At 34.3% G+C, this 142,923-nt stretch overlaps 13 protein-coding genes and 1 long non-coding RNA gene across 22 annotated transcripts; 6 read left to right on the forward strand and 8 right to left on the reverse strand.

Moving 5' to 3' along the window:
• Window positions 1-2,195: 2,195 nt before the first annotated feature.
• On the reverse strand, window positions 2,196-4,327 carry LOC126669880 (peptide-N4-(N-acetyl-beta-glucosaminyl)asparagine amidase A). Its single transcript, XM_050363516.2, has one exon. It carries the CDS (start codon window positions 4,195-4,197, stop codon window positions 2,383-2,385), a length of 1,815 nt encoding a protein of 604 aa, XP_050219473.1. The 5' UTR covers window positions 4,198-4,327; the 3' UTR covers window positions 2,196-2,382.
• A 2,924-nt stretch (window positions 4,328-7,251) lies between these two features.
• LOC126670705 (uncharacterized) lies at window positions 7,252-10,360 on the reverse strand. Its single transcript, XM_050364515.2, has 8 exons — window positions 9,963-10,360; window positions 9,734-9,874; window positions 8,988-9,179; window positions 8,805-8,866; window positions 8,558-8,715; window positions 7,741-7,889; window positions 7,515-7,658; window positions 7,252-7,432 (listed from the first exon to the last, which is right to left on the reverse strand). The coding sequence occupies exons 1-8, from the start codon at window positions 10,302-10,304 to the stop codon at window positions 7,253-7,255; spliced, it is 1,368 nt and encodes a 455-aa protein (XP_050220472.1). The 5' UTR covers window positions 10,305-10,360; the 3' UTR covers window position 7,252.
• Window positions 10,361-14,137: 3,777 nt separating this feature from the next.
• Window positions 14,138-16,030, forward strand: LOC126667580 (uncharacterized). The gene has a single exon (XM_050360571.2). The coding sequence runs from the start codon at window positions 14,200-14,202 to the stop codon at window positions 15,880-15,882; it is 1,683 nt and encodes a 560-aa protein (XP_050216528.1). The 5' UTR covers window positions 14,138-14,199; the 3' UTR covers window positions 15,883-16,030.
• A 574-nt stretch (window positions 16,031-16,604) lies between these two features.
• Window positions 16,605-24,154, reverse strand: LOC126667581 (polynucleotide 3'-phosphatase ZDP). 5 transcript variants are annotated; one of them, XM_050360572.2, is made up of 13 exons: window positions 23,765-24,150; window positions 23,627-23,656; window positions 23,366-23,419; window positions 23,202-23,261; window positions 23,046-23,105; window positions 21,906-21,977; window positions 21,701-21,757; window positions 21,049-21,125; window positions 19,348-19,429; window positions 19,096-19,212; window positions 17,463-17,584; window positions 17,141-17,210; window positions 16,605-16,918 (listed from the first exon to the last, which is right to left on the reverse strand). In XM_050360572.2, the coding sequence occupies exons 1-13, from the start codon at window positions 24,098-24,100 to the stop codon at window positions 16,871-16,873; spliced, it is 1,185 nt and encodes a 394-aa protein (XP_050216529.1). In that variant the 5' UTR covers window positions 24,101-24,150; the 3' UTR covers window positions 16,605-16,870. The 5 variants fall into 5 exon arrangements, 4 of the variants coding, with proteins under 4 accessions (XP_050216529.1, XP_050216531.1, XP_050216533.1 ...); XM_050360574.2 differs by lacking the exon at window positions 21,906-21,977; XR_007638236.2 differs by lacking the exon at window positions 16,605-16,918 and having other exon boundaries at window positions 17,135-17,210; window positions 17,409-17,584; window positions 23,765-24,151.
• Window positions 24,155-26,246: 2,092 nt separating this feature from the next.
• LOC126669476 (probable leucine-rich repeat receptor-like serine/threonine-protein kinase At3g14840) lies at window positions 26,247-37,805 on the reverse strand. The gene is made up of 24 exons (XM_050362950.2): window positions 37,591-37,805; window positions 36,587-36,761; window positions 32,816-32,887; window positions 32,665-32,733; window positions 32,519-32,590; window positions 32,370-32,441; window positions 31,939-32,010; window positions 31,785-31,856; window positions 31,627-31,698; window positions 31,431-31,505; window positions 31,278-31,352; window positions 31,088-31,159; window positions 30,910-30,975; window positions 30,762-30,815; window positions 30,630-30,665; window positions 30,357-30,397; window positions 29,811-30,187; window positions 29,443-29,638; window positions 28,508-28,660; window positions 28,171-28,289; window positions 27,874-28,084; window positions 27,531-27,768; window positions 27,098-27,254; window positions 26,247-26,896 (listed from the first exon to the last, which is right to left on the reverse strand). Exons 1-24 carry the CDS (start codon window positions 37,673-37,675, stop codon window positions 26,498-26,500), a joined length of 3,030 nt encoding a protein of 1,009 aa, XP_050218907.1. The 5' UTR covers window positions 37,676-37,805; the 3' UTR covers window positions 26,247-26,497.
• Window positions 37,806-39,532: 1,727 nt separating this feature from the next.
• LOC126669477 (probable leucine-rich repeat receptor-like serine/threonine-protein kinase At3g14840) lies at window positions 39,533-73,710 on the reverse strand. Its single transcript, XM_050362952.1, has 24 exons — window positions 73,597-73,710; window positions 73,350-73,521; window positions 58,102-58,173; window positions 56,464-56,532; window positions 56,264-56,335; window positions 56,115-56,186; window positions 55,619-55,690; window positions 55,463-55,534; window positions 55,295-55,366; window positions 54,975-55,049; window positions 54,814-54,885; window positions 54,650-54,721; window positions 54,508-54,573; window positions 54,329-54,382; window positions 54,209-54,244; window positions 53,910-53,950; window positions 53,263-53,639; window positions 52,932-53,127; window positions 41,842-41,997; window positions 41,634-41,752; window positions 41,353-41,563; window positions 41,029-41,266; window positions 40,777-40,933; window positions 39,533-40,062 (listed from the first exon to the last, which is right to left on the reverse strand). The coding sequence occupies exons 1-24, from the start codon at window positions 73,679-73,681 to the stop codon at window positions 39,685-39,687; spliced, it is 3,006 nt and encodes a 1,001-aa protein (XP_050218909.1). The 5' UTR covers window positions 73,682-73,710; the 3' UTR covers window positions 39,533-39,684.
• Window positions 73,711-74,669: 959 nt separating this feature from the next.
• Window positions 74,670-83,991, forward strand: LOC126670466 (uncharacterized). 4 transcript variants are annotated; one of them, XR_008790187.1, is made up of 7 exons: window positions 74,670-75,565; window positions 75,656-75,737; window positions 76,651-76,736; window positions 78,011-81,328; window positions 81,419-81,495; window positions 82,414-82,499; window positions 83,774-83,991. It is a non-coding gene; the product is annotated as an uncharacterized LOC126670466 (long non-coding RNA). The 4 variants fall into 4 exon arrangements; XR_008790186.1 differs by having other exon boundaries at window positions 75,656-75,732; window positions 81,419-81,500; XR_007638736.2 differs by having other exon boundaries at window positions 74,674-75,565; window positions 75,656-75,732.
• Window positions 83,992-109,175: 25,184 nt separating this feature from the next.
• LOC126667453 (uncharacterized) lies at window positions 109,176-110,985 on the forward strand. Its single transcript, XM_050360426.2, has 2 exons — window positions 109,176-109,976; window positions 110,185-110,985. The coding sequence occupies exons 1-2, from the start codon at window positions 109,176-109,178 to the stop codon at window positions 110,983-110,985; spliced, it is 1,602 nt and encodes a 533-aa protein (XP_050216383.1).
• Window positions 110,986-111,107: 122 nt separating this feature from the next.
• Window positions 111,108-112,436, forward strand: LOC126667454 (uncharacterized). The gene is made up of 3 exons (XM_050360427.2): window positions 111,108-111,137; window positions 111,221-111,478; window positions 111,810-112,436. Exons 1-3 carry the CDS (start codon window positions 111,108-111,110, stop codon window positions 112,434-112,436), a joined length of 915 nt encoding a protein of 304 aa, XP_050216384.1.
• A 5,041-nt stretch (window positions 112,437-117,477) lies between these two features.
• LOC126668298 (uncharacterized) lies at window positions 117,478-118,229 on the reverse strand. Its single transcript, XM_050361503.1, has 2 exons — window positions 117,647-118,229; window positions 117,478-117,542 (listed from the first exon to the last, which is right to left on the reverse strand). Exons 1-2 carry the CDS (start codon window positions 118,227-118,229, stop codon window positions 117,478-117,480), a joined length of 648 nt encoding a protein of 215 aa, XP_050217460.1.
• Window positions 118,230-125,232: 7,003 nt separating this feature from the next.
• On the forward strand, window positions 125,233-127,713 carry LOC126669502 (protein MAINTENANCE OF MERISTEMS-like). The gene is made up of 5 exons (XM_050362986.2): window positions 125,233-125,589; window positions 125,676-126,089; window positions 126,348-126,892; window positions 126,978-127,388; window positions 127,469-127,713. The coding sequence occupies exons 1-5, from the start codon at window positions 125,316-125,318 to the stop codon at window positions 127,640-127,642; spliced, it is 1,818 nt and encodes a 605-aa protein (XP_050218943.1). The 5' UTR covers window positions 125,233-125,315; the 3' UTR covers window positions 127,643-127,713.
• Window positions 127,714-127,875: 162 nt separating this feature from the next.
• LOC126669499 (uncharacterized) lies at window positions 127,876-130,904 on the reverse strand. The gene is made up of 6 exons (XM_050362983.2): window positions 130,004-130,904; window positions 129,420-129,920; window positions 129,112-129,335; window positions 128,660-129,031; window positions 128,297-128,571; window positions 127,876-128,205 (listed from the first exon to the last, which is right to left on the reverse strand). Exons 1-6 carry the CDS (start codon window positions 130,474-130,476, stop codon window positions 127,876-127,878), a joined length of 2,175 nt encoding a protein of 724 aa, XP_050218940.2. The 5' UTR covers window positions 130,477-130,904.
• A 785-nt stretch (window positions 130,905-131,689) lies between these two features.
• On the forward strand, window positions 131,690-134,796 carry LOC126669501 (protein MAINTENANCE OF MERISTEMS-like). Of its 2 annotated transcripts, none has more exons than XM_050362984.2 (6): window positions 131,690-131,815; window positions 132,391-132,676; window positions 132,763-133,176; window positions 133,435-133,979; window positions 134,065-134,475; window positions 134,556-134,796. In XM_050362984.2, the coding sequence occupies exons 1-6, from the start codon at window positions 131,777-131,779 to the stop codon at window positions 134,727-134,729; spliced, it is 1,869 nt and encodes a 622-aa protein (XP_050218941.1). In that variant the 5' UTR covers window positions 131,690-131,776; the 3' UTR covers window positions 134,730-134,796. The 2 variants fall into 2 exon arrangements, with proteins under 2 accessions (XP_050218941.1, XP_050218942.1); XM_050362985.2 differs by having other exon boundaries at window positions 131,729-131,815; window positions 132,396-132,676; window positions 134,556-134,789.
• A 166-nt stretch (window positions 134,797-134,962) lies between these two features.
• LOC126668299 (uncharacterized) lies at window positions 134,963-137,991 on the reverse strand. The gene is made up of 6 exons (XM_050361504.2): window positions 137,091-137,991; window positions 136,507-137,007; window positions 136,199-136,422; window positions 135,747-136,118; window positions 135,384-135,658; window positions 134,963-135,292 (listed from the first exon to the last, which is right to left on the reverse strand). The coding sequence occupies exons 1-6, from the start codon at window positions 137,561-137,563 to the stop codon at window positions 134,963-134,965; spliced, it is 2,175 nt and encodes a 724-aa protein (XP_050217461.2). The 5' UTR covers window positions 137,564-137,991.
• Window positions 137,992-142,923: the final 4,932 nt, after the last annotated feature.

The following is a 142,923-nucleotide window of genomic DNA, read 5'->3' on the forward strand; positions in this document are numbered from 1 at the left end:
CCAAATGTTAACAGAAGATCAACCAGATGTCAACTAAAAATCAACCAAATGTCAACAAAAAATCAACTGATTATTAACAAAATATCAATAATACGATTTAGTTAACTAAAATTTCGATAAGGGGTTGCTTAAGAATTTCTCGTGATTTAGATACTAATGTTACTGTATAACAATTTGAATTTGGATGGAAAAAGTAAATGCATTTCATTTCATTTGTGTCTCAACCGAAGAAAAGTAACTACTTAAAACTGTTATAAAGGTCAAAAGGTAACAAAATTGTGAATAAAATCCAGCCTTCTTTGGACTCTTCAAGACACACAACAAATAGAAAAGCCATTACTGGCCATTTGCAGTTAAACACTATTGACTATAATCTTAATTTGCTGGAAAGTTATTAATATGGAAATGATGCATGAAAGATTGCACAAACACTTAATGAAGCTCATTATAATTATGCCATGAAGCTCCACTTAGTTCTCTATTTCAGTACAAGGTATGATTTATTAAGAATTTCTCATGATATAAGTACTGTTCTTAAACTCTCATTTCTTTTATCGGAAAATTCACTCACTCGGTGTACTCTCCTTCACCCTCTTCATTTTCCTTTTCATCATTTCACATCACTCAGGTAAACTTTATCAATTTTTAATCTTTAATCATTAATCACTAATTCTTAATTTAATCACTAATTTCTCATTAACTTACAGCTGTTAATTCAAGTCTGGCCTAGCCTCCTCTCCGGCTCTACCTTTCACAGCCTCCTACCACCGGCTTCATTTTCAAATCTGGAAAATCAAGATCTGTTTCCATTCCACCGTTTTGGTCGGGTCAGAGAACTCACTGCTTTAGAGATTCCTACGGTAAACTTGTTTAACTGTTGATCGCGGCTCCGATAGGCTCGAGTGCGGGGGAAGCGACGCAATTCCGCCGGCGACTTCGTCTGAGTTTACTCTCAATGACACTGAAGGTTTGGATTTCTACGATGTTAGCTTAGTCGGCGGTTATAATCTCCTGATGCCTGTGATTCCAAAGAAAGCTACTAATGAAGGTGCAGTGTTACCGGCTGTTTGACGACCTGAAAGAAAGAAGAAGACGATGTGAAGATTGTGTGTGTTTGGGAAGAAGGAGGGTAATCTTGTCTTATTTCAATACTAAATTAGCTTATTTTATGTTTTAAGGCATTTATGAAAATTATTTTTTTTTATGAGAGATTCCTGCATTTGCTCATTAACTGATGTATTTATGAAAAGAAAGGGGCTATTACGGTGATTTATGTACTTGGCCCTAAAAATCCTACATTGTGAAGGAAACTACTTTTTATTGGGTTTATATAGATGAATTAAACTCTTTAGATTTATACCCCAAAGAGTAGCCGGTTTTGAGAGAGGGCCAGAAGTCAAATCCTTCGTGATTGACCACATGCGTACACCGTCGACCGACGTGATTGGTTCGGTTTGAGCATTTATTATAAAATGTTTTAAAACATTAAGTTATTTAGTAATGTTTTTTTCCTATATTATTTCGTCTTCCTCTTTTTGACGAAACACTTGTTTATTCAGACACAAAAAAGTTGCCAACCAATTTTTCCTTTTCATTCTGAATTCTCTGCGAGAATATTACTGTGACTTTTCCGAACAATATTGAGGGTGTAATCCGAACGTTAATACATAGTGACATATTTCATTGAGTGACTGTTTTATTTTGTGGATGGCGTGATTGATAGACTGCCTTGCACCTCTGAGTAGAGGTGTGAAACATCTTTAAAAAGAAAGTGATCTAGTCCGCGGACTTAGCCAAAATTTCTATTGGTAATTCGTTTCAATTTTTCATAAATTATTTAAAGAAATTAATAATTTATTTCGTGATAGTTTCAACAACTCCAAAAAAAATCGACAAGACAACCGATAGATAAATTTGAAAGTGAACACCAAGAAAATGGGGTTTTGCTATCCATAAATGCCTATTTCTGAAAGGCAACTGGAATTGTCAAAGAATTCTAACCAAGTACTACTTACAACAACTATAGCCATTAACCAAAGTTTAAAATGAAAATGGAAAGCTAGAATGTGCAACTTATAAATTGGATTAGATGACCCCGTGTCACAAGTTCAGGGGCTCGTTGACTCTTTGTTCATAACTCTTCTGTCCACATGAAAGATAACTCCACCTATTTTGGAGCAAATTATTACGAGAAGAAAAGAAAAAGAGAGAATATTTGCAAGGAAATCTTAGTTCAAAAGAAACAAGAGACTAATACGGAATTGCAATATTAATAAAATCTATTGTTACTAACAAGCGGAAACTTTGCAAATCTAGTAAGACGGTATCCCCCAACAAAGCTAGCAAGAAGGATAAAATCATTAAACTCCACGGTTTAGTAATTCAGATGCTTGGAAGTGGCCACCATCTGCTATGTTCAAGATTCAAATGCGGCTGTCCTTTTTTATTGCATTTAAACCCCAATTTATCGTAAAGAATCGTGTAGTTCGAGCTGCTAATGTTCCTGAAATAGCAAGAGTTACTACCGACAAATTTGTAAGCCTGCTGTGTGCTTCCCACTCCACTGATCACCAAGTTGTTCTTGACAAGCATTTTACCCTGTGCTTTCTGCAGATTTTTAAGAGAGCTAGTCCGCGCACCGTCTTTTGACTTCTTCTCATTGAATCCCAATGTCACATTTGTTTCATACAAGGAAGTTCCATTTCCTCGATCAAACAAGTTAGAATACAAGTCAACCTCAAAAAATTTGTGTGATTTGAAAGAATGAACAGAAGATGTAAGCTTTTGAAATGAAACGCTGTCCGTAAAATTAATTGTCTGATTCACAATCTGTAAATTCCCTTCATTACCTAACTCCATCGAGTTGTTGTAACTAAAATGTTGATTGAAACGTGTAGTAATCTTCCCAAACGAGGACTTTACCCATCCAGATGAAGATATAGACCTTCGTGCAGCTGCCAAGAATTTCCCATCCAAATCTGTGAAATTGAACACCACTGAAAAAGCAAGAGGGTTACTCTCACGTTTTAAAACCTTCCCTTCAGTTCTTTCGCTCTTACTGTCCAACCAAAGATGCAAATTCGCATCAACGTACCAAACATTCAACGCATTAGTGACACTAAACCCTAACTTATGAGTCTTTCCATCTAGCATACTCCCTAAAAACGGAGTAATCTCAATATCATACGAAGGCAAATCAAACGAACCAATAGCAGTAATAGGTCTCCACAGGAGAGGATTAACACCGCCCGTAAAAATAACAGTAAAGGGCCAAACAGCACCAACAATGTCTCCATCAAGACTAACTACAACCTCCCGAAAAGGACCATTTCCGGGGGTATCCGTAAGATTATTAGCAGTGATATACTCATTATAGAAATTAGTATTCCAAAATTCATCATTCTCATGAAAAGAAACATAGACCTCTAACACAGCCCTATACACATTTCTAGGAATCACAAATTCCTTCAACTGGGTATCAGTAGAATTCTTAATTTCAAACCACAACCCGTCATTCAACGGCAAGTTTCGCGAAATGGGCAAGATCAAATCAGCCTTAGAATCATGCCCACCATGTAAATTACTCAACTTTTTGCCATCAGCAGGGTAAAAATATAAAGTTAAATTGACATGATAAACACCAGTATAAGTACTATCAACAAGATTACCAAGATAAACAGCAAGCTGTTGAGTCTCATTCTTAACAAACAATGAATGGTACCTGGTTACATCCTTTTGAACAGACCAGAAGATCCCGGTAGCCCGCGGCTCGGCAGAGCAGCTTCTGAGAAGCTCAACGCCACCGAGCCAAACCCCAAAAATACGGTCAAATTGTCTACCTTTGGAAGTGGCATTCCATTCGAGAACAATCTTGGAGAAAGGCTGAGATGGGCAGTGAGAAGGGAGGGTATAATTTGCAAGAACCGGTGATTTGCCGTATGTATAAGCAAAATCATGGCGGAGAACGGTGTGAATGCAGGGTTTTGAAGTGGGTACGTGGATTGGGGCTTTGACTTCGAAGTAAACAGTGGGGGAGGTGGCGGTGGTGGTGGTGGTGGAGAGAGTGGAGATGGGCGGTGGTGACTGAGGGAGGAGGAAATTGCTGGCTTTGTGAAGGTTGTTGTTGGCTGTGGATGGGAATGAGTTGGAGAAGAAGAAGAGGGAGAGGAGGAGGAGAGGGAGACGAGAGGCAGCCATTGTTGATGGTGATCTTGGTTTTGGTGAAAACAATGAGGCAAATTGACTATATAATGCAACAAATTTAATAGCTTAGAGATAACCAACATAATCGAAATTGTTTGATTGTGTTGGAATAATACTCAAATTCTGATAGTGTAGTAGTATTTGGGCGAAAAAAGGCTTAAGGTCTGAAAAACTACCGACCTTTCAATTTTTTTTCAATAGCACCCTCACCTTGTAATTTTTTCAATAGCACCCTATTTTGTATTTTTGGCTTTCAATAGCACTCTAAATTAAAAAAGTTAGATGATTTGATTATTATAAGGATGAAAATTTTCAAAAAAATTAAATTTAAAGGTGAAATCATACTTTTTTCTACTTGGACACTTTTAAACAAGTCCTTTAATTTTAAAAAATTCAAATAAGTCTTTGAAAAATGAGTTTAATTTGATGATTTAGGGTGCTATTGAAAGTCAAAAATACAAAATAGGGTAAAATTGATTGTTTTACAAGGTCGGGGTGCTATTGAAAGTCAAAAATACGAAATAGGGTGTTATTGAAGAAATTACAAGGTGAGGGTGCAATTGAAAAAAAAATGAAAGGTCGGTAGTTTTTCAGACCTTAAGCCGCGAAAAAATTAAAGCTTTTTAGAAATATAGTACAACTAAAATTGCCATTATTTTAAGGACGTGTCATTACATGATAGGCTAGTCTACGGATGACGTGGTGAACTGAGTCTACCTAAGAATCTCTCTTATCTCTTATATTGATCTTGGCTTAATATCTTAAAAAACCCTGACCTTTCATCCCCTTTTCAATCCTAATCCGACGTTGCAAATTTGTCAATTTTATCCTATTTTGCATTTTTTTCATTTTAATTGTACCCTAAAACATAAAATTGACCTTTTTTTATTTGGCAAAAATTCTCTAAATTGACCCTTTTTGCATTAGATTAGCTTTTTATATTAAATTGACCAATTTTTTAAAAAGATTATTGAACTTTTATCAAATAAATAAAGGTCAATTTTATGCTTTAGGGTACAATTGAAATGAAAAAAAATGCAAACTGGGGTAAAATTGACAATTTTGCAACGTCAGGGTAGGATTGAAAAGGGGATGGAAGGTCGGGGTTTTTTAAGACGTTAAGTCATTGATCTTTGATTTTTTAAATTTCAATTATATCTTTATAATTTAATTTTTTTTTTTTAATAAAAAGAACAAAGGGTCAACGCGCCCCCTAAGCTTGTGACACGGGGTCATCTAACCCAATTTATACTTTTTTGAGCAACGAACCCCAAAACTCTTCAATTTTGGGTCGATAACCCCATAATTATATTTTTAAAACGTGTAAAATACAAATCGGAGGCGAGGAATGCAAAATAGTAATTAGATATTTCTCTAATTATTACGATATAATTATTCTAAATTTATTTTTTTAAATAAAAATATAAATTATCGGGTTATTTGACTCAAAAATGAAGATTTTTGGGGTTAGTTGATCAAAAAAGTATAAATTGGGTTAGATGACCCCGTGTCACAAGTTCAGGGGGCGCATTGACCCTTTCTTCTTAATAAAAATGTAGGATGTTTCCCCCCTTCTTCTTCCTTCCTTCTACTTCCCTTCCACCAAATTTCTCCATTTTCTCCCTTCTCTTTCTTCTTCTTTTTTTTCTTTCCCTCCACCGCCGGATTTCTTTGCCGCCAGTGTCGTTATCAACATCTCAGTGTGACTGAGGATCTATTCTCAGACGAGAACAGACCTGTCTCGTCTGAGAACAGACCGTTCTCAAACTAGAACAGGTGACGGAAGTCGCATGTCTGTTTGACCCAAAAACGTTCGAAATGACTCATTTGATATTTCGTGCCAAGTTGAGGGGGTGAATTGATCCTTTGTTCAAAGGTAGTATAAGATTTGTAGTTGAAGTTCTTTTTTCTTTTTCACGTTTTTCGCACTCTTAATAATAAAAAAAAAAAAATTTATTATCACAAATGCTCATTTAGGGCGGAAAAGCAAATAGGCCCTTTATAAATTTTTCATCTCAATTAAGATCCTAACGTTTCAAAAACATAACATATAAATCTCTTTATGTAACAGCGTTAATGAAACACTCCCTACAATTAATTTTTGCCTATGTGAAATATACATGTCATTTTCACGTGGCCAAAAAAGATAAATATTGCTCTTATAGTTCAGTGCGGAAGCAAATAAACCTTCTATGAATTTTCAATTTTAGTTAAATTTATGACGTTTCAAACTCTGTCCATGCAAACTCACTCCTCTGTCTAACATCATTAACAAAATGCTATGTGTCATTACTCTCTACCTACGTGAAATGTCCATGTTTAACATCTCAGATTAAAAAATTTCACATGGCTTTTATTTTTAAAGTTCAAAAACCATTCTATTTTTTAAATACAATTTTAGGGACCTCTTTAGTCAGAAACATATAAAGCACGCAGGGGGCAGAAATAAATTGATCGTACTAAGGAAATATCTGATTAATTTGGTAATGTAGTACTAATTTTTTTATGCTGAACGACCAACGTGTACAAATTTTGAGAACAATTAAATATTTAAGTCAATTTTCAACAATATCAGCTCATGCCACAGACCAATTTCTTTTTCCGCCATGAAGATTAAAAAAAGGACACTGACAACTCAACCTTTGACAATAAGATTAATTTTTATATCAATTCACAAACTATACAAATTCAGAGAACAAATTGATAACTAGAAAAACCAAAAAATATTAACCCATCGCAATAATATTTTTGCCCGGTGAATAAGCATAAATGAAGAAAAAGAAATTGTGTACTAATTAATCAACTGTACAAATTCAGCAAACAAATTGACATTTAAATCAATTTATTTAACAGTATTAGCTCATACCACAACAGTTTTTTTTTTCCACCGTGAATACACAGAAATGGGAAACGAAGGCACCGATAACTATTATAATTTATAATTCCACCTGTCATTTATACATTGTTGCTTTTGATATCATACATCAAATAGAATAAAATAGTATTCAAGAAATTAAAGAATGCATGCCAAGAACCTTCCTCAAAAAATTCAATTAAGAGAGCGATTTAATATTGATAACTGACCAGAGTCTCCATTTAACACGAATACTTCTAGCGGAACATAAGGAGCATCTATCGATGAACCAAACCTATATGTTGGTTGCAGTAATTTACTACCTTTGGCACACGGAATTGTTAGAAGACGTGGGCCAGTCCTCATCTGCCAGACCTGCATGTATCGGCATTTATGTTCATATTTAAGCAATCCGAATGTGAGGCAGCAGGAGCATCAATAATGAAAAGGAATATACCTCGATAATTCCTTTCCGAGGTGCATGAATAGCTAGACAGAGGCAATAATCACTTTTTGATGGTTCATAATAAGATGAACTAGCCCTTGTATTGTCCCGATTAGCTAGCATCTCCATGAAAAAACAGATAGCATCACGATATCCCTGAATCAAAGTCATTTAAAGCGTTAGAGGAAAAAAATAGTAACTTCAAAAGATTTTTAAAATTATGAGCAGTGAGAAAAACCTTCCATAGTCGCACAACTACAAGAGCTTGAGTGTCTAAAAGCAATATACGACCAAGTGAATCTGTTATTGCAGCCAATGTTCCACTCGGTGATAACGTGAGCTTCTCGCCTTTTCTGGGGTAATCCTTTAAACATGTCAAAGGAGAAGCTGCAAAAAATGGCGACAGTAAATCATTCAAGAGGGATTTGAACAGAGATACAAAGATGATTTCTGAAGAGGTTATTTAGGATTCTGAAATTTATAACAGAAGCACACACGATAAAGAGCTATGAACAATCAACATAATTTTAGAGGCGAGTAAATAGGATGGTGAAAGAAACCAGCTAGATGTTCTTTCACTCGCTAATTCTGGTATTAAACTTATTGAAATACGGAACATAGGATGGGTAGCACAAGTGGTTATTGATGGATTATTATCAAGGAAGCCAAGATGAGTACAATGTATGCTTGTCGGAGAAATTACATAAACCATGAAAGTATTCACAGACAACATGCAGATCTACAAACTTATCATTTATTTTATGTGCATACTACATAGTACAGAGGAGTAAGGATAAAATATCAGCAATTAGCACTTTGAATTATCCATCAGTATAAATTGTAAACGACTAATTATGACATTGAGCATACAATTCATTAAGAGGAAATTCAAACACAACAAATTACGACACCGATCAGTTTAAATGTGGCACAAAGTCTTGCAAAGAAAAACTGAAGCAGCCAAGAAATATTATACTTAATGAGCATTTTCATATTCCACCCATCCTACATGAATGTCATAATAAACCACTGAAATTAAAACAAGCAATCCTTACCTTTAGCAAATGACTGAGGCTTTGCTTCTGATTTTTTGGGCGATGCCTTGTCACTCCGCCATATCATTTTGGACAAAGAAGCTATTGTAGAAAATGTTGCAGGCACAACTTTTGACAGAATAGCTCCAACTAAAGACTTACTTCTGTCTTCTGAAAGTCTTTCAATAGATTGAAACAAAACCAAATCAGCTTCATAAAAAAATTAAGTGCTAGTGCAAAGCAGCAGATTGTAAAAATAAAGACAGACCTGTAAGCAGAAATTACAGCATTATCCCCAATAGTGACAGCACAATAGTATCGTTGACTCGACTGTCCAACAATAAAAGCAGCTGAATTCAAATACCAAAAGAATAATTAAAATCACCAGAAGCAATACAACATAAACCTAAATAAACTCAAATAACGAAGAAGAAATGATAAATGTTATCACCTCAATTTCCATTAGAGGAGGAGGCATGATGCCAGTAATAGCAGCATCAGCGCACGAACCATATTTGTTAACATTCCATAACTGGTAAGGCATTCTCTTGTAAGTAATATTCCCTAATCCATTTGTATCCCTATCCGGCTTCTCATCCCAAAACTGAGAACTATTTTCTTGAAGCCAATCTTGCAGCATGTTCTACCATATATATAACCAAAACTTATGTTATCATTTTTTTTTTGAATAAACATCAGACTACATAACTATAGTAATTTAAAGGGTTAATTGCAAAGCAAATCACAAACTTTAGCGTGATTTGCAATTATAACATAAAATTAAAAACTTGGCAAATTTGGGTAGCAACTTTCACTTTTTGGCAAATTGAAACACCATTCGTTTTTCTGATACAAATTAGTTGAGTTGGAAGCCGGAATTTCCACATAGGCTGACACATCGGAAAATAAAGGATGTTTTGATTTGCCAAAAAGTGAGTCCGTACCCGATTTTGTACAATTTTAAAGTCCACGTTGTAATTGCAAATTACACAAAAGTCTGATATAATTTGCAACTTGTTAGCCTAGGATTCAATTACTTAAATCCAACGAGTCAGCATTCATGTCGATTCCGGCTTCCAACTCAGCAATTTTACATTGGAAAAGAAATAGTGTTTCGATTTGCCAAAAAGTGAAAGCGATATCCGAATTTGCCAAGTTCTATCCTAATATAGAAGTGAAGTTCAAAGTAAAAAAAACCTGAAAATCAGAGCCATCAAAACGAGCAATAACACCAGGAATAACAACCGAAATCTCCTCAGAAGAGGATGATGTTTGGTGAGTCAAATCCTTGTTTGTTCCGCGAACTCTTATTTTCAAAATCCGCCCAGGATATACCATCTGATAATATGCAATTTTAACATAACAAAATTAGAAAATCTCAATTTATTCACCAAATTCCAATAAACGAAAAGAAAAACGAAGAGACCTGTTTATGAATCAAATGGGCATCCAAAGAATAAACCAACAGGAACCCACAAGAAGTGCCCACAGCGATCACTCGAATCTCATCAAAAACTAACCACTCGAGCGCGGTGATGGATTCGGATTCGATGGGTGACAAATCGGGGCGGATCTTGATGCGAGGGGCATCATCCCAAGCGGTGATTACTATGACGGAACGATTTGCAAGGGCTATGGAATGGGTGTCGAGAGCGCAATTAAGGTTAGGATTTTCGACCAGCCAGCTTTCCTTTCCGGCTCCAATTTCGGTTAGCTCCTCGCAGGCTATGCAGCCAAGCTCCGTCGTGTGATTTCTCTTTAACGCCATCGTTTTGATCTCTTCGGTTTCGTGCTTTGCTTCAAAGAGGAAGTTTTCACTTTTCAGTGAAGTATTCAGAATGGAAATGATAGTCATAACAATATGAAACGCGTCGTTTTACTTTGGCCGAAGGTATAAAAAAACCCTCATAGTTTTTTAAAAAGTATAAAACTGCCCTTTAATTTATTTTGGATACAAATCGACTCTTTAATTTTATTTTATTTTGAAAAAAAAGACTCTTCCTTCCAAAATTTCTATTAACTACACTGAAAGAACTCGCAAAACCAGAAATTCCGTAAGAATTTCAACTCTTACGCAATTTTGCGTAAAAATTGAAACTTTTCATACGAAAAACTTCACAATTCTGCAATTTTTTTGTTCTTTTTCCAATTCTCAACTCATTTCAAATTAATGGCATTACTAACCCATATACCAGTTCATGGATTTAGATACCCAGCCCGTCCGTTCAGGCCCGTCCTTTTAGGGCCGGGCTTGGATATCAATATTTGGTCCCAAACTCTGTCCGAGCCCAAGCCCACTTTTTTATGGGCGGGCTCGGACTTTTTATATCGTAAAAAATCAACATAAGCCCGACCAAATCCGGCCCGAGTCCAACACTCAAATCCCCTTAATCCATCATCGTCCACTACTTATACCAGTCCTTGAATTGTAATTCTTCATCACATCCTTAATATTTAATAAACTTACCAATTTTATACATATAATTTTTTTTTAACATATTTCACTCTTTTCTTCATTTAAATATCAAAATAATTTAATATTTTATATATTATAATAAAATCATATTTATTTATTAAAATTAATTTAAAATCTTAATTAATTTAATTAAAATTAATTAAACAAGTTTAATTAATTTTAATTAAATTAATTTTTTTTTAATTAATCCTTATTGTATCTCGAGATTTATTATCCGAAATAAAATTCGTTCAAAAAATCTAAACTTTGTAATTCTTCGCTTCAGCTACCGCCTTCTCGTACTCCGACCCGCCACCGGATACACCGACCTTCATCTGGACGAAGCTCATCATCTATGTTTCGTCTAAGACGAAGAAGCTCATCTGAGCTTCGCCTCACACGAAGCTCAGTGTCTCAGCTCTGTCTCAGAGGCAGGTCTCTGTCTGAGACGGAGCTCATTTGAGCTTCGTCAGACGAAGCTCAGCGTCTTAATTTCAATTATATCCTTAAATAAATTAAAATTGTAATAGTTTCAAATTTGACATATTTTATTTGTTTTAGTAATTAATTTTAATCAATTATCTATAAAATTAGTTTAAAAAGATATAGTCATTCAATGATTCTTGGAACCTTAATCTAACTCAAATATAGAAAGAAAATTTGAATTTCAATTGAAGGAAGTTTTGAAGATTTGAAAGCAATATAAAAGACAAAAAAACTTGCAATAATAATATATTGTTTTGTTTCAAAGTCAGTTAACAAGTTAGTTGCGAAAATGAATTTAAGTAGCAAATTTTTTCCTCATAAAAAATTAATATATAAATTAACTTTATAAACAAATTAGTCATGAACTTGTTGATTATAAGCAATTAGTCCCATTATATAAATTAGCTTATAGGTTGAAGGACAAATTATCAATTGAGAAACGGTTAGCTTATAAGTTATGGGGCAAATTGCCAAAATAAAACTAATTGCCGTAATTAGCAAATTTATAAATGATTCGTCTATAAAATTAATTTATGTATTAACTTATAGTTAAAAGGGCAAATTGTTATTTAAAATGTTAGTTTTTTTTGTATGAGTAGAAATGAATAAAAGATCACTTTACCCCCTTAATTTGGCACAAAATATCAAAAACATCAAAATTAGCAAAATCGAATCACTTCTACCTTGAACTTGTCAAAACCGGCTCAAAATCCCCCTATGCTGATGGGATACATTAATTGTAGAGTGAATTTTATAATTATTATAATTTACTCTAATTAACCATAATTAAATTCTACAGAGACCTTTTTTTAAAAAAAAACTCAGCTTTTTTTATTTCCGTTAAGGAGAAGCTGCTGCTCCTCGGTTTGTTCTTGAAGAACAGACCTTGTGTCTATTCTTCAAGAACAAACCTGGTCTGTTCTTGATTCAAGAATAGATCCGATCTATTCTTGAAGCAGCTCCTCTTCTTAGGCAAGGAGGAGCTCCCCCTCGCCTGAGAAAGAAATTTTTTAAAAAACAATTAATTTTTTTTGATACAAATAGGAAATATAGAGAGTTGATTTAATATATGAAATTTTAAAATTAAGAAGATTAATATATAATTTGTTTAAATTATTGGGTATTAATTTAAAATGTTAAAAAAATATTAGAACCATTTTAAATGTTTTGCTATCAAAAAACCACCTTGGAAAATTAATTTTTTTTATTAGAAATAGAAAATATAGAGAGTTAATTTGATATATAAAATTTTAAAATTAAAAGGATTAAATTACGTTTTTTTAAATTATTAGGTATTAATTTAAAATGTTAAACAAATATTCGTACCATTTTAAATTTTTTTAACATCAAAAACCACCTTGGAAAATAAAAACGCCATCAAAACTGAAAGGGGTATTCCGATTAAATAGCACCACTTTTAGTATTTTTTTGCAATTTAAGCCATTATACAAATTGTCTCACTTGTTAGCCCAAACTTTCTAATCTTTTTAATTATTAGCCCAGGTCCCATTTTCAGCATCTGAAATCCCACGTGGCTCGCCGGATTGCCTCGTCAGCGCCAACATGGCCTTCTTCATGCGACGTCGTTTTGGATTATTCCTACCAAATAACACGAACTACCATTTTGTCTCAAATATTAGCACAACCTTTCAAATATTTTTAAATTTTCGTCTAAAACTTATTTCCGGCTATTGGAATCACTAACCCTACATCACAGTCATAGATTTACAACCCTAAAATCGCAACCATAAATTCACAAACTCTAACACCACAGTCATAAATGCACAACCTTAACATCAATATCGTAACATTAGAAGTATAAAATCTTTCAATAAAAATATCTAAAAAATTTTAGAAAAAAATGTCAAAATCAGAAGTTTGATCTACATTAAAACCTTAAATTCAAAAACAAAAAATCAAAATAAGTAAAATTATTTAATTAATTTAGTATTTAATAATTAATTTTTATAACATAAGTGTACCTCTGGAGCATATGCTTGTTCAGAATGCCTAGTACATTTTTATAACATAAATTCACAACCCTACATATGTTATTTTATGACAATATTTATCTATCTATCTATCTATAACTATCTTATATGTGGGAAGGGGGGATCAAAATTACGATAACAGACTTCATTAAGTCTCTTATTCTTTCACAGTTTCACATTCATTATGATTCATAAACACCAAAGTCAGTGGTGTTTCAAACGAAACTAGTTATTCTTAAATGTGATATTAGATTCCAATAGTCGGAAACGGGTTTTAGGTTAAAATCTGAAATATTTGAAAAGTTGTGCTAATGTTTGAGATAAAATGGTAGTTCGTGTTATTGGGTAAGAATAATCCAAAACGACGACGTATAAAAAAAAGGCCATGCTGGCGCTGACGAGGCAATCCGGCGAGCCACGTGAGATTTCAAATGCCAGAAATGGAACTAAACTAATAATTAAAAAGATTAGAAAGTTTGAGCTAACAACTGAGATAAGAGAGAGTGGGGTTGATTCGATTTTGCTAAATTTAGTGTAAAAGTAATCCCTTTTCACTAATTTTGATATTGTGCCGATTTGAGGAGTAAAGTGATCCTATGTTCGAGTAGAAATTGGTCTCCGGCATCAACTTTGGGGGGCAATAAAAGAAAGAAAGACAATAATGTAATTTGGCAATCTGTAAATGTATTTGTATTTATTTTTGTTTGGCTTTGCAAGATTTCCCAAAAAAAATGCTGCTAGCTCAACATCTATCCTTCTCTAAAACCCTAAACCCTCCATTTTTCCTTCCCCCTACAACCCCACCTCCTAACAAACCCATTTCCCCCTCTTTTTTTCGCCACAATTCCCTCCAAATCCGCGCATTGGCCGGGCGGAGCAAGAAACAATCACCCGAAGGCGGAGGAGGAGGTGGTAGAATCGAAGGACTTGCCGAACTTCACCAGAGACTGAAGCGCAATGTCCGCCAGAAATCTAAAAAACTAGCCGAATCCTTCTTTTATCGCTTGAAAAACCCGAACAAGAACTACGCTGATAACTTGACAGAAGATGAGCTTAACATGATTGGTCTTGGTTATGACAGGATGGTGAGATTTATGGACAAAGATGATCCCAATCTCAAGCACCCTTATGATTGGTACAAGTACGGCGAGTTTGGGCCCTACTCGTGGCGCGGAGTGGTCTTGGGAGACCCGATTGTGGGGCGGTTTACTGATGAGAGGGTTACTATGTATAGTGAGGTGAAAGATCAGGAAGAATGGGAGAAAATTGAGCAGTTTGAAATGGAAGTTGATTTTGGTGAGAGGTTGAAAAAATTAGATAAAATCGTCGGGTTTAAGCATTATTGGGTGTTTGTTAGGCACCCGAAATGGCGGTTGAGCGAACAGCCATGGGAGCAATGGACATTGGTGAGTGAAGTTGTTGTTCAGGCTGGTCAAGAGAGGATTGATAAGTGGAATTTGATGGGTAGGTTAGGGAATACAACTAGGAAATTGATTACTCAGTGTGCTGCTTGGTTTCGCCCCGATATTATCTATGTTAAGAGGCCGGTTTATCAGTGTAGATTCGAGCCTCAGATGGATTTTTTCAGGGGTTTGACTCCGTTGTTGGATCCGGAAACAGAGAGGGATTTTATGTGCGAGTTGAGGAATGAGGACGATGGGAGCGTTGAAACGTGTACTTATTATGAAGGGTTATGTAAGATTGTGAAAGTGAGCAAGAAAGCTTTTGTGGATGATGTAGTGAATGCATATGAAAAGTTAAGTGATGAAAAGAAATCAAAATGTTTGGAGTTTTTGTTTAACAATCATCCGGTGCTGTTGTTGCATCCCTATACTAAGGAGTGGAAGGCTAAATTGGAGGAAGCGGAATTGGGTTGCGATGCACCGGATGACGATGACGAGTGTAAGAAGAACGAGGAGGAGTTTGAGGAATGGATAGAGGAGGATAGCCAGGGAGGAGATGATGATGATGTTGTGGCGGATATGGAAGAAGGCGGAGAAGAAGATGAAATGGAGTCCGAAGAAGAAGAGGAGGAGGATGAGAAGTTTTGGGATGAGAAGTTAAAGAAGGAAATGAGTAGCGCGGAGAAAATGGAGAATTTAGCAAGATGGAGCGTGGAGAGGACTACGGAATTATATAAGAGGCAGTTGAGCAGAGCGGAAGCGGAGGAAAAGGGGAAAGTGGAAGGAGATGGAGATGAGAGTGCACTGAGAGGCGTAAGGGCGAAAGTTGATCCAGAGGAATGGAAGATTGCGGGAATTGGGAAATGGAGGAAGAGGGTGAAGAAGAGTAGAATTCCTCCGGAGTTGTTCCTGAGAGCAGCAGTTAAACCCTTCACTTATAGGAACCTTGTGAAGGAGATTGTTTTAACAAGGCATGCTATTTTGGATGGTGAAATTGGAACCAAAAACTGAACCATGCCTCTGTTTATCTGTTATGGAACAACTAAGTTTTGTTACATTACCAACAAGCTGGACTAACAGATTTTGTAGTTCCTTTCCATGTACCCAATAGTTCAGTTCAGATCTTCATCGTGAAATGGAGTATATAATTTTGAAAGTACTTTCCTCCGAATTTGTACACATTAAACAATTAGCACCAACATTATTTGTTTAATCAATTACAATTGATGTAAATAATAAAACTTGATAAATGCATGATAAACTATAGCAGTAATATCCTATAATGTGCTTCTTGAGGGAGCAAACTGATATTTGATATTTTAATATTCACTTTAGCATTGCGCTTTTTTTGTTAGGAAATGATGTAAAAGCTTGATATTTTTGTCTACAAGTCAGGGCGCATCACCAACAATAAAATCATCATTAATCAAGCAGCGAAATTAACCTCTACACAATTTCCAGCTACCAGAGTAAAAATAGCAGCAGAAGTGTTCAAGTACCGAGAAACGAGTCTTCTCTAATCGTCATCGAAAAACTGCCCAACCAATTTCCTAAAGCATCCCTCATAATACTTCCAACTTTCGGACTGCCCGTGACCCAATTATACGCTCCATCACCACATTTGCGTCTGCAGCCCCGTCCATAACACAGATACGTAGCCACAACAGAAAAGAAAGTGCAAAGCTATTGCTGTTAAGAATTCCAACCCTCTGGACTTCAACATTAGCTTGATCTAAGCATCAAACCAGATTATCCCACTTGCATTGATTTTTTAAATTCAAAACCTTGTAAATGATCATTCACTTTACAGATGTCTTGTACTAATGAATTAACCAGGACTTAGCATTCAGTATGAAGAGAGAGTGGTGAACTCAGTTATGCAATAATCCAAAGCATATCGGATGCACAATTCACTATACAATTTAAGACTAAGAAGAGAAGGATGATTCAATTTCTGTGGTAGCAACTCAGTTCCCCAGAGCCCACTGCCCCATAATTTTTAAGTCTCAAAATACTCCTCAGGGAGGAAGAACTTCAATCCAATGGCCTGCAAAAAATATCATGGTACTAGGCGGGTTGAGGTATAGTTTTTAAGAGACTAGCAAATGAAAAATTATAGTCAGTACTAATGTCAAAAAATAACAAAATTGTATTTAGCCAAATTTCAGAGACAATTATAAACCACCAATTTTGCACCAGAATCTCAAAATATAACCAATACATCTCACTTTACGTCAGCATCACTATGTTCTCAAAATATAACCAATACCTGTGCAAACTTTATGTCAGCATCACTATGATCTTTTTCCCTCCCCGCCGCATCACCAACATAAAAGGATCTACAAAATTCAGAAAATTAAAGCTACTATGAGACCATCATTCCCTATTATTTAGAAAGTATCAATGTTGCACGGAAACTTATCGAATTTTATGATTTATTGTTTTGTTTTTGTTTTTGGAAAATTCAACATTTATAACAATAAAAGATATCATGTGTACATTTTTAGTTTCGGCATTTAAATTTGCATGCTACGTACTGTCATATAAGCCTCAAAAAGACATTTGAGAAAAATAATGCACAGGGAAATTACTGATCCATATCAATTGTAATGTCAGAGTTAAAATGTTTCTCCATAATCTGCCACATCCCAGGCTTGGGCTTGCGGAAGGGGTCTTCGACTTTACCAATGGAATACCCACAGGCTATAAAAACCTGCATATATACATGAGAAGAAAATACTTTATAATCTTAATAAAATATTTGAGAGTACAATTCAATTTAGGTGAATGGATGAAAAGTAATCTGAAAGCAGAATATCCCACATTTGCACAAGAGATGACATGCTGATGCAGAGATGCAGCTATGATGAACAAGGCACCAATAAGAAATTACAGAAGACAGTCTTCCAACAATAAACAGCACTAACCAATCAAAGACGAACTCTTCCAAATATCATTAAATAAAAATGATTTTGAGCCAGGATTTTGTAAGCATACGACAAAGCTTCATAGTAGCAAAATATATCAGGTACCAGTTAGAAGAGAAGTAGAGGACTGAGAAAAATATAGCCAGAGTTAGAAGATAACTAGAGGACTGTGAGAAGTGCATACCCAAACATGTTCTCATACCTAAAACTAAAATGAAACTTTGCAAATCAATGAAAGAATATTGTTCCTAGGATCATCAAATAAAGATATTTATAAGCAGGGTGCTGCTAATTTTAAAAATAGTGATTTGATATTTATCTACTTAAGATTGTCAAATACCTAATCAATCTAAGAATTTAAACTATTAGATCAGATTCTAACTATGGTTTTATTATCTCCAATATACCCCAACACGCAATGCCCAATGAACTTTACGCGTGACTAAGCACAAAGTCGTCTTATCTTATGCTCAAATATCTAATTACCCAAATTGTCAAAGAACAAAGTGCAATCCATTTCATTACAGAGGCTTTAATACCAAAAGTAAATAACCAATCAATCTAAACGTTTAAATCAGTAGGCAATACTCTATAAGTTTATTATCTATAATAGACCCCACACGTAAATAACCATTGAGTTTGAAGCGCCAACACCTGGCTGACTTTATTTTGTACTCAAAGATTAAAAATAACCAAATGAGAGTAATCAATGATCAAATTTCAGACCTTTCAATTATAGAGACTCTAATATCCAAGTTAAATAACCGATCAACCTAGAAGTTGAATCAATTAGGTGAGATTCCAATTAAAAGTTTATAAAAATGCCTTTGGCGAAAGATAGGTCAAACGATCAGACTGTTCAAGTATTTCTTTCATACAACATTCAAAGTGAATGAATAAAAGGACATATTTGATTCGTATATGCTAAGAATCAGGATCAACATAAAAATTTAAAAGTCGAATACAAAATTTGTAATTGGATTTAAGTAAACTCCAAATATTAGAAAATACTTGACATGATAGAAGATTGAGAGCATCAAACTCTTTACAATGTAGGCATGGTACTCGCTTCTTATGAGTGACAGATACATTAAAACCCTTTAATAGAAAGGGATAAAGAAATTCTTTCAAAAGTTCAAATACTGTGACTCCAAAAGGCAAGACTATTTTCTTTATATCACCTGTAAGTTCAAGAAGTGGTGATTTACTATGAAACACAACATTAAAATGATTACTCATACTCAAGAGAAAGAATCTATGGAAAGGGATAATATTTAGTTGAAGCAGCTTAAATAACCTGAATAGGAACATTCACACATCTGATGAAGTTGTTGAGGCGTCCAACTTTTGAATCCACTGCCACCTGTCTTTTGTTCTTCCATCGATCAATGTTGGACTCGTTTGTAAAGATAACCTCATCATAACAAGAACACAAATTAACATTTTAATAATAAAAAAACCAAACATGCTAAGTAGCAACAAGTTTCAAAATTTAGAACATCTCCAAAAAAAAAGTGATCAAAATCTTTTGGAAGACAAGGAAACTAACCAGCTTGTACCCATCCTTGTATAAGCTCTGTAGCTTTGCTGGTATGGAGGGATACATAAGTTTCCAGGCATCTGCGCCTACCCTGCAATCAAAACAGCATGATCAGTTATTACAAAGTATTATCCAGCTTTATGCTTGTAACACAACGAAGTTCCACAAGTAACAATTTCAGATAACTAATCAAAGAAAGTGAGATTTAAGAAGACCGAACTTACAACTTTGACCAAAGACTAGGTAAGTAAAACAGATAGCAATTGGTGGCATTACATCACATAGAGTGCAAAGACAATCTCAGGACTCTGAAAGTTCATTACATTGACAAAACATGGATATAACAATAGCACATATGCTATTATTCATTTACTCTGGTCATAGAATAACATTAGATATGGAACAGATAAAGTTTAGTTGCAAAGACGCAGTTGGGTTTAAGTCCATGAAATAAGAAGAAAGATGGTGCTCCAAGAAAAAAAAAATGGAACATATGAATGGCAAATGTTAACAGAAAGTAAAAATAAATAACCAGTTGTTGGATTGATCTGCCATCTAATACTGAGTAATTTATAGGCACTTTTTAACCACTACCATCATAGTAAAACATGTAGAAGTATATGACTTCACTGACAATACAATTTCTCAGAACATCAAATTTTAAAAATTATCAGAAAGCCACAAAATAGTTTACAATTATTGAAAATTCATTAGTTTTTATTTATAGCTGGCGATAACAGAAGAGAAACATTGCCCCTTTTTTTGGTGGAGCTGGAGCAACATATAACATAGTCAGCTCTCATATTTGTATTTATGTTCCATAGATGCTATGCATGACACAAAAGCTGTCAGCTTTCAAAATCTAGATTAATAGAAATTAGAAAGTTTGATGTTATACATGAGAAAAATAATCCAACTACACAGCTTAGTGGATGCAATGCAAATGATCTATCTGATAATCAAGTTTACATGATAATAGCTGTCGACTTTCAAATCTAGAACAATAAGAAAGTCGACAAACATAACTAGCCTTCAAATCTAACAGGAATGAGATGGATAATATCCAAGTACATGATTTTATGCAATCTGGCTATTCATCCACAAAATCATGCAAAGAGTTCATGCCTTTTTTCACAGTTTGTTGAAGACAAAAATCAATAGAAATAAACCAGTATAATAGCATTGACTGTGAAATTCTCAAGTGCACATGTTTTGTGACATACTCGAACGATATGACCATTAAACTCTATATAGTGTTTTATGATGTTCAATCTGAAGTGACACACTGTAAATCTAGTCATTAAAACTTCAGATGAAATTTCAAAACATTCTAGTGATAACCTTATACTTTTCTAGTTCAAGACCAATAATAGAAAAAAAGTACATATTATCCTCTCTTCATTCTCAGAAACTTCTATTTTTAGAAACATGCAACCAAACCACTTCATGCTATTTAGTTCACTATAATACCACTAAGCAGGGATCTAATCTTAATGCAAACAGTGGAGTTTCTGTAATACAACACATTAGGCTGTCCGCTGTTCTTCATACCTATGGTATATGTTTAAAATGAAAAACTGCGAGACTGAAGCAGACTCAGTCTGTAATGAAAAATTTGAGCTACTAGATTCTATTTCATACAAAGCTTATAATAAAAAAATGTAAAATTGAAATTGTAGTTGCTAGAAAAGATAGCAACAGTATCCATGCCTCTTTACGGATGTGTTTGCAAGACATCCATCAAAATCAAATGCAGCAATTTTATTTGAGCCATTCAGACCATCATCCTGCAAGGTGTTCAATATAATATCATATTAAGACACTAAGTCAGACTTGTGGCATGCACCAGAAATTGTCTGAATATTACTGTGAATATTGCTGCAGATCAGGTAAACTAAATAGAATTCACACGCACAAAAATGTAAATAACTTTTGCGATACATTACAAGAATCAACAACAGCTTTATATGAATAATAATATTATATATCCATTAAAAGTAATTCAGGATAATCAATACTTTGGAAACATGAAAGTGAAAATCAGGTATAGATCCATCAGCTGAAATGAAAAAAATAAATAAACCAACAATTTTTTTAAATATTAAAATTTCATTTGGACAAGACAAGCTATAAAGTGCAAGGCATCACTTAGAAGAATTTTGGGAGAATAGCAAGAGCTCAATTGGGGGTTGTAATGGCCTTATGTCTTTGAGCTGGATAAAATTCTATTAGTAAGAAATAATAAAATACATGCTTTGTTAGAAAAATAGGTTTAAAAAGTCCAAAATCTTTTGAAGTCCAGCTAAAAGAGCCTTTGTGATGCAGCCCAGTGAAACTGAATAGAAACAAGTCAACATCTTACCGTTTCAAGAAATATAACTGTATGGAACGCCTTCCAATTTGGTAGTAATAGCACATCCTGAAACAAATGAACAAATATGACGAGGGAAGGAAAGAAAACATTTCCCAGAAGAGAAAATACAGCTGAAAAACCTATGTGGCCAATGAAGATAGATGGATGTGAGCACATCAATAAAAGAAAATACAAAAATATGAATCTAGCCCACCTTATATGTATTCCTTATGTCAGCTAGTGAAAAGGCTATCTCAGGACGTACTTCCTTGATCGCTATTGATACCTAAGAGCAAATGCAAATTAAATCTAAAATAAATGTCTGCTTGAAGAACGTATTGAGAAGTCACAGAATTAGCGGCACCACCCAACCAAAGACTTGGTAAACAATCAAACCATCAGTCACAACTTTTCGACAATCTAAAAGACAAAAAAATGAAAAAACAAAACAAAGAGAGATGACTTCAAAACAAAAAATATATACTTAAACCTCAGTTTTCTTAGAATCCTCTTGCATAATTATTTTCCTATATCTTTTAGTTCTCAAAATTTGGTAATAAAGAAGATCTAAAGCTTTGAAGAGCAGATGAACAACAATATACATTTGCGAGGCTCATGTAAAATATATTTCATTTCATATTTATCAACTATCCATCATTTACACCAATATTTTAAGAACACCTTTTGAACTTCTGCTACTACGTATTTACCTTCATTTGACATCAGCAAAGTTGGTTTATTTTATTCAAAAAATGCTCATCATCAGTCATCAAAAAAGTAGGCAACAGTAATAAAAATAATCCTCCCCAGTCTCTAGATTTATTCAATATCAATCGTAATCCACCTCCCTCCTAAAAGGCAAAAAGAAAAAGGCAAAGAGAAAGATGAAGTCTTTGGTAAAATTTATATGCATATTACTACTTAATCCTTATTGACTAAGCGTGACATATCAAACATTTGGAAATGAAATAAGAACAACAAAGTAAAAAAGGAATATTTGTGGAAAGCCTCCCAATCAATCCAGTGAACTTCTATGGAAGCAAACAGAAAATCGAGCTCCTGCTCATCTTCTTTCCTCCCTTAGCCGTTATGCATTTTTAGCTAAAAGTATAGTTGAAAATAATCCATCATCTGATCTACTTTGCTTTCTCTAAATTGGACAACAATTAATACAGCAGCAACAACTACCATAAGAATTTAATAAAAAGTAGCGAGAGATATAAATTTACCAGCCAATAAAGATGTACAAGTAAACAATCAAATTGATCAGTGCAGAGAATTTTGACAATAGGAAATGGAAAAAGAAGAATACAGTACAAAGAGGAAACTTGAAAAATGAAAAGAACTCACATACCTCAGTTTTCTTGCAACTTCTTTCCTCCTGCTCGGTTTCATCCAAATTTTCTTTAGTTGTCTGAATTATGAAGAGTATATGACAAAGATACATATATTTTCAATAGAAGGTGATATCAGGGATCAGAACGCATTAAAATAATAAGCATTGTCATACCATAAGTTCCTTCGAATTCCTCGCCTCCTGCTCAAATTCTTCCACATCTTCTCTAGTCCTCTGAAATTGGCCATGAATATGATTTAGGTTGAAAAGTAAGTCATAAGTACCAAACTACAGATTTTTGTATGTAAAAGTATGTTCCTTTGCATCAATTTCAATACCTTAATAACAGGTTTTGGGCTTTCTTCAACATCTTTACTTCCATTATTTGATATCTGCAAAGTTAGTATGTTGCTACTCAGATAAAATTGCTGGTAGAAGAAGACAAAGGATATAACTGGACCTTTAAATTTAATCTAATTGTTCTTTTGGTTCCTTCCTTCAAAAGCAAAAACATCAGATACCACAAGTATAAATTATATCGGAGAACATATAATTGATAAGTAAATACACAGAGAACTCTTAAAAAACAATATACTCACCAATTTCTTCAAAGCATCTTGATCACAAAGCTGACACAAACACCACACATAAAATAGAAATGTTTTAGATTGCGGAAAAAAAGAGTCAAAAACTGAAGTTAGATAGGAATTAAAATCCTAAAACGGTTGAGAGATCACCTGGAGCGAGGCGAACCCTCCAATGGCCTCAGTGGATTCAATTTCACGAGAGACGCAATCCAAATGGTGCCATTTGGTGGTATCAAACCCTCGCGACGCGTCTTTAGCAATGAAACCCAACCTCAAGGCTTTGGCAGGTATGGCCTGAGAGCATGTCTTGCACGATGAGCGGTTGGATTTTGCGTACTCGGCTACGATTTTGGGTTTGGAATTGGAAGGTGGCATTGCAACTATAGCTATGGAATTTCTTAAAGAAATGGGTTTGTTAATTAGGGTTATAGAGGGAAGGATTTGAATTCGTGTCGTGGGGAAGGCGAGAGTGAAGATGGTTAACATAAAAAGAATATGGGAAAATGTGTAATTTCTGCCCTATTCTTGTACCTACAAAGAAAATGAGTAAATGATCAATTTACCCCCTGAATTTGGCACGAAGTATCAAATAAGCCCAACCTCGCAAAACCGGATCAAATCACACCAGAACTATGCAAAACCGGATCGGTTTCACCCTTTTGACAAAAAAAAAGAGTGGAATAATCTAATTTTAAAAATTAACCCTAATTAACTTTAATTAAAACACTAATTAATCCTATTTAATTTAAAATTTATTTAATACAAAATTTAAGGGCTTTTTCTACCTTTTTCCCTAATTAAGTCTAATTACTCTCATAATTAACATAATTATTCCTAATTCATAACTAACCCTAATTAATTAATCCTAATCTTCTTCTTCCACCTACAACCTCCGGCTACCACCGCTGCCGACCGAAAATCCCGCTACACCACCACTGCCGACCGAAATTCTTCAAACAAACCAAGAAGTGACCCACAAATGAAGAACAGAATTAAACCTAAGCAAAAATCAACAATTCATAGCAAAATATTCAACAATTCACAGCAAAAAAACTCAGCATTTCACCAATAATCAACAATTCACATCAATTTCTTTTATCTTTGTTTGCAAAAATCAAAACAATGAACCCTAATCAGCAATTTCTTTTATCTCTTTTTGTCTTCACGTTCAGTTGTGGCGGAGAAGACGAAGAGAAGGTACCGCTGCCGGAAGACAACCTGCCACCGCTGCTTTTGGAAGGACCAACTGCTGCAGCTGGAGGAGGAAGACCGATTTGTTGTTGCTGCTAGAGAAGACCGACAGCTGCTGGAGGCTGACTAGTTCTTCGACGCCAGTTCTTCGACGCTGTTCGTTGCCGGTGAGGGATGAGATGGTGGCAACTGCTGCTGTTGGTGAGGGAGTGGGCGATGGCTGCTGCTGGTGAGGGAGTAGCGGTGGCTGCTGCTGCTGGTGAGGGAGTAACGGTGGCTGCCGTTGGTGAGGGAGGTGGTGGCAGAGTGAAATGAGAGAAGAATGAAATGTAAATTAGAAATTAGGGTTTTTTTTTCAATATGAATTGGGTTTGAGTTAATTAATAAAAAAGGTTAAAATAGATTCCTCATCTTTTATTTAAAATTAATTTGATTTGTGAAGTTTTAAAAATATAAGAGGTATTTTTGAAGTTTAAAGATAATTTGATGTCAATTTGAATATAATATAAAAATAAGGAATTATTCTAAACTTTTTACCATTGAAAACCGGAGAGTGTGTTCACTCTCGGGGGTGAGAGTGGGGAAGGGGGTATTTGATACGTTTTTGCATAGTTCTGGGGTGATTTGATCCACTTTTGTGAGGTTGGACTTATTTGATATTTCATGCCAAGTTCAGGGGGGTTTTTAAACCTTCACTCTAAAGAAAATATACTCCATTTTTTAAAAGACGAACCCGGTAAGGCCATTATGAGGAAATTAAGGGTGTTTTTATTAAGCGCGTAAAATACAAATTCGAGGTGAGGGACGCAAAAAAATAATTAGATACTTTCTTAATTATTGCGATATAATTATATTAAATTTATTTTTAGAAAAAAAATAATATAAATTAAGGATTATTTGACACAAAAATGAAGAATTTTGGGGTAGTTGCTAAAAAAATATAAATTGGACTAAATGACCCCGTGTCATAAGTTTAGGAGGCGTATTGAACCCTTTATTCAATTTTATTTTATGGGTTGTTATAATTCTGTCTTCAAGTTAATAATTTTCTCTTCTTAAATCTGTAACAAATATGTTATTGTATTATGATTTGTAAAGTTCATCTAATATATATATACATATTTTGTTTTTCTAATAAAAATGAAGTTGCTGTAGTCATTCCATAATTGTTAAATTCATGGTCTTTACTTTAAATTTTGTATTTAAAAGGATGGGCTGTTGAAAAAGTCCAAACCGAATTAAAAAAACAGAAACCAAACCAAATCGATCGAAAAATCGAAAATTTCGGTAAAAAAATTTCGGTGTTGGGTGAAAAATATAACGGTTCGATCTACCATTTAAACATCTTCGGTAAGGTCGGTTTTAGTCGATTCGAAACCGAACTGAACCGACCAATGCTCAACCCTATTTACAATGATGAAAATATAACAAAAACATAAAATTCAGTAACTTTTTGCCATGTATTTTAGAATCATGGAACCAAAATAGATTTCGATCACACAAGTATTTCATTGTTTATTTCTAGCAACACAATTTTTTCAGCGCACTTTCCGTTCGAACCATAAATCTAAGCATAGTGAAAGTCAAAAATACAAAAACAAAATAATAAAAATAAAATAAGAGTTGGCATTCAAATTTTTAAAGCTATAACATTATAGACGTAATAGAAAATAGGTAATTGTAAGTGTGTACCTAATTCCTATTCTCCCAATAATTAGAATCCAAAGTAACAGGATAAAGATCCTGAGCAGAAGTGGAAGAACCAGTCCAAGGCCCATCCATTGACATACTTTGTGTCTGAATTTCATTTGTCTTGTGCTCAATATCATTGTCATGCTTGAAATGCTTCCTCATTGCTTCTATCTTCATTTCATCAAATGAGGAGGCACTCGAATCCATAACGAAATCTTCGACAGCACTCTTCCCTTCGAGCATGCTCACAACGGACGACATTGCTGGCCTAACTGCTGGAGAAACACTGGCGCATTGGAGAGCCACATTGATCACTGTCATCATCTGCTCTGTGTCGTAAGTACCCATCCGAGGATCAACTAGCTCTAGTAGGTTGCCTTCCTCTTTTAGAACAAGTGCCTGGGATCACATAATATAATAAGTTGAAGATACGTAACCAAAAATATAAATTGAAGATACGTAACCAGAGATCGGTATATGACAAAGTTTGGAGACGAATGGCCATTCTCCTTGTTCGAAACCATTTCAAAATCATATAGAATTTTGGAAAATCTAAAACATGTTTTATAATTCAAAGGAAACAAGAGATTCGAGTTCTACCCAATCGAGAAGATATATGCTGCCTTCCTTAATGTTCAGTCGGTAACTGGTGTTGCTCCTTCCACAAATAATTTCCAAGGCAACAATTCCAAAACTGTACACATCTGCTTTATCAGTTAAATGACCTCGCATTGCATATTCAGGTGCCATATATCCACTGCCAAAAACAATTTTAAATATAATAAGCACACAGTATACATATGCAAGAATAATAATTTCTATTTAGAACTATTGAAGTTGAATTGAGACGTAGACTAATTAAAGCAAAATTATATTCCGAATCCAGAACTTTTCCTCTAGATACAATCTTCAGTACTCGGTGTCCGAACTGTCTAAATTTATTTTCTTCCATCTTGTTTCCGTTCCATTTTAATGGCATTTTCCACTATAGAGAAGGGCACAATCATCACAAGATATAAGCAGAAAAACTCACTAGGTTCCAGCAACTCGGGTGCTTATGTGGGTGTTCTCTTCCTCATCAAGCTTTGCCAGACCAAAATCAGATATCTTAGGATTTAAATTTGCATCTAGCAGCACATTCGTGGCCTTGATGTCTCTATGAACAATCTTCAATCTTGACTCTTCATGGAGAAAAGCTAAACCTCTTGCAATTCCAACACATATATTATGTCTTGTAGGCCAATCCAACTTCAACTGGTATTCTTCAGGACCTTTTTTAGTTCACAAAACCCACAATTAATCTAAATATGTTTAATATGTTTCAGACATATATAAATTGACTAGTTGTTTAATTATATTTTTATTTTAGATTTTACCAAATAAAGCACGTGCGAGGCTGTTATTCTCCATGTACTCATACACAAGCAACAATTGATTTCCCTCGACGCAACATCCATATAGCTTCACAAGATGAGGGTGCTGCAGAGCAGAGATCATGCCAATCTCATTCACGAATTCTCGGTTTCCTTGCTTAGACTTGGAGGATAACTGTTTTACAGCTATTATGGTGCCATCTGAAAGAAGGCCCTGTATTAAAGAAACCAGCCATGAAATTTTGGTTCAATGCACATAACGTCCAGCATCGAAAAACAAAATGAATTTCTGCAGGATACCTTAAAAACAGAACCAAAACCACCTTCTCCAATTTTATTGTCAGGACTGAAGTTGTTTGTAGCAGCTTTAATTTGCTTGAGTGTAAATGAGCCTGTTTGCAAGTCTAGGCCCTTTAAATCTGTTAAAGAAGAAAACTAATGTCATTCAAACTTGAAACCTTGCAGCTTTGAGGACTACTACATCATCGATCGAGTATGGAAATTTTGGTTTCATCAGAAAAATAAATTGTGAAGTTGGCCATTTCATTTTCAAGTTTCAAACGTATATTTTAGAAGCGAAGATGTAATCGATAAAATAGCAAATACAAAAATTAGTTTCATATACAATGGAAGATACCTTGATCTATTGTATCTTTACGCCCTAGAAAGCCTTTCCACCAGAGAACAACCAAAATCACGACAACAATACCTACTATAGCAACAACAATTCCAGACACAATGCCTGCAGTATTGCTTCCGTTCTCTGAAGGATCTGAAGGAGGTGTAAAATCTGCTTGAAGAAAGCATATAAGAATGATGAGCAAATAACAAAGTCAAATAATTATGCAACTTAAGACTCCATTACAATACAATTAATTTGAAGTTCTTACATTTTATGGATACAATAAATAGGGAGTGTAATCGAGTAAAGACAAGTCGAGGAACTACTTGAGATCGAATCAAAATAATTTAAAGTCGGCTTAAAATTAATTGTGACAAGCTCTAACTACTTGGGTTAACTGCCAAGTTGAACTCCAGCATCAGAATACTTGACTAGTCCTGGCGACCTTAATTGACTTTATATTAGTTTTACTATTTTACCGTTGATACAGCTTGTATGTATTTATACTAACGTCATCATTATATATATATAAAGTGTTACAACAGTAAATACTTATGTTAGGAGATATGCTATTGAGTAGTTTGATTAGAGGAATTGATTGGATTATTTTTTCAAGAATAGATTTCTTCACTTCCTAGTATAGATTCATTCATGTATATAAATAGGTGTATTATTCTGGATATTGTACGTATGTCGGAGGCAATTTAGTGATTTGGAGAAGTAAGAAACAAAATGTTGTGGCAAGAAGAACTGCAGAATCTAAATTTCGGGCTGCTGTCCAGGGCATTTGTGAAGTGATATGGATTAGAAGAATATCCTAGTGTTTTACTCGACTTGCCTCGATTACATCCCTGAAGCAAAACTGGCCAATTTTATGCGAAAAGAGTCATTGGATTGTATTAGAATATAAATAAGGGAATTTTGTGCAATGGAAGACCAATATAAATTACCAGGATTGACAGAAATGGCGGATATAAGTGGACCATATACTCCTCTAACAGGGATACCAGTTGTCCCCTTACCGTCCCAATAAAAGCGTATCTGCAGCGATTGATTTGTGACAATGGCTGTAAATTTTTTGATAACTGCCTTACCAGCCCCACCTGCCATATCTGCAATATTGAAATCCTTCCACACAAGCTCTTCCTGCAATAAAAAATAATTTAGTTGCTCGTAATATTCGATCAAATGGTTATTACTGGTTGAACCAATCGAACGTAGGTATTAAAATATATTTTTATAACTGCAAGGTCTCAAGTTTGAGCCCAGTCAAAACAAATTTACTTAAAGAATGGTTCATATTTACAATGAAAGGTACCTGAATGTAAATATCAAACATTCGCCTACCGAGGCTGCTATATGTGTTATCATTAGTAAACATTATCTCTGCAAAATGGAGGCTAACTGTGTAATTCCCATTTCCCATGCAGAAACCATAATAAGTCAAAGAGATTGGAGAAAGGCGTGCATCCAAGTACAGAGCAGAAGTGACAGCAGAGAGTGTAGTTGTGTTTTCCCAGGTGTACGAATCTCTATCGCGGTCATCGTCCATGAAATTTCCAGTGCTACTAAAAGCCCAGTTAGTTCTACTCTGATAGAAATTTGAAGCTCCACCTGAGTCTGCATCATCTTCATATCTGATTCCACCTACAGTAGCTTCCTTCCCTCCACAGTTTATATGGAAGGAATAGAAATCTGGAACCAGGTGAAAATGGAATCAATTATCATGAAAATAGAAATACAAAAACAAGGATTATTTAAAAGTACACCCTTCAGCATAAATTTCCTTTTATATTATTTGCCTTATGTATGTTAATTTGATTATAGTAAGATGATAGGTACTAAAATTTAACACTTTGCTTACCTTTTGGACAATGATAGCTTCTCAAACAAGAAACACTTGTTCTGCAAAATATAAAATAAATCATTACTTGTTTTTATCAGGCAAAGGAGGACAGTATGTTTCAAACTCGAGATGCATAACGGATAATACGACATCCTCCCCAATAAGACCTATTAGACTAAAGTCTAGTGCGTAAACAAATTATTTATCAAACATAATTCTTTGAAAGACATAAACTTGTGATGCAAAATGAAAGAAATGGAAATATAATAAGAAAAAAAACAATCGACTTACGAGACATTTTTCTTTAAAGAGCTTCCAAATAGGTTTCTGCAGGAAGCAACAGAAGTATAATGTTTTAGCTATTACAGAAGGTTAGATGGAGAATGACATGTTTAAGAAACATAAAGTGTCAAGTGAACTTACACGCTCCGCTGCTGACACGAGCTTTGAGTTGTAAAATTGTTATAGGAAAGGTCACTGTAAAACAATTGTAAGGGAGCCATTATAGTTCTCCAACTTGAGAAAATACAGGTAAATTTGTACGCCATGTTTATAAGGAAGAGAAGCTCACACTTTAATTCCTTTTTGAAGATTCCATTCAGGCACCGCTCCAGTAAGCTGATTTCCAGTTAAGTATCTGCAATTAATGATATCAACAAACATTTGCTTTATATCAGGAATTTTGAGAAGCTGAAGTTCAGAAACCTTGTGCCATATGTACAAATTTAGACATAACTTTTCACACTTACATGAATTCTGCTTTTCCTAATCCAAGAAAGCTGCTCGGAATTTGTCCCGTTAGTTTGTTGAAGCTGAGGTCTCTACATGATATAAATAGGATGCAAAAGCAAAGAATTTGGATTATTTTGAATCATATTTTTCCGAAAGGCCCGTATTTGAATTTACAGAAAAGTAGACTAGAAAAATGCTTTTACTGACAAGGTTTTCAATTTGGCCATTCCTGCAAGATAATCATTCGGTAACTTCCCAACAATATTGCAGCTCCTCAATATCCTGCAATACAATAGGTGATTTTTTCTTCTTCTTTAAATGAAAAGAAAAAGCAAAATAATAAGAGCTGCTAGAACTCACAATGTCTTGAGGTTTTTCATTGTACTCAACACTGGAACTGATGTTTCAGTTCCATTACTCAAGTCACTAATTCTCCTGCATACCAATATTGAATATTTAAGGAGATTTGAGGGCACCATTACATGGACAGGACACTGCTGCATTAAAATTAATAGTAATGCAGTTGATTTAAAGTAAATAAGAGTGCTTCACTCACAGGTCAGTCATGTTCGCTAAAAGACTAATACCGGACGGAATTGGGCCACTTAAACCACTGCCTTGAATCACTCTGCCAGCATTATGTAATGGTTCAAGCAAATGATCAGACACGACACATGACCGTCGCCCAGTAAAATATGTAAGATAAGAACTTACAGTTTTTCCAAATTAGTCCAATTCTGAATAAGATTGGGAATTTGTCCTGTAAACTTATTGTCACCAATTCGACTGCATCACGTCACCATAAGCATCATTTTGGTATCAAAATGAGTGTAGGTCTATGCAATTCAACATTAAATAAGAAACTCACAAGTCTTTCAATGTGGTCAGCTTTGCAAATGTTGCAGGAATCTCCATAGTAAAATTATTGGAAGTGAACAGCCTATAAAACCATAATATAGAAGATATAAATTAAGTGCAGTGAGTTTAATTAAAAAAACAAATTACATTGATTAATGAACTTGCTGATGTTGTTTATCCTTTATTTTACATTCCAACAAAGGTTTGTTTCCCCCCCTCAAAATTTCAATTAAGGACAAGCTCATGGCTTTAGACAAAAACACGCTCAACACAAGTTGGTTAGCTCGACTCATATTACCCCTTTGCCGAGGGTCAAAAGCCTAGGTTGAGCGTGTTTTTGTTCAAAACGCCAGTGTTTTTGTTCAGAGCCACGAGCTTGACCGTATTCGATCTTTGGTTCCAAGTTGAAGGGCGAAAAAAGTGTAAAATAAGGAAGCTTACAATCTTCTGATGCTGCCTAAATTTCCAAGTTCAGGTGGCAATTCTCCTCCAAGATTATTGTACTCGACGACTCTGGAAATGCAGCTCATTTAAAAGAAACGAAAAGGAAAAGAATGAGTGCAAGTGTATAGAAATAGTGATTAACTTACAAATCTAAAAGAGTGGAGATGTTTCCAAATTCTCCGGGGATCGGACCCGTCAGCCTGTTGCCAAGAAGAGAGCTGCAAAACAGGGCAGAATAATCATCAGAATTCAGAAATAAGAAAAGAAAAAGAAAAAGAAGAGGATTACATACATGTTGGTGAGCTGCGTGGAGCCCCATTGCGGAGGGATTGTGCTGTTAAGATAGTTGCGAGAGAGGTCACTGCATAATAAGTTACAACAAATATTAGAATTGAGAGTGGAATAATAAACCAACATTTATAATGTAATCAATGATGGCTTACAATATTTGCAGGAAGGGGAGGCTGCTCAAGTCAGTAGGAAGCGTGCCTTGGAGATTCTGTCCCTTCAAAACTCTGTTCAACAAAAGTTAATCCAAGGATGAAACATCACTAAATATATCTAAATTGGAATGGAAAAAAGTTTAAATATATCGTTTATATTACTTCATATTGTTCTAGTTTATTTATTATAATAAATTTTAAAAATGAATCGATATGGAAGGTTTATTTAAATTTTTTTCCACTTCAATTTAAACATATGACTTCAATTAAAAGTGAAAACTTAATTAAAATTAAAGAGTTTAAAAGATGGGGCCATAAATAAAAAAAATAAAAAAGATGGAATATTTTTAAGTTATTAGACCTTAAATTTAAGGCATATGCGATTTTTTCCTTTCATCTTACTAAGGTCAACGTTCCTTAAAAATGAAAATGTAATTATTTAGAATACAAATCATATATTTTTTTATACATATAAAAATTAAAATTAAAATTTTTAAAAATTAAAATATAAAAATTAATATTATTATATATTGAAAAATATGTTTTAATGAAACAATTACATATTTGTTAAAAATATTGATATGTTTAATAAAACATGTTATTTATGTTACTTTTTTTATATAATTGATTATTTAGTTTCAATTTAATAAAAAATAATTTATATAATATATAATAAAAAAATAAAAAAAATAAATTGATTTTCATTCATGTTTCCATATTAAATTTATTAAAACAAAAAATATATAAAAAATAATTTTTTATTATATATATTATTTATTTGGTTATATTATTTATTAAGTTCAAACTTTTGCATTTTTTTAATTACAATCAAATCTTTGAATTTTTGCAATTATGTAAAATTTTAAATTTTTTGCAATTGTAGTAAAAACTTTGAGTTTCATTTTTAAATCCAAATTTTTATGTTTTTTTTATCAATTACGACCAAATTCAAAAAAAAATTCTATCCTCTAAGATGAATTAATATGAACGTTTGGTTGTAATTGATAAAAAATACAAAGATTTAGATTTAAAAATAAATAAATTTAAACATCTGGTCAAAATTGTAAAAAAAAAAAATTGGACAAAATTATAAAAATTGATATTTTTATGTCTGAATTTAAAAATCAGACCTATTTTTTTTAGTTTTAATTTTTATTTTATCGTTCTCAATTTTAAACTAAACATATCCTTATGAACATCTTATAATATAGGCCAAATGATTAAAAATGGTCTAATCTTTGAAAAAAATTTCACAAAAGTATGAACATTTCAATTCAATTTATGAGTATTATCCCAAGCAACCGTTGTGTCACGTCATTTTTATATCAAGCCAATGAGCATTTGCGATAGGGAATTTTTTAATTATTACTTATTTTTTTTATCGTTTAATTTCCCACATTGCTAACGCATAATTTGTTTGTTGCATGAATGGCATGGCGCAACGGTTGGATTGTATAATTATCCTTAATTTATCCAATTTGTGCTGAGATACAAAATTTCGTTTTAATAATGTCCAACTCTAAAGTAGCACGCGATTTTGCTTAAGCGGCATGCCACATATATGCCATCATGACAAATATTAGTTAAAAAGTGCAAATGAGTTCTTAGATTTTTCAAAAGAATATTTACACCCTGACACTTTTTGCACCTTCTAAGAGCTAATTTGCACTTTTTACCTAATATTTGCCATGGTGACATATGTGCGGCATGTTACGCCAGTGCCACGTAGGCGCCATATAAGAAAAATCGCGTGCTAATTTAGAATTAGACATAATTGAAACGAAATCCTGCGTTTCAGTACAAATTGGACAAAATTAAAAGTTTTGGACTATTGTAAAATTTTCTTCAAAACATTGGTCTTCTTTAGTCATTTGGCTTACAATATATTGGCCAAAGTAACAATTGTGTGATCTAATTTTAAAAATTTAATTTATCATCATCAAATGTTTAAGTGACTGTATTAATGTTCTCGGTCTATCTTGTACACTTATTGAAAAAATTAATTATCAAAAATGAAATAAAATTAAATTTTTTGTATTGTTTTCTTTTCAAATAAATTTATAATACAATTTTTATCAACTTAAAAATATCATCCAAAAATCAATGATTAAAGGATCATTTAAGGACTATTATAAATATTTTATCAATTCTTTTTATCATCCAAAAATCAATGATTAAAGGATCATTTAAGGACTTTTATCTCTCCACCCACCAGATACCACTGACCTTCCGCTACTGACCACCGCCGCCGGAAAAAAATTATGGTGCCAGAATTTCTTTTTGAAACTACCGCCGCCGATGAAAAATAGACTCATTTGGGTCTGTTCTTCAGATGTGTCTGCTCTTCAACGAGAGCTTCTCGATAATGGGTCTGCTCTCCATCAGACAAGATCCATAGTTTCCAAAAAAAAATCTGACACCAGAATTCTTTTCGACATCGGTGGCCGATTGTATTCGTTGGGAAAGAAATTCTAATAGCGGGTGTCGGAGTCGGCGGTAGTTTCCGATGTGTGCGGCGGTCGGAATGGAGTGGTTTTCGGTGACAAGGAGGGGTGAATTGATCCGGTTTTGCATAGTTTGGGGGGGTGTTATACGATTTTCCAAGTTGTGGGTTTGTTTGATCCACTTTCACAAACTTGGCTTTTCTTATATTTGGTGCCAAGTTCAGAAGGTGAGTTGTTCAAAAAATAGATATTATCAAGAAGTTGTGGGTTCGAACTACGCCTCCGTAACTAAGACCATCTCCAAGGGGAGTCATCAAAATAGAAATTGATGACTCCCCATCTCCAAGGGAGTCACCAAAATGCATTTTGGTGAATCCCTCACACTCTCTTTCATCAAAAATGGTGAAGGAATTTTTCCTTCAACATTTCATTTTTTGAATATAATAATGTGGTTAATTTACACTTGAGTACATATAATTTATAGTTGTATTTAATTAATTACTTACTTATTAAATAATTTAACGAGACAATGATATAATTTTAGTTTTTATGTTGTGTTAATTTAAATAAATTAATGTAATGTTTATTTTAGTTTTTTTATTGTGTTAATTTAAATAAATTAATGTAATGTTTATTTTAAATAATTTTAATATAAATTAAATTTTATAAGATATTCATAATTAAAAAAATTTATAGCAATTTATTTTTAAAAGTATGAATAATATTATAATTCGGACGAATATGAGCATAAATAAGTTTGTGGGTGTAATTGGTAAAAAGTGTATAAAATGTTAAGAATTAAAAATAATTATTATATTAAAAAGTAAAAAAGTAGGTTTTTTGGTGAAGAATTTGGTGATGATTATTGGAGTGAATTTGATGAAAATTCACCAAATTGAAAAATGGTGAGGGAAAAATGGTGACTTCCCTTGGAAATGCTCTAACAACTAACAATTGTGACTATAAATAGTCGATTACCACCTTTGATAAAAAAAAAATTAAAATAATTATTTTTTTTAAAATAAATTTATCAAATTCTACCAAATTTGAGCTTGACTTGTGTTTAGCTTGTGAAAAATTATTGCACACAACCGTTGCGCCATGTCATTCGTGCAACAAACCAATTATGCGTTAGCCATATGGAAAATTAAATGATAAAAAAAAAATAATAATTAAAAAATTCCCTATCGCAAATGCTCATTGGCTTGATGTAAAAATGACGTGGCGCAACGGTTGCATGGGATAAACACTCTTAGCTTGTTTATCATCATCCTAATATATGAAAGAAGAGTTGTACAGTGGGAGGGAAAAGGAGGAGAAATATTACATGCTGACGACATGGCAGATGGTGGCGTTGGAAAAGGAACAATCGCAGGTTACAGCATTTTCAACCCCCGACACTTGAATTTTATCTGCCCATCCATACATCCCAGAGCATGGATCCACACTGAAATTCCAGTTCTTCTTTCCCAGCATCTTTCCTATCCCCCGTAAACCTTCCACTGTAAACATAAATAATTATTCAAGGCACATCACTTGTAAAATTCAAATTTTACGATCAAACTTTTTAATTTTTATAATTATTTTCAATTTTAAAGATTTTTATTCAATTCTCTCCAAAAATTTAAATTTTTATTTTTTAAATCCAAACATCCGTATTTTTATCAATTACGACTAAATTTTAAAATTACTGTCCAATTTTTATAAAGGATTAATAGAAAGTTTAGTTGCAATTATAGAAGATCTTAAGGTTTGAATCTAAACAATAAAATTTAGTTTTAGATTTAATTGGAAAAAAACCTTTTATATTTGACATAATTGTAAAATTAAAAGTTCTGTGGTGATAATTGATAAAATACGCAAAGGTTTGGATTTTAAAATAGTTTGACTATAATTTAATTGTGTCCATAACTAATGCTTTTTTAAATTGGCTACACTCATTGACGAAAGAATGAGCTAAAGAAAAATAAGAAAAAACAAAATGATATGGATTCATCCTAGTTTCCACAATTAACACACGAATTGGTTAGAAACTCGACGAAAAGAGAAAATTAAATATTGTTAATTTATATCGATTATACTTCACTCTTTATGTCAGACCGACAAAATCTATCTCTTGATCACTATGATTTATACCATCGGTGTAGAGCGTGAGAATCCGATCAACTCTTCACGCTAAATCAGTTAAAATTTTAAGTATAATCTTAACATTAATAGTATTAATTTCTAAAATAGTTCAAACTTAAGAACTCAACTTGATTGATATTGAGTTGACTTGAGTCACTTAGATATTGTACAAATAAGTTTGCCTAGAAATACAAATAAACATACCTTCATCCTTAGATAAAGTAGCCGCAAGTGCAGAAATTGCAAACCCCAAAATGAGAGAAGCAAGAAGTAGTCTAGAGAAGAACATGATTAATTTGATGTTGAACAAATTATAACAACTATCAAAATTAACTTTTTATTCACAAACAAACTAAAATAACATAAAAACATTAGAGTAGTTGACTTGAAAAAATAGTACAATTTAGGACCAAGTCAAAAAAAATGTTTAATGCCTACTTGCATGGAAATCATTTTCATAATACCAACCCGTATGTATAAATGCTAAGGAATTTGGTTCACTTTAAGTAAAATAAAACAAAATAAAATACTCTCTCAAATAGAAAACCCTAGCCGTCAAGCGTTTCTTCTCTTGTTTTCGCTTCGGCTGCCGTCAATAGTTTATTTTTGCCGTTGACGGTAGCCATTTCTTTTTTATTACTTTAAAATAAAATAAATGACCGACGCTTTTTCATCTTTTTCATTTTGGTTGGTAAATCTATCGACGAGGCGCATCAATTTCAATAAATAAAAAATCAGAGATGGATCAAGACCTTTAAAGATTGAAGATGAAATCGTTTTAGGTTATATTAGTTTTTCTTTTATAACTAATTTACAGCGATTGTCTTTTTTTTTTGAAAATTTTGCTATTCTTTCTATATGAAAGATTTGTTGTTTTTTTTATGAAGAGTTTCTGAGTGTTCTGTTAGATAGAAAAGGATTGGATCTTATTGTGTTAGAGCAGTTATGTATTTTTGATTTTATTTTGTAAGGCAATCTGCGAATCAAGGTCTATATCTTGTTCCATGTCAGGTCATTAGAAACGGTTATACCCTTTTTAAATTCTTACATCTGTAACTGCTCTTTATTATTAATGGAAGATTATTCGATTGTCAAAAAAAAAATTGAAGCAATTTTAAAAAAGTTTTTCATTTTATTGTCCTATATAGGGCCCAATTGAGCCAGATTAGTCAGGAGTGGCTCCGAATTATGACCAGAAAAATAATAATACCCTTATATATTCATTCGGAGCCATTTTGAATTAATAAGAATTTAATGACTTTCTGATATGAACCAAAAAATAATATTTTTATATACATTAAAAACTATATTATTTGACACTATGGATAGTGAGACTACTTAAAAGATAAGAGAGGTAGATATAAGATGATATCATTCACCCATAACTTAATGAAATTTAATACAACTTCAAGAAATTTAATACTTTAGGGATGATAGATAATGAAACGAAACAGAATACTAGCTTGTCAACCAAGCATACAAATAAAATAATGTTCAGTTGGTAAAAATCAAATATTTTTAGTTGTTCGGTTTAGTTGATGTTTTTTTTTTGACTGCCAATAAATCAAACGTTTAACAGCAAAATAAATCCCAACGACTCTTTTGATTTAATTTTTTTCACATTAGATAATAAACGAGTCTTGAAAAAGTCGGTAGGTTCTACCCTTTCTTATATCTAGTTATATTCATGAATGTATGAAACCGATATGGTGGGAATCGCCTCTATATTGCAGGAAAACTTGTCGAATCCTCCGTTCTCTTTCCATTTTTGGAAAATTTTATAAAACTCCAATATTTTATAATATAACCTATATTCTTGTAAAAACTATCTTCTTCTTCATTTTTTGATTGGTCGTTTCTATTTTGGTAATTCCATTATTGCCCTTTAAAATCTTTTAAAGAGGATAATTGCGCCTTTAAGATCTCCTATAGAGAGGAATTGTGACTTAAGAATACTCCTATAATTTTTTTTGATAGTGAATACTCCTATATTTGAAACAAAGAAAATGAAATGATTTATAACAGCCTAAGTTAATTTGGTAATTGAAGATATAGCCGTAAATCAATGATCCAGGATAGTTATTTCAAATTGATTTAATAGTAAATATTATAAACTAATTCATTCTCATACATGGAATATTAGAGGTTTCCAAAACAATTGTCAAGCAGCACACAAATTCCTTTTTATTACAATGTAATTTCAACAAGATTAACATGGCAAAAAAATAAAAGAGAATTACAATTGTTATTGCAATTTTCAAGCTTCAAGTCCTGTAACTGATAAACATAAGGGTTGCTTTAGTTCCTAGTGTCCCAATACTGGGAATCGAAAGGAACGGGATAAAGATCTCGAGCAGAGGTAGAAGAAGCAGTCCAAGGCCCATCCATCGACATACTCTGAGTACTCGTCGGAGTTTCAATGGCGTTTTGAAAGTGTTTCCTCATTGCTTCAATCTTCGTCTCGTCATATGACTCCGATGATGCCAAATCCTCGACAACTGTCTTTCCTTCGAGCATGCTTACAACTGAAGACATTGAAGGCCTAGCAGCTGAAGAGACACTACTGCATTGAAGAGCAACCTTTATCATTGTCAGAACCTCTTCTTTGTCGTAGTTGCTCCCCATTCTTTGATCAACTAGCTCTATTAGACTCCCCTTTTCTTTTAGAACATGTGCCTGCATAACATCAACAGTTACACTTAATATAACTGTTTTATATATTTTATGGAATTTTAAGGCCTTATTTCATATTTTCTGAATCCATACTATTTAAATATATACCGTTATTAATTATAGTAGTATTTTTATATTCAATACTAGTCCTAATAACTCCAATTCTTTAGTTTTGCAAAAGATCACTACTTAACTAAATAAGGGTAATTGTGTTATTCTTTTTATAAATTAACTCACTTTATTTAGAAAAAATAAATTTCCTAGAATGTATAATCATCCTAATTCTTTATTAATTTGGGACGGAAGAGTATATTAAAATAAATTAAAGGTAAATAAATGTGTTCTTTTCTTAGTAAGATTAAGATCGATACCTCATACCTAGACACTGATGACTTCAATAATCAATTTAATATGTGGTTCTAAGTGTACATTTTGTTCAAGCCGAATAATTTTTTTAATATTTTTTAAGATCAAAAGGAATTGATTTATAAAAATTTAAAATATTTCATATCAAATTGAATGAGTCAGTTTGGTTGAATTTTTAAATTAAGCTCGGCTCAGTTTTTTCAATTTAATTGTATTGAAAATGTTTACTTTGAAATTGTACCAAATTAAAAAAAACAATTATAGTATCAAACTGAATCTGCTGATTTAGTTATGCACTCTTATGTGTAAAGGAACTTATATTTGAAAAAGAACAAGAGAAATGAGCTTTACCCAATCAAGAAGATAAAAGCAATCCTCCTTTGTGTTATGTCTGAAACTGGTGTTGCTTCTTCCACTAACAATTTCTAAGGCAACAATCCCAAAACTATAAACATCTGCTTTATCAGTTAAGTGGCCTCTCATTGCATATTCAGGTGCCATATATCCACTGCCAATATCATACACATCAGACATTAAAAAATCATGTGTACGCTATTCAAGCTGAACAAAGAGAAATTAAGGTGGGGAACAAACTTTACTTACAAGGTTCCTGCAACTCTGGTGCTTATGTGGGTGTTCTCTTCTTCATCAAGCTTTGCCAGACCAAAATCAGATATCTTAGGATTTAAATCCTTATCAAGCAGCACATTAGTGGCTTTAATGTCTCTGTGCACAATCTTTAATCTTGATTCTTCATGGAGAAAGGCCAAACCTCTTGCTATACCAACACAGATTTTATGCCTAGTAGGCCAATCCAAGTTTAACCGGCATTCTTCAGGACCTAAAAATGACCAAACCTATAATAAGCCTAACAGTTCTGATATTTAAGATTATATTGATAAGTTGATTATGGTTGTGAGATGTTACCAAACAAAGCACGAGCTAGGCTGTTGTTGTCCATATACTCATAGACCAATAACAATTGGTTTGCTTCAATGCAACAACCATAGAGCTTAACAAGATGAGGATGCTGGAGAGCTGAAATCATGCCTATCTCAGTCACAAATTCACGGTTTCCTTGCCTTGATTTCTCAGACAGTTGCTTTACAGCAATCGTGGTACCGTCTAGAAGACGGCCCTGCATTTAGAAAACATATTAGTTAGGCATAATATCTATGGTTGATTAACTATAAATATGTGTATGATACCTTGTAAACAGAACCAAAACCCCCTTCTCCAATTTTATTTAGAGGATCAAAGTTGTTTGTAGCAGCTTTAATTTGCTTCAAACTAAATGAACCTGTTTGTAAGTCTAGGCCTTCTAGATCTGTTGAACAATGCATATTTGTATTAGAATTATGTGTTGAAGAATAGAAGTTTTTATTTTCTTTCAAGATATAGTCGAATGGAAAACACCTTGAACCATTTTATCTTTACGTCTTAGACAACCTTTCCACCAAAGGACACCCAGGATGAAGCAGATAATAGCTACTACGGCACCTACAATTCCAATCACAATTCTTATAGATATACTACTGCTACTCTTGCTGTTCTCTGATGGAGGTTTAAAATCTGGATGGAGAAATTATATAATAAAATATGTCATTTAGTCACATTCTCCTGAAGGTAATTGAAGAACACAAATACTTAGTATATATAAAATGCAACTATGTGAAAACTTAGGATTTATGTTGTTGTGAGGTTAAAGTATGAATGATACTAAATATCAACTCTATGTTTTTGTTTGATATTAAAATTTGAAGTCATAAGTGGTAACAAAATTCTAATTTTTACTTTGAGTAGAAGTACTCTAAATTTTGAGATAGCATATTATAAGAATGTGTTACCACTTAAAAGAGTCATATCATATAAAAGAGAAAAAGAAAATACTATATCATATGGTAACCGACAATACAATTGATATGGCATTATATTTTAAGGATTTGTTTTACCTAGCCGTCATATCAAATCAAAAGTTGATGAAATATTATTGCCTGAAATAAAAATTTAATTCTTGAAACCACTTTGATATGAATTAGAATTTTGGTACCAAATTGAAACATAAATGTTTAGTACAATTAAAATTTTAATCTCATTAACAATATCTTCCATATAATAGAAGAACTTTATATTTCATTACCATGCAAAAAAATTACATATTCATATCAAAATTTGGTAAGAAAAATAAAAAAAGAAAACTCCCTTCCAAGACCGTGAAATTTTGAATTTGAGCCTAATATGTGTTATAAACAATACTATACTTATAGTACTATTGTCACGACCCGAATTCCACCCTAATCCAAGTCACGACCGGCGCTAGGGAATGGGAATGGTTGTTCCGAAACCCGTAGCAAGCCTAGAACCTCTAGAAATTTTTCGCAAATATTATTAAAAGATCGCACCTCACGTACGATCCATTTTCAGAAAATACCGTTAAAACTTTTCTCTTTTAACGTAACCCGATTTCTGAAAATACACATATAAGCGAAATATGGTTTCAGAAGTACTGGTTGGATAACCTCGTTATCTCAACCCTCGCTTCCTTCTGAAAACCTGGCGTGGTAGGTACTGGAAACCAGGGACTTATCTTTCGCTTGCCTTAACACATTGGCAGCCCCGTTCCAAACCACACGCCACCGTTAATATGTTTAATAAAAATAAGCGGACACCTCTGCGTCTCGCAACGGTGGTATTAAACATATTAAAATACACAGCGGACCGGTTACACATAGCCGGCGTATATAAAACATACTCTTTTTGACCCTCACAAAAACACACGAGGCCGACTCGGTAACTAGATACAATATGCCACTAAGCAGCCACCCAGAAGGTATACACGCGTGCACTAGATCCTATCAGAGTAACTAAACAAAGGACTAGTGGCACGGCTGCTGGCACATTACACTTATACTATTGCAGCATACTAAGAGTACAAAATCCTATGTACATTACCAAAGAAGAGCTTTCCTGAAGAAGAGATGTGGAAGCTCGACTGACCACAAAGCTCGTTTCCTGAAAAATGGGATAACAACAACGGGGTCAGAAATATAAATATTTCTGAGTGAGTAAACAGTTTACAGATAAATACCAAAATCGCATTATATATATAAAACAGTTATATATAAAATATGACCAATTACGTCGATCCATATGAAACCCTAGTTCACAAATGTCCTAACAGACACACTCATCTTACGAGTTTATGGACAACAGAATAAAGACCGTGAACTGAATCACTGCCGTCCAATTCTGTATCTCTGGTACCTGGACCGTAATCAGAAACTGCCTTCGCGGCTTATTCCGCGACCGTAACTGTATTACTGCCATCTCAGGATTTACCCGTGAAGTCAGGGCATCTACTTTCCCAATGACTTACACGACATGCATACCTCTATACCTCGACAGAAGTACATCTAAAAATCGGTGTTGGTGATCACGCAACCCTATTGCCGCCCAATAGGTAGCTCGTTCCAATGGACCTCTCTTGGCTAGTTTATACTATTGCGATTATGGATTTAAAATAGTTGAATACTGATATTCAAAAGTAAACACGTAAACTCACAGTTCTGCTAAGTTACTACTTAGCACCGTCGTAGGTGTGACAGACTCCCCTGAGTCCTGGTCTGACTGCTGGACAGCTAGTCGGATCAAACATACAAAACACACAAGACAACACATCAATATCTATTTCTGGTATAAACATCTAGGTCCTGAAACCTAGGTCCAGACAAATCACACAAACATATAACACTTATGGTCTCTTTATTTTTAAAAACCATATAAACCGTTTTCACCTCGAGAAAACGTTTAGACTTCACTCAAGAAGTCATTTTAGGTATAACAATACCTAATTAAAATCATTTACTAGCATCGACTTGATTGCCAAAGCCATTCACAGTCGACTACTAATTATTTAGCAACATCGTTTGCTAAATCTTTTAAACCGGTTAAACGTCGACTTTAACTCTTTTAAAGTCCTTTTTAAACGTTTAACTTTACTTTTAAAATCATATTTTAAAAGTCTTTAGCTTAGGTTTAAAAACTCTTTTCACTTTCTTTCAAAAGAAGTTATCGTTTTTAAACGTTTTAGTTCGACGAAACTACGTCAAACGGATAGGGCAAAAGGCCCCAAAAGAATTCCCCCCTTCGGCGTCGGCCTGGTGCACGTCCGTGCACCTTGGGTGCACGTTCGTGCACCCCTGGCTAGTGCACGATCGTGCACCATTGTGCACGGTCGTGCACCCTGGATAGTGCACGTTCGTGCACCTTGGTGCACGTTCGTGCACCTCCAGATTGGTGCACGTTCGTGCACCATATGTGCACGTCCGTGCACCAACGTGCACAGCCCCGGGGAAACTCGATTCCCGGGGCATTCCGACGTGATTCAACCTCATTTTTCCGCTCCTAACACGTATACACAATCCAATATATCCATATTCACATTCAGAACGTAAAAATAATAAGTATACGTTCGATTCGATACGGTAACCGTTTATAAACGTATATATATTCGAAATATATCGAAATATATTAAAATAAACGTTTAATACGGAATTAATACCTCGATTACTTGAGTAATCGTCGAAGAAACGGAGTTAGAATCGAGAAACGGACGAATCGGGTCGAAACCCTAACTCGCCATCTCCTGGAGAGCTAAGCAGCTCATCCATTTCTTTCATTTGAAAGAAATGGCTCTGATGGCCTTAACATTTCAAAGAAATGTTATATATATAAGGTTTGGCTAATTTATCACTTTAACTCAAATTCTTAAATAGTCGTCCGTAACTTAAACGGAAACGACTTTCGAATTTCGTGAAACTTTACCCAAAAATCTAATAAAATAAAATAAGAATAAAAATATAATTTTTATTCTCATCCGACTTATATTTTATTTTCAATAAATCGCAGAAGATTTATTAGGTCCAAATCAGTCCCATTTGATTAAACTTTTTACGTCCAAATTTCATGAAACTTTGACGATAGCTTCGTCCAATTATTTCGCGAATAATGACACCAAAATTATTCGCTCGGGACTTATATATTATTTTATTTCAATTTGGACTAACGAATAATATTTAATTAGTTTATAACTAAAACTAATTGAAGTAAAGAATATAAGGACTAAAGGAAATATTTTTCCTTTCCTTGGTGATCACTTATGACCGCCTCACTTATTCTTTTCTTTCTTCTTTTTTTTTTTTAATAATATATATATATATATATATATATATATATATATATATATATATATATATATATATTAACTTATATTCGTTAATAACTCGTCGAGACTTTCAAATTTCGACATTTTAATTTCGGGGTTTTATCCGAAATATTAAACTCTCCGATAAGAGTGGTATATTGATATATTAATTATCAATATATTTTTATCTTACGACTTCAGTCGTATTTTCTTTTCTATTAATCCCGTTCATATCATTTTATTAAAATTTAAATCCTCGATTTAAATTTTAAACTCCTATTATTACAATATAATTTTAGGGATACTTATAAATTAAATTTACGCTTAAATTTAATTTACGTATTCCCGGCTAATAAAAGCTTTACACGTGGCTTATAAATTACGGGGTATTACATTCTCTCCCCCTTATATAAATTCGTCCTCGAATTTACATATACTTTTTCTTTTACTTATACAGCCAAAAATACTTTTTCTAAATCATGCTCTATGCTTTCATAGCATAAACATTACCGCCGTTGTCTGTTGCATAACTGCTGTCGTCTATGACACAATTGCACAGCTGTGCACTACCTTCTTGTATTTTAACTCTTCATCTCGTATTTACTTGTCCTAATAGACCGTATACTCTCCGTTATTAGTATACAGATGCTTATATCAACATCTCGCAGTTTTTTTCTGACTGCGTTTCATAATTCTTAATCATTTTCTATCTCCTCTTATTGTACTTTTACTTATAAGTTTCTAACCTATAACCTTGACTTCTGTTATCAGAAGTCTTGTTACTTATTGACTTCGGGTTATTCCCTTATGTTTGTTCTTTTTGAGCCTACTTTGGCTACCGGATCGCTTATTCTGAAGCGTCCATTTACCAAATAAATTTGGTATTCTTATAGTTGACAATGCGTTCTACAACTTCCGTTTAGACTTCGAGTTAAGATTCTTTCTCGAAGGTCTCAGAAATTGACCTCAAAGTTGCCTCTTCGAGCTAACTTTGAAAGACTACGAAACTGCCGTCATGGCTGTTATTGAAGCCAATGAACCAAGCATTTAAACCAGTCTTTTTCAAAATATTATTTCATATTCCTATATTTTGACATATAATCTACAACTTTCGTGAAGAGTCGAACTTAATCCGACCTCTTTTCGGTTTCCGAAATCGTCCTTGAAGTTGGCTACTAGCCAAGCTTGTATTTTTTTTTTATACATCTTATTACTTTTCCTTTTCGTTGTACTTCTTTACAGACAGTACAAACTTTGAACTCACTTTTGTGATATCAACTGATTACCAAATTTTATGATATCACCTTTGAATTCACTTTTCTTTTGCTCTTTGAACTTTCTAGTTCACTGTTTATTATTGGTTTTAAATTTTATTGTACCTTTTTGTAACTAAGATTTTTAATCTTATTATAATTTTTTTCATATCTTTTAATCACTTTAGGGTAATGTTGGTTAAGTATTTTAATCTCTAACTTTACCCTCTTCATCTTTTTGAACTCCTATTCCATAAACAGACTACTCATCCTTTACATTTCATTATGAACTCTATACCTTGTATAGAATGTCTGTTCCCCCTTATCAATCTATAGTAACTTCTTGTTACAGATTGAATAACTGGTTTCCTCTCATTAATGATGTGGTTGTATGGGTGTAAGTGTAGGTTATAACCTAATCATCTCCCATGAAACACCTTCCTAACTCGTTCACAGTCACCGTAAAACTATACTTCCGCCACTATTTTTCGGTATTTCCAAGGTTAATTAGACTTCTTAGCCTCTTTCCACATACATATTCTCCTTGTTCACAGCTAACAGTTATTATAACTGTACTATAACTGTTACTATCGCATTTAATTAACTAACTATCAACTTTAGCTCCGTTTTCAAACATTTCACTTTGAAAACAAAATGTTTATTAACATTTTTCTACTTTTAGTCGGCCATACTATACATATTTCTGGCCCTACATTCAATGTACATGTACACTACATGTATATTCCGTTACCAGACAGCCTAGACCTCATAGTCATAAGGCTTGGTTCTCAAAATTTTCATCTTTGAAACTACTGTCTCATTACAGCTTTCAAATTTATTTATATACATATCTGGAGCTTATGTTGATAATTCCAAGTTAATTAAAGTTTATACTTCTTATCGTTGTCACTTGCACTTTTGGCTTACCGCCAAAATTTCACGCAAGTTCCACGACAATATCTTCATCATCGTGCATTGTCTATCTCTCCGTTCGACGATCACAACAGTTAAACTTAGATAACCGTCTTGGGATTGTCATATCCCAAAATCAAACCGATCTAACGGTTCGATCACAAGTTATTAGGGTTTTACTATATCATGTTAGTTTGCAGACAACTTTTGAAACTTACTCCTTCAATTCACTATCTCCATCTCATTTGCACCTTGATAACATCTTTATCAAGTGTTAGTTCAAGGTTTGATAACTTTTTAAGTATATTATTTATTCATTTTATGATTTGTTAATCATTTTCTTAATGAATATCTGTTAACACGACTTAACCAACTCCGTCAGTCGTTAACATATTCATTAATCCTCTTTGCTTATATCAGAACCAGTAGTGTATCCACTTGGTTCTGAGAATACTCATACTTCCTTTCATAATCTTTCTCTTAGATATTTCATTGTTATTTATCATTTAAGTGCTGAGGTTTACTCCTCTCAGACTTATGAATTATGGTTTATCTAACCACTCGTATGGATTCAAGAGATATGTCCATTACTGACATCTGCTCTGTCTGTAGGACTAATCTCCAATCCGTTTAATTAAACACGTACGTATGACTTCATTCACATGTAGCTACTTAAAGTCAAACAAACCGAGTCGTGTTCAATTAGATCCTACTCTCTTATCTTAATCGTGACAATTCGCTATTGTCTATTCTCGAACTTTTATTTACCTTAAAAGTTCAGTACTAGACTTCTAACAGTCAATTTCTGAGTAAGAATATAGATTCTCACTTTCTCTAATCTTCCCATGCTTTCATTAATCTCTAATGTCTCGGAATGAAACATTAGAATCTAGGTCTTTATTATTTATTCTTATAATAAAAACCGTTATTCTTTTATCCCTTTTTCCCATCTACCTTGTCACTATCACAGATTTTTCGTTTGAACAAATACAGTTTTGTCTCGCATACACTGACGCTCAACAATTTCAAATCAATTTGATAGACAAATATAATTTATCTCATCTGAGACAATTACAATTTGTCCTGCCTGCAGGCCTTTTTTAATCTCACTTTTCAAACAAATTGTGAATTCTCAAATTCACGGTTCAAAACTTTTTCATACAATTGTGCTTCAGGGTGATGACATCTCTCATCCCCAAGGAGTTGCTATTTTAATTCACTTTTCATTGATATACTGATATATCAATATATATGATGCATGCCCTAATCAAAATCATTTTATGTAATATATATCATATATATATAATTCAGGTATGCTTCTTCTATAGTGATTTTCGCAACATGCACCTTTAATGCATCTGAGCACAATTATACGTTCAACTGTTAAACAAAACTTTAACAAGTTTCTTTTCAAACTACTTCTCTGTGTCATTTCAAGGTTTCCTAATCCTCACATTAGGATTTATCATTCTTTATTTAACATTTTATGTTATTATTCATTATCAGGCTGTTTAATAACAGTTATTATTCATTAGTTATGTGTGTTCTTATTTAAGGATATTCTCACAATTCTTAACACATCTTACTTAACAGTATCAGCAACAGTACATCGGATGGTCGAGTACTTAAAATGTTGCTCTGATACCAACTTTGTCACGACCCGAATTCCACCCTAATCCAAGTCACGACCGGCGCTAGGGAATGGGAATGGTTGTTCCGAAACCCGTAGCAAGCCTAGAACCTCTAGAAATTTTTCGCAAATATTATTAAAAGATCGCACCTCACGTACGATCCATTTTCAGAAAATACCGTTAAAACTTTTCTCTTTTAACGTAACCCGATTTCTGAAAATACACATATAAGCGAAATATGGTTTCAGAAGTACTGGTTGGATAACCTCGTTATCTCAACCCTCGCTTCCTTCTGAAAACCTGGCGTGGTAGGTACTGGAAACCAGGGACTTATCTTTCGCTTGCCTTAACACATTGGCAGCCCCGTTCCAAACCACACGCCACCGTTAATATGTTTAATAAAAATAAGCGGACACCTCTGCGTCTCGCAACGGTGGTATTAAACATATTAAAATACACAGCGGACCGGTTACACATAGCCGGCGTATATAAAACATACTCTTTTTGACCCTCACAAAAACACACGAGGCCGACTCGGTAACTAGATACAATATGCCACTAAGCAGCCACCCAGAAGGTATACACGCGTGCACTAGATCCTATCAGAGTAACTAAACAAAGGACTAGTGGCACGGCTGCTGGCACATTACACTTATACTATTGCAGCATACTAAGAGTACAAAATCCTATGTACATTACCAAAGAAGAGCTTTCCTGAAGAAGAGATGTGGAAGCTCGACTGACCACAAAGCTCGTTTCCTGAAAAATGGGATAACAACAACGGGGTCAGAAATATAAATATTTCTGAGTGAGTAAACAGTTTACAGATAAATACCAAAATCGCATTATATATATAAAACAGTTATATATAAAATATGACCAATTACGTCGATCCATATGAAACCCTAGTTCACAAATGTCCTAACAGACACACTCATCTTACGAGTTTATGGACAACAGAATAAAGACCGTGAACTGAATCACTGCCGTCCAATTCTGTATCTCTGGTACCTGGACCGTAATCAGAAACTGCCTTCGCGGCTTATTCCGCGACCGTAACTGTATTACTGCCATCTCAGGATTTACCCGTGAAGTCAGGGCATCTACTTTCCCAATGACTTACACGACATGCATACCTCTATACCTCGACAGAAGTACATCTAAAAATCGGTGTTGGTGATCACGCAACCCTATTGCCGCCCAATAGGTAGCTCGTTCCAATGGACCTCTCTTGGCTAGTTTATACTATTGCGATTATGGATTTAAAATAGTTGAATACTGATATTCAAAAGTAAACACGTAAACTCACAGTTCTGCTAAGTTACTACTTAGCACCGTCGTAGGTGTGACAGACTCCCCTGAGTCCTGGTCTGACTGCTGGACAGCTAGTCGGATCAAACATACAAAACACACAAGACAACACATCAATATCTATTTCTGGTATAAACATCTAGGTCCTGAAACCTAGGTCCAGACAAATCACACAAACATATAACACTTATGGTCTCTTTATTTTTAAAAACCATATAAACCGTTTTCACCTCGAGAAAACGTTTAGACTTCACTCAAGAAGTCATTTTAGGTATAACAATACCTAATTAAAATCATTTACTAGCATCGACTTGATTGCCAAAGCCATTCACAGTCGACTACTAATTATTTAGCAACATCGTTTGCTAAATCTTTTAAACCGGTTAAACGTCGACTTTAACTCTTTTAAAGTCCTTTTTAAACGTTTAACTTTACTTTTAAAATCATATTTTAAAAGTCTTTAGCTTAGGTTTAAAAACTCTTTTCACTTTCTTTCAAAAGAAGTTATCGTTTTTAAACGTTTTAGTTCGACGAAACTACGTCAAACGGATAGGGCAAAAGGCCCCAAAAGAATTCCCCCCTTCGGCGTCGGCCTGGTGCACGTCCGTGCACCTTGGGTGCACGTTCGTGCACCCCTGGCTAGTGCACGATCGTGCACCATTGTGCACGGTCGTGCACCCTGGATAGTGCACGTTCGTGCACCTTGGTGCACGTTCGTGCACCTCCAGATTGGTGCACGTTCGTGCACCATATGTGCACGTCCGTGCACCAACGTGCACAGCCCCGGGGAAACTCGATTCCCGGGGCATTCCGACGTGATTCAACCTCATTTTTCCGTTCCTAACACGTATACACAATCCAATATATCCATATTCACATTCAGAACGTAAAAATAATAAGTATACGTTCGATTCGATACGGTAACCGTTTATAAACGTATATATATTCGAAATATATCGAAATATATTAAAATAAACGTTTAATACGGAATTAATACCTCGATTACTTGAGTAATCGTCGAAGAAACGGAGTTAGAATCGAGAAACGGACGAATCGGGTCGAAACCCTAACTCGCCATCTCCTGGAGAGCTAAGCAGCTCATCCATTTCTTTCATTTGAAAGAAATGGCTCTGATGGCCTTAACATTTCAAAGAAATGTTATATATATAAGGTTTGGCTAATTTATCACTTTAACTCAAATTCTTAAATAGTCGTCCGTAACTTAAACGGAAACGACTTTCGAATTTCGTGAAACTTTACCCAAAAATCTAATAAAATAAAATAAGAATAAAAATATAATTTTTATTCTCATCCGACTTATATTTTATTTTCAATAAATCGCAGAAGATTTATTAGGTCCAAATCAGTCCCATTTGATTAAACTTTTTACGTCCAAATTTCATGAAACTTTGACGATAGCTTCGTCCAATTATTTCGCGAATAATGACACCAAAATTATTCGCTCGGGACTTATATATTATTTTATTTCAATTTGGACTAACGAATAATATTTAATTAGTTTATAACTAAAACTAATTGAAGTAAAGAATATAAGGACTAAAGGAAATATTTTTCCTTTCCTTGGTGATCACTTATGACCGCCTCACTTATTCTTTTCTTTCTTCTTTTTTTTTTTTTAATAATATATATATATATATATATATATATATTAACTTATATTCGTTAATAACTCGTCGAGACTTTCAAATTTCGACATTTTAATTTCGGGGTTTTATCCGAAATATTAAACTCTCCGATAAGAGTGGTATATTGATATATTAATTATCAATATATTTTTAACTTACGACTTCAGTCGTATTTTCTTTTCTATTAATCCCGTTCATATCATTTTATTAAAATTTAAATCCTCGATTTAAATTTTAAAACTCCTATTATTACAATATAATTTTAGGGATACTTATAAATTAAATTTACGCTTAAATTTAATTTACGTATTCCCGGCTAATAAAAGCTTTACACGTGGCTTATAAATTACGGGGTATTACTCACCTGACATTTTTTTAGGAGAATTTGTTATTGACATTTTACGATCGAATAATGGGTCTAGAATTTGATCATTTACAAGTCTCATTTAATTAATGCGAGATTGGACTTGTTCACATTTGAAGCTCAATAAGTAATCATGCAAGGATTTGTTAGAAATAAGTTGAAGCTAAAAATAAGTGGTTTACTTACCAGAAGTGACAGAAATGGCAGATATAAGGGGACCATACACTCCTCTAACAGGGATACCAGTTGTCCCTTTTCCATTGCAATAAAACCGTATCTCCAATGTACCATTTGTTATAATTGTTGTATAATTCTTCATTATTGCTTTACCAACACCACCTGCTTCCTCTGCAATATTGAAATCCTTCTGCACAAGTTTTCCCTGCAACAAAAATAATCCAATCGTCTCCGATATGAGAAACGGCAAAACAGTAATTTTTACAAAATTATATTATAAATGTAGAGTTTATGAAAACGAAACTAAATATACCAAAACATAGGATTCAAGAAGTCTTACCTGAATGTAAATATCAAACATTCGCCTGCCGAGGCTGCTATATGTGTTATCATTAGTAAACATTATCTCTGCGAAATGGAGGCTAACAGTGTAATTCCCATTTCCCATGCAGAAACCATAATAAGTAAGCGAGAGTGGAGAAAGGCGTGCATCAGTATATAATGCAGAAGTGTTAGGAGATAGTTTAGTTGTGTTTGTCGAGATGTAGGGATCTGATTGGCGCTCATTGTCCAGGAAATGTCCAGTGCTGCTAAATGCCCAGTTCGTTCGACTTTGGTGGAATATTGAAGGCCCGCCTGGGTTTGTATCATCTTCATATCTTATTCCATTGATACTACCTTCCTTCCCTCCGCAGTTTATATGAAAGGAATAGAAATCTGTTACCACAAGATAAAGAAGAAAAAAATTGTTATCTTCTGGTTAAGAGTTGAGTTTGTTGGTCAACGTATAGGAAGAATACATTTCATGAGACTCGGACAAGAATACGAAGCATATAATGTTGGGCCATATTATATATATGTTCCACATTCTACTCATAACTTTTTAATATGCGAATGTCCATCACACTTATTATTCAATATACCATATTTTCACACTATGTTACAATTTTGTATCAAAATAGAACTAGAAAATTATGATTGACTTACTCTTCGGACAATGGAAGCTTGTCAAGCATGAAACTGTCGAACTGCATAACATTGCAACTTCCAAGTCAGTATCATATTTAGAACAAGTTGGCATGAGATGAATTGGATTAAAACATTTATTTGAAGCTCAATTGATACTAGAGTTGTGTCGCGGATGTAAGGTATTGAGATCAAGTTCGAGTCGGAGTGAATATACCAAAATTAAGCTTATATTTAGTATATAATAAATATAGTCAGGATGATAAAATGAAAGTGAAAAAAACGAATAAGAAGGAGAAGGAGAATAGTAAAATACTTACGAGAGATTTCCCATTGAGGAGCTTGCAAATAAGTTTCTGTTATATAAGCACCAAAACACTTAGGTACGTAGGTGGTATGTGAAAAAATAATTAAGAAGGAGAGTTGAGTGAGGTTCTTACACACTCCCTTGTTGGCATGAGCTTTGACTTGCCAAGTTATTGTATGATAGATCACTGCAAAATGAAAAGTAATTCATCAACATATAGTCCAGTTTCTACATACTAAAAATGCATATAATCCATGTTTGATTCAGTGCAATGATGCTCTTGTTTCATTGTAAATTATATAAAAAACATACATGTTATCTGCTCTTTTTAGCATCCAGTCTGGTACTCTTCCAGTAAGCTGGTTTCCAGTCAAATATCTGGAAACACATAATCAGAGGGTTCGCTAGCTTATAACAACGACGACGAAGCATGCATATGAAATCAAATGCTTACATGTAATCTGTATTTGCCAAACCAGAAAAGGTGCTTGGAATTTCTCCACTTAGCTTATTAAAGCTGAGGTCTCTACAAGCAAATTAAAAAGCATCAACTCATATATTGCTCACACCCAAAAGGAGGATCAATTATTAACTCTTGCAATCAAATTTAATACTAACAAGACTTTTAATTTGGTCATTGCCCCAAGATACTCCGGTAGCTTTCCGACGATATTGCAACTCCTACATATCCTAATCAATACCATATACACAACCATTATCATCTTAGGAAAATGAAAAACCAAGAATTGCATCATCAGATATTAAGTATCTTGTTTTACAGTGTCTTTAGGTTTATCATGTTACTCAGCGGTGGAAATGGTGTAGTAGTTCCATTACTCAAGTCACTGATCCTCCTGCATATATACCAAAAAAAAGATTCATTACTTGTTATTAAGTTATGTCACACCGAAACAAAGATGCCGAAACAAGATATATTGAAATCGCTATAAATGTAGTTCTTGAGTTTTAGCAGCGATTTTAGAAATAAAAACGGAAAACCAAAATGTAAGACTCGCTAAGTATTCGTGCAACATATATAACTATTAAGAAACAAAACCAACAACTAGATTAGATCCTATTATGTGAAGCCTTCACTTACAAGTCAGTCATCTTTTTCAAAAGAAGAATGCTAGATGGAATGGGGCCACTTAGTCCACTACCCTGTATCACTCTGCCATCACCAAATACTCATTAGTTCATACAAATACTTAGGCAAATCCAGTAAAACTCCACAAAATCAGTTAAAGAAAAATGTACAAACTCTTACAGTTTTTCTAGATTAGTCCAATTCTGGATAAGATTAGGAATGGGGCCTTTGAATTGGTTATCAGCTATTCGACTGTATTCAATCACCAAACCACAATTTTGTAATGCAAAATTAAGATTTAAATTGTGCAATATATTCATACATTAATGAACTTACAAGTCTTTCAATGTGGTCAGCTTTGTAAATGTGGCTGGCAACTGGCCAGTTAAATTATTGGAGCTAAGCAATCTACATAAAATATTCAAGAAATCAAAATAAAATGCAAGTATTGCCAATACGTTATGTATATGGTACCAAACGTTTTGCTCCTAGATGGGTTAATGTTAAAAACAATCAAGAACTTTACACGTTTTCTCATTTTAATCACGCAGTTTAAATTTTCTTATTTCCATGCACGAACTATCACTTTTTCTCAAATTCATGCGCGGTGCTGAGATGACACTCATTCATCGGTGTAAAAGAACCTCTACCTCAACGAATTACACCAATGGAGCCGTGACACCTCAGCACCGCGCATGAATTTGAGAAAAAGTGGTAGTTCATGCATGAAAATGAGAAAATTTAAACTGCATGATTAAAATGAGAAAAGGTATAAAGTTGGTGAATTTTTATTACATTAAACCATGTATGATTAACATTAAAAGAGTCTTACATTCTTTGTATAGCGGGTAAATTTCCAAGCTCTTGAGGCAATTCTCCTGAAAGTTGATTGTACTCGGCCGTACTGTTTATATATTTATATCAAAATTCATCTAAAAACAAAGGAAATATTAAAAATGAAATCGGGATTTATTGTCTTACAAACTGGTAAGAGAAGTGATGTTTCCAAGTTCTTTTGGAATTGGACCTGACAGTCGGTTTCCAATGAGAGAGCTGCAACAATAACCCATTTTTCACAAATGTTTCTAGGCAAAGGATTCTAAATTAACCTCACCTAATTAAAATTGACACCATATTTGAAAATTATTGGCATTAGCATATAGAGTTATATTGGAACTTACATGTTCACAAATTTGGTAGAACCCCATTCTGAAGGGATCGTACCGTTAAGGTAGTTACGAGTGAAGTCACTGAACATATAATAAACAAAAATGTATTATAACAAAAGGAGTAACAAATGTTTCTTTTTTTCAAAATTTTTTTGCTGGATATTAAGTGCTGAATTTTAAATGTTGAATATAATAATTGGTGATTGTTTTAAATGTTGAATTAAATAAGTTTGTTTGATAACTGCAACTACTGAAAATTAAAAATTATTAAATTTACACATTAAAATTTGAACATTAACTTTACAAATAAATTATTAAAAATAAATTATACATTATTTAAATTATTAAGTATAAGTAAATAGTATTTAAAAAATATAATAAATATAATTATCATAAGTTTCAGTTGCATTCGTTTAAAATTAGTCGCTATAAGTTATTCCATTTGTATTAGATAATTATTTAGAAACATAGTTCATAGAATTTATTTTGCAAAAAATTTGTATATAGAAACACAAACAGTGATAATATTTTTGATATTATATAAACATGACAATGTTATTTTAAAATAAAATATTAATTTTTAAAAATTCGAAAAAAAATTGTTCAATCTGAAAATAAATGTTCTACGTTACAAACAAAAGTCTAAAGATAAAGAATTTTGAATTTTTTTTGTTTTATCACCATATCATTTTCAAATGCATTCTTAAAAAGTATGAGTATCAATTTTTACGTGAAATGAAAGAATTATAAATAATATTTAAGAGAGAATAATATTAAATAAATGATATTTAGATTTTAAAACGAAAAAAAAAATAGAATTTTTTTTTATAATAATCTATACTTTTAAGTGTTGGTCAAGTAAAATACACTCATATTGATTGAAAATAATAACAATTTAAAATTTTTTCAATGAAAAACTAATATTTTATAACTTAATATGTTTAGTAAAAAAATACAAGTCAAATTTTTTAAACTTATTATATTAAGTGTATTTTTACTTAACTAAATAAGTTAAATTGATTTGTTTTGAACTATCAAGCCAACTTAAGAAAATTAAGTGTTTAGTATATTAATTTAAGCAATAAATTGAGTTATCAAACACTCAGTTTCTCTCCATGTTTTAAAAATATAAAATTATCCTCATAATGTTTGCTTAAATTCACTAACACCCTCACCCGTCAATTAATAGTGTTAATTTAATTGGTCAAAAGGTAAATATCGTTTATTTTAATCTTTGAATTTATTTTTCTTCCACAAGACTTTAAACAATCATAAAAATCAAAGAAAACTTTAAAAAAAATATTTCTGATCATATACAAAATTATAATTATAATTTTACTTTAATTTAAATTCACCTTATAATTTTAATTTTATTAAATCATTATATTGATATAAAAATATTATAACTAAAGTCTTTATTTTTAAAAAATTAAAACAATTATAGTTGTTGAGAGAAAATGAAAAAAGGCGTATATTTTTTAATTTGGTTCATGGAATAGTTATTCCATAAAATTGCTATAATTAATTTTATAAAATAAGTATTTCTCTCAAAAAGTTAATAATAGCTATTTCATTTCTTATAAAAGAGCTATTATATTCCATACAATACTATTCAATTCCGTGAGCCTTCAAAGAATTGTATGTACTCACATTTCTTGAAGGAAGGGGAGCCTGCTAAAATCTTTTGGGAGAGTGCCTTGGAGACTTTGACTCTTTACAACTCTGTACTTCAAAAAAAACATATATTAATCAAATAAAAATCTTAGTTTGTAACTCCTTATTATCACATAAACAAAATTGGATGATCATATTTGATATTAGTAAAAATTTATTCATATTTAATAAAATTTAATAATATATAAATGATGCTTTATTATTTTTAAATCATAAAAATTTAAAATTTAAATTAATTATTAAAAAGTAAGTTTTAACATTACAAAAGAAATCAATATATTTGATAATTAGTATTTTACTAATCACTACTATAATATCATATTAATAATTTTTGTTTTGTTTTATTTTAAAGTATAATTATATATAAAATGTTTTAATTATTTTTGGTTTATATTACAATATAAATAACATACTTTACAAATTAATTTAGATTACAAAAACTATTTATCAAAAATTATTAAATTATACAAAAAATACTAGTCTATATGTATATGAACTTATATAATTTTTTTTGAGTTACTTTTATTTATTTTAATTAAAATAATATAATTTTCTCTAAAATTAATTCTTTTAAATTGGATAAATATATTCATTTTTTAAATTTAATATATATTATTTATGTAATTTTATTTATAAACTATGTAGTTCTAGCAGAATTACGACACTTTCACTAAGACTTCGTAGTTCGAACTAAAAATTATTGCTCCCTTCGGTGCATAATATTTTTCGCATTTGAGAATTTTTTTTGATCCATAATATTTATCACTTTAAATTATTAAGAGAGCATTAATGACTATTTTTTCATGTTTGTCCCTCATTAACTTATTAAAAAAATACAATAAACAAATAAAAATAGTAGTCATAAATGTAAACAAGTTTCAATATAAGATTAACTTAGTAAAATTATTTATAAATTAAGATATATTAATTATTTTCTTAATTCTTATGTTAATGTCAGCGACAAATATTATGAATCAGAGGGAGTAATGAATAATACATATTTTATTTATTAATATTTTGGACAATATAAATTAGGATTTATCAACATCTCTAAAACATTTTCATTTTTTTTCATAATCAATATTTATTTATTTTTTAATTAATATTTATGATTATGTGTAAAATTAATATTTACGGTTTCTTATATACCAATTACATCAAACGATTGAAATTGTGCACGAGAGAGATTGTATGAAAGAGAATACTCGAGAGACGCACACGAGTAGAGCCACATATGACAAAATGAGCATTAATTTGATTTATATTTTCAAAAATTGGATTTTACTGATTTTAGCCAGAAACTGAACTTTATCGGTTCCACCGGTTTTTTATACTTTGTTGACTTGACATTTAATCAAATCACATAATTAATTAATTTTTGGTTAATCCAGTCCAATCGGCCGGTCCATTTTAAAAATATTTATTGAGACTGAATCTTGAAATCAAACTGTTAAAATATTAAATTAAACTCGATTTTTAGTACGGTTGTGAAGAACTCAATTTAGACATCTCCGACTTTTTGTCGATTCCGAAAATTTATCAATTCTAACTCTTCTGAACCATGCCCGATCCTAATAATAGGTGGTATTCTTAATATGAAACAATCTAATGAAATTATGAAAAAAATATCTTTTAAACAAATTTATTTTAAAAAATAATTTTAATTATTATCAGTCCAACATATATGGCTCTCATGAACTATTAATTTTAATTTTAATTATTATCGGTTGGTGGCGACATACGCATTACAGAGCCACATAATATACCAACAATTCAATGACAATGCGTGTGAGATTATGTGACAACATCAATGGAAGCGCTCAGTATCTACATATTGGTCATACAATAACATAAATTTATTTTTTATTTAGTTTAAACATATAATTTAATTTTAATTATTACAAACTTATAAAACTTATATTAATGTACACTGTCTCTCACCATGGGAAGGAGACCTGAGAAAACCAATCTTACGACGGCAAAGAAAGTTTTTGATATGAAGTTACAGCTTATTGATGAAGTGTTGAAAAAGAAAGAGATTCAAGAAGAAGTACAAAATAAGATTCATAAATCGAAACAACGCGGTTAGGGAAAATATTGAATCTACTGTGCATGAGTTGGATACTGGGAGGGGTGATATTGTAAGTGTGAAGTCAGTTGTTAGTGAAAGAAGTGTGAAGAGTAATGGTGGAATTCAGAGTAATGGAATGAAAGCCTCTGGATCCAGATTTTCTTTGGTGGATGAAATAGAAAGAGAGGATGAAGAGCCTAAGGTAGAAGACATATCATGGAAATCCCTATTCACCTCGAATAGGATCCAAGAAAATGGAGCCATATTGCAATATCATCCACCTTTTGTGAGTAATGGAAATAAGGCTGTGATGTAATTTCACTAAGGTGAAAGAGGATAGTAAATGGAAATATGCTCTGGTGTGCTTTGTGATTGGAGTCGAACCCAAATTATTCAGATTGAGAGGTTTCTTATGAATCGATGGAGGAATATAGGATTTTTAGAGGTCATTCAAATAAACCCTAAAATGTTCCTATTACAATTTGATTGTAATAAAGGGAAAATTAAAGCACTATCTAAAGGCCCTATTTTCTCTAATAAATGACCAGCAGTCTTGAAGGAGTGGTAGAGAAGAGTGAAATTCAAAGTAGATGAGCTTATGAAAGTCCTTGTTTGGATTCAATTTCCTGAACTTCCATGGGAATTTTGGTCTTCATCAATGCTAGGAAAGCTAGCAAGTATGTGTTGTAGGCCTATGTATACGGATCAATGCACCAATGATCATTCGAGACTTACTTATGCTAGGGTTCTGGTTGAAATGGATGTGTTTAGGGGATTTCAATGCATCCTTGAGAGATAGTGAAAGATACAGTGGGGTTATGGTTAATAGTAATGATTGTGATAATTTTCAAAACTGTGTAGATGAAGAAAATTTGATTTAGTTAAAGTGGAGTGACAATATTTTCACCTGGACTAACAATCAGATGGGCATTAGTAGAGTCTGGAGGAAGGTTGATAAGGCTTTGGTTAATGAGTTGTGTATGAACATATTTATTTCTTCAGAAGCCAAAATTTTGAACCAAGATATTCTCCGACACTCTCCCATTGTTGTTGTGTTGAATGATATGAGTAGTTATAGTGCTAAGCCTTTTAAATTTTAAATATGTGGACTGAAAGTGAGGAGTTTATGGAGATTGTGAGAGTTGGCTGGAATAGACATGGTGCAGGTTTTAAAATGTTCAAAGTTGCTAAGAAGTTAAAAATGTTGAAAGCTGGTTTAAAAAAGCTTAATGTTTAATGACATTTCTGTTAGAGTTGTTAATTGTAGAAAAATAGTTGATGATGTACAGAAGGGCATTCATTTAAATCCCTTAAATCCCTTGCTTATTGAGAAGGAGCAAATCAGTGCAATTTACATTAAAATGTTGAAGTGGGAGGAGAGTTTTTATAGGCAAAAATCTAAAGTCCAATGGATTGAATTGGTTGATCTCAATACTAATTTCTTTCATAAGTCCCTTAAACAGAGGAATTCTAGCAATAGAATTAATCAATTGACAGTGAATGATGTTACAGTCACTAATAAAGAAGTTATTGTTAAGAGTGTGGTGTAATTACTATCAGAAACTGTTTGAGACTTTCAAAGTTAGAACAAGAAATATTACTCGTAGTATTATTTCTTATGGGAAGTGTGTTTCTAATGATGATGGATTATACTCTACAAGCCTATTTCTGATGAGGAGATAAAAGTTGCTATGACAAAGCCCCTAAGATTGATGGGTATAGTAGTTTGTTCTTTCAGAAGTGTTGGGATGTTGTTAGGAGATAATTGAGTGAGGCTATAAGAGATTCTTTTTGATTCTGATCTTTTATTGAAGCATCTTAATGCAACTATTATCTCTATTATCCCTAAAACTATTAATGCTGATTCACTCAATGACTTTAGGCCCATCTCCTAATGTAATGTCTTGCATAAGTGTATTACTAAGATAATAGCTTCTAGAATAAGTGGTTGCTGGGTTATTTGATAGATAAAGCTCAGTCTGCCTTTGTCCCTGGTAGAAAAATCAATGATAATATCTTGTTATCCCATGAATTAGTTCATAATTATCATATAAGTCAAGATGGCGAGGATTGTGCTTTGAGATAGATATTAGGAAGGCATATGATTCAATCAAATTGGGATTGTCTTGAGGAGATCTTGAGGGGCTTAATTTTCCTGAATAGTTTATTAATTAGATTATGAGACGAGTGAGGTATCTAGTGTACTCAATAAAGATAAATGGGAAGTCTGAGGGGTTTTTTAATGGTGCTTGTGGGATCACGTAAGGGAATCCTATGCCCCCTGCTTTTTGTGATTGTTATGGAATATCTGGCCAGATGTTTGAATTTGATTGAGGAGCAGAATTTTGACTATCACACTGGTTGAAAGAGTTCGAAGATAAAGCATATGAGCTTTGCTAATGACTTGTTCATTTTTAATAAAGGAAATATGAGAAGTGTTGAGTAGATTGGTAGCATTTTGAAGCATTTTAGGAAGTTTCAAGGCTGCAAATTAACTCTAGTAAAAGCTGTGCTTATTTCTGTGGTGTGGATGATAGGAGAAAAATTCAGATTCTGAGTGTGTCGGGCTACTTTGAAGGTAGTCTTACCATTAGATATTTGGTTATACCTTTAATCAATAAGAAATTAGCAAAAGAGAATTGTAATAACTTAATTGAGAAGATTTCTAAGTGGGTATCCAGTTGGACAGTTAAGCATTTGACCTATGCTAAAAGACTTCAATTAGTCAATGTAGTGTTGTTTAGCACAATGCTTTTAAAACCGGACCGGAAAGCGAACCGACTTTATTGGGGGTTCACGGTTCGACCGGTTCAACCGGGTTGGATCAATTTTTTTAATTTTAATAAATATAAATAATTTAAATTAAAAATATTTAATTTTATAAATAAAAAAATAAAAAATATTTATATGAAATTATTTTCAAAATATTATTATGCAAAATATTATTATAAATGATCAATGTTTTAAAATATATAGAATAAATACTTTTTATGAAAAAAAAAGAATAATTTTTTTCATTGTTAATTAAATTAAAATTATATAAGTAAAATTTATAAATAAAAAATACAATGGTATATTTAATTAAAATTAATTATTCAATTTGTGAAGTGTAATTATAATTGATCAACATTTAAGTGTATATAAAATAATTTTATTGTATAAAATAGTTAATTTTTTAAAAATAGAGTAAGTATTAATTTCAATAGTCAAATTTAATATATAAAAATATGATAATTTATTTCAATAAAAATATATGTTAAATTTTATTGTGGGAAATTTATTAAAAATAATAAATATTTTAAGAAAATATAGAATAGGAAAAAGCTATCCGGATAGAATCTATCCGGATAGAAAGGTCTATTTTGGTCTTTTGGTTTAATAATTGAGGGATATTTGAGTAATTTAAAGTGTAAATAAAATTATAAAGACAAATATAACCTTCGGTGAATAAATAATTACTTACGTTAAAAGATGGACAGAATCTTACCAAATCAATTTTTCTTTTGAAAATAAGATTTAGAACAAATTATTTGAAAGCTATGGTTTCAAATTAGTTAGAAAATCAAATTAAGATAAGTTTTATTTTGTTAACTAGGGCCGGCTAAAATTGTTATCTTAAACACTTGAATAAATTGGCTTGATAGCTGGCTCATACTTAGCCCCAGCTATCAAGCCAACTTTTATTTTTTTTAAGAAGCCAATTTTTAAATTAAAATTTTAAATTATGTCATATATATGTGAACTTTAATAAATTTAAATAGTTTTATTTTAATTGTATTAAAGTATAATAAAAAATATTATAAAAAAAATTAAAAAAAATCTTTTATAAATTATCTTTTACGGTATTTTTTTTAATTTATAAATAAAATAATTTATCATGTTAAAATAAAGGCAAAAGGTACATAAAAAATCCCTGCGGTTTCTCTAAAAGTACAAGACAACTCTTTTTAATTTTTGGGGTACAATTCATCACCCCAATTTTTTTATTGAACAAAAACACCCTTCCGTCCATAATCACCGTTAACTGGTGAAGTGGCACATAGAGAAAAATTTCAAAAACATCCTTGATATTTACATTGTTTACAGATTTTATATTTATAATTTTTTAGAACATTTCGCCATCTTCTTCGTTTAAATACAAATAAAATTTTAAATTAAAATATTTAAAAATCGACTTTCGGCAAGTAGAATTTACAGCCCCTTCTCCCTCTTTCCTTGTCTCCAACTAGATCTATTCCCAAGAATACTTTAAAAATAACCTTTTCTTGAAAGAAACACCAAACATATTCTTACTTTTTGCTCCCACTAGCCGACTGATGGGAATGGACCGACTATTAAACATATTTTTGTTGAGTCCGGATGCTATGTTGAATGTGCGAGCGACACTACACTACGTAGGTATCTATGCAGATGAGACGTCGGTTGGTTCTGAGACTCGTGTATATGTCATAGTTTATATTTTTGTCCTTCCTATTTGAAACTCAGATAATATAGTTTTTCATTTTTGTTTTCGTCCATAGTATTAGTGTTTACGTTCACTAAAAGTTAGTCAACTGAATCAAAATATTAGAATAAAATAAAATTCAAATTAATTTCTAAATTTATATTTTTAGTATGTCTAAATAAAAATCATATTATTATGAGATATGGTGAATTAATAACCTCAATTTACTTTTTTTGTATTTTTTTATAAAACCATTGAATTTTATAGATAAATAATTTATATTCATATTTATATTAAAAATAAGTTTAACGACTAAAATCTAAATATTAATTTTTCAGCTTTTTTTGATGCAGTTGACTGACACAAAAAAAACATATAGAAACTGAATTACTGACGTAACCGTAAATGGATGACTATCGTTTGATTTTAAAAAAAGTGAATAAAAGTATGAATTATGTCAAATCTATGAACTTCGTAGTGATTGTCTATGAAATTTGCATAATAAATTTGATGTAAGAGTAAACATTTAATCAAATCAATTTAGTCGAACTCTTCAAGATTTAAAATTGAATCTAAAAAAATATTAACTGAAACAAAACTGATCATTAAAAAAAACAAATTGAATCAAAAATGGATTTCTTTTTAAATATTGATATGTTATGTTAAACCCGATTAAAGTATATAAAATTAAAAAGGGTTTAATATTTGATTATCTAGTTAGTTCAGTTAATTTTAATTTACTCAATTTAAAACCAAAACCAATACGGCCTCCGTTTTAACCATACAAAATCGATCAAAAGTCATTTATTGGACCGAATAAAATTATTGACCCGATATTTTAGATCAACTATTTTTTTAGATAGCGACTGATTTAGTTCAACTGTTTCATACAACATTCAGCAAGCATCTAGTATTTGATAGATAATGTCAATTTAAATGATTTAGATAATATAAAAATAAATACAATGTAATTAGAAAGTCCTTTTAATCTTTAAATTTTACTAAAACTAAAGTGGTAAAATGCTATTTTTATGCTATTTTTATGCTAAATTTATGCTATTTTTTATGCTAAATTTAGCATAAAAAAGTGGTAAAATGCTATAGATAGCACATCATTTTAAATTTTACTTCAATGCACAAAGTTAAAAAGAAATGTTATAATTATTTATTAAGATAATTATCTCTTAATTTATTAATTGCTAATTATTTAATAATTTTTTTAATTAAATATTTTAAACTAAACTTTATGTAATGTTTTTTAATTTAATAATGAGCTTTTCAAAAGATATAATTAAAAGAATTGATGAATTATATAATAGTGAATTGCTATTGGTTGTTGAATTTTAGCATATGTTATAGTCTGTGCTAAATTTAGCATGTGATATAGTTTATGTGTAGTTTTTGAAGTTTTAAAAACTGCGGTTAACAATTGATCTTCAATCTAGTAGTTTAGGTTTAGTTTTTTAATTATAAAAACCGTACTATTATGGATCGGTTTATATATTATTCTCATGGACCGGTTCACCGATCCATACCCACCCCTAATAAAGATATATAGGAAAAAGAGTCATATAATAATTCAGTTTGATTAGTTCATAAAAATTTCTTATCGGTTCAGTTAGATTAAATTCAGTTTGATTAGTTTATATTTAAGTAAAAATTGTAATATAATAATTAAATTAATATATAGAAAAAGGGTCATTTATGCTCTTAATATTTGACTCGAAGATAAATTAAGCCCTCAACATCTGGAACATATGCCTTTAACGTCTCAAAAAAATGAACAACCAGACCCTCCAATTTTAACAACCAGATCCTCCGAGTTAGAATTATTTGGACAAAAATATAAATTTTGAAAAATATAATTTGATGGAGCTGCTGTTTGGAGAAAGCCAAGAGCTGGTTATTTGAAAATAAACGTCGATGGAGCTGTGTTCAAAAGCCAGGAAGTTAGTGGCTAGGGCTGGATAGTAAGGGTAAGTTCTGGTGGTTTTGTTTCTTGAGCCTACCGGAGTTATTCCTAATTTGCAGGAAGCAAGGGTTGCAGAAGCTGCTGGCCTAAAGGCAGCCCTCATATATATGGATTCAGAGTTTGAAGCTTTCCAACGTTGTAATAGAATCTGATGCATAGACGAGGCAATTCACATTTCATTAATATTAAAAAAATAATTATGTTTTATGTTTTATTATTTCTATAGTTACCATTAATTTATCACTAAAATATAAAAAGTGTAGTTTTTTTCTTGAATTCAAATAAGTTGGAGATAAACATTAATTATTAAAAGTAAATGTAAAAGTAAATAGTAATTAAAAATTGACAATGGTAAGAAAAAATGGACATAAGGTTAGAAGAGTAATTGTTTTTTAATTAAATAATTAAATTTTTAAAAAATGGGTTTCTATCCGGATAGATTCTATCCGGATAGCATCACCCTATAGAATAACTAATGTGTATAAGAAAAAAAGTTGTTGTGTAAGAGAGAGAAAATATGTTGTGGATAAGAGAGAGAGAGAAAATATGTTGTGGATAAGAGAGAGAGAAAAAAATATTATGTAAGAGAGAGAAAAAAAAAGTGTTGTGTAAGAGAAAAAAATAAATGTGTTGTGTGGTTAAAGAATAGACATATGTGCAGGGGACCACAAATTAAATGAAAAAGTGACATTTCCACTCATTTTTCAGAAAACCGGGTTCATCCGGTTTTGGTCAGAAACCGAATTTTTCCGGTTCAATCCGGTTTCTGACCGATTTTTCAACTATAGGTTTTTATCCATAACCGGACCAAACAGCCGACCGGTTCCCGGTTAACCCGGTCCGACCGGCCGGTCCGGTTTTAATAACATTGGTTTAGCATGCGTGTCTACTGGTGTTTTATCTTTGTTCTCCCCGTGGCAGCGATTAAGGGTGTTGAAAGTATGTGCAGAAATTTTTTGTGTAAAGGGTCTACTGAGTTGCTGCTGGGACTGAAGTTTGTAAGAGCAGAAGAAAGGAGGGACCTATTGGTGGTTAAAAAGTCTTTATGGGCTACTTGGATTATCAAGAATAAGCTCAAGAAGATGAGCTTTTAGGGAATTACTAAGCCCATTTTAGCAAGTTGGAACTAGCACAGCCTGTTCAAAATTAGAGATAATGTAAGATGTTGTTTTAAATATGAGTTAGGGAGGGTCTATTTGAAATATGATTATTGAGATATTTTCAATTGTGAGCAATGTTGCAGATGACATTAAGTGGAGCTGTGAAAAGTCTGAACACTTCTCTATTAGTTCAGCTTGAGAGTTTTTTAGGGTTAATCATCCTAAAGTAACTTGGTGGAGAATTATTTAGGATTCTGGGCATATTTTTAAGCATAGCTTCATTGCTTGGCTAGCTTTGAAGAAGAGCCTGAGTTGTTTATTTTGTTTTCACAGCTGTATTCTTGTGGTAGCAGCTTTTGAATTCTGAGTTGTAATCAATTTTTGTTCTTAATCTAATCTTTTAGTACATTTAACCAAAAAAAATTAGTCTTCAAAAATTCAATTTTTATATAAAGATTAATCAATATTTTAAAATTCTAGATAATTTTAAGTATTTTTAAAAAATTTATATTATTTTTAATAATTTTAAGTTGAATTTTATGTATTAAATTTGTAATAAAACTAATTAAGAAATATTAATGATTAAATTGAACATTATTTTTAATAAGTTCATATTTTAACCAGACAATTAAAGTTAGAATGAAACAAGTTGGATTCTATTTCACGGTGAGACGGATAGTTAGGTTATAAACATCTTGTAAAAGTGAGTTTGATAAACAAAGGTCAAACCTATTCTCAGGTCCCTCTACTCTTCACTTTTTTTTCAATAAATCCCCTACTTCAATTTGACATTTACGAATCCCTTGAACTTTAATTTCGTTGTTATTATACCCTTTTATGGATGGAATTTGGAGAGTATGTTACACTCCCCATTAGTGAGAGTGTGAAAAAAAATATGTGACATTTTAACTTTTAAATAAAGAAAAAAAATACTTTAAAATACTTGTATTTAGTATATAATACATTAAAATCCTTAAATTTACTCTACAAACCAAAATTGAATCCAATTTTTTTAAATTAATTAATTATATTATTATAAATATATATATTTACAAATAATTAATAGTGTGACGTTAACTAATTATAATTAATTTATTTCGGAATTTGATTTTTATTTTGAAACAAAATTTAGTCTGTAGCTTTAGTCCCGCCATCGTCCTTTTCTTTTCCCACTTCGACCGACACCCATATAAATTTTATTTATTTTAATTAAATTTCAATATACTTCAGAAATTTATTTTAATTTATTAAAATATCATTATTAAATTTTAAATTAATTCAAAAAAAAATTAATTCAAAAAAAAAAGATTTTAGGTCCGACCACCACTGAAAACTTCTTTCCTCCATAATAGAGGGAACCATTTCCTCCATTAATGGAGGAAACAATGAAGGAAACCTGTCCATTTCCTCCATTAATGGAGGAAACGAACATGTTTCGTCCTTAATGGAGGAAACCTACTCGTTTCCTCCAAAACGGAGGAAACGAGTAGATCTCATTTCCTCAATTTGGAGGAAACAGATCTGCTCAAGAGCAGGTTTCCTCCATTATGGAGGAGAGACCTGCTGGTCTCTCCTCCATTAATGGAGGAAAAAGGTCACCACTTTTCAGTGGTGGCCGGAGATGATTTTTATTTTTCAGTTATAATTTTTTTGAAAAAAAATATTATTTGGTCCTTTAATATTAGCAGTGTTATTATTTTAATTTTGACACGTCATTTATTTAACAGAGTTTATAATTTAACGAAAAGTGTAGCACACTCTCCACATTCCATCCGTTTAGGGGTATAATAATAACGAAGTTAAAGTTTAAGGGATCTGTAAATGTTAAATTGAAGTATAGGGACCTGATGAAAAAAAAGTGAAGAGTAGAGAGACCTGAGAATGAGCTTGGCCGTAAACAAATCCTGAAAGACAATAGCAATATATTTTGTGTTTCTGAAAACCACTATTTTTCATGTGTTATCGTTATTGTTATTTTTACTTTATTTATAATTAAAAGAGAATGAGCATTTATGAGAGAAATAGAATCTATTATCTATAAAATTTATTATCTAATGTTTATATCATCTAAATTCTTAAATTATTTTTATTTTTATTCGAAATTCCTAAAAAGAAAAAAAACACACACGAATACTATGGAAAATAAAATATATCATCTGAATTATATTAACCTTTTCGATGTGTCATTTGTCAATGTACCGTCGGGTTGTTGGCAACGATAATTATTACTATAAGTTTTTGTCCTTCTTTTGGAGAAATTCTTAGCTAAACTAGCCTATCACATTATGACACGTCATTAAAATAGTGGCATTATCGTAATTTTGTTTATTATTTTTTACACTTTTGAATAGTAATATTATGATAATGCCATTATTTTAATGACGTGTCATAATGTGATAAGTTTAGTTCATGGATAACGTATTAGACTGAGTCTATCTAATAATTTTTCCTTTTGCAAGATGTTTTAATATGTGTGTCATTTGTACCATATATTTTCTTTTGTCAAACAGGATTATTGTATTAAGGAATTAAGTGAAGTACAGAAGAACCTCATTACAACTTAATCTTATACTAAAGCAGCTGAACCATTGATAAAAATAATACTTTTTATATATTTATTTTTAAATAATACATTGATAAAAGTCGATGAGGATAAAACAAATTTTATTGGATAATAAATATTTGAACAAAGGATCAATTCACCCCCTCAACTTGGCACGGAAAATCAAATAAGTCATTTTCGAAAAAAATGGATTAAACTAATCTGCAATTCGCGTTTTCGTATCAAAAATATTAATAATTAATATAATAAATTTTTTATATTTACTGGTATATATTTTGAAAGAGACACAAAAATAAAAAAGTTTAAGGTTGGAGAAATTCTTAGCTAGCTCGGTCTATCATGTTATCCGTATATCAAATCTATCACATTATGACACATCATTAAAATGATGGCAATCTTGTAACATTACTATTCGAAGGTGTAAATAAATAAAAAACGAATTTATAAGATTGCCATCATTTTAATGACATGTCATAATGTGATAGGTTATTTTACGGATAACGTGTTAGACCGAGTCTACCCAAAAATTTCTCTTAAGGTTGATCTTTCTCCAAAATGTATTTGAAAGAAAATTGGTTATTTAGAAATAAGTAGCATGTTGACATATAAACAAATATATTACAATTGTAAGAATGGCAAGTAGCACGCAGTCAACTAGCCTATATTACTTTTTTTTGCTAAACCTATTTTGGGATGTTTAAACTATATTATTTTGATTTTATCAGATCCCTTAATTTTTATTTGATTTTCTCACATTCGTAACCTTTTGTTTTTGGATCCATTAGATTTTTTATGTACTTAAAGATAGATCCATTTAATGATCAAATAAACTAAAAAAAATAAAAATTTAAACACTCAATGAACAAAAACTGAAAGTTTAGGAACCCAATAAATCAAAAAACAAAAATTTAGAGATTTAAGAAAATTAAATAAAAATTGAGGGATATAATAAATTAAAATTGTATAATTTAAAAATTCGAAGAAGGTTTAGCCTACTTTTTGAGTCATCTACAATCTAATGCATCATCTTTATAATTATGATGTTCCAACTAAAATTTTATGTACTAAATAATATTTTTTATCTTCCAAATTAGCAAATAATTTAAAATAAATATAAATATAAGAAAATAAATTTATTTAAATAAATTAGTTAAGTTATATAAAAATATTAACTTTATCCTTATTTAATATATATATATATTTTTGATTTTTAGTTTATTTTAGCATAATTGATTGGTATATATGTGACAATTAATTATTTAAATATTAATTTTATCCTTATTTAATACTATATTTTGTTTAATACACTAAAATATTAATGTTAATGGTGGGAGACTTTCATGTAAGAACAAAATTAAGTTCCCACAGCTGGCCGTAGCAGGCATACAATATTTTGGACATAAAAATGCACTTACATGCTTACAACTTACACAAGTTGATGTTTTGAACCACTATAATATTATTGAGTAGTTTCCTTTCAAGATTGACTAGCATTTTACAAATACAAGTTGCTCAAACCTATTAATTGCTCAGGTACTGCTGACCGTCGATACCATTGAATTATTGTCTAATATTTAGTTAGGCTGAATAGCGTAAAAAATCACAAAGTTTTAGTGTGTTTTGTAAATTTAACATAAATTTTTAATTTTGGCAAATTAATACACAGACTTTTGATATTTTATAATTTTAGCACCGATCAATTTTTCGTGAAAAGAATGCTGATGTGGACCCAGAACAATGGTTATTTTGATGTACACATAAGCATTTTTCTCTATTTTTTCAAAGGAAAATTGATCGGTGCTAAAATTGCAAAAAAAATCAAAATTTGTGTATTAATTTGCCAAAATTAAAAGTTTATGTTAAATTTGCAAAATATGCTAAAATTTATGATTTTTTACGCAATTAAGCCATTTGTTTACACTAAACATAAGCAAGAAAAATAAAGTACTAATTATTTTCTAACAAATCAAATAAAATTCATGTTTAATTATACATATTAAGGGAATCTTAAATAAAAAAAAAAATAGTCAACCCAGCTTTTAAAATTGTACTTCAGATCAGTTTAGTACATTTTAATTTTTTTGGGTCAATTAGATTCTGAAACTTGTGTTTTAAATCAAATAGATCACTTTAGTCAATTAGGTCTTCAAATTTGTGTTTCACGATCAAATAAATCCGCGATTGATGTATACAATTTTAGGGTTACTTGACTTAAATTAAAAGAGTTTGAAGACCTAATTGACTAATAAAATTAAAAATGATATAAAATAGGCTAAATGACCAAAAAAGACCAAATTTTTTATAAAAATTTCATAAAATTTCAAACCTTCCAATTTTATCCAATATGTCCTAAAACGCATGATTTCGTTTCAATTATGTCCAACTACATAATTTTGCTTATGTGGCGCTGATGTGTGGCATGCCACATCAGCGCCACGTAGATGCCACATGAGCAAAATTATATATTTGGACATTATTGAAATGAAATCATGCGTTTCAGGACAAATTGGATAAAATTGAAAATTTTGTACTTTTATAAAACTTTCATGAAAGGTTTGACCTATTTTTGGTCATTTGGAATTTCAAAAACTTATTTGATCCTGAAAACACATGCTTAGTCCTCTTATTTACTCCAAAAAGTTAAAATGTATTTATTTAATCCCGAAACACAAATATTAGAACCGGATTGACCCTTCGCTCTAAAAGAATATATGATGATGATTTAAGTAATTAGCTAAGCATGGACAAAGGTGTATTTCGAATATTTTTCCTCTATAGTGATCATTCCTATACATTACCGTTGTAAAAAAAAAGTGCTACATGATTACTATAAAGATGTTGATTTTAAGATATATTCATTATACAGGCTCACCCTTGAAATGAGACGATTCATATTAACTAACTAAACACTTGTAGCTTTATTTAATCAAAAGTTCTGACAGATTAAAAAAAAGTAACATAATGAGTAATAAAATAAATATATTTTCTTTAAATGGATCAATTATATGTTTAATTAGTTACCATGCTAATAATTATGGCAATGTAGAGAATGAAGAGAAAAGAAAGAAACGTACATGCTGATGACGTGGCAGATGGTGGCATTTTGGAAAGAACAGTTGCAGGTAACAGCATTTTCGAAACCCTTGACTGGATTTAAAGTTAGCCATCCAGATTGTGTTGAGCATGGATCCACGCTGAAATTCCATGTTTTTCCTATTATCTTCCCTATCTCTCGTAGACCTTCGACTGCAAAAATATATGTATGTTTCTAAATTAAAGAAAAGACTATAAATTTTAATATTAGTGTTCGTCAGTAAATACCTTCATCATTTGGTAGTTTAGCAGCTCCAAAAACTAAAGTTATGAGGCAAAACATACAGACAAAAGGAAGAGTTGGAGAAAACATGGCTTGATATGTTTAAGAAACAAGAATGAGAAAATCCTTACGTTCATAACATAACACACACAAACATATACATAGAGGGAGAGGGTTGCTTTAAGGGGTGATACATTTAAGTTGACTTGGAGCTGCCAGCCCCATAATACGAGGTCAACATTCTATTATTACTTTTTTAAAAGGAAAAAATGTTTTTTTTCCCTAATGAGAATGGATAACACCATATATGAATAGGGGTGAGCAAAAACCGAACCAAACCAAAAAACCGAGTCAAATCGAACCGAAAAATCCGAACCGAGCAAAATAATGGTTAATATGGTTTGATTTGGTTTAAAATTTATATAAATTGCGGTTTTCGGTTTTGGTTTGGTTTTAGGGTTCGGTTACCGAACCGAACCGAAAAAACCGAAATAATAAAAGAGGTTATTTTTGTCATTTTCATAGAATGCTATATATACCATAGTTTAACCTAGAAACCCTAATTTCCCCCTTCTCTTTCTTCCTCACTCATCCGCCTCACACCCTCTCACCCACACAAAGCCCCTTTCTTTCCCTTTTTTCTATTTTCCTTTGCCTTCTTCTCCACTATTTCTTCTCTATCATTCACAAACTCTTAAATTCATATGCTTTCAAAGATAAATATGAATTTATAAGGTAAAGAGTCTCTATTTATTTTATAAAGACTTTTTCATATATCTAACTTTTTTTTTCTTTATTGTGGATCCGAAATTTATAATAACTTCATGGTTAATTTTTTGAATTTTTAAGGAAATTCTTCGAGATCTAATTTTTTAAATAAATTTTACAGTTCATAGGCTTTATTTTTATCAATATTTACTATATTCTGTTTTAGTTAGTAATTTTGAGTATTCTGTTTTTTTGTGTTTCAGGTTTATGAAGTTTATTAAAGAAATCAAGATCTTTTCCTAGAGAGAAATAGGAATCAACATGTAATAACCCAAATTATTAAGGTATTATGTAAAGTGTCATGAGGTCTAATCGTACAGACTAAGAACGAGAATATCATATTAAGACTGGATAATAAGGACTTAGACCGAAGCAGGTCTATTGGAATTATCGTAAAATAAGAATTTACCTGGAAAATTATTATGCGATAAATTGAATTTAATCGGGACAAAAATGGAATAAGATAAAATAAGTTGGAAAGCCAGAGTTAATAATATTCACGTCAAGGTCCGTGAAATATTATTAATAAATGATCGTCAAGTTTCGTAAGTGTACGAAATCGTTTTAGAAGAAAGTTTGATGGTTAGTTAAGAATAAGGGTTAAAGTGCAAATTAGCCACTTAAGGGCTAAAGTGGACTTTTAACCACAAACTTCCGAAGGAAGTTATGTTTTACTCTATTTTCTCAAGATAAGAAAATAATATCGATAAAGTGGTTATCGATAGTTATTAATATGAAAATTGGACGAAAAAGTGAGAAAAAGTGCAAATTAGCTCAAAATGGAAATTTGAGCGTTTTTGGCCAAAATTGCCAAAATAAATTGTTGAAAAGTGATATTATAAGATGTGATACTAATATTATTTATTTGGAAAATAAATAATACAGAATTCATTGAGAATCAAATAATTAAAGGATTAGTGAACTAAATTGGACGAAAGAAAAGTTAGAAAGTGAAGGTTAAGGAGGTGGCAACTTCAAGGACCTAAGTGGACCTTTATCCCACTTATTATCATCAATTATGAATGATTATTTATTCATTCAAAGCAAAATTTACAGCAAAGGAAAGGAAGAACCCGTAACTCCCTTACCCCAAAATCAACAAATCTTCTAAACCCATAACTTTCTCAATTTTGATCCGAATTTAGCGATTCTCGCGGCCACGGAACGAGGAAACGATTATCTACAGATCTATGGCTTCAATTTGAGGTAAGAAAATCAAATTATGGTTAGGGTTTCAGAGTTAAGGTTTCGTTTTTTTGGGGTTAAGTTATGATTATGATTGTTTGTTTGTGTAAGGTGTTATTGAGCTTGATTATGGAATTTTGATGATGAATTGGAGCCTAGAACTATTCGGCATAGAGACTTTATTCAAGGTAAGGTAATTTCTGAAATTATGAGTTATGGTTTATAAATGGTGGATGATGAATATGGATTAGGAGATGATAATTTCATGCTAGTTATAGGATTTGATAGTTGATTTTTAGGTTATGAAAGTGTGTGGCATTGATTGAGGTTTTGAATGAAATTTTTGATGAAATATTGGTAGGGGTTTCGGCCCCCTAATCTGAAATGAAAAGATGAGATTCAAATGATGTTCATAAGTGTTGAGTTTAAGTTGTAGAAATGAGTCAAATTGGATTCATTATGTTGAATGAAAATTGAGTGCAAGAATACATCAATAGTTCGGTTATTTTAATGAATGATTGCCTAAATGAAATTGAATTATGATAAGCTTTAGATAGTGAGGTAAGGGGTTGGATTTTGTTGTTGCTAAACCATGTTAGTCGATAGATTTGTAGTCCCGACGTGTGATAAGTTACGTTTGAGTGTACGTAAACTAGTTGATATTTTGCAGAAACTGTCTTGCAAAATATCGATATTGCAAGGGAAATATCTCGGGCTGTATAGATCCAAATCCAGTTCCGTTTGTTGGTACGGAAACTTTGAGATGTTAACTACAATTGTCTAGTTTTAAGTTTTCCCTAAATTTGCCTCTAAACCGCTCATATAAGGCCGAACATTTTGGTGTGTAATGTGCTCTGTTGTTTTGGACAGCCCAACGTATAAAATTCCAGGCTTGATTCCGACACCTTCGGGTGCGAATTTCATTCCGAGACCTGAACAAAATTTTTAGGCGACATTCCAAAGTTTAAGAATGTTGATTTTGATTAGGAATTGGACTACTTTAAGTGAGCGTTTTTAATAGCCGAAATTGGCTAGAAAACCAACTTTTTAGTTAATTGGATATAGCTTGAATTTTATTAATTCTTGCTATTATTATGTTTGCGTAGACCCGACGAGACGATTATCGACAAGGCACGGAATTTGAAAGATCGTGATATAGCTTAGCCGTTTTAAAGATTATGGATAGCAAGTGGTGAGTACACTTTAAATTACTCGCTAATATTCGTAAAGCTACGTATTTTAATACGAAAGCTATATGAATATTTTTATGTTTAAATGTATGTTCTTAAAATGCATATATATGTATGTTTTGAAAATGATGTTTTATCGTATTGTGCTATTTTGATAATAATACAAGTAAATGAAAAGAGTATATATATTTAAACACCGGGGATGGGTAAAGTAATAAAATGTGAATTGAACCAAATATAAATAAGAAAAGTACAGTACATTCCTATATGTACTAATAAATCGAATATCGAATAATATACAAGTATCATATCAAATATGAATAAGGAAATATAGTACATTCCGATATGTACTATCAAACATAATAAATACCCATACGTGCGTGTGTTATAGATGTATGCTTGTAGATTGTAATGTGCATGCCATGGTCCATAAAGGATCAATACAACAGAACGAAAAATACAAAAACGTAAAATGAGAATTGTACTATGGTGCACAAAATAATAAGAACTGAGATACAAGGTTGAACTCGGTAGAATTATCCCGGGACCTGTATCTCATCCATTCTCGATGATAATCCTCGGAACTCATACGAAATAAAAAGTAAGTGTGATACATCGAGAATCAATACGAAACAAGATCGAGACACAATGTGAACAAATACTCCTATTAAATGTCAATAGGAATCATATGAATCAACAGTTAAGTTCAAAAGACCTGCAGGGTGCAGAGTCCGAATGCAGACACGAAGGTAACTCGGTTGAACTATCTCGGGACCCGTGTCTAAGGAGTAACTCGGTTGAATTATCTCGGGACTCCTGCCGATCGTTTGGGATTGAGAAATGGTACAAGTAACTCGGTTGAATTATCTCGGGACTGTACCATATGGTTATGGGTAACTCGGTTGAACTATCTCGGGACCCAACCATAAGGATCAAGTCACAAGAGACTTGCCAATGATTTAGTTCAACTTAGAATCATGATGATATAAACTAAGAATTAAGATTCGGTCGAAAACTAATGAAACATAACGAGAGAAGAAAAATATCAAAACCATAATAAGAAATCGAAAATGTCAAATACGTATAAACTATAAGTTTATGAATTAAACAAAGAGCTATGAAGGAAAGTAAAGAGGGTATGCAATATGATTTTAAAAGAGTATTTTCTATATATAAAATGGGTTTTCAACAGTTTTAACCCTTTATGTGATATTGCGTGTAATTTGGTGAATTCACTCAGTTTTATACTGACCCCGTTGCTCCTCCCATTTTTCAGGGATAGAATGATATTATTTGGAAAGTCAAGCTTCCGAAGTTTTAATTCTCGGAAGTCATTTGCACAAGAAGTGAAAGAAGGTTTTCATTCTAGCAGTCCGCAGTAGTCTAGATGTTTTTGTCTATGTATTTGACTAGCGCATTTTAACTCTGATATTTTTGTAAAATGGGGTCACATGTATTTTGATATATGAAAAAAATGATTTGATTTGCGAAAAATTTACACAGGTTTTTAGGCTTGCTACGGGTTTCGGAGCTACCACTCCCATTCCCTAGCGCCGGTCGCGGCTCGAGAAATCGGGTCGTGACAAAGGTGGTATCAGAGCAATGGTTTAGATTCATAGGCCATTGCCTGTATACGATTGATGTCTGTAGTTCCTAGGTATGATGTCACTAGGTTAAGCTAAGAACTACTGCGGATTATAGGGATTTCCAGTCATGTCTTTTGAACGTTATCAACGTTTTCATCGATTTTTCAAAAGTTTTACAAAAGCGTCCTCTCCCTTATGTGCTATTAGGAGTCGAGTTAGATGTGTGCGAGCACAAAATATGTGTGTGTTTACTCGAGTAAGCAATATGCTTTCGAGTATCTATAGTCTACGAAGAGTTATATACTCTCGAGACTCATATGATGTATGAATATCGTTATGGACAATGATTGAATTATAAATTGGTTGGATTGGATATTATACGGGTGATGTAATTTAAAAAATAAGATATGTATGTTTGCAGCGCGATCACTCAGGAGAGTGATATGCTCACAGGTATGTAAGCCTGTGATAATTTATACGATACATAAAATTTATATATTGTAATCGATTGTTATGAATAGAAATAGTTTCTTATGATTCAATGATGAAAGTTTGCTAAGCCTATGCTGGGCGAAATGCTCTCAAGACTTAAAAAAGGCGACATAGTCGGATTTATAGGAAAGATAGATAAGGGAAGGCAGCCAAAAGGGCTAGCACTATTAGTTTGTCATCGGAACAAGGAAGTTCAAACTATGCAAGTTTCATACACTCGTTATGCGATAGGAGATGCTCGACTAGCTATAAAGCTAGGACATACATATGTCTTCGATGTGGACAACAAGGTTACCACGTGAAGGAATGCCCACATCCCGAGTAGTTTGATACCACGGGAAACACGAAACAATCTTTTTCCTAAAAGACGGAGTTTGTCGCGACGACTTCTAGTTAGACACAACCATATATCGAGATAAACATCATGAAGTCCAAACACTAGAAGCTCGAAAGTGATCAGACCTTTTGAGCTAGCCTAGTGTAAACACGAACGTTTAGGACGTGTCTTTCGAACGACGTCAGAATCAGGCGAAAAGAGTTACATCTTTACATGTGTAAAGAATGTAAATAGTTGCGAACGATAGAAAGATAATTAATAGATAGTGCAGAGTCTTATGTCGAGAGCAACTTACGTAAACCCCGTTTTATGAAAATAAAAGTATTTGATCAAAATGAAATGTTTTGAAAAGACATAATTGTGCCCGGACACGAATCATAAAAACATCGCATTGACACGAATAGAATTGCATCACTACATCCATATTGCATTCATTAATAGGCCATGCATCATATACATTGTGCTTGTCTGGAAATGAAAAGAGGAGTGTTATTGCAACTCTTGTGATGAGAGAAGTCATCACACCGGCGCATAATTATGACATGATTTGAGAAATGAAAAGTATTGTGATTTTAAACGGATGAGTTTTCCAACGTAAGTAAGCTCAGACAGTGACTCTGTATATAGAGGCATAGAACAAGACTGATCATCTTGTTAGGCCTATATGAAAACATACGGATGTATCACGACAAGTATATAGAACGACGAGTAGTGTAATGCGAATCACAATGTATCGAGATTTGAATTGCAAATCTCTAAGGCTGTCTTGTATATTAAATACAAGAACAACGACGCTACTTTACAAACATGTAAAGTGATAGCGGCCACGTTTAAACTCGAAGCACGTTTACCTCTAGGACGAGGAAATCGAACATAGAAGTTAGTTACGTCAGGGGGATAAGAACCTTGCGAACAAACATATGTTGTTCAAAAAGGTCGAATAAAAAGAATTGATTCATAATAATTATGAATCAAGTAGTAATAAGATGGTTATGATGGTTAGCCTAAGAAGTTACTCGATAAATATATCGAGACACTTTCACCTAAAAAAAAAACAGTATTGGATGAATGACTGTATAAACCTAACTATAAAGTCAACAGTTGGTGAATAATTAATCAGAGTATCGCAGCGGAAGTGTGGAAGGAAGCGAATGATAAGGTTTGATTAAGGATTGGTTAAGTGATATAAGAAGATTATGAAAATTCGAGGAAGAATTTTTATAAGTGGGGAAGATTGTAATAACCCAAATTATTAAGGTATTATGTAAAGTGTCATGAGGTCTAATCGTACAGACTAAGAACGAGAATATCAGATTAAGACTGGATAATAAGGACTTAGACCGAAGCAGGTCTATTGGAATTATCGTAAAATAAGAATTTACCTGGAAAATTATTATGCGATAAATTGAATTTAATCGGGACAAAAATGGAATAAGATAAAATAAGTTGGAAAGCCAGAGTTAATAATATTCACGTCAAGGTCCGTGAAATATTATTAATAAATGATCGTCAAGTTTCGTAAGTGTACGAAATCGTTTTAGAAGAAAGTTTGATGGTTAGTTAAGAATAAGGGTTAAAGTGCAAATTAGCCACTTAAGGGCTAAAGTGGACTTTTAACCACAAACTTCCGAAGGAAGTTATGTTTTACTCTATTTTCTCAAGATAAGAAAATAATATCGATAAAGTGGTTATCGATAGTTATTAATATGAAAATTGGACGAAAAAGTGAGAAAAAGTGCAAATTAGCTCAAAATGGAAATTTGAGCGTTTTTGGCCAAAATTGCCAAAATAAATTGTTGAAAAGTGATATTATAAGATGTGATACTAATATTATTTATTTGGAAAATAAATAATACAGAATTCATTGAGAATCAAATAATTAAAGGATTAGTGGACTAAATTGGACGAAAGAAAAGTTAGAAAGTGAAGGTTAAGGAGGTGGCAACTTCAAGGACCTAAGTGGACCTTTATCCCACTTATTATCATCAATTATGAATGATTATTTATTCATTCAAAGCAAAATTTACAGCAAAGGAAAGGAAGAACCCGTAACTCCCTTACCCCAAAATCAACAAATCTTCTAAACCCATAACTTTCTCAATTTTGATCCGAATTTAGCGATTCTCGCGGCCACGGAACGAGGAAACGATTATCTACAGATCTATGGCTTCAATTTGAGGTAAGAAAATCAAATTATGGTTAGGGTTTCAGAGTTAAGGTTTCGTTTTTTTGGGGTTAAGTTATGATTATGATTGTTTGTTTGTGTAAGGTGTTATTGAGCTTGATTATGGAATTTTGATGATGAATTGGAGCCTAGAACTATTCGGCATAGAGACTTTATTCAAGGTAAGGTAATTTCTGAAATTATGAGTTATGGTTTATAAATGGTGGATGATGAATATGGATTAGGAGATGATAATTTCATGCTAGTTATAGGATTTGATAGTTGATTTTTAGGTTATGAAAGTGTGTGGCATTGATTGAGGTTTTGAATGAAATTTTTGATGAAATATTGGTAGGGGTTTCGGCCCCCTAATCTGAAATGAAAAGATGAGATTCAAATGATGTTCATAAGTGTTGAGTTTAAGTTGTAGAAATGAGTCAAATTGGATTCATTATGTTGAATGAAAATTGAGTGCAAGAATACATCAATAGTTCGGTTATTTTAATGAATAATTGCCTAAATGAAATTGAATTATGATAAGCTTTAGATAGTGAGGTAAGGGGTTGGATTTTGTTGTTGCTAAACCATGTTAGTCGATAGATTTGTAGTCCCGACGTGTGATAAGTTACGTTTGAGTGTACGTAAACTAGTTGATATTTTGCAGAAACTGTCTTGCAAAATATCGATATTGCAAGGGCAATATCTCGGGCTGTATAGATCCAAATCCAGTTCCGTTTGTTGGTACGGAAACTTTGAGATGTTAACTACAATTGTCTAGTTTTAAGTTTTCCCTAAATTTGCCTCTAAACCGCTCATATAAGGCCGAACATTTTGGTGTGTAATGTGCTCTGTTGTTTTGGACAGCCCAACGTATAAAATTCCAGGCTTGATTCCGACACCTTCGGGTGCGAATTTCATTCCGAGACCTGAACAAAATTTTTAGGCGACATTCCAAACTTTAAGAATGTTGATTTTGATTAGGAATTGGACTACTTTAAGTGAGCGTTTCTAATAGCCGAAATTGGCTAGAAAACCAACTTTTTAGTTAATTGGATATAGCTTGAATTTTATTAATTCTTGCTATTATTATGTTTGCGTAGACCCGACGAGACGATTATCGACAAGGCACGGAATTTGAAAGATCGTGATATAGCTTAGCCGTTTTAAAGATTATGGATAGCAAGTGGTGAGTACACTTTAAATTACTCGCTAATATTCGTAAAGCTACGTATTTTAATACGAAAGCTATATGAATATTTTTATGTTTAAATGTATGTTCTTAAAATGCATATATATGTATGTTTTGAAAATGATGTTTTATCGTATTGTGCTATTTTGATAATAATACAAGTAAATGAAAAGAGTATATATATTTAAACACCGGGGATGGGTAAAGTAATAAAATGTGAATTGAACCAAATATAAATAAGAAAAGTACAGTACATTCCTATATGTACTAATAAATCGAATATCGAATAATATACAAGTATCATATCAAATATGAATAAGGAAATATAGTACATTCCGATATGTACTATCAAACATAATAAATACCCATACGTGCGTGTGTTATAGATGTATGCTTGTAGATTGTAATGTGCATGCCATGGTCCATAAAGGATCAATACAACAGAACGAAAAATACAAAAACGTAAAATGAGAATTGTACTATGGTGCACAAAATAATAAGAACTGAGATACAAGGTTGAACTCGGTAGAATTATCCCGGGACCTGTATCTCATCCATTCTCGATGATAATCCTCGGAACTCATACGAAATAAAAAGTAAGTGTGATACATCGAGAATCAATACGAAACAAGATCGAGACACAATGTGAACAAATACTCCTATTAAATGTCAATAGGAATCATATGAATCAACAGTTAAGTTCAAAAGACCTGCAGGGTGCAGAGTCCGAATGCAGACACGAAGGTAACTCGGTTGAACTATCTCGGGACCCGTGTCTAAGGAGTAACTCGGTTGAATTATCTCGGGACTCCTGCCGATCGTTTGGGATTGAGAAATGGTACAAGTAACTCGGTTGAATTATCTCGGGACTGTACCATATGGTTATGGGTAACTCGGTTGAACTATCTCGGGACCCAACCATAAGGATCAAGTCACAAGAGACTTGCCAATGATTTAGTTCAACTTAGAATCATGATGATATAAACTAAGAATTAAGATTCGGTCGAAAACTAATGAAACATAACGAGAGAAGAAAAATATCAAAACCATAATAAGAAATCGAAAATGTCAAATACGTATAAACTATAAGTTTATGAATTAAACAAAGAGCTATGAAGGAAAGTAAAGAGGGTATGCAATATGATTTTAAAAGAGTATTTTCTATATATAAAATGGGTTTTCAACAGTTTTAACCCTTTATGTGATATTGCGTGTAATTTGGTGAATTCACTCAGTTTTATACTGAACCCGTTGCTCCTCCCATTTTTCAGGGATAGAATGATATTATTTGGAAAGTCAAGCTTCCGAAGTTTTAATTCTCGGAAGTCATTTGCACAAGAAGTGAAAGAAGGTTTTCATTCTAGCAGTCCGCAGTAGTCTAGATGTTTTTGTCTATGTATTTGACTAGCGCATTTTAACTCTGATATTTTTGTAAAATGGGGTCACATGTATTTTGATATATGAAAAAAATGATTTGATTTGCGAAAAATTTACACAGGTTGTTAGGCTTGCTACGGGTTTCGGAGCTACCACTCCCATTCCCTAGCGCCGGTCGCGGCTCGAGAAATCGGGTCGTGACACAACAAAGTCCATTTATTTTGTTATTGATGTATTGAAGAAATAAAATATGCAAAAATCAAATTATGTAATGTAAATAGACTATTTTTATGTATATATATCTGTATGTTGATATTACTTTTGATTTTGATTTCTCATTTTAATTTTTCTGATTTATGTTTGATATTTGATTTTTATGTTTATTTTAATCGGTGAACCGACCGAACCGGACCGAGAAAAACCGACTTTTTCGGTTCACCGAACCGAAAAAACCGTAAACCATATCTGAAGTTTTGGTTTTAAATTTTATAGGGGTGGTTTGGTTTGGTTTCGACAGTTCTCAGACCGAACCGAACCGAACCGAACCGTGCTCACCCCTATATATGAATGATGCAGCCGTTTAAAATTTGGAGTTAGAGTTTTGTCTCTCGTAAGAGACCTACCCGGCTCGAGTGAGGATTAATCTGGATGTGAAAGGTTTAAAAGTGCCGTTTCATGACTGAGACCTGTTCAGAACACCTCATATATTCTGTACAAAAAAAAAGAGTAGATCACACCGTATAGGAGTGATGCATACCGGACCTAAGTCCTAAACTTTGCCCTTAGATTTGAATTCTATCCTAGTACTATACTAAAGGGCCAACTCCTCCGAAGGATTAGAATGAAGATCCAATTTCTATTATTTGGATATTAAACACCCTAAATCACTGAACTTATATGTTATTATAGAAAGGGTACTAAACTTCATTTTTTTTACAAAAAAATCACTGAGTTATACCTTTATTACAACGGGAGGTCACTACGGTGGATTCAGTCAAATTTTGTTATAAAAAAGTCACTAAACTTATCATGAATTACAAAAAGGTCACTGAGTTATATTCTTATTTGTAATTCCGGCTTGTTACATAAGCAAAAATGGTGCATTTTATTTTCAAAACGGTGCGTTTTATATGACTGACATCTCGTTGTAATAAAATGTATAGTTTAGTGACTTTTTTGTAACATAATGAAGTTATACCCTTTCTGTAATAACAAATAAATTCAGTGACTTGGAGTGTTTAATATCCCTATCTATCTATCTATCTATCTATCTATATTATTATTATCTATCTATCTATCTATCTATAACTATCTTATATGTGGGAAGGGGGGGAGGGGGACAGGCAAAATTACGATAATAGGTTTCATTAAGGTATAATTTATATTAGAAAATATAAAGTTAATAGGAGTTTAACCTCCAATAAAATTTATTCATATGAATTGAATAACTTATTAAAGATAAATATTAAAAAATAAACCAACAATTTGTTCGAAAAAAAAGTTTGAGTGTGAACAAGAAATTTAAGTGCAAGTATAATTCATAAACAAGTACAATTACTAATTTCAACAGGAGTCTAATATAAAAAGAATTCATAATTGTAGCATAATTTGCAAATATAATTGGTCACAGAGGATGGTGACATAGACTAATGGCTAAGCATAATTTTCATATATCGTTATTAAATATGTTGCTTTCATCCAAAAAAAGTATATACATGTTGCTACATAAAATTTAAAATTATTTATGACAAATAAAAAATATCTCAAAAATAATAAAAATGTTTGAATTCAAATAATAATTAACTTATAAAAGTTTAAGAAAAACAAATATAAAAAATTAAAATTATTATTAAAATAAGTGACGGGTTATAAAAATATCACATACGCATCCAAATACTAAAAAACATTATATTTAATTATTTATTTAATATTTAATATATATAACATGCCACATAAATTTAACTCATGTGCATAGCATATATTCAAATATTAATTAAATAGTTTAATTAATATTATATTTATAGCGGGTCATATAATATAATGATAAAAACTAAATATTTATTTCATAATATAAGTAATTATATATATCATGATTTATACAAATTTACTAAAAAATAAAATATTATATTTAATATATGAAAAATGTTCACATGTATAGGACGTGAGAAACTTACAACATGAATCTCTAATAATTTAAATATTTATAAAATTAAGTATAAATCTAATTTTTAATTTTAAGATAGAGCTAAATAGGAGTTTAAAATTACATAGGAGTTTAATTTTAATAAAAAAATATAAATGTAGCTTCAGTGTATGATTATTACCTTGGAAACTATTTACGAGCCAATGTATATCGATCGGGACACTGAATGATGACTTTCTGTTTTATTATTTTTAGTGGATTATGTTTCTCAATTTTAGATTAGAATTAATAAAATATTAATCACAAATAACGGGCCATACTTAATAATTTAATTAGTATAATTTAGATCAAATAATAAGTTATATAATTATCACTTATATATGGAGTGCGTACAAATAAAAATTATTTTAAATAATTAATTACTACTAAACTATTTTATTTTATATTCTATTTATTATTAAATAGATATAACGGGTCATATAAATGTCGCTCACGTGCGTAGCACGTGGCGAAACGCTAGTCTATAACTATCTTATATGTGGGAAGGGGGGGGGGGGAGGACAGACAAAATTACGCTATTAGCCTTCATTAAGGGTATAATTAATATTAAAAAATATAAAATTAATAATAAAATATTATAATTACTAATTTAAGAGTTCTATTGAAAAACAAAGTCAATAAGTTAAGAGTTTAACTCATATAACTCATACATAAGCTCTCATGAATTTCGGTAATAATTTCTGTTATAAATATCCATAACAAACGAAAATTCTATTTTTGTGCTCTTTTATGCAGTGCTTTACACTTAAAGCAAGGAAAAATTTGAGATTGCTTTTAAGAATTATTTTTCTATGTTTGTGTCATATGCTATGCGGCTATCACAACCAATTCGAACAATTTTTTTGGAATGTCTTCTCACCAGATGTGGCCTTCAATAATGTTCGTGTCAACAGCTAATTCATGAGCCATCTTTTTTTTTTGTTCTAGGCAAAAAAGACCATTTAACTTCTTCAAATTCATGCAATATCATCTCAACCATTTTCAGGGTATTTCCAAGCTCATTAATGAATCTCCTTATATATTATTAACTCCTTTTTTATTGTATTAATGAATAGTTATTGCATTTTTCTTTTTAAATGGGAAGTCATTTAGTGTTTTTTAAACCCTACTACGTGTTATTTTATTTGAAAAAATATAAAGTGATAAAAATTTAATAAGATAATCTAATAACTTCCGCAATTATTAAATATGAGAATTTTGCTTAGTTTATATGATAAAGTTAACATACGTAGTTTTGTAGGTTTAATGTAGTAAATTACTGTAATATATGCTTGTATGATAAAAAAATGTCAAATAAACAAAACACGTTATTAATATAAACAAAAGGTTTAACTTTTTTATTTTTTATTTGTAATTGGTAACATTTGAGATTACACTAAATCTCAATAATGGTAGGGTTTAAAGATTATAATTATTTTATTATTATATTTAATAATTTAAATAATATTTAATATATAACGGGTCATATAAATATTACTCACGCGCATACTACTTTGCCTATTTAATTTTTAATAGAAAAACAAATTTTCAATTACAAAAATGAAGTTAAATGCAACACTGAGAAAATACAATTTAAAAATCAAGAAATTTAAATCAAATAGAAATTTAATTCTAATGTAAAAGTACAATTAATTAAAAATTAATTATTATTTTAATTTCTTTTGATTAAAAATTCATTAAATCATTCATGTGCATATGGTGACTAAAGCCCACAGACAATAATGCTCAATGCTGCTCATAATCATTATATTTGAGAAGTTGAATTCCAATAAACTACATGCAGTTGAATTCCAAATGAACTAGGTAGGTACAGTATGCGGATAACCTTTGGGAAGTTGTTATCCGAAACATGGAGAAACGACAATGTGTTGCAAGTTATCTGACCAGATCAGACAAAACATGAAAATTATAAATTAAATTATTAAATTTACATTTACATTTTAATTTTAATGAATTATTAATATTTAATATATAATGAATCATATATCTATTACTTAATAATATAATCAATATTTAATATTTATAATGGGTAATATAAATATTGAGCATTTCAAATTAAATATTTATAATGTGTAATATAGTAACGGGTCATATGAACATCGCTCACGTGCGTAGCACGTAGCGAAAACTAGTCTATCTATAACTATCTTATATGTGGGAAGGGGGGGGGACAAGCAAAATTACGCTAATAGGTTTCATTAATGAAGATAAGGCCCCTGGCCCTGATGGATACACTAGCTCTTTCTTCAAAAAAGCCTGGAGTACAGTGGGGAAGGATGTAACTCAGGCTATTTTGGAGTTTTTCTCAAATGGAGGCATGCTTAGACAAGCAAATTCTACAGTCATCACCTTAATCCCCAAAGTAAACTGCCCTGAATCAATTGGGGACTATAGACCAATTGCTTGTGTTAATGTGATATATAAAGGGATTTCAAAAATTATTGCTAGAAGAATTAGTAATGTTCTAAACAAGATTATTGATCCTTGTCAGTCAGCATTTGTGCCAGGTAGAAGCATTGTGGATAATATTTTGCTTGCTCATGAAATAGTGAGGAATTACCATAGAGAGAAAGGCAATAGTTGTGCAATAAAGGTTGATATTCAGAAAGCATATGACTCTCTGGAGTGGGATTTTATAGAGGAAGTTCTGATAGGAATGAGGTTCCCAGAGAAGTTCATCAAACTAGTAATGACTTGTATTAAAACCTCTATGTTTTCTATCATGGTGAATGGTGAGATAACAGGATATTTTGCGAGTAGGAAGGGCCTTAGACAGGGAGATCCTATTTCTCCCCTTCTATTTGTCTTATGCATGGAATACTTTTCCATGTTAATGAAGAGGAATACCAAAACAGGATCAGGGTTCAGCTTCCATAAGAGTTGCAAATCCATCAATTTGAATCATTTGTGTTTTGCAGATGATATGTTCATCTTCAGTAATGGAGATAGCAAGTCAATCCAGATTGTTAAAGACACCATCATCACCTTCTCAAATACTTCAGGTTTATCCCCAAATCACCAGAAGAGCACCATCTTCTTTAATGGAGTATCTATGCAAGCTAAGAATGAAATTCTGGACATAATTGGGTTTCAAGAGGGATCCTTGCCAATAAAGTACCTGGGGCTGCCTTTGATTTCTACCAGACTCACTAAGAATCACTGTGAAAGCCTTATTCAGAGAATTACAAGTAGAGTGAACTCCTGGTCTTCCAAAAGTCTCTCCTATGCCGGAAGACTCCAGCTCATAAACTCAGTTCTACTGAGTATGCAAGTATATTGGTGTTCTGTCTTCATGCTTCCTAAAGCAGTGATAAAAGGAGTTGAGAAAGCCTGCAGGGACTTCTTATGGAGTAGTAACAACACTAGTAATAGAAAGGGTCTGGTTAACTGGAAAAAAGTGTGCAACAGAAAAGACTCAGGTGGTCTAGGCATTAAGTCTGTTCTCTTGTGGAATAAAGCTGCCTTAGTTAAGCACATTTGGGGCATTGTCTCTCAAAAGGCTACCTTATGGGCCTCCTGGGTATCTGCTAACAAATTAAAGAGACTTAGTTTCTGGGGTATTGACAAACCTTATGAAAGCTCTTGGGTTTGGAGGCAGATCCTGAAAATCAAAGACTCTGTTAAACATTTATTCCAGTATGATTTGGGAGATGGGAAATCTTTTACCTTCTGGCATGACCCTTGGTTGAAGGGGAGATCAGTTAAAGATTGGTTTCCAGACCTTAACTTGAAGGATGCAGACATTCCTAAGATGGCCAATGTTTCTGACTTATGGAGAGGTAACAAATGGGTTTTTCCTGACCCAATGGATGATACTACCTTAAATGCCTGGAAATTCATAGAAGAGAACAGCAGTGTGATCCCAGATGTCTTAGACAGCATCAAATGGAAAGGTAAACCTAATGGAGTTTTCAGTGTAAACAGTGCTTGGAGAAGTCTAATCCCTGAGCAAAGGAAAGTTTCTTGGCACAGAATTGTCTGGTTTGCTGGTATGATTCCCAGACACTCTTTTATTACTTGGTTGGCCATCATGGGTAGTCTTAATACAAAAGACAAGCTCCTGAGATGGGGAGTTACTACAAGCAATGTGTGCCCTCTGTGTAACTCTCAAACTGAAAGCATAGAGCATTTGTTCTTTGATTGCATTTTCTCATCTGATGTTTGGGAAAAAACTCTTAGAAATTCTAATGAAAGCAGGCAGAAGTTTAGTTGGAGAAGAGAAGTTAGCTATCTGACTAGAAGAGCTAAAGAAAAATCATTAAAAGCAAAAGCCAGAAGATTATGGTTCAATGCCACAGTCTATCACTTATGGAGAGCCAGGAATGATGCAGTTTTTAATCAGGAAGTGCAAAACAGAGATCAGATCTGTGCTAGAATTTCAAATGATGTGAGGAGCAAAATGAGTTAGTTCTGGCTTCTGTGTAGTAGCTTGTTACTTAGTTGTTCTGCTGTCTGCTGTCTGCAGAGTTGTAATTAGTTAGCTGCTTTTCCCAGTTGGGAGTTGTAATTGGGCCTATTTTGCAATATAATTGCTCTTTTGGTTGATTGACCAAAAAAAAATTATGTAATATATAGAATAGAAGCTAATTCTAATAGAGAAGTTAAATATAAACATAACTCTAATCAGAACAATCGTAATTTGCATGTATTTATTGAGTGTTTAAGTTCAACTTAAAGACAACACCTTATATGTGGGAAGGGGGGACAAACAAAATTACGCTAATAGGTTTCATTAAGGGTATAGTTTATAATTAAAAAATAAAATAATAAAAGATTAACTTAAATTATGTAATATATAGAATAGAAGCTAATTCTAATAGAGAAGTTAAATATAAACATAACTCTAATCAGAACAATCGTAATTTGCATGTATTTATTGAGTGTTTAAGTTCAACTTAAAGACAACACTAATATATAAATATAAAAATATTTCCGTAATTATGTATAAACAATCATCATGCGATTTTTGCTTTCTCTCGGCGCTGGTTAAGCTTTTGCTGCTATCGTACGCTGATTCCCAATCATGGGGAAGAAACCAAAAAAAGTGTTGAATCTGAAGGAAAAAATTGCCAATGATCTGAAATGGAAGCTGGTAGGGGAAGTGGTTCACAATGACGAACTACAGGTGGATGAAATTGTAGAAGCAAGTGGTAGTGGGGAAGGAGATGAATCTCAAAAAACCATTTTAGGGTTGGATGAGATAGGAACCAAGATCAGTGAGAAGCTGGATAATGATATGGGAAAAGATGGCAGGGAGAGTGTGAAATCGGTAGTTAGTGAAACGAGCTTTCATAATACTGGTTCGAAATCGTTTGAAGGCAGAAAGGACCCAGAAGCTCCTTTGTTAGAAGAAGAGGAGGAAGATGAAGTTATTGAGGAAAAAGAAGTTAAGTCATGGAGATCCTTGTTTGCTGAAAATAGATCTAAAGACAGTGGAGCTAAACTCCAATATCATCCTCCTGCTGTAAAGGATGGTAAAAGAGTTGTCAAATTCCATTCGTCTGAAGTTGCTGAAGAAGAGGATAAATGGAAATATGCGCTAATTTGCCAGGTTGTAGGATGTGAACCTCGATTTTTTCACTTGCAGAGTTTTGTTATGAGCAGATGGAAGAACATAGGCTTGCAAAGTGTGATTCAAGTAACTTCGAAAATGTTTCTACTTCAGTTTGAGGATGATGAGGGTAAACTTAAAGCTCTGAGAGATGGACCTATGTTTTTTGACAGAAGGCCCCTGGTGTTGAAGGAATGGCAGAGAAGGATGAAGTTTGAGATGGATGAGATGCTTAAAGTCCCAGTGTGGATCCAGTTTCCTAAACTTCCTTGGGAGTTCTGGACTTCTACAATGCTAGGTAGATTGGCAAGCTTATGTGGTAGACCTATGTACACAGATCAGTGTACTCATGATCAATCTAGACTATCGTATGCGAGAGTTCTAGTAGAAATGGATGTGTTTGGTGAATTCCCTCAAGAAGTGACTATGGAGGATGAGAAGGGAGATCAGATAATTCAGAATATTTTGTATGAATGGAGACCTCCAGCTTGTGCTGAATGCAAAGCTATAGGCCATAATACTGCTGAATGCAAAGTCAAGAAAGCAGTTCAGAAAAAATGGGTCCCAAAAGAACCTAGGGTGGAGAAGGTTGTGGTGGAAGAAGAAGTGGAAGTTATAGCTGAAAATCAATTCAGTGTGCTGGAAATGGAAATGGTTCCAAATGAGGAAATTAAGAGCTCAGATGTTGCTGAGAAGATTATGCAGGGCAATCAGACTAAGAAAACTCCTGTGGTGAATAAGCTAAAAGGAAGAACTGGAATGGTGGTGCATAGTCAGAGTGGTATGCCAGGCAAATCTGATGGAGTTGGAGGTGCAAAACTTGGTGTAATTGGTGACAAGAGGACTAAGAAGGTCAACATTACCCCTGAAAGGGGCAAATGATAGGGGTTTGGAATGTCAGGGGGCTAAATGACCCCATTAAGCACGCAGAGATCAAGAACTGGTTAGTTAAAAACCATTTATCTTTGTGTGCTGTTATTGAGACTAGAGTTAGAAGTAGTAATATGGCTAAAGTGTGGAAGTCTTTGAATCTGTCTGGGTGGAGTCTGATTAATAATGATGATTGTTGTGACCTTGGTAGAATTTGGGTTTGTTTTAAAGATGATGTTACTGTTAAGTGTGTTGAGAAATCTGATCAACTGATGCATTGTGAAGTGAGGAAAGATGATAGAGTATTCATGTGCTCTTTCATTTATGGTATGAATGACAACCTGAATAGGAGAAGACTCTGGAGGAGCTTGGTTGCTATTTCTAATAGGACTCAACTTCCTTGGGTAGTTCTTGGTGATTTTAATGAAACTCTTAGAAACAGTGAAAGATGTGGTGGAAATTTAGCAAACCATCTAGACTGTGATGAATTCCAGGAATGTTTAAATGAATCTAAGTTGGTGGAGTTAAAATGGAAAGGGAATCTTTTTACTTGGACTAATAACCAAGAGGGAGATAACAGAATTTGGAGGAAGTTAGATAGAGTTTTAGTTTCTGAGATGTGGTTGGATTGTTTTGATACAGAGGCTAGAGTTCTTAATCAGGGCATTTCAGACCATGCCCCTTTGATTGTTGTGTTTAATGATGCTATTGCTTATAAGGGCAAGCCTTTCAGATTCTTCAATGTTTGGACTGAAAGTAAAGACTTCATGGAGATTGTTAGAAGAAGTTGGAATGAGACTATCAATGGTTTCAGTATGTTCAAAGTTTTCCAAAAGATGAAAAGGTTGAAGAAGGAGCTAAGGAACTTGAACAAGTCAAAGTTTAGCAATATCTCAGACCAAGTTGAGAGATGCAGGAACATGCTTGAAAAAATTCAGAATGATTTGCAAAAAGACCCTCTGAATAGTTATCTGTTGGATGAGGAGCAAGCTATTGCAATCCATTTCAGGAAGTTGCTTAGATGGGAAGAGAATTTATTTAGACAAAAATCCAGAGTGTAATGGATTGAGCTTGGGGATCTTAACACAAAGTTTTTCCATAAATCTTTGAAACAGAGACAAGCCAGAAACAGAATTCTGCAGCTCAAAGTGGATGGAGCTATTACAAATGATCAGATGGTGATTAGAAACAGTATTATAGAGTTCTACAAAGACCTTATTGGCACCTCTAGGCCAAGGAACAACAGTGTGAGGATTGATATCTTGAATACGGGTAAAGTAGTCTCTGTGGAGGATAGTCTCAGATTATGTAACCGTGTAACTGATATGGAGATTCAGCAAGCTATGTTTGGAATTGGGATTGATAAAGCCCCAGGAGCTGATGGCTATGGAAGCCTATTTTTTAAGAAAACTTGGGAGATAACTGGCAGAGATGTTTGTGCAGCTATCAAGGATTTCTTTGAAACTGGGAAGTTGCTGAAACAGGTAAATGCTACTATTATCATTATCATTCCTAAAACTGAGAGTGCTGAGAGTTTGAATGATTATAGGCCTATCTCTTGCTGCAATGTGATTTATAAATGTATTACTAAGATTATTTCAAATAGGTTGAGAGACTGTTTGGAATACTTAGTGGATAGTGCTCAGTCAGCTTTCATTCCTGGTAGGAAAATTGGAGATAATATATTGTTAGCTCATGAACTAGTCTTTAATTACCATAGGGTGAAGGGTAAAAAAGACTGTGCTATGAAAATTGATCTTAGAAAAGCTTATGACATGATTCATTGGGATTGTATTGAGGAGATTTTATTGGGTCTTAAATTTCCTGATAAATTTATCAATTGGGTCATGACATGTATTAGAACTCCAACTTTCTCTGTAATGATTAATGGAATTCCTGAAGGTTTCTTCCAAGGGGCTTGTGGTGTCAGACAGGGAGACCCCATGTCTCCCTTAATTTTTGTGATGGTGATGGAATATTTGTCCAGGACTTTGAATTGTATTGAGGATAGAGACTTTGTTTACCATTCAGGATGTAAGGATATGAAAATTAAGCATTTATGCTTTGCTGATGATCTCTTCATTTTTTGTAAATGTGACTTGAGTAGCATAAATGAGATTTCTTTAGCTCTGAATCATTTCTATGAAGTGTCTGGGCTTCAAGTCAATATGCAAAAAAGTAATATTTACTTCAGTGGTGTAGAGAGTAGTATAAAGGAGGAGATTTTGCAGAAAATGGGTTTTGCTGAAGGGACTCTGCCCATTAAGTATCTGGGGGTGCCTCTTATTAGCAAGAGATTGGGAAAGAATGATTGTACTGCTATAATTGAAAAGATCTCTAAAAGAATCACCCACTGGACAGTTAGACATCTGACATATGCTGGTAGACTTCAATTGGTTAATGCAGTGCTCTTTAGTATGCAAGTTTACTGGAGTGCTATTTTTGTTTTACCTCTGTCTGTTACTAGGGGTGTGGAGAAGATGTGCAAGAATTTTCTGTGGAAGGGATCAATTAATTTTAAGCATGGTAACTTGGTTTCCTGGAAAGATGTGTGCAGGCAGAAATGTGAAGGTGGGTTGGGAGTAAAAGATATGGTGATCTGGAACAAATGTGCTGTGATGAAACACATTTGGGACCTGGTTGCAGTAAAAAAATCTCTTTGGGCTCAATGGGTGATCAAGAACAAGTTGAAAATGCTGAGCTTTTGGGGTATAACCAAACCTCTGGTAGCAAGTTGGAACTGGAGGTCTTTAATTAAGCTCAGAGAAGGGATGTATGATGGCTTTAGGATTGAGCTGGGAAAGGGTGATATTTCTTTCTGGCATGACCCTTGGATTGATGGGAAGTCTTTATGTGACAGGTTTTCAGGTATCTCAATAACAGACTCTGACATTCCTAAACAAGCTAAGGTAAAAGATGTTTGGCATAGGGGTTGTTGGAAACTACCTGACCCTATGGATGACCAGATTGAAGCAGCTTGGGATCTGATTAAGAACAGTTATAAAGTTAAGGAGGAATTTGAAGATAAAGTCATCTGGAGGTTTAACAAATCAGGTGTTTTTACTATTAGTTCTGCTTGGAAGAGCTATAGAACTCAGCATGATAAAGTCAATTGGTGGAGATTGTTGTGGAGTCCTGGTTATGTCCCAAAACACAGTTTTATTGCTTGGTTAGCTGTTCAAAACAAGCTTAGAACTAAGGATAAACTGAAGGCTTGGGGTTCGATTGATAATGACATTTGTGGCTTATGCAATGTTGCTGTTGAAACTATTGATCACATCTTTTTTGAATGTCCTGTATCCTTGATGGTGATGCAGAGAGTTTTACAGAATTGCAACATCAACAGAAATGTGCTTAGCTGGAGAAGAGAAGTTGCTTGGTTTAGCAGGAAAATTATGGGCAAAAGTGTGCTAGCAAGAGTTAGAAAAATTGCTTTTGTCAGCAGTATTTACAACATTTGGAGAGGGAGGAATAGAAAGATTTTTGAAGAAGTTGATGTTACTGGTGAAGAAATTTTCAGATGGGTCAGGCAGGATGTACTTTTAAAGTTGCTGGCCAGGAATGGTGAGTCTGTAGCCCTTCATCAAATGCAAGAGTATTGGAAGCATTAGTTAGGAGTTTATACAATTCTTTGTATTTTGGCTTGTAAATAGTGCTCCTTGGTTTGAGCTTTATCAATATATCTCGGTAAATTTTACCAAAAAAAAATATATATATAATCCCATAATGATATAATGGCGAATGTTGTGTTCATATTAAAAGATACCAAGTTATATATGTTGATGCACGTATAAGCATGGGACTCCGCTTGAAGGTGGGAAGATTGCTGATTCTGAACCTCTTGATCTCTTTTCAAGTGCTCATCAAATTCCCAATAAAGCTTCTCATGAATCCACCACCACCCCGACCAATCAATCTCAGTTGTACCGTGGCCCAATCCTGCTACTTGAGTTTAGTCTTTTACTGCTCTTTGTGTATGGAGTTATAGAGTTTATGTTTTAGCTTAATCAACATGTACGTTGTACATTATAATAATATTAATAGTATATGGTTTCAAGTTAAAAAAAAAAAAAAAAGATGCACGGGACTGTTTCTCACTCTTTCTTCCAACAATCCACTATTGGATTATGCATATGGATTTGAATTATTTAAAAATTAAAAATAATTTCAATTTAATAACATTTTAACAATTTATTAAAAATATATTTAATAATCTAATTATATTTGATATATATAACGGGTCAAATAAATATCAATCACGAGCATAACTTAAATAAAAATAAAAAAAATTTATTGTAACTTAAAAATAAATAATATAACGGGTCATATAAATGTCGCTCACGTGTGTAACACGTGGCGAAATGCTAGTAATAACTATCTTATATGTGGGAAGGGGGGGAGGACAGGCAAAATTACGATAATAGGGTTCATTAAGGATATAATTATTATAATTAGGATTATTTACTTAATAGAATCATATTTGGATTAGAATTTTTTTTTGATGAATAAATTGTATATTAAGAACCACAAAAGTGGCAAAAGGACTTTAACTCAAAGCTTTCGCACATGAAGTGGCACGCTCTAGGCGGCACACTAAAGGCTACGACTCTGAGAGAAGGTCAAAAACAAAAAGGTCTCGACAAGAAGATACAAGCGGGATTTCTAAATAAATCTAATCCCGTATAAGCAAAATCTCCTTTACAAACTTTGAAAAGAAAAACCGCATAAGAGAAACTCTTAAAGATAACCGACTCCGCATTCTTCTCCACTTTCTGAAAAACTCTTCCATTTCTGCATTTCCACATTTCCCAAATCATGATAAACCAAATGAGTTTCCATAATTTGGAATAAGGACCCGACGGAATAATATGGAACCATTGAAGCATCAAATCTCTAAACGAAGAGGGGCAACACCACGATACTCCCATTCTTTGACAAATGGTCGTCCAGATCTTCCTCGCAAACACACAGTGGATGAAGATATGGTCTTGAGTTTCTACTTCGCCACACAAAGAACAAGGGGTACTATCCAAAGGTATAATTGATCGGGAAGCAAGAAACGATAACGAAGGCACTCTTTTATGAATAGCAATCCACACGAAAAACTTAACTCGAGGGGGAGTTAAAGAATTCCACACTAGGAGAAAAATAGTATTATTACCTTCCGGACCCATAAGACCCTCACGCAGAAAATCGTTTCTTATCGGTTGAGTAACTTTCTGACCCTCCTCATGCAGCAACGTCGCTTGAGCTTCATCAATCCCATCCGCATGAACAGTACCCTCCAGACCAAGAGGATGAACATTTGTATCACTGTCAGCCCCAACTCTTCCTTCTTCTCTACGCAAACTCAACGTCGTCTCCAGAGTATTAACACTGTTAACCCCCATAAAACCCGCTGCCGCAACGTCTACTCCCTCAAAATTCATATCATTCTCTGTCGTAGGTGCCTGAGCTTTCTGCCGAATATCATTATCATTCCCAATGGCTTCCCACATATGATTTGGAGACATAACTGTTAAGACCTGGCTCTGAACTTGCAAAGTGACTCTCAACTCCAAATCTACATTCCTATTGCTCATGTTCAAATCATCATCAACACCTCTAACTGAATCAACGTCTGCACCAGGAGATTCGTGAAACTCGTTGACCTCAGATATACCAGGTAAAGGAGTCCCTCTTGCGTTTCGCTGCTGGACAGGGAACAACGTATCAGCAGCAACCAATTTGCAGAAGGAAGCCGCAGAATATACCCCAGATTTATCTTTCCATTTAACATCATCCGGTATATTCAGGTTCTGATGAATCTTAATGAATTCTTCTTGCAACTCCTTAAACAGCAACAACTCTCCGCATCTCAGTCTATGTCTCCACCGCCATCCTTCACCCCAAACAACATCAACCGAAGCTCTCTTTTGATTAGAAAGATGAAATAATCTAGGAAATAAACTTGAAGCAACCCCAACACCCATCCAGTTATCATCCCAGACAGAAATAGAATTACCCCTTCCAATCTTAAATATCAAATTTGAAACAAATAAATTCCAAATTTTCTTGTCGACACAGCAGGACCTTTTAATACCTTTCCAAATAAACGACATCTTTGCAACATCACCATACTGAACATAATCCCAATCAGTCATTTTCGAACTACTCGAAACAACTTTAAACCAAAGAGAAGTGTCGTTTTCCATTCTCAACTTCCAAATCCACTTAAATAACAAACTATGATTTCTAACCTGTAAATTAGAAATACCTAACCCGCCATTTTTAAAATCCTGGCAAATGACCCTCCAAGAGACTTTACTCAACACGCGAGAACTAACATCCCCTTTCCAGAGAAACCTCACCATGTAGGATTCCAACAAGTTTTGAACCTTTCTCGGCATTCTGAACATGGACATAAAGTAGACCGGTACACTGAAAAGTACCGATTTAATGAGAACTAGTCTGCCTGCAGGTGAAAGAAGCGCTCCTTTCCACAACGCCAATCTGAATTTGAACCGTTCCACAACGTAATCCCAAGCCCCAACCGTGAGGCTCCTAGTAACAAGGGGGAGGCCCAAGTACTTGATAGGAAAAGGTTCAACTTTGCAACCCACAACCTGAGATGCTAACAAAAGATCCAACTCGCCAACATTAATACCCATTAGAGATTTTAGGCTTAGAATTATTTGCTTAGAATTATTTGTTACGGCTCAGACAAGATTTTAGGACTAAAACAATCACATGCAGGTACTTCATTGTGCTCCTCCTTACCACAATTTCTTCTCTACAGTTCATCCCGCCAACACACAAAAGTGACTTTTCATCAGCACATGAATTAGAAAAAAAGCGTGTTTAATAGTTACCACCACAATCATAAAGTTGAAAAATTTACTCCATTTTATTAATTAATACTCTATTTTAATAAAGAAATTATGAAGTAAATAGGACTCTACTTCACTATAATAAGGATTGTAATTTCCTAAATATAATTAGATTACTTTTGTCAAACACGTATGCAATAATCACCATACCTAGATAAGCTTTTGATTTCCCTAATGGCTAGCTAATAAGCTAACCGACAATAATATAAAACACTTTTCAAATAAATGTATTATTTTTTACATATAAGGCTATTATAATGGATCACTATGGCTAAAACAAACTCAAATAAAAGCAATTAATGAAAATTATTAAATAAAATAAACCGGTTGCAAAAGCAACAATATATAATAATTAAAACTAAAATATTAAAATCAAAATTAAATTATTTTTTATAAAAAGTAGCAAGTCATATAAATAGCACTCATATAAATAATATTATCCTATAATTATTTAAATGTGAAAGTATACAATTCAAACATTTATTGTAGTTAATTGGTGATAGTAATTTATAAATTAATTTTATAAATGATAACTACAGATTACTTTGAGTTTGTGTTTCCTTTGTTTTTAATTCCATATGATCTACTTTCAGTGTTTGATTATAGATTTTGATCAGTTTGATTAGTTAGATGTTTGCTTTTAATGATTACGAGTTTCGGTTATTTTATTTGTTTGTCTGATCAATTTGGTCGTTACTTTGATGCTTAATTGATTTCGTAATCTCATAGATTGATGCTTTTCTTCTGCCATGGTGTCCTTTAAGACATTGGTGTGTTTTAGCTAATATTACAATAATAATAAACTAAATCTATACTATCAATCTATTTTTATTATTTTATATTTAATAGTAAAAATAATTATAAATATATAGAAAAATATGAAATTTAATAGAAATATAATTCTAATAAAAAAATTAAATGCTTAATTATATCATAATTTATCGATATAAAAATTTCAGTGTTTCAGTTATAACAATGATGTGAAGCAAAAACAGAACGCGCACTAAGTTTTTATTTTTTATATAAGAAAACATCCCTAATATTAATTGATACTCTAACATACCAAAATATGGTTTTTGTTGAATTATTAATAATACCATTTACTATGAGATTTTTATAAACAAACTATCATAATTTATAAAAAAATAAAATATTATTTAATAAATCTAATCACATACTGTAATTTATATTTGAATATGTTTTTTTAATAACAATCTATAATAAATTTAATCACATACTGCAATTTATATTTGAATAACTTTTTTTAATAATTTTTTAATAATAATTTTTAATATAAATAAGGGTCATATAAATATTTTAATTAACATTAATACATACAACGGGTCAGATAAATGTGGCTTACGTGCGTTTGACGTAATAATAATAATTTAATATATAACATGTCATATTAATGTGGTAATTTCCCAAAATACATGTTTTGGTATTTTATTTACAACTTTACATTGCAAGTTTTGACTTTTCTTTTCTGACTTTTTCATTTACTAAAAATACCTTTTTTTTTATTTTAATTTCATAAATACCTTTTCGGTTTTCAATTTTGGTTTTCGGTTTTTTCGGTTGGTCGACCGAACCGACCGAACCGACCGGCAATTTTTTTATATAGTGTAAGATTAGTGTATATATAGTGTTAATTTTTATTTTTTATAGATTTTTTTTCTAGAATTTTTTTTATTTTTTATAGTGTAACAGTAGTGTATATATAGTGTTTTTATGGTGTTTATATAGTGTAAAATTAGTGTATATATAGTGTATAAGTAGTGTATAAGTAGTGTATAAGCAGTGTATAAGTAGTGTATTTATGGCATTTTGTAGTGTTTTTTGTGGTTTAACCATGAAACACTGCAAATACACCATAAACACCATAAACACTGTAAATGCACCATAAATATACTAAAAACGGCAGAAATACACCATTAATACACCAAAAATACACTAAAACGTTAATATATTATAAAATTATTACAAATGCACCATAAATCAATATTTTCTTTATAAAATCAGTAGCAATACACAAATCTATGAATAAGAGAAGACAAAATAAATAATTATATGAATAAGAGAACAATTTTATAAATAAAAAATTATAAATCTACAATAATTTATTTACAAAATATTTAAATCATTAAAAAAACCTAAAAAATTACACAAATCTATAAAAACGAGTCGAGAAATCCATAGCGTGAACGGAAAAGACGAACGGACTAGCGCGAACGGAAAAGACGAAGGGAAAAACGACCGGAAACGACGAGAAATCCATCGGAAGTAGACGAACGGAAGCGCGATCGGAAAGACGAACGGAAAAGTAATCGGAGGAGATAAACTGAAAATCAAATGAAAAAGAAAAAAAAAAGAGAGAAGAAGAGAGAAAAAAAGGTGGCTATGTAAAAGTTTAACCTAAAATAAGATAAGACTTCTTTATATAGTGGGTATCTTTGGTAAATAAATTAGCTTATTAGGTAATGTAGGATAAGAGGAAAAGATTGGTCAAAATGGTGTAAATACTTTACCCAAAACAGGTATTTGGAAAATAATCCCCATATTAATATCACGAATGTGATATAATTTCCATTTAAATGAAAATAGTTTATAATAATTTATCTAGAAATAAAGTATTATATTTAATATTAAATTTAAATTTAAATAACGGGTCACTTAAATATCGCTCACGTGCGTAGCACGTGACGAAACGCTAGTAACTATCTATAACTATTCTATAAGTGTGAAGGGGGAGGGGGACAGGCAAAATTACGATATTAGAGTCGATATAAATTAATAATTACAATATAAACAATTAATTAAGAGTTTAACTCTCTAAGAGTTTAACTCTGATAGGGAAAAGAACATAAACTCTCTAAGAGTTTAACTCTGATAGGGAAAAGAACATAAAATTAAATAGGAGTCTAATTTTAATATCAGTTTAGAGTTTAATTTCCGTAACTAACTATACAAAATAATAATATAAATACTTAAGGTAATAGGTTTCTTATTAATTAATGCTAAATTTCATTATCAAATTAGGACAAAACTCTAAAATATTGTTGGCAGCTGCTTTATGCTCAGTTGAACGAATTAGGGCTAAATTAGAAGTTTTATTACTATTAAAGAAAAAGCTAATAAAAGTTAACTAAGAATTAAAGTACTATAAGGAAGACAATTAAAAAAACGGAACAGAACATATAATATAAAACAAAATAATTAAATGTGCAAGATTTAATTGTAACAAAAGTTTAATTAGGATAGGAGATCTAGAAAATAAATTTTTAAATTATAATATAAAACAAAATAATTAAATGTGCAAGATTTAATTGTAACAAAAGTTTAATTAGGATAGAAGATATAGAAGATTTCAAATTGTAAACATAATAGTAATTTAAAAATATTAAACTATACTTAAAAATTTAAAAGTATATAAGAGATAGTCTTCATTAATTTAAAAAATATTAAAAGATAATTAAAACTAAAAAGTATATGAGTTTCAGTTATATAAGAAGTGCACTAAAAGTACATGAGGTTGATTTATATAATGAGTGCTTTACCATTTAAATTTAAATTGTGGAGTCGTTTAAACAGAGCTTGGTTGCAAGGTTAGTTTTTTTAATTGTTTATAGTTTAAATTTTCGGATATTTAATTTTGAATAGATCGTTTTTTTTTTTAGTAAATCTGTGTTTATTTAGTTTGTTTGATTCAATGTTGAGTAATTTTCGTGAGAAAGTTGTTGATTTAGATTAAGCACACCATGAATAGGGCTATCACCAGCACCTTTCTTCACCTTTAAATTAAGTTCTAATAATGGTTGTCTATATAAGTATGACGCATTGACGATGGTTATTTGCAAAATAGTTAGAGCCATGCGAGATAAATAAATATTGAGCACCATCCAAAATTTCAAAACCAATTCAATAAAAGAAATAATTGAAAGCTAATGATGGTTCTAATCCTAATAAGCCACTACTAATGGCTATTAAAGCTCAATTTTGTGATGCTTTTTTTTAAGATAAATTTTTCCCATTTTCGGTTATTAGTTTATATGATAATTGTTTGTTGTGGATGAATAAACCAGTGTGGATAATTTTTTTCGTCTTTATATGTTTAGAAACATATATTATAAATATACATGATAAAAGTTTGAGCTTTTTGATTTGAAAATTCAATTGGTATACAAATTTAATAGTTGGATTTTTCATTTATCGATAAAAATATATTTAAAATCTATATTAGTAAAAGATCAACACATTAATTAGAACTCAAAAATATGTTAAAAAATATACTTATTCAATATATAACGAGATACTATGTGAGTAAAATTATTTTAGCTTAGATAAAAAAAATTCATTAATTACTAAATTTTTGTGAATAATAATAAATTAATATCATATAGGGGTCGTATAAATATCGCGAATGTGATATATTTTCAATTTAAATGAAATAAATTTTAATAATTTATTTAAAAAAGGTATTATATTTAATTTTTTAATTAATCTAAATAACGGGTCATATAGGTATCGCTCACGTGTGTAGCGTGCGGCTAAAAACTAATGTATAAAATTACCATTTACGTGCTATAATTTCAATTTAAATAAAATTAATGTAAAATTAATTATAAATAGTTATTCATATTTAAATTACATAAAAAAATATTGTCAAATACTATAATTTAAAATTTTATAAATATAATTATATTTAATAATTTTTATATCTAACGGGTCATATAAATATCGCTCACGTGCGTAGCACGTGGCGAAAAACTAGTAACTATTCTATAAGTGTGAAGGGGGGACAGGCAAAATTACGATATTAGCCTTCAAAAATTAAAAAAATTACGAAGTTTTCTTTTTATAAAAAGAAAATAAAAAGTTGAGTACAATTATAATTCTAATAATTATCAGTAAAACTCGATATGAAAAAAGTAACAAATCAATTACTAATTTCTGATGATTAAAAAAACCTAATAATTCTCTAACGATCTACTGTCCTATTAGAATTCATCCAAAACAAAAAAGCTCATTAATTGTTAGTATCAGAGTTCACTACCAACTCTTACACATAGGGTTTGCATGGTTGGCAATAGTTACGTAAAATAAAAAGAAATAAAAGAGACACAAAAAAAATTTAAAAACATTGTAGAGGAATGAAGTCAGATAAGTGTTTCTTAACTTTTTAAATTTCCGTTAGTTACACCTCAGTTAAATACAAATACTTAAAAACATTGTAGAGGAATGAAGTCAGATAAGTGTTTCTTAAATTTTTAAATTTCCGTTAGTTACACCTCAGTTAAAAACAAATACTACGAAGTTAAAAAGGACTCTTATATGGATACGAACAATTAATTTTTTTAATAAAAATAATTTAAATAAAATAATACAAATTAAATAAAAATCTAACTTCAATAAAGAAAACAAGTTTAGTTAGAATTCTTACAAATTAGATAGTACTTCAATTAAAAACAAATACATTTAATTTATAAGCTATAAAATCTACGTCTTGAAAAACTACCGCTCACTCAATTGGTTTAACATTAATTAGTTTACTTTGTATTATTTGTATTATATTCAATTCAATTATGTGATGTTTTTTTCATTTACTTAATTAAATCGTAATCATAGAAATTGAGGTGAAATTGATGTTTTTATTTCTGTAGAGATGAGTAGGAGATTTCTCCCTCGCCTTTATTTTCTACGTATGCGAACGGTCAAGGCGAGCGCAAGGTCCATTTCCAATGGAATTGTAGTATTATCCAACCTTTTTAATGTGAGTTGATGATTTTGATTTTATTTGCTTGCTTTCTTTGTAGACGGGTTGATTTGTATTGTTAAATATCTTGATTTTTAATATATAGATTAATTATTTTTGACGGGTCATTGTAATTTATATATACTGGAAATTTTTTATTTGTTTTAAGAACCGTAAACTACTGTTACAACTGATGCAATTGTTCTTTTAGAATTAAATTGTTGAAAATAGAACATGTATTTAAACAATGTTTATTGTGGATATGCATAAGTGTTTAGGGAAGAAAAAGCAAGGAAGTGGCGCAAAATTTTGAATTGAAAGGCATTAGGATGATTGCAAGGCAAATATGATATGAGCATGTGATTTGCATAACATGTTAAAAAAGTAAATAAACGTGTTTTATTTTTTTTAATGAAAATATAAAAATAAATAGAAATATAATTTTAATGTACAAGAGTTTAACTCTAATAGAGATTTAATTGCAGCAGGATAAGACAAATAAAAGTTTAATGTCAAATTGATTAAATAAATTAAAAAAAATATAATTTATCAATAATCTTTGCTAAAATTAGAATGACTAGCAGTCTAGAAAACTTAAATTAATATAGCTATTCTTATAATAAATGAAGAAAATAATTAAAATTTCAAATCCTATATTTTTTTATTTCTGTATTGATTCCAACTCTTATACTGCCAAACAGATACATTAATCGATATTATACTTTGTGATGAGTTAAACTTATTTACATAATTATCCACAAGCTCTTATTTTAAATTTATTACAATTTCAATTTAAATAAAATAATTTTAATAATTTTTTGAAAATTAAAATATTTTATTTATTAATAATATTTAATATACATAATGGGTCATATAAATGTCCCATGTGCGTAGCATGTGGTAAAACGCTACAATTTACTAACAACTAAACTATTCTATTTAATATTTTAATTATTATTAAATATATAACGGGTCATATTAATATCGCTCACGTGCGTAGCACGTGGTGAAAAACTAGTACTATATATAAAAGCACGGAGGGGGCGGGGGGACAGGCAAATTTACTGAATAATCCTTTTTAGTTTAATACTAAATAAAAGTTTTATAGTCATTAACTAATTAGTTATTTAATTAATCACTATTGTAATTAAAGTTCTAATTAGAATAAGTAGCTAAATTATCTCCAATTTAGTTTTTATTTTTAGTATGTAAAAAATAACTAAATTGTCTCCAAATTAGTAGAAATACCTATCTTTTAGTTTGATTGAACTACAAAATTAAAATACTGTATTTGGTCAATATATTATTATTTAAATTTCTATCTTATTATTTTTAAAGATATTATTAATAAAATTAAGTTAATTATTTAATTATGTTTATTATAAAACCAAAGAAGACAAAATTCAGTATGGAAAAAAATTTAATAACCGAATATATTATATTTATTTTTACAAAAATTCTTAACTAATTTGATATTAATTATAAATAAAAAATTAATATAATTATAATAAATTTACTACGTTACGAGCCACGTGCATAGCACGTAATGCGAAACTAGTTATTTTAGAAGTCTCAAAGAGGAACGATGATCTATCACATATCAATGCAACTCTCCAATCCCTTTCTACTTTTACCATCTGTAGCTTCTTATCTGTGTCTATGGGCATGCGAGAGAACATCATTATTAGGGCATGGGAAACGGCATCTCATGGATACACATCCAATGAAGTTAACAGGCAATCATGGAGCTGGGCGGCTCAAGATTCAAAAGCTGGATCAATCAAAATGGTGCAACTACAATCATTTACCATAGGTTATGTATACGATTGGGTTTTGTGGTTTTCCATATGGACTTTCCAACTTCTCATCTATATGTTCCCCCGCTCCTATTTACGACACTATCACTAGCGGTTCCTGTTCATCTACTCTTCAACAATAATAAGAATTTGCATAACCCGTCCTATAATCTCAACACTACTCCTATGAGAAACAACACTACTCCTATGAGAAACAACACTATAACCACTATAAATTCCTAGATTGCAGACAACCCCAACACCCCCCTAGCTAGTTGTCTCAGCAGACCATCAACACTCGTAGTGTATCAGCTGGCCGGAATTGGAGTACACGTACCACAACCTCTGCCAGAGTTAAGACCGGGACCATTAAGCCTAGAAGAAACCAGAAATATAGCAACTCAACGAACACTAATGTTTAAGGGAAAGAGGATCAAAATCTAGAAGAAGTCCCGACAACAAAGGACAAACATGCGCATAAATGAGATGACCCAAAAGAGAAGAATTAGGAGGTGAATAAAGGGAAGTCCACCCTCGAGGGACATGGAACTACCTCTGCTGATATGGTTCGAACCATGAATACTTTGAAAGGGGAGAGCTTTAAAGCAGCTGGCCAACACTAGACATCAGCGCATAAAGTAATATAAACTGACAAACAACAATAGGCTACCACCACACACCCCTCTTATGCTCAGGTTGCAGGGTATGCTGGCGGAGATCATCCAAAGAACTACGCAAATGAGGATAACTAAACCAACGCTAGCTTTGAAATGTCGGATATTAAACTCCCTGGGTCACTGAACTATGGCCATGTTACAGAAAGGTCACTGAACGGACTTTTATTACAAACGTGTCACTGGATTGAGTTAAATGTTTCAACGGGATGTCACTTCAACAAAACGCACCGTTTTGGCTCTGAAACGAGGCCGTTTCATGCTAAGTTGGCACGCCGGATTTTGGCTACAAATCTCTCCCTTCCATGTCAGCAACTTAATGGCCACATCAGCCACACGTGGAACAGTAAAAAAAAAACCCTTAAGAAATTGAAAACATCGATTTCTCTTTTCTCCATTTCTGATTGCAAACCCTAAATTGACTCTTCACTCTCTGTTTTTCCTCGCTTACTCCCTTCACAGTTTAGAAACCCTAACTAAATTCATCAGTTCCTCGTAAATTGGTTGGTTTTTCATTTATTCTGAAGTTGAAACCCTAGAATCAATTTTTTGCCTTGCCAACAGTTGAAGCCCTAAAATCGAAAACGAAGAGAAGATGAACCGCGATTGGAGACCTCGTTGGGCTGGAGATCCTGCTCCAACTTATTGTAAGATGTTACTCATTCTCATACTCTATGTAATTTCTTGAATGTTTGTAATTTTGATACATATTTTTAGTAATATCTTCACTATCTGAGTCACATTGTTTATGTGCTGTTAAGTTTTCATCATGAACACTATGTAAGTCATGTAATTAATTTAGTTATTTATTTTCATTTTGTGGCAGCTTCTGAGTCTAAAAACTTTAGTATTCGGATGCACAAAATTGTAGTGGGACCTGTAATTGGGTATGATCATAAGATATTGGGGTATATTGATGATTGTAATGCTCTGAACGTAACATTGCCTGAGTTGGTTTGTATGGCTGTGAGTTTAGGTTTAGGTGCGGATGCAGACAGGTATAAATTGTTTCATGTTTGTGATGAACAATTTGTTAAATTAATCCCACTCCGGAATGAAAGAGATGTTCTGAAGATGGCACTAAGTGTAGATTCAGAAAAAATGATAGATGTTCATGCATGTTTGCAAGTTGGTGTGAATTTATATGAGGGTAGTGATGTAGGGGAGAATCAGAATGATTATCATGATGCTTTCATTTATCCTGCTCCTGGTGGCAATGCTGGCGTGGGAGAGGATCCTGATGGCAATGCTGATGTTGGTGACAATGAAGCTGCAGATGGTCCTGGTCAGGGTGAAGATGCTACTGAAGGTAATGAGGACAATCAGTTGGAGGAAAGTGATCTAGAAGATTCAGACTACAGTGATGACCACAGTCTAGATCAAGATGGGGATTTGCAGGCTGCTGATCTTGGAGTTGCTGACACAGAAACCAATGCAAATACTGAGGGTGGGGCCAATGCTCCTATTGGAGATGAAGAAGACTCATATCTTGCAGAGTCAAATGAGCTTTATTCATGTTCATAGGGTGATTCTGATGCAGAGGTAGATAAACCTAGGTTTTGTGAGTTCAATGAGGAAAACATGGATGATCCTGAGTTTAGTACAGGTATGAAATTCAGAAGTTTTGATCAATTTAAGGAAGCAGTGAGAAATTTTGGGATTAAGCATCGCTATGTTATGAAGTTTAGGCCTAATGATAAGAAAAGATGCAAAGCCTATTGCAAAAAAGGATGTCCCTTCAAAATATGGGCATCTAAAATGAACAAGGACAATCTGACAGTGCAAATCAAATCTGCAGTGTTGAAGCATGAATGCAGCAGGGATCATAACATCAGGCATGTTAATCCCAAGTGGATTGCGCAGAAGTACATCGAGCAATTCAGGGCTGATCCAAATTGGTGTTTAAGTGGAATAATTCAAGCAGTAAAGTCCAACCAGAAGGCTAGTATTGGAAGAGTATGTGCTCTTAGGGCTAAACACATAGCTCTCCTCAAGCTAAATGGTGATGAAGCTGAACAAATGAAGATGTTGAATGACTACAGGCTTGAACTTGTGAGGACACATCCTAATTCAACTGTGTTGTTCAAAAGGAGTTTAGGTGTTTTCAAGGGGATGTATGTGTGTTTAGCACCTCTCAGGGATGGTTTCATGGCTGGTTGTAGGAGGGTTATATCAATAGACGGATGCTGGCTTAAAGGGCTGTATGGAGGTCAGTTACTAGCTGCTGTAGGAATTGATGCGAATGATTGCACGTACCCGGTTGCTTGGTGTGTAGTGGACAGTGAGACAAAGGAAAATTGGATGTGGTTCCTCTCCCTATTGGCTGATGATTTACCAATCAACAATAGCTATGGCTGGTGCTTTATGAGCGACAGACAGAAGGTAACATTTAAGTCTGTTTTACACTGGTTTTATAAACTGTTAACCTGACTATGTTATAAACTGTTAGTGCTTATTTTTGACTTGGCAATGTTATAAACTGTATGCATTGTAATTATTAGTAACTGTAGATTGTAATAACTTAGGTTTAAGTTTGTTTTAGCTTAACTGGTGTGTGCATTGAATTGTTTTTCCTGAAATTTGTATATAGGGACTTATACCTGCTATTGAGACCTTGTTTCCCCATGCTGAGCATAGGTTCTGTGTTAGGCACATCTTATGCAATTTTAGGAAAAGTTATAAGGGAAAGGCCCTTAAGGACCTTCTGTGGGCATGTGCTAGAGCTCCTTATAGTCAGGGTTTTGATAAATGTATGGAGGCTGTTGGAGATATCTCCAAAGGTGCCAAGGCCTATCTAAAGAGGATCACACAAGGGAAGTGGACTAGGTCAACATTCGATACCCGGTTCAAGTGTGATATGTTGTTAAACAACTTATGTGAGAGTTTTAATCATGTCATTTTGGAAGCTAAGACTAAAGGGATTATCATAATGAATGAAATGATTAGAACTAAACTAATGGTCAGAATTCAGAAGAAGAGGGATGCCATGCGTAGGTTAGATAGTGTATTTTGCCCTAAGCCACTGAAAAAGCTAGAAAGAGGAAGGCAGATGAGTTGGTTTTACAAGGCTGTCTGGTCAGGAGGGAAAACATATCAAGTATTTGGGTTTGATGGACAGTTTGTGGTTGATAAAGGGGAGTTTACCTGTTCATGTAGGAGGTGGCAGCTGACAGGCATACCCTGTCATCATGCAATTGCTGCAATGAATGAAAATAATGAGGACCCTCAAAAGTTTATGGATGACTGCTATAGGATTTCTACTTATCTGGATACCTATTCACATCTGCTCAATCCAACAAATGGCAAAGAACTATGGCCTAAAAGTAATGATCCACCAGTTATACCCCCCCCCCACCAGTCAATTTCAGAAGGGGCAGAAAACAGTTGTTAAGAAGAAAGGAAGATGATGAGCTAGAGAGGCCCAGAAATAGTGGAATAGTGAATGGAAAAGTCACAAGAAGAGGTACCATATCAAAGTGTTCTCACTGTGGTAAGAGAGGGCACAACAAGAGAATGCATGAAAAGGAAGCTGGAGCTGCTCCTGTAAGTGAAGTTAAAATTATTTAAATGCTTTAAATAATTATAATGCCTCAAATTGTTAACCTTAATTAACTTACATTTTGCAGGGCACCAGTAGAATGCCTCTTGGACCAAATGCTTCTACAAATGTCATGCCTGAGGAAGATCCTGCACTGAGTGAGGAGATGCCTCAGGAACCTGCTGGACTGAGTGAAGAGATGCCTCCACCAGTTGGTACTCAGGATGAAATGCCTCCACCTTTTGGTACTCAAGAAGACCCTCCTCCACCAGTTGCTACACAAGAAGACCCTCCTCCACCGGTTGCCACACAAGAAGATCAAGAACATGTTCCTCCACCTGCAAAGGTAAACTGTTTTACAATTGTGTTGTGCTCAACTGTTTGATATAACCTGTAAACTGTGTTGTAAACTGTGATGTTGCGTTGCTGTAAACTGTGCTGTAAACTGTGTTGTAAACTGTGCTATAAACTATGCTATAAACTGTGCTGTAAACTGTGCTGTGAGTTTTGCTTAAAACTGTGTTGTGCTGTAAACTGTGCTGTAAGTTTTGCTTAAAACTGTGTTGTGCTGTAAACTGTGTTGTGCTGTAAATTGAGTTGCTGTAAATATGTGGTGTGCATGTAAGTGTGTACAATTGTTGTAAACTGTGTTGTGTTGCTGTAAATGTGTTGTGCAGAATCCCACACCCAGTGAGGATTTGGTGGGTCAGAAAACAAGGAGGCTGGTGGACATTACTGGACCTCCAGCTAAGGGTGTGGACATTAATAGCATTATGAAAAAATTTACTGCACCTCGAGCAGCTCCATCTAGATCTGGATTACCCAAATCTTCAGCTCCAACTCCAACTCAGACCCGTGTCCTAGAATCAGCAAGTGTGAGGAAAGTTGGCAAGCCAAAGCTAGGAAGACCAACTGCTTCTGCAAGACCCAGATCTGCAACTACAGGAACTCAGGCAACTGTGCAGCCAATTCAAACTACTCCTGGGAGAACCAAGTCTCAAGCTAAAAGGACTAAGGAAACTGTGCAGCAACAGACAGTTTCAGCTAGCCTCACCACATCCACAAGTCTGCAACCACAGCTGCCAATGCCTGCTAAGCTTCCGGTTAAAAGAATGCTGGATTTGAAGCTTAAGGAAGCAGCATCAAGCAGCAAGGACCCTAAGCCACCATCTTCAAAACCTGTTGTTAGACCTAAGGCTCCAACTGCATCCACAACTTCTAGTGCTCAGAAAGTCCCACCCTCAGCAACAAAGAAGAGGAAGATATGGGTTCCTCCGGGTCAAACCTCAAACAAAGAGCTTTGAAGATAAGAAGGGAGACAGTTTTTGGTGGAAGTGTGTGGGGCATCAAGTATTGTAATTTATTATGTTATTTTGTTACAATGGGGGGACCATTGTTGGGTTTGAGAATATTAAACTCTTCTTTTTGACAAGTTGGTGGTGCATTATTGCATTCTATGTACCCCACAACTTCCTTATTTACAATGTGCTGTTTAGGTTGGTGTATGTAGGGTGAATATTAAGTGGTGTAAATTTTGGCAATTTAATATATGCAGCACCTATTATTATGACTATTATTGCAATCTCTGTCTTTGTCTGTATTCAGCAGTTTATTCTTAGCTTATGCAGATAACTTGTGCCAAATTTTATATAAAAAAAGTTAAATTCATGATTAACACAACCATTTCAATTTAACAACATAATTGAGTAACATTGAATCTAATTTAAACAACAAACTATTACACCATATTCAACCATATCAAAGTTGTATTACAGAGACATTGCAAACACTACAATCTAAACTAATTTTTGCTCCATCTTCCTAGAAAAAATGCAAAAACTATCACAACTACATATTTTACATAAGTCCATTTCGATGTCTTCTTGTAATTATCCACAGCATCTTGTGTATCAACCTTTTCCAGCAGTCCAAGTAGAAGAGATCTTGTTCTATTAGGCATAGCCTGATCAAACCAGTAGAAGTAATCACACCCACCTCCAGACTGTTAATTCAGTAAATGAGCATAGTGTTACTCTCAAAATCAGAAGCTGAAAAAAAGAAATGGCAATTGGGAATAAAGTTACCTGATAACCGTGGCAACCAAAGAATCGCCTGCCTGGATTCGCCTGAGTCCAAGCTGTCTTTAGCACAGCAGGTTGATTGCAATGGCAATTGGGAATAAAACTTGGATGTTCCATTTCAATGGAAAAAAATTACTAAAGGTGAAAATTTAGGGTTCCAATATGGTGGTTGCTGAAAGAAATGGGAGAAATGGAAACAAGAATAAATTAGGGCTAGCAAATTGGGAATAACAAAATTGGAATAAGAAGAAGTTAGGGCGAAGAAATTGGGGATTTAGGGTTTGAGCGGGCCAAGTGATTGAAAACGAGGAAGAAGATGACAACTTTAGGGAAATAATGAGAGTTTATTACCGTTGGTTTTATTTTTTACCGTTGAGTGTGACTGACAATTTGTTGAGGTGTCAAATTAAACTTTGGTGATGTGGAAATGTATTGCTGAGTTGGACAAATCCGGCCTCGTTTCAGAGCCAAAACGGTGCGTTTTGTTGAAGTGACATCCCGTTGAAACATTTAACTCAATCCAGTGACACGTTTGTAATAAAAGTCCGTTCAGTGACCTTTCTGTAACATGGCCATAGTTCAGTGACCCAGGGAGTTTAATATCCGCAGAACTCCATTGGAAGTTGAATGTAACAGGTTATGACTTACTGCACACAAGGTGCATGAACGTTCACACAAAATGCACGAACGTGCACCGGGCAGCACGAACGTGCACAAGGTTGCACGATCGTACAGCCACAGTTGTCGAAGGGGAAGTGCTTTCGTGGGATTTTGCCCTAGCTTTCGACGCGTGTGTCCGTCGATTTGAGAATGATTAAACGTTAATTAGAACGTTTAAAAGATAAAAAGGACTTAGACATTAATGGACCTCGATTTATTAAAACACAGAGACGTTTTAATAAAGTTCTAGATTAATTAAAGTGATTAATCACGAGAGGATTACGAGTTAATAATGAGAGTTGGGTTAGACAATATTCACTATATGTCTAATTTTGTCATTAGAGTCTACTCTTTAGAGTTAGAATTCTTATTTCAATTGTGTTTTAACAATTGAATTCTAACTAGTTCCGACGGGCCAACGGGCTACCGGACCAGCGGAGTAGGGGACATTCAAATCTTGTTTTGGGGATAGTGGTTCTGTGAGTTTTCATCTTACTTTTGAATATTGATATCCAAAATGTTTATAACCCAAAATGTTATTGAAATCATATTGCATTGAGTCGATTTCAAATCAATATAGATCCATTGGAAGATGATACCTATTGAGTGGCAATAGGGCTGTGTGATCAGAGGTACTGATACTATAGACTAAGCATGTGATTATCTGTAGAGATAGAGATGATTATATTAAGTCACTGGGCAACATAAATGTTGGTGACCCTGACTTAATAGGTAGTCTTGAGGCGGCAGTAACTAGTTTATGGCCTAGCTATCCAATACAGAATTTGAGACGGCAGTGATTAATTGTTGTATCAGACTATGGTGTGAAATATTGTGGTTCATACTATAGTCTTCCTATTAGAGTTTGATGTTTAGGGTTTCATCTGGATCGGTTGTCTGTCTGCATAATGAATGTTTCTCATGCGATTTCTGTTTTATTAATATTCCTAAGTAATTATGTGAACTCACTCAATATTGACCCCCATTAATATTTTCCTTTTAAAGGTAAATAGATTTTGAAGGGACAAGGCTTCCTGTTCTTTCCTCGGAAGTCGTATCTAAATAAGGTCACTCTAGAGCTGTAGAGTAGTTTGGTCTATCCCATAGTAGTTCATTTGTTTATACGCTTCGCTCTAATATGAAACTATTGTCTTGTATTTTTGTTTTGAAAATGCTGCATGTTTGTAAAATGAGGGCTTTTTCTAGTTGTTTATAAAGAAACTGGATTTTTATTTAAAGTTATGTGTTTGTACAGCTGTTTTTAACCGGTCACCTGATGTGTGAACTGGTTTACACTCATGATATTGTATTCGGACAGGGCTATCATATGATGTATGATGTGTACGCGTAGTACCCTGAGTCCATGAATGCAATCGCAAGGTTTTGATTACATGTTTGTTTAAAGGTTTTCAAATACTTGCAAGAAGGGATTGGGACCTTTTATGTTTTCAAAATGCGAATTTTTTTGCTGTTTTTTCTAGGCTTGCTACGGGTTTTGGAACAACCATTCCTAATCCCTAGCCACAGTCTCGACTTGAGCTTCGAGGTGGAAATCTAGTCGTGACAACAAAAGGGGTGCAATACATTACTTTAGACTGATGTATAACTAAAATAAACAAGATTAACCTAAGGGAATAGGATCTGGACCTAAAGAAACACAGCCACAATCACACCAACGAAACACACCACGTAGGAATTGCGTAGATCTCGCGAAAAGGATGAATAATCATAAAATAATTGTTAAAAATCACAAAGGATCTAAGTGTAAGGTTGTTTTACGTCTGATAGAGTGAAAGGGGGCAAAAGAAATCGAGTTAAGGGTTATTCATAGAAAAACAGTCGTGTCGTGCCTGCGACACAGACATGTCGCGCCCGCGAAAAATAGATCTCGCGCCTGCAACCTCCAAAAATGATCCAAACCGACCATATTTTAGTAAATCCTATCAGGAACAACATATCTGAAGGGGGGTGGGGGGGGGGGCGCGATCCAACAGTGCAATAGGGAGGTATGGACGTTTTACTAAAGCATGTCACATCTGAAAAACACACGAACATTGATTCGAATAAACTCGAAAACAAATCAAATCAACACACTAAAGATTATGAAAACCAACCCACAATACCAAGGAATCAAACTATCATGAAACAAGCAAAAACACATCGGAAAGTTCATCGGAACTAGCCGAAAAAATATGGGGTATTACAGGTCAGAATTTTATTTAACCGAATAATTTTGTGTTTCTTTTAATTTTTAGGTCAGAGGAAAATATCATTCAACTATTAGCTAAATGGAATTATTTGCTTTAAAAAAAACAACTATTCGTGTTATAATTTTTTCGATTAAGTCCAATAATTTTGGATTTACATGGTAAATATTTTTTTGATTTAATAATTTACTTTAATAGTTTAAATAGTATTTTTATAATATTTAAAAGGTTGAAATAAACCTTTAACCAACAAAATTTCACCTTTTTAAAGGCTGTACACATCAAATTTTTTGGCGGAGGAGTCGGCCAACCCTCCACGACCTTCCCTGAATCTGCCCCTTATTCCCCCATTATCATATGGGTTTTCCTAATCTAATTATTGTATAGGTAATGGGGATAGAGCTACGCCCTAGCTCATGATTGTTATTACGACTAGTTTATTCATTGTATTTATTATCTGCAATGACATAGCAAGGGAGATGGGGAGGGCCTTGGCCCCTTTCAATTTGTTAAAAATTAGTACTTAAAGTTTTTATATATTGCAAGTTTCCCATCTTTTAAAGAATCATCTCCTTATATATTATGTATATTGTAATTTGGCTTCCTAATACAATGATTTTGGCTATGTCAGTGTTATCTATTCTGATTACGCCCTTTGTGTTCTTACTTTTGTTCTTTTACGTTCCCTTTTTGCATGTTTGTAGAATATCCACAGTCCCTGACTTTTGGGCCTTCTATCTCGGCCATTTCAGTGTTTCAATTTTGATCCAATAACTACCTTGAACTTTGATTTAAAAGCCAATAAACTCCTCTCGTTCAATTTTTGACTCACGTCGGTTCATGTCCATAAACGTAGCTGAGGTGGCTGCGATTTAGTCGTTTGAGATTTTAAAAATTGCCACATCTCTCTTACGTGTTATATTTAACGCCACATCATTTAAAAAAAATAAAGTATGATAACTGACAACGGTAGGTAATTAATATTTACCTCATCCTCCTTCCTTATTTCTAGTTTGCCTATCTTTCTTGTATTATCTTTACTTTCTAGTTTTTATTTTTGAAATCCTTCTCGTTTGTCTGTTGATTTTTTTTCTCTTGTCTCATTTTTTCTAGACATCTCTTATCTCTCGTTGAATCTAAGGTTTCCCTTCTAGACCTGCATTTCAATTTATCAATGGGGAAGATGAATGTTTCATACTATAACTGTGATTTGCATGTTGTTTTGAAGACCTCATGGACAAGCACAAATCCAGGGAACATTTTTGTAGATGTTTAAGATATGACGATGGTATCGAATGTTTTCTTTGAACATAATTTTAACCTATTCATAGGGTTTATAACAAAATTGGATACCCCCTCGTATGTTGCTTTGCTGTAACATTTATAAACACATTGCTCTACCTTCTCATTATTCTAAGAAGTTCATGGACTTCCAAGGCTTTCATATATTGTTCCAACTTTGCTTCATAAGATTTTTTTTTTTGCCGAAATGAAAGGTATCATTAGAAATGGGAATCGACTACAGAAGTCTCGATTCTAGCCACATCAACTGTGCTAGATTATTACAACAGAAACTATTGTCTGTAAGGGCTTTTTTGGCCAACGAATGTGCCACCCAGTTACTTGCTCTCCTAACAAAATGAAACGAGTGCGGCATGATGTTGTTCAGTAACACCTTACAATCCTGGATAATAACATCTGTATTGTAATCCACCTTGGAGTTCTGTGACATTGCTTCAATAATTACCTTAGCATCTCCTTCAAAGATGACTTCAGGAAGTTGAAGACTTATGGCTAGGTTAATTGCATCTCGCAAGGCCATCGCCTCAATAGTTGCTGGAGATGTTACATATGGATATCGTTTTGTGGTTGAATTAAAAACAACCCCTCTGTGATTCCGAACCACTACTGCCCCCACCCCTGATGACATAGCTGCTTGGAAGGCTCCGTCAAAATTGAGCTTGAAGACGTTCGCTGGTGGAGGGCTCCAACTTGACAAGGTCTGTTGCGCATATTGCACCCCCATGGTTGCTGGGAGGGGCTGTTGAGCAGAATGGGACCTACTCCTAGCTCGTAAGAACTCCGCCTGGAGATCAGTTGCATTGGCGATGACTTCTCCTGGGTCTTGGAAAGTTTCTCGAAAAATCATAGCATTTCTGGACTGCTAGATAGCCCACATCAACCAGGACACTTTAGATAAGAACCCCACCGTGGCACCTTGGTCGCTTGACATCTTTTCCAGATTCACCCACACTTGCTTTAGACAGTTACCCTCCTCTAACCCCTGTAATACCTGTGGATTAGAGCCCAACCAAACAGTTTCAGCGAAGGGGCATGTAAACAGCATATGGAGGTTAGTTTCTGGACTGTTGCAGCATGGGCATCTCTCTTCTTTCGACGGGATGCGTTTGTTGATGTTAGCATTCGAAGCCAGGCCGTTATTCAAAGCTTTCCAAATAAAAGTTTTGATATTTGGAGTAACCTCCAACTTCCAGATCAGCTTCCAGTTTGCTGCAACTGGTGCCACCTCCTGCGACCCTGTATTGTGGAGTCTCCCTTTATAAGCATGGTAAACATCGTAAGCCGTTTTGACATTAAAAGCACCTGAACTAGAGTGCTGCCAAATTATTCTGTCTTCCAATCCCATGCTACTCACTGGCAGCTGCAGAATTTCCGTTGCCTCTGATGGACTAAAAATTCCATTTACCAAGTCTGCATCCCAATTCCTGGTGTCCTCTCTAATCAGATCTGCAACCCTACTGATTTGAGACGGCAGTTCTAGAACCCTGTCCACTGCATTGTCTATCCAAGAAGGAACCCACGGGTCATGGTTGATGCGAACACTGTTGCCATTCCTAACTTTCCATCGTACTCCCAGGTTAAGAACTTCTCTTCCTTTTAAAATACTTTGCCATGCCCACGAAGCATTATAATGGGGACCCGCTTGTAGAAAAGAGCTGCTAGGGAAGTACTTCCCTTTCATTACCCGAGAAATCAACGAGTCTGGTTGCGAGAGAAATCGCCAGCCTTGCTTAGCTAGCAACGCCAGGTTGAAATGCTGAAGATCTCTAAACCCCATTCCACCCTTGTCCTTTGCTTGACACATTTTCTTCCACGAAATCCAGTGTATCCTCCTTTCCCCGCTTTTCTGACCCCACCAAAAATTTGAAATTATTCTATTAATTTCCTTGTGCAAACTCTTCGGGAGGAGGAAACATGACATTGAGTAAACCGGAACAGCGGTGGCCACACTTTTTATCAACACTTCCCTTCCTCCATAGGATAACAAACTTCCCTTCCACCCCTCCATCTTTTGCTTCACTTTTCCTATGATCTCTCTAAACGTTTCTGCCTTAGATTTCGTGACTAGCGTTGGTAAACCCAGATACTTGTCTTGTCCTCCACAATTCCGAACGTTCAGAGCCCTCCTCAGATTTGACCTGACGTCAAGAGGTGTATTGCGGCTAAAAAGAATGGTTGACTTTGCTAGGTTTACTTCTTGTCCTGATGCCAAGCAGTAGACGTGGAGAATATCATTAATTCTGTCTGCCTCTATTTGGTTAGCCTGAAAGAACAATAGTGAGTCATCCGCAAACAGTAGGTGAGAAATCTTAGGACTGCTTCGAGAGATTTGCACCCCACTTATGTCACTATGAACCTCGGCCATAGTAAGGAGCGACGAAAAACTTTCCGCGCATAGGAGAAACAAGAACGGAGATAGAGGATCGCCTTGCCGTAGTCCTCTAGTTGGTTTGATGAACCCCTGGGAGGACCCGTTGAATTTCAGAGAATAGGTAACCGTTGAAATGCATCCCATTACCCAACGTATCCACGAATGGTGGAACCCCATTTTTCTCATAACCCTCTTCACAAAAATCCATTCAATCCTTTCATAGGCTTTGCTCATATCGAGTTTAAGAGCGAGCTCAAATTTCCGAGACCCATTCCTAGTCTTTAAGTGGTGTGTTAATTCATGGGCCAAGAGGATATTATCGGAGATATTCCGACCCTTAACGAAGGCGCTCTGATTTTCGCTAATCAACTTATCCATGAAGGGTTGCAGTCTATTTGTCAGGATACGAGATATAATTTTGTAAAACACCGGGCAAAGACTTATTGGTCGAAGGTCCGACATAGTTTGAGGTACACTTACTTTAGGGACCAAAGTGATGGTCGTATGATTAAGACTCCTAGACAGCTGTCCTCCCGCAAAGAATTCCTTCACCCCTAGGCAAACTTCCTCCTTGATTGTGTCCCAATGCGTTTGGAAGAAGAGACCCGTCATCCCATCCTGACCCGGGGCTTTCGTTGGGTTTATATCAAAAGCAGCCTTCTTGATTTCACCATCCGTGAAGGGGCGAGTAAGGGATCTGTTCATACTTGGTGAAACCCGGTTCTGAATGACCGCTGTTGCCTCTGTGATACCCGAAGGGTTAGAGGTAGTAAAAATGTTCTTGAAATGTTGTAGGGCAATCCCCACAATCTGTTGTTGTTCATTACAGAGCTGCCCCCTACTATCCTTGAGTTGAGAGATATAGTTTCTACGGCGGCGAGAAACTACCTTCGAGTGGAAAAAACTCGTATTTCGATCACCCCAATTGAGCCAGTTGACTCGAGCTTTTTGGTGCCAAAACTGTTCTTCCCTTGTTACTTCAGCTGCCAGCGACTCTTCCAGAGCTTTGATCTTCGTGGAGTTGTTCGCAAAACCCTTTTGATGAAGGTCCTTTATCTCCCGGTTGAGTGTTTTGATGTTCCTGCTAGCATTGGCCTTGTTCTTCCTTGCCCAAGTAGATAACCCCACCCTGCACGCCTTGATGTTATTCTGAATTTGAATGAGCGTGTTATGTCCATTTCTCCCACTTCCAGCCTCCAAATGTCGCCCTGTTGTATGCCAGTTAGTCTTGACGATCTCCTGGGCTTCCGCATTGTGAACCCAACGCTGATCAAAATGAAAAGATCCCCTACCTCCCATCTTCTTTGGCAATGAATCCAACAGCAGGGGCCTATGGTCTGAGCCCATTTTGTCTAGGTGAAGCACTGAAGCCCTTGGGTAAGATCGCATCCAGTCACCAGTAACCAATACCCTATCAAGACGCATCTGAATATTGGCTCTCTCTGCTCGTTTATTATTCCAAGTGAATGGATGTCCTCTATACCCAAGATCGACTAGGTTTGAGTCAGTAATGAACTGGTTAAACTCTTCCAATCTCAAATGGTTAGAAGGGTTTCCACCTTGTTTCTCCTCAGGACGTCGAATAGAATTGAAATCTCCACCAACAATGACCATCCCGTTCAAATTACACAAATAGTTTTGGAGAAAAGAAAATTGCTGAGCTCGAACAGTAAAAGAGACAGCCAAATAAACCCCAACAAAGTTCCATACAATATTATCATCAGTGTTAACAATGGAAACATGAAAGAAAAACTCTTGTTGGTCTACCAACACTACATTACAACTATCAAGCCAAGCTATAGCTAAGCCACCTGAAGAACCGTTGGCATCAAAACATAAAAAGTGTCTAAGACTACACTTTCTCAAAAACCTCTGCACTTTCTCAGCCCTATTTTTACTTTCAGCAATAAAAACCACTTCCGGAGAATGGGATTTGCAAATCCCTTGGAGATGGTGGCTTGTCAGGGGGTTCCCCACACCCTGGCAATACCACAAAAGTAGCTTCATTTATCCTTTGGGGGTCCATTGTGGCTGGAACCCTCCACCAATTTGGATTTTGGGATGCGACGCTGCTTCTTCGGTGCATTCTGGATAGGGGCAGTACTGGGCCTTTTGCTCCCCTGAGTTGGGAGATCAGTCGCATTAACTGATGCCTCCACATTGTTACCTTGAATACCTCTCTGGCGTGCCTGAGTCTTGATTCTTCCCCGCGGTACCGCCGGCCCCCTTGGGGCAACTTAAGCAATAGTCTGCTGATTCTCTACAACCCCTGTCTTAACTTCCGGCGCTATCAGTTGAGAATGCTGCTGCTGTCCAGTTAGTAGTACCGGCACAAGAGGTGGCACTATCAGCTGAGGCAGGGGTTGTTGGGTTTTAACCACCTTAGGCTCGGTTGTAATCTCCACTGGAGGAACCTCTGAAAAGTTGCGCCTATCCCAAAGAGGAGCCAGGTTTGCGTTTGTTGGAGGCAAGGGTGGAGGGACTTGGGGGAGGAGGACATGGTTTGGTAGCACTGAAGGGCTGAAGATGGCACTTTGGAGAGTAGTGAAGGTAGTAGGTTGAGTACCTGAGGGAGGTGACTGGATGTAGTCATCAATGGCGAAGAGTGCTGAGTTGGGTATAAGGTCCTGGATTGGGTTGAAGGTTGAGTCATTCCTGGGAAAGAAATAGTGAAGCAAGCCTAGCTCTTCAAGCACCCTAGTGCTGCAGTGGATGGGCTGTTCTGATGTCTCTTGGTTGCAGCTAAAGTTTGGGCTGTCTCCAAAGATGAATGGGTCCAACTTGAAGACCTTGTACGATTCCGGATCTTGAACCCTGGGCTGGGCCGGCCCAGAGCTCTCTTGATTGCTTCCTGGCTGGGGTCCCTCCATCTGGTATTTTTGGTTAGATATAAAGCTGTCAGAGATCTTGGTACGAGGTACGGCTGGTATAGCTCCCAAAAAGGCAACATCCCCAGAGTTAGGGGGGGAGATAGTAGCCTTTCCAATCACCAACGGTCTATTAAGGTTTCTTTTACCCTCATTCCAGTTTGCTACGTCTGAGCGTTGACTGATAGCCCCTTTTCCACTGTAGACTACCTTTTCCTTACCCTTATCTTCTCTTCTCCCTATGCTCTTAGGGTTTCTGTCGACCCAACGGTCAAGGACCATAGGGTTAGGACCTTGCTGCCTTGCTGTGGTTGCTACCCTGGTTGAAACTTCACCGGTAAGGGTCTTCACCGGAGGTTTCTTGTTGGATCCTACTCTCATCCATGGCCCATACTCATGTTCATCTTCACTTGGCAACTCACTTGCTAGAGTTTTGCAAGTATATGTATAGTGTCCTATGATGCCACACTTATAGCAGATATCTGGCATGCGCTCGTATAGGAAATCAATCCACTTCCTCTGCCCATTTCCCAGGGGTGTATAGAGCCCCTTACGAAGTGGTTTATCCAGACTAACCAGGACTCTCACTTTCATCGTGCCGTTGGCTTCCTTGAACTGATTAGGGTTCGCATCATCCATCAGCAGCTCCTCGAATAAACCTCCTATCAACTTGGCATTGTGGATGTTGATCTGGTTTGCTGGTAACCTTAGAGCATGAACCCAGAAAGGGGAGATAGAAAAGACCACCTCATCAATGGCCCTATCCTCGGACCATTCTTGTAGTGCTAGCAGACTGTTATTGACACACCAAGGGCGACCGTTCCAGACCCGGAGCATCTCCTCTTCCTTCCCAAAGTAGAATGCAAAAACGTCATCTCTCCCTTTGGTAGTGGAAAGTCCATGCTTCAGGCGCCAGGAAGAGACCAGAATATCACAAAGAAGCAGAGGGTTGTTGATCTTGTTACCAAAAAATTTCCCGGCTAGAACAAACCTGTCCTTGAGTTTCTCCTGGACCAGTTCCACAGTAGGTTCTGAGACCTGGAGCTTAACTGCATGCAAGGACAAATCAAGGATATCCTTCTGCTGTAGAGCCATGATTTTGTTAATTGAAGGGGGGCTAATTAATGCGAGCAATAACTGCAATGTGTTGGTGAGGAGTAAATGCAGGGTTTGAGGTAGAAAGGAAGTACTAATTATCAGAAGGGGAAGCAAGGAGTAATGGTAGTTGTTGAACAGGTATGACGGGAAGGGAGAGTGTGGTGCCATAAATAGGGTTTAAGGTTGAGTGTTTAAGGTTGAGTGTTTGATTTAAGAGAGCAGTCGTGGAACTGCAGGATAATAGTATACACCAAAGAAGAACATAGACAAACCGGAGTATTGGAGTTTCAATCAGACCAGAAAGTGAAAAGTAGGGTTGAGGTGACAAACAGGCGGCCGCCGTATTACAGGGGTTAACGTGTTGCAGGGTAGAAGGGAAAAAATTGGAGAGGAAGGGCTAAACCCTTAGAGTAGTGTATTATTGCTTCATAAGATGATGCCTATATGTTCCTTATATATGTTCCTTATGAATGGGTACAACCCTTGAAAATGAAATTTAGCCCTTTGCTCATAAATGCCTCCAATAAAATATGTACTCTTAATTGGCAAAATAACTCATTCATATCATTGATGAGTTCCTGGTTTCAAAATAAAAGTGAGATTGTTACAGTCCATCTGTCTCCAATAGTTTACAAAATAAAGATAAAATCAATAACACACTTTCTTGTTTATATTTTTTTCTTCCGATTGGACATTAGAAGACCTAAAATATTAAAAAAATGTCGGGGTTCAGTGAGGATAAGAAAGAAATGGTTAAAACTATAACAAAGGAGACACGGAGAGAGATGGAGCGAGAAAGAAAGTGACAGAAGAAAAACTGGATTGCTATTCGCCGCCCCCTTTTGCTTAGCACCGCACAGGCGAAGGACAATTTTACCCTTTTCACATTTTCAATAGAAAACCAATTCATAAAAAAAAAACTAAATCCTCTCAACTCATTCAACTTTTCACAAATTCATATTTTACGAAAATGTCGGATTTGGAACGAGATAGAAATCGACAACCTCTGGTAAGTATTTTTTTTTATTAATTTCGGTTTTTTTTTTTTAAAAAACAATTTAAAAAATAGAAAACGGGATTTCACGTCCCCTCCGGAGGAGGGGACGCCGGAAACCGGCGTCCCCTCTTCCGGAGGGGACGTGAAATCCCACGTTCCCTCCGGAAGAGGGAACGTGGATTTCCCACGTTCCCTCTTCCGGAGGGAACGTGCGGCGTCCCCTCCGGAAGGGGGGACGCCGGAAACGGCGTCCCCCCTTCCGGAGGGGACAGGGGACGCTGGCGTCCCCTCCGGAAGGGAGGACGCCGTTTTCGGCGTCCCCCCTTCCGGAGGGGACGAACGGCGTCCCCTCCGGAAGAGGGGACGCCGGAAACGGCGTCCCCCCTTCCGGAGGAGACGTGGGCGTCCGGCGTCCCCTCTTCCGGAGGGGACGCCGGACGCCCGTTCCGTAATTTAATATAATTTATTTTTTTTAAAAAAAAAAAATAAATTTAAAATAAATAATTATTTGAAATAAATTAAATAATTTTACAAATTTATTTAATTTAATATATATTATTTCTATAATTTAAATTATTATAATTGCAGGGCAGAAAGCGTATGGGGAAGACGTTTTTGGCCCCAGAATTAGGGGGATCGGGAGCCCGTCACGTTACGACGCGTAAAGTTTCTGCCTCGGCTCGACGGAAGAAACAAGCGCATACTTCTCCCGATGAGGTCCGCATTTCTGTTGAGGATCTTAGAGAGTCTGATGATTTTGTGAGCTCAGAGGACGAGCCAGAGGACGAGCCAGAGGACGAGCCAAGTGAAAAAATTTACATTTCTAAACGGAAAAAGGGTGCAGGTGGTCGGTTCGTTGGCGACTCGTCATCAGGTAAATATAATTAAATGATTATAATTAATTTAATAATATTGTTAAAAAATTAAATGTAATTTAATTATGTTTACTGTTACTTTCAGGGTCGAACAGACGACCTGAAGAGGTTGACGTGTGGACCGTTACTGGTCCAGTACCTGGTGGACCCGAGGATGACACTGTTATTCCTAGTTTTCTCGGGCATGTCGCTTCTCGGCTATGGGATGGGGCGGACAGAGGCGTGCTGAAGTGTCAGACTAGACATGGAGCTCTGAAGAAGCTGAGACAGTGGTATGAGACGGCCTCAGAGGAGGTTAAGGTGCTGATAGACGGGACTGAGATATCACATCTCCCGTTTATCATGTTTGATCATCTGGATATCCCGCTCCTTTCTGCATTTGTGGAGCGATGGCAGCCAGATACAAACTCTTTTCACATGCCATTCGGGGAGATGACCATCACATTACATGACGTGTGGCATATTCTTCGGATTCCAGTTGCTGGGGCTATGGTTTCAGGTGCGATATTCTGTTATATTTTTTACATTTAATGTTATTTAGAATAAGTTAATTGTTTTAGGTTATTTAATAAAATATTTAGACAAATTAGTTGTTTAATGTGGATTGTGTTTTGGTTTGCCAATTGTAATTTCTTTGCAGGACTTCCCTGAAAAATGGGTGATGCTCATTTTTAGGGGAAGTGCTGCCCAATTTTTTCTAGAAATTTACTGTACCTATTGCGTGATATTAATTTAAATTGCGAAATTATGTTTTCAGGTCAGCCGAACAAGGCTCAGCTGATGGCTTACTGCGTACAGATTTTAGGTATTTCACCAGAGGATCTTGTGAGTAAGACGAGCAAGCATTTTGCCCAGGGAGGTGTGCTGATTGAGTCGATCATCAGCTTATGTAGGCGTGACCGTACTGCAGAGGTGGAGGCAATAGCCTGGATCTGGTTGACGTTAGGTTGCACTCTATTCACTGACAAGAGTGGCCATCGGATTAGACCTGCAACCATATGGGAGGTGCGGGAAGGAGTCACAGATACGAGTACAGTTTCCTGGGGATCAGCTACACTAGCTTATCTCTATCGGCAGCTTGGAATCTCATCGAGAGGAGACTGCTCCGGTTTGACTGGCTGTCTGACACTGCTGCAGACATGGATTTATGAGTACTTTCCATGCTTCCGGCCCCAGCGAGAGCGGTTGTTGATCGAGTCTCATCTTCCTCGAGCTTCTAGCTGGAGTGCTATTGCGTCTGATTGCTCAGCCACCCGACTTCGGTCCTTGCGAGCTCGTTTGGACACGCTGACTGCTGAGGAGGTATGTAAATTTGTTAATCTATTAGTTAAATTTTATTTTATTACGATCGCTATATTTTAATTTTTGTTTTGTAATTTTTTAACAGATCACATGGCTCCCTTTTGGCGGCGAGCCTGCTGCCACCGTAGAGCACACTGCATATTATGGCTGGATAGCGTACCGGGACATTGTCGAGCCGTACATGCCGTCTAGGGTGCTGCGACAGCTGGGTTATGTGCAGACTGTACCTGTGCCAATTTGTCGGCCAATAGGGGCTGTTAGGTCCTGGAAGTCACTCAAGTACTCTGTGGACATGAGTGTGACGATTGCGGTTGACATGTGGAACGCTTTTCCAGTCATGTACAAGCTGCCGTTAATGGGATTTGAGGAAGCCCACGTTATTGCTGGAGGATGCCATCCAGCTTACCTGGACTGGTTCGAGCGCCATTCGCACCCCCGTGTCCTTCCTGGCAGAGATGTTCCACGACGACATCCTCCCCGCAGCAACAACGATTATGTAAGTTTTCATTTTATAATTTAGTGAATATTACATATATTTAACATATTGAATTTACTTGTCTATTTGTGGTATTACAGTGGATGACACTGGTGACCACGAGGTACGAGCATTTCATCCAAAAAGTCAGCACGATTACCGGCCAACATAGACAGCACTGCGACTTTGACGGCATTCCGGAGTTGGAGACTGAGACGGAGGAGGCCAGCACGGATTTGGAGAGAATCATGGCCGCTTGGCGCATTGCTGACTGAGTGTTGTTAGTATATGCTGTATGTTTATATTATTAGTACTTTTTTCTGATTATGGACTTGTTTTCTTTAGATGTTAGTTTCTAGAGAATTTTTTTATATTATGTACGTGTATGTTTTTATGCAATTTCATGAACATTTTTAAATATTACGTACTGTGGAGTTCAAAAATATTACACGTATAATAATAAAACACACAATCAGCATAATTACCGAATAAACAATTTACAATCAACTCAATCTGCCATACCTATCAAACTATCCCATTGCTCTCTCCTATTAGCATATAAAGTATGCCAAGACTGAACAGTATGGTCCCTGTGCTGGAACCACAGGGTGGGAATTGGTGGGACAGGAAAATTATCCTGCAGATTCAACCTAACAAAATGTGCGCGTCCACTAATATACAATATCACTATCTCCTTCGATGGTCGTGAGTGAACCTCAGAGGAATGCAAAGGCAGAACAGTAAACGAAGAGAACCGCGTCTGTTGTAGCGTCCCGCCTTGTATGTAAATAACAGCTGCATTGAAGATAGTGGCAATAGGGAACAAGTCATCCAATACCTGCATCCATTTAATAAGTCAGAATATAAATATCATTTTTTTAAAAAAATATAATAACTTTGTGATAAATTTATATAATTCAATTAAATACCTGCATCCAGTAGCTAGGGCCACACTCTCCGCCTTCCCAGCTAATACGTGTAATGGCCGCTTGCAACCCATCAATGAAAATACCCTCGTATCGATAAGGGTGGGCGGAGATTTCGTTTGCAATGTTCATTCTAGTCATTCCCCACATCTTCTCGTCACCATATATGTGGTCTGCCACCACGCGAAATCCACAGTTGCCGTCTCCACGCACGTCCACAAGCTCGTCAACGAATGGTAAAAGGAATCCTGGAATAACCTCCGCATTTTGCAAACCAGCTGCGGGAAATAAAAAAAATATTATTATAAATAACAAGGATACTACTACAGTAGACGTACATAACGAATAATAGTGGATGATAATTACCTGACGCGGATGTACGATTTTTCTGAGCTTTGGAAGATTTAGGACGACCAGGTACACGGTCCTTGTACTCATGACGACTCGGATCCCGCTTCGTTGATTTGCTCCCCTTTGGTCGACCTTTGACATTTGTTTTAACTTCTGGTTCCATGTAGCCTAAGTCTTCGGGGTGAAGTCGCTCTCGAACAATACGAGAAATATCACGCAACACTGAAGGATCCTTAGTCATGACCTCCTCGGCGACCTCGTGAAAATACTGATGTTCCTCAGTCTGAAAACCAGCAAAATCGGGTTGCGCAGATGTGTCCAACCCATCGCCGAGAATAACAAGTTTCGTCCAAAACGGGTGTATACTGTCAAGGCTGATCGGGTTACCTACAAATAACACATATTAGCTTTCAATAACAATATTAATATTTTTAATATTAGTATTCAATGAAAGTGGTGCGTGATACCTGAATCGACCACCGCTCGCAGCTCACATGCACAGGGGATCTGATGTGTTGATCTAACCACACAACCACAGCGATCGTAGACATCGGTACTCAATTCTCGCATACGCCTTAGTTCTTTCGATATTAAATCCAGACAGTAATGCGACACTCTGCATGAGAGCTTGTCAAATGGAAAACCGCGTCGATGTACGCCAATAGTCCGTCTGGAGTCCTCAAGTGTTTTGCTGCAGTAATTTTAAAACATTTATGTTAATAACAATGACAACATAGTTTGTATAAGTACTAATATTACTCGAGAAGAATGTTACCGGATATCTATCAGCTGCGACTGTATAACTTTGTCGACCTTCGTCCAGACTGTGTCCAGAGCACCGGTGCTAGAGTTGAGCCACTGCTTAAGCTGAGCATGTGCGCTCTCGACTCTACATGTGGTGGTGTTTCCAAAATGTAGGACTAAGTCCGTCCAGCAAGATACGAACTTCTCTCTGTGTCCCAGCCAAGTCCCCTCAATGTACTGTATCAACCCTGGAAAACCTTTAAACCGATCTCTGAAGTGCTCCACAGCTATGTTATATTTATCAAAACTTGGCGCTCTGATAATTTTCTTCCATGTACTATTCTTGAAAATTTCAGCAAACTCTTGGTTTTTCCCACTAATTCTGTACACTCTATCTTCTACGTCCTTATTTATGTGCCACGTACATAGTAGATGAGAAGAACGTGGGAAAACCTCTGACACTGGTCTCATAAGCCCCAATTCTCGATCAGTAAGAATAGCGCTCGGATGAATATGTTCCCCAATCAAGCACCTGCATTATTGCCCGATGATTTAATAAGTAATTTGAATTTGAATATCATTAAAATATCAAATAACATAATTATAATTAAATACCTCAGTCTCTCCAATACCCATCTGTAGCTCCCTTCAGTCTCATCCTTCATAATTGCATATGCAATTATGAAGTTCTTGTTGCAAGGAGTCATTCCAATAATCTCCAAAAAAGGCAGCTTGTACTTGTTCGTCTTGTACGTGGAGTCCATGCCGATGATCCAGTAGTACGTACGAAGTAGTCTCACTGAATCAGGATGAGCCATGAAAATATGGGTCAACACACCTGTATCCTCCTCAGCAAGAGTCCAGTGTACATAATCATTTTGCTGAGCCATGTGATAAAATTGCCCAACCACATCTCTACCTTCAAAGCTAGACTTTCTCAAAGTCTCTCTATAGTTGTACACTTGCTTTATTCTAGGGTTGTCAGATGGTACTTTTTCTTTTAAAGCTGCCATGATAGAACACGGCTTCGCTTGTGCCGCAGTCATATCTCGCACAATTTCTTTGGCCTCGCCACTCAGCCCACTCATCTGACGGTATCCTTCAGGATACACAGCTAGAGCATGGTTGTGTGTACTCGAAATACCAGGATCTGTAAGTATAAACCATGCAGTCTTTCCTAATTTGACAATAATTTTAAATTTGCACTTACACGCTTTTGTCTTCGTATTTTTCCGTACGAAGGAATCAGAATCTGTGAATGAACCTCTGTAACGCTCACCCCGAGCACATCGTAGAAGCTTCTTTTTCCCCTCGTTCTTATGTGACGAAATGACTAATTCAAATCCAATCTTTATAGCAGTACTCTTAGCCCAAGTAATTGCTTCAACATCACTATCAAACCCATGATCTAGCTTAAACCAATCGCTGTAATCAATTCCATCACCGCCATAATCTTCTAAATCAACCTGCAAAACATAAATACTTACGTTTAACAAATCGAAATAATATGTAATAAAAAGTCGTAATAATATGGAATAAAAAATTACTGTAATTATTAAAAGTTAATTTCAACGTTTTTTTTAGCATTAATTAATTTCCGGCCGCGACGTTTCGGTCGCGGCCGGAAAAGGGGACGCCGGCGTCCTCTCCAGAGGAGAGGACGCCGGCGTTGGGCGTCCCCTCTAGAGGAGGGGACGCCCAGCTCCACGTCCCCTCTAGAAGAGGGGACGTAGAGTTGGGCGTCCCCTCCTCTAGAGGGGACGCCAAACGCCGGCGTCCCCTCTTCTAGAGAGGACGCTCGCGTCCTCTCTAGAAGAGGGGACGCCCAAAATTGGCGTCCCCTCTAGAGGAGAGGACGTGGAATTTCACGTCCTCTCCTCTGGAGGGAACGTGAAATCCAATCGTCCCCTCCTCTGGAGGGAACGTGAAATCCAATCGTCCCCCTTGAAAAAATTTAAAAAAATATTTAAAAAATTTAATTATTACCCCAGAAAAGCCGGAAAAACTTGTTTCCGAATGCCGATACTCGTTTCCCGACGAATTATACTCGTTATCCGTCATTTTACTCGGCTTTTTACATATTTTTCCGAATGTGTTCGAATAAGTTGAGAGAATCTTGGTTTTTTTTTTTTGCAAATTTTTCTAAAAGGGCAGAAAATGTCTTTTGCCTGTGCGGTGGTAAGCAAAAGGGGGCGGCGAATAGCAATACCCTATTTTTATCGTGTAATTCAATAACTGGATTGCTATTCGCCGCCCCCTTTTGCTTAGCACCGCACAGGCGAAGGACAATTTTACCCTTTTCACATTTTCAATAGAAAACCAATTCATAAAAAAAAAACTAAATCCTCTCAACTCATTCAACTTTTCACAAATTCATATTTTACGAAAATGTCGGATTTGGAACGAGATAGAAATCGACAACCTCCGGTAAGTATTTTTTTTTATTAATTTCGGTTTTTTTTTTTAAAAAAACAATTTAAAAAATAGAAAACGGGATTTCACGTCCCCTCCGGAGGAGGGGACGCCGGAAACCGGCGTCCCCTCTTCCGGAGGGGACGTGAAATCCCACGTTCCCTCCGGAAGAGGGAACGTGGATTTCCCACGTTCCCTCTTCCGGAGGGAACGTGCGGCGTCCCCTCCGGAAGGGGGGACGCCGGAAACGGCGTCCCCCCTTCCGGAGGGGACAGGGGACGCTGGCGTCCCCTCCGGAAGGGAGGACGCCGTTTTCGGCGTCCCCCCTTCCGGAGGGGACGAACGGCGTCCCCTCCGGAAGAGGGGACGCCGGAAACGGCGTCCCCCCTTCCGGAGGAGACGTGGGCGTCCGGCGTCCCCTCTTCCGGAGGGGACGCCGGACGCCCGTTCCGTAATTTAATATAATTTATTTTTTTTAAAAAAAAAAATAAATTTAAAATAAATAATTATTTGAAATAAATTAAATAATTTTACAAATTTATTTAATTTAATATATATTATTTCTATAATTTAAATTATTATAATTGCAGGGCAGAAAGCGTATGGGGAAGACGTTTTTGGCCCCAGAATTAGGGGGATCGGGAGCCCGTCACGTTACGACGCGTAAAGTTTCTGCCTCGGCTCGACGGAAGAAACAAGCGCATACTTCTCCCGATGAGGTCCGCATTTCTGTTGAGGATCTTAGAGAGTCTGATGATTTTGTGAGCTCAGAGGACGAGCCAGAGGACGAGCCAGAGGACGAGCCAAGTGAAAAAATTTACATTTCTAAACGGAAAAAGGGTGCAGGTGGTCGGTTCGTTGGCGACTCGTCATCAGGTAAATATAATTAAATGATTATAATTAATTTAATAATATTGTTAAAAAATTAAATGTAATTTAATTATGTTTACTGTTACTTTCAGGGTCGAACAGACGACCTGAAGAGGTTGACGTGTGGACCGTTACTGGTCCAGTACCTGGTGGACCCGAGGATGACACTGTTATTCCTAGTTTTCTCGGGCATGTCGCTTCTCGGCTATGGGATGGGGCGGACAGAGGCGTGCTGAAGTGTCAGACTAGACATGGAGCTCTGAAGAAGCTGAGACAGTGGTATGAGACGGCCTCAGAGGAGGTTAAGGTGCTGATAGACGGGACTGAGATATCACATCTCCCGTTTATCATGTTTGATCATCTGGATATCCCGCTCCTTTCTGCATTTGTGGAGCGATGGCAGCCAGATACAAACTCTTTTCACATGCCATTCGGGGAGATGACCATCACATTACATGACGTGTGGCATATTCTTCGGATTCCAGTTGCTGGGGCTATGGTTTCAGGTGCGATATTCTGTTATATTTTTTACATTTAATGTTATTTAGAATAAGTTAATTGTTTTAGGTTATTTAATAAAATATTTAGACAAATTAGTTGTTTAATGTGGATTGTGTTTTGGTTTGCCAATTGTAATTTCTTTGCAGGACTTCCCTGAAAAATGGGTGATGCTCATTTTTAGGGGAAGTGCTGCCCAATTTTTTCTAGAAATTTACTGTACCTATTGCGTGATATTAATTTAAATTGCGAAATTATGTTTTCAGGTCAGCCGAACAAGGCTCAGCTGATGGCTTACTGCGTACAGATTTTAGGTATTTCACCAGAGGATCTTGTGAGTAAGACGAGCAAGCATTTTGCCCAGGGAGGTGTGCTGATTGAGTCGATCATCAGCTTATGTAGGCGTGACCGTACTGCAGAGGTGGAGGCAATAGCCTGGATCTGGTTGACGTTAGGTTGCACTCTATTCACTGACAAGAGTGGCCATCGGATTAGACCTGCAACCATATGGGAGGTGCGGGAAGGAGTCACAGATACGAGTACAGTTTCCTGGGGATCAGCTACACTAGCTTATCTCTATCGGCAGCTTGGAATCTCATCGAGAGGAGACTGCTCCGGTTTGACTGGCTGTCTGACACTGCTGCAGACATGGATTTATGAGTACTTTCCATGCTTCCGGCCCCAGCGAGAGCGGTTGTTGATCGAGTCTCATCTTCCTCGAGCTTCTAGCTGGAGTGCTATTGCGTCTGATTGCTCAGCCACCCGACTTCGGTCCTTGCGAGCTCGTTTGGACACGCTGACTGCTGAGGAGGTATGTAAATTTGTTAATCTATTAGTTAAATTTTATTTTATTACGATCGCTATATTTTAATTTTTGTTTTGTAATTTTTTAACAGATCACATGGCTCCCTTTTGGCGGCGAGCCTGCTGCCACCGTAGAGCACACTGCATATTATGGCTGGATAGCGTACCGGGACATTGTCGAGCCGTACATGCCGTCTAGGGTGCTGCGACAGCTGGGTTATGTGCAGACTGTACCTGTGCCAATTTGTCGGCCAATAGGGGCTGTTAGGTCCTGGAAGTCACTCAAGTACTCTGTGGACATGAGTGTGACGATTGCGGTTGACATGTGGAACGCTTTTCCAGTCATGTACAAGCTGCCGTTAATGGGATTTGAGGAAGCCCACGTTATTGCTGGAGGATGCCATCCAGCTTACCTGGACTGGTTCGAGCGCCATTCGCACCCCCGTGTCCTTCCTGGCAGAGATGTTCCACGACGACATCCTCCCCGCAGCAACAACGATTATGTAAGTTTTCATTTTATAATTTAGTGAATATTACATATATTTAACATATTGAATTTACTTGTCTATTTGTGGTATTACAGTGGATGACACTGGTGACCACGAGGTACGAGCATTTCATCCAAAAAGTCAGCACGATTACCGGCCAACATAGACAGCACTGCGACTTTGACGGCATTCCGGAGTTGGAGACTGAGACGGAGGAGGCCAGCACGGATTTGGAGAGAATCATGGCCGCTTGGCGCATTGCTGACTGAGTGTTGTTAGTATATGCTGTATGTTTATATTATTAGTACTTTTTTCTGATTATGGACTTGTTTTCTTTAGATGTTAGTTTCTAGAGAATTTTTTTATATTATGTACGTGTATGTTTTTATGCAATTTCATGAACATTTTTAAATATTACGTACTGTGGAGTTCAAAAATATTACACGTATAATAATAAAACACACAATCAGCATAATTACCGAATAAACAATTTACAATCAACTCAATCTGCCATACCTATCAAACTATCCCATTGCTCTCTCCTATTAGCATATAAAGTATGCCAAGACTGAACAGTATGGTCCCTGTGCTGGAACCACAGGGTGGGAATTGGTGGGACAGGAAAATTATCCTGCAGATTCAACCTAACAAAATGTGCGCGTCCACTAATATACAATATCACTATCTCCTTCGATGGTCGTGAGTGAACCTCAGAGGAATGCAAAGGCAGAACAGTAAACGAAGAGAACCGCGTCTGTTGTAGCGTCCCGCCTTGTATGTAAATAACAGCTGCATTGAAGATAGTGGCAATAGGGAACAAGTCATCCAATACCTGCATCCATTTAATAAGTCAGAATATAAATATCATTTTTTTAAAAAAATATAATAACTTTGTGATAAATTTATATAATTCAATTAAATACCTGCATCCAGTAGCTAGGGCCACACTCTCCGCCTTCCCAGCTAATACGTGTAATGGCCGCTTGCAACCCATCAATGAAAATACCCTCGTATCGATAAGGGTGGGCGGAGATTTCGTTTGCAATGTTCATTCTAGTCATTCCCCACATCTTCTCGTCACCATATATGTGGTCTGCCACCACGCGAAATCCACAGTTGCCGTCTCCACGCACGTCCACAAGCTCGTCAACGAATGGTAAAAGGAATCCTGGAATAACCTCCGCATTTTGCAAACCAGCTGCGGGAAATAAAAAAAATATTATTATAAATAACAAGGATACTACTACAGTAGACGTACATAACGAATAATAGTGGATGATAATTACCTGACGCGGATGTACGATTTTTCTGAGCTTTGGAAGATTTAGGACGACCAGGTACACGGTCCTTGTACTCATGACGACTCGGATCCCGCTTCGTTGATTTGCTCCCCTTTGGTCGACCTTTGACATTTGTTTTAACTTCTGGTTCCATGTAGCCTAAGTCTTCGGGGTGAAGTCGCTCTCGAACAATACGAGAAATATCACGCAACACTGAAGGATCCTTAGTCATGACCTCCTCGGCGACCTCGTGAAAATACTGATGTTCCTCAGTCTGAAAACCAGCAAAATCGGGTTGCGCAGATGTGTCCAACCCATCGCCGAGAATAACAAGTTTCGTCCAAAACGGGTGTATACTGTCAAGGCTGATCGGGTTACCTACAAATAACACATATTAGCTTTCAATAACAATATTAATATTTTTAATATTAGTATTCAATGAAAGTGGTGCGTGATACCTGAATCGACCACCGCTCGCAGCTCACATGCACAGGGGATCTGATGTGTTGATCTAACCACACAACCACAGCGATCGTAGACATCGGTACTCAATTCTCGCATACGCCTTAGTTCTTTCGATATTAAATCCAGACAGTAATGCGACACTCTGCATGAGAGCTTGTCAAATGGAAAACCGCGTCGATGTACGCCAATAGTCCGTCTGGAGTCCTCAAGTGTTTTGCTGCAGTAATTTTAAAACATTTATGTTAATAACAATGACAACATAGTTTGTATAAGTACTAATATTACTCGAGAAGAATGTTACCGGATATCTATCAGCTGCGACTGTATAACTTTGTCGACCTTCGTCCAGACTGTGTCCAGAGCACCGGTGCTAGAGTTGAGCCACTGCTTAAGCTGAGCATGTGCGCTCTCGACTCTACATGTGGTGGTGTTTCCAAAATGTAGGACTAAGTCCGTCCAGCAAGATACGAACTTCTCTCTGTGTCCCAGCCAAGTCCCCTCAATGTACTGTATCAACCCTGGAAAACCTTTAAACCGATCTCTGAAGTGCTCCACAGCTATGTTATATTTATCAAAACTTGGCGCTCTGATAATTTTCTTCCATGTACTATTCTTGAAAATTTCAGCAAACTCTTGGTTTTTCCCACTAATTCTGTACACTCTATCTTCTACGTCCTTATTTATGTGCCACGTACATAGTAGATGAGAAGAACGTGGGAAAACCTCTGACACTGGTCTCATAAGCCCCAATTCTCGATCAGTAAGAATAGCGCTCGGATGAATATGTTCCCCAATCAAGCACCTGCATTATTGCCCGATGATTTAATAAGTAATTTGAATTTGAATATCATTAAAATATCAAATAACATAATTATAATTAAATACCTCAGTCTCTCCAATACCCATCTGTAGCTCCCTTCAGTCTCATCCTTCATAATTGCATATGCAATTATGAAGTTCTTGTTGCAAGGAGTCATTCCAATAATCTCCAAAAAAGGCAGCTTGTACTTGTTCGTCTTGTACGTGGAGTCCATGCCGATGATCCAGTAGTACGTACGAAGTAGTCTCACTGAATCAGGATGAGCCATGAAAATATGGGTCAACACACCTGTATCCTCCTCAGCAAGAGTCCAGTGTACATAATCATTTTGCTGAGCCATGTGATAAAATTGCCCAACCACATCTCTACCTTCAAAGCTAGACTTTCTCAAAGTCTCTCTATAGTTGTACACTTGCTTTATTCTAGGGTTGTCAGATGGTACTTTTTCTTTTAAAGCTGCCATGATAGAACACGGCTTCGCTTGTGCCGCAGTCATATCTCGCACAATTTCTTTGGCCTCGCCACTCAGCCCACTCATCTGACGGTATCCTTCAGGATACACAGCTAGAGCATGGTTGTGTGTACTCGAAATACCAGGATCTGTAAGTATAAACCATGCAGTCTTTCCTAATTTGACAATAATTTTAAATTTGCACTTACACGCTTTTGTCTTCGTATTTTTCCGTACGAAGGAATCAGAATCTGTGAATGAACCTCTGTAACGCTCACCCCGAGCACATCGTAGAAGCTTCTTTTTCCCCTCGTTCTTATGTGACGAAATGACTAATTCAAATCCAATCTTTATAGCAGTACTCTTAGCCCAAGTAATTGCTTCAACATCACTATCAAACCCATGATCTAGCTTAAACCAATCGCTGTAATCAATTCCATCACCGCCATAATCTTCTAAATCAACCTGCAAAACATAAATACTTACGTTTAACAAATCGAAATAATATGTAATAAAAAGTCGTAATAATATGGAATAAAAAATTACTGTAATTATTAAAAGTTAATTTCAACGTTTTTTTTAGCATTAATTAATTTCCGGCCGCGACGTTTCGGTCGCGGCCGGAAAAGGGGACGCCGGCGTCCTCTCCAGAGGAGAGGACGCCGGCGTTGGGCGTCCCCTCCTCTAGAGGGGACGCCAAACGCCGGCGTCCCCTCTTCTAGAGAGGACGCTCGCGTCCTCTCTAGAAGAGGGGACGCCCAAAATTGGCGTCCCCTCTAGAGGAGAGGACGTGGAATTTCACGTCCTCTCCTCTGGAGGGAACGTGAAATCCAATCGTCCCCTCCTCTGGAGGGAACGTGAAATCCAATCGTCCCCCTTGAAAAAATTTAAAAAAATATTTAAAAAATTTAATTATTACCCCAGAAAAGCCGGAAAAACTTGTTTCCGAATGCCGATACTCGTTTCCCGACGAATTATACTCGTTATCCGTCATTTTACTCGGCTTTTTACATATTTTTCCGAATGTGTTCGAATAAGTTGAGAGAATCTTGGTTTTTTTTTTTGCAAATTTTTCTAAAAGGGCAGAAAATGTCTTTTGCCTGTGCGGTGGTAAGCAAAAGGGGGCGGCGAATAGCAATACCCAAGAAAAATGGAGTGAAATTAAAAAAAAAATAGACAACAGAGAAGGGAAGAGAAATGAAAGAAAGAGCTTTTTTTATTTTAATTTTTTTTATTGAAGTTTCATTTTTTTGATGCAGCATAGGTAATTATGATTTTAATTTTTTTAAAACTTCAAATTAGTAACTGTAGGACACCTGACGATTTTGTAACGTCTGGTGGGTAAATTGTAGCCACATCAAGCGCGTTTATGGACATGAGACGTCATGAGTCAAAAATTAGACTTGTATTGAAAATTAGGAGCAGTCATAATAGTAGAAGTTCAGATATGATAGGTGATTTATAAGCCCCTCATACAAGTTTAATTTCTGAGAAATATCTAATTAAATAATGAATAGTAAATTTTGTAGGTTAATAAGTTTATATTTAATTGTAAACTGAGTATTATTTTGTTTTCTTTCTTTTTGTTTATCAATTATCATTTTTGTTTTACCGAGAGGTCACTTACTAGAAAGCGATGTTAATTATGTTTTACAATCACATCAAATTCCATGTCATTTAAGAATGAATATATGTAATATTTATAGAACAAAGGATCATTTGACCACCTCAACTTGGCACAAAATATCAAAAAGTCCAAAACTAAAAAATTGGATCATTTATACCCTAAACTTGTCAAAACCGGCTCAACCTCCCCCCACCCTGCCACCATGCTGACATGACACCTTTATTAGAGAGTGAGTTTCATAAATATCATAATTTACTCTAATTAATTATGATTAAACTCTAATTAATTCTGTGACCTTTTTGATCTTTTTCAAAAAAAAACTCAATTTGTTTTTGATTTCCGACGAGAAAGCAACATCTCTTCGTCTCTTCTTCAAGAACATATCGAGATTTGTTCATGTCAAGAACAGATGTAAGGTATGTTCTTGAACGAGGAGCAGAGTGCTCCTCGTTTCCACGAGGAGCATATCTACTCCTCACAAAAAATGAATAATTTTTTTTTGTTAAAAATACAAAATATGGGAGGTGGTGGGGGGGGGGGGAATTTGATATAAAAAAATTTAAAATTAAAAGGATTAAATTGTATTTTTTTAATTATTACATATTAATTTAAAGTGTTAAAATAATTAGGATATATTTCAACTTTTGCCATCAAAAAGCTACGTTGGAAAAAAAAAACCACCATTAAAAATCGGAGAGCGTAACTCATTTTATTGGGTGAGAGTGGCGAGGGAGGTTTTTGAGCTTATTTTGTATAAGTAATTATTTTTTTCTATTTTTAACTTTTTAAATACTTTATGCCAAGTTAAGGGGATAAAATGATCCTTTGTCCATTATTTATAGTATATTTTTAAAATTAAATTTATAATTTGATGACCATTATATATATATATATATATATATATATATATATATATATATATATTTAAAATTAAATATTTATTGACAAATAAGCCTCCGATATCATGAAATGATATTATAATTTGAATAACAAAGAATAAACAATAACAAATACACTTTCTATTTTATAATTAAATGAAAATTTGATATATCCCATAGAATTTGATACTCATTAAACACTCCTAATAGAGTCGTTGGCCTTTGTTGATAAATTTTAAAGGTGTGAAAGTTGATAACTTTTGAAATACAATTCATGAAACCAATAGGATTTCATATGTTGTATACAAAATTACGATACTAATGAATCATCACATTACCTGCTCCCTTTCCACTAATCTAATTTTCATGGATTTTTTTTCTCATTCATAGCTTTTAGAGTGACATCAAATTTAAAAATAAAGGGAAATAGTTTGTTTATGCCTTTAATATTTAATTCAAGTCCCGGATTGGTCTCTATGTTTGATTTGGCTTAAATACACCTCTAACGTTGTAAAATCGTCCAATTTATGCCTCTATTTTTGAGTGGGCTAAATACTGCAAATTTTTCGTCCCGGATTGGTCCCTACGTTTGATTTGGCTTAAATACACCTCTAACGTTGCAAAATCGTCCAATTTATGCCTCTATTTTTGACTGGGTTAAATACTGCAAATTTTTCGTCATTTCTTTCCTACTGGACTGGTGGCATAGATGATACACCTAAGCAAATGTTTTTGTCATTCTCCTAATGTTTATCCCAAAGTCTAAAATTGCCCCTGATGTTTAAATGCTAATTTAAATTATTAATCCAACCAAACTTAATCACCGCCACTACCTCCACCGCCAGCCACCTTTACCTCCACCCCAGACAACCTCTACCATTACACCCCGACCACCTTGTGAATAGATCCAATGAGGATCTGAAAAACAGATCCTATGAAGATCTGTTTGCAGAGAACATATCCTCGTTGGAACCGCTCTCTGCGAGAGAAAGACCTCTAAGAGGATCCATTTGTCTCGCCTGAGTTCGTCTCAGGCGAGACGAAACAGATCCACGTTCTTCGTCTTCATCAGTAGCCCACTGTTCTTTGTGACGAGATGGAAGCAGTTGTAGATCCATAACGGGATGAAGCCGAGAAAGAAGACGATGGCGTTGGGCTTGAAGGGCGATGATGGCAAGGATGGGGATGGAAGCCGCAACAATCGGGGGTGGAGGCGTCCGGGAGGTAGCCGAGGGTGGGGGTTAGCGGTAGCTGGGTTAGCTTAATTTTATGAGAACAGAAAAAAAATTAAATAAGAAAAAAATTAATTCGATGTGTCGGCGGTTGGCAGCGTTTTTCGGCAGCTGGTCGAGGTGGTTAGGGAGTTGGGTGGGGTTTTTTTGGGCTTGATTAAGTTTGGTTGGGTTAATAATTGAGGAAATGTCACCATATACCTCAAAATCTGAAAAGTTTATGTTAGTGACCCAACATAATTTTTTTAGCAAAAATCCCTCTTTTTTAGTTTTCCATTTTCAGCTCTACTCCTTTCATTTACAAATTACTAAATTATCCTTGTCTTATACTTACCACTGTGTACTTTATGCACCTGATTCCCTCCCCTCACTTTCCCTTCTCTTATACGTTAGCAGTGATAGAATTTAGAGGTTATAGATGGGTTTTGGTGGCCGGAGGTGCTGGTTTTACGTGTGATAGTTGTTGCTCCGACTATGGTAATTTCTGGTCTGCCTGAAGTGAGCGGCAGTGGTTGGTCGGCAAAATCAAGTCGAGGAATCAATCAATTCCATCACTAGAGAAATCCAACTGATATGATCCATCGCCGGAAAATAAACATGAGCGGGACAGCGGCGGTCGGAAAAATCAAGTCAATGAATAGCTTCACGGAATCAATCAATTTCATCACTACCAACTGATATGATCCATGGCCGGAAAAATAAAATATGAACGAGACACCGGCAATGTAATCCTTAATAAGATCGTTCATCGATTTCAAAAATTTGCTCTGAACGTTGAATTTCTGTGACATTTGTGGTGGATGTTGTTTATACTTTTATTGACAACAATGATTATGATGATGATGAAGAAGATACAGAAGTTGTCAAAATTGAAAAAAATGAAGGGGTGGGTGGGGAAGGAAGAGGAGATTGATTTTCCAGATGAGTGGAGAATTACCAAGGAAGATAATGAGAAAATGGTGAAATTATAGCAAATTTATTTACAAGGAATAAACTTGCAGATGTATGTTATTGAAGAGACTGAAATTTACCTATAATAAGAAGAGGCCGGTATGGAATATACAGGGATCGATGAAAACTGCACAAAATTGTCTATATTGGAACAACATGTCACTTGTCAGCACATGGAATAGATAATGATCACCAACTTTTAATTAAAAGTTATGAAAAATTAAAAATGATGAAGATAACAAGAGATTGATGATTTCATTTTTATCTGATGAAATGCATTTGGATACTCATATATATGTTGGGCTTCTGTTTTTAGTTTTAGTAGTAGTGCTTATAGTTCAGATTTGTGAAAAATGTTGGTCGTCGGTGAATAGTCTATAAAACCAAAAATTGACCTGATATAAACCTGATGTGAACCTATATTAACTAAACTATTTTAATTCATTTTTTTTATATAAAATTCGTCTTACTACTCTTTACAATCGTAACTGACATTTTATATAGATAAAATTTTGAGATTTAATGTAATATACAAATTAAATATCTCTTTTAAGTGAAAAAAGTATTTGATTGTCTGTAACCAAAAATAAACTTCATATGAACCTCATATGAACCTATATCAACTGAACCATCTTAATTCATTTTTTTATAAAATTTGTTTTACTACTCTTTATGATCTTATTTGATATATTATATAGAGAGATCTTGAGATATAGTCTATTATAAAAATTGAATAACTACTTTTAAGTGAAATGTAAT

This window comes from Mercurialis annua, linkage group LG2, assembly GCF_937616625.2.
Source record: "Mercurialis annua linkage group LG2, ddMerAnnu1.2, whole genome shotgun sequence".
NCBI lineage: Eukaryota > Viridiplantae > Streptophyta > Magnoliopsida > Malpighiales > Euphorbiaceae > Mercurialis > Mercurialis annua.

Excerpts from the sequence above, each read along its gene's own strand:
- LOC126669880 (XM_050363516.2), bottom strand. The coding sequence starts at position 4,197 with ATGGCTGCCTCTCGTCTCCCTCTCCTCCTCCTCTCCCTCTTCTTCTTC.
- LOC126670705 (XM_050364515.2), bottom strand. The coding sequence starts at position 10,304 with ATGGCGTTAAAGAGAAATCACACGACGGAGCTTGGCTGCATAGCCTGC. Across the intron at positions 9,180-9,733 it reads TTGATGGCTCTGATTTTCAG|AACATGCTGCAAGATTGGCT; the intron begins GTTTTTTTTACT and ends TATATATGGTAG. Across the intron at positions 7,433-7,514 it reads CTCGGAAAGGAATTATCGAG|GTCTGGCAGATGAGGACTGG; the intron begins GTATATTCCTTT and ends CGATACATGCAG.
- LOC126667580 (XM_050360571.2), top strand. The coding sequence starts at position 14,200 with ATGCTGCTAGCTCAACATCTATCCTTCTCTAAAACCCTAAACCCTCCA.
- LOC126667581 (XM_050360572.2), bottom strand. The coding sequence starts at position 24,100 with ATGTTAACCATCTTCACTCTCGCCTTCCCCACGACACGAATTCAAATC. Across the intron at positions 19,430-21,048 it reads GCAAACACATCCGTAAAGAG|GGTAGGCGCAGATGCCTGGA; the intron begins GCATGGATACTG and ends TTTTGATTGCAG. Across the intron at positions 16,919-17,140 it reads CTGACATAAAGTTTGCACAG|GCCATTGGATTGAAGTTCTT; the intron begins GTATTGGTTATA and ends TATTTTTTGCAG.
- LOC126669476 (XM_050362950.2), bottom strand. The coding sequence starts at position 37,675 with ATGTTCTTCTCTAGACTACTTCTTGCTTCTCTCATTTTGGGGTTTGCA. Across the intron at positions 31,699-31,784 it reads TGGACTAATTTGGAAAAACT|AGTGATTCAAGGCAGTGGTT; the intron begins GTAAGTTCTTAT and ends TAATGCTGGCAG. Across the intron at positions 27,255-27,530 it reads ACCCGAGTTGCTGGAACCTA|TGGATATATGGCACCTGAAT; the intron begins GTGAGTTTTTCT and ends TGTTTTTGGCAG.
- LOC126669477 (XM_050362952.1), bottom strand. The coding sequence starts at position 73,681 with ATGTTTTCTCCAACTCTTCCTTTTGTCTGTATGTTTTGCCTCATAACT. Across the intron at positions 54,383-54,507 it reads CTAAAAAGAGCAGATAACAT|TGATCTATCATACAATAACT; the intron begins GTATGTTTTTTA and ends TTCATTTTGCAG. Across the intron at positions 53,128-53,262 it reads TGTTTGATATTTACATTCAG|GGAAAACTTGTGCAGAAGGA; the intron begins GTAAGACTTCTT and ends TTTTTGTTGCAG.
- LOC126667453 (XM_050360426.2), top strand. The coding sequence starts at position 109,176 with ATGGATGATCCTGAGTTTAGTACAGGTATGAAATTCAGAAGTTTTGAT. Across the intron at positions 109,977-110,184 it reads TTATGAGCGACAGACAGAAG|GGACTTATACCTGCTATTGA; the intron begins GTAACATTTAAG and ends ATTTGTATATAG.
- LOC126667454 (XM_050360427.2), top strand. The coding sequence starts at position 111,108 with ATGCATGAAAAGGAAGCTGGAGCTGCTCCT. Across the intron at positions 111,138-111,220 it reads AGGAAGCTGGAGCTGCTCCT|GGCACCAGTAGAATGCCTCT; the intron begins GTAAGTGAAGTT and ends TACATTTTGCAG. Across the intron at positions 111,479-111,809 it reads ATGTTCCTCCACCTGCAAAG|AATCCCACACCCAGTGAGGA; the intron begins GTAAACTGTTTT and ends TGTGTTGTGCAG.
- LOC126668298 (XM_050361503.1), bottom strand. The coding sequence starts at position 118,229 with ATGATTTTTCGAGAAACTTTCCAAGACCCAGGAGAAGTCATCGCCAAT. Across the intron at positions 117,543-117,646 it reads TACAGACAATAGTTTCTGTT|CAAAGTTGGAACAATATATG; the intron begins GTAATAATCTAG and ends AATCTTATGAAG.
- LOC126669502 (XM_050362986.2), top strand. The coding sequence starts at position 125,316 with ATGGGGAAGACGTTTTTGGCCCCAGAATTAGGGGGATCGGGAGCCCGT. Across the intron at positions 126,090-126,347 it reads TGCTGGGGCTATGGTTTCAG|GTCAGCCGAACAAGGCTCAG; the intron begins GTGCGATATTCT and ends TTATGTTTTCAG. Across the intron at positions 127,389-127,468 it reads CCCGCAGCAACAACGATTAT|TGGATGACACTGGTGACCAC; the intron begins GTAAGTTTTCAT and ends GTGGTATTACAG.
- LOC126669499 (XM_050362983.2), bottom strand. The coding sequence starts at position 130,476 with ATGAGTGGGCTGAGTGGCGAGGCCAAAGAAATTGTGCGAGATATGACT. Across the intron at positions 129,921-130,003 it reads TGGGTATTGGAGAGACTGAG|GTGCTTGATTGGGGAACATA; the intron begins GTATTTAATTAT and ends GCAATAATGCAG. Across the intron at positions 128,206-128,296 it reads GCCCTAGCTACTGGATGCAG|GTATTGGATGACTTGTTCCC; the intron begins GTATTTAATTGA and ends AAATGGATGCAG.
- LOC126669501 (XM_050362984.2), top strand. The coding sequence starts at position 131,777 with ATGTCGGATTTGGAACGAGATAGAAATCGACAACCTCCG. Across the intron at positions 133,177-133,434 it reads TGCTGGGGCTATGGTTTCAG|GTCAGCCGAACAAGGCTCAG; the intron begins GTGCGATATTCT and ends TTATGTTTTCAG. Across the intron at positions 133,980-134,064 it reads ACACGCTGACTGCTGAGGAG|ATCACATGGCTCCCTTTTGG; the intron begins GTATGTAAATTT and ends ATTTTTTAACAG.
- LOC126668299 (XM_050361504.2), bottom strand. The coding sequence starts at position 137,563 with ATGAGTGGGCTGAGTGGCGAGGCCAAAGAAATTGTGCGAGATATGACT. Across the intron at positions 136,423-136,506 it reads TCGCAGCTGATAGATATCCG|CAAAACACTTGAGGACTCCA; the intron begins GTAACATTCTTC and ends AAATTACTGCAG. Across the intron at positions 135,293-135,383 it reads GCCCTAGCTACTGGATGCAG|GTATTGGATGACTTGTTCCC; the intron begins GTATTTAATTGA and ends AAATGGATGCAG.